The sequence below is a fragment of the Tenrec ecaudatus genome, chromosome 8 (assembly GCF_050624435.1).
Source record: "Tenrec ecaudatus isolate mTenEca1 chromosome 8, mTenEca1.hap1, whole genome shotgun sequence".
NCBI classification, from domain to species: Eukaryota; Metazoa; Chordata; class Mammalia; order Afrosoricida; family Tenrecidae; genus Tenrec; species Tenrec ecaudatus.
In genome coordinates, this window is record NC_134537.1 from 87,530,944 (window position 1) to 87,675,122 (window position 144,179).

A 144,179-nucleotide genomic window follows, 5' to 3' on the forward strand; every position below is an offset into this window, starting at 1 on the left:
TGTTTACATTTCTTCTAATTTTCCCTGTCTTAGATTTTTTTCCAATTTATTTATCATTTCCCCTATTCTCTATTCTATTAATTATTGTATTTAGTTCTTCATTTCAATTATTAAGGTTTTATGCCTAAACCTTTCTTTGATTCCTGTTGTTTCTTCTCCTTTTAATGAATTTCTAATGTGTGTTAATTTTTTTAATGTTTTTCCTCTCACCCCTTTACCCAATATGTCTTCTTCTGTTGGAATCTCTATGAATATATTAAGCATAGCAAAAGAAAATCTTGGCTTAGAGATTCCAACACAAGTGTTTTGTTATTCCAACATAAGTGCCGATTACCTCATTTTACACAGACCCACTACTTACTCTGTTAGGCAATGTGTATGGAGATGGCCATCTCAGACCACCTCACCTGGGAAAGCTTAGTGAGGGGGAAACCTCAGGCCTTGAGAAAACAATCATTCACTCCCAACCACGATCAGTTCGGGCCACTGCCCTTAGCTCCCAGAGGAGTAGCAGAGGCAAATAAATGCCTTAAATATTACTTCCTTTCTGAATTGAGAGGTCGGGGTCAGCTAGTCTTGTTTTCCCAGTTTCCCAAGCACAGTTTTTCTCTAGTACCCGAATTTGAGTCCTGTGCCCTCCAGCACTTTAAGGTGCTACAGGATTATTATCTGCGTATGTTCCAAGGTAAAATCGATAATCAGCTGGGTCACAGCCACAGCCTCCTTTACTGATGTTCGAACTCACAGAACTGTCAAATTGTCTGCTGTTTCTAGCTAAAGCAACACATAGAAGTTCAAAATTGAGCCCAGCCTCACTCACTCTAACATACCCCAAAGGCTTCTTCCAATTTTCTTAGTTCTTCTGGGACTAGAGAAAAAAAGAGCCGTGCTATGTCTACCATGATATATTTGCATCAAACCATACTTCATAAACTCTCTTAAAAATATATATGTATAGATGATAGATATATTGATAGATGGGATAGATAGATGAAAGCTATAAATAGAGCAAAATTAACATGTTTTCTTACTAAAATAATTCAGGATTTTCTTCCCTCGAAAACATGTTTCAGTACAAAACCAAGAGGAATCACCCTAACTTCCCTTCTTCCTCTTTGCTTCTCCATTTCGTGTTGTAAGAAGGAAACAAGTCTAAACCAAACAACAACTCATGTGACTTTAGTGGTGGAATGCAGTTTTGCTAAACCCCACAAATTGCTGATGGGAGATTACTTGAGGTTCTCTGTGTCAGTGTGTGGGAGATCCCTGACTTGAGGAGACATTAGAAACCACAAGTACAAATTGTACAAATTGTGCTTGTGGCATTATCTCCAACTGCAGAAAGATAAAAGGCATCTGGAAACCTGATCAGTTCAAAAGGCTCTGTCCTTTCTGCTCGGTCCTGGGCATGAACCACAAAGGCACGAGTGAACCAGGGTGCTGCGCTACAGCGGATCGGAGCGTCTGCAGCTCCATCGGGTTCTGGTGCAGTGACATCTATGTTCCCTTGTGGCTTGATGATCTTTACTTGCTTGTTTGAAATTAACTCATTTGTCTCTAAAGATGCCAAGTCCATTGTAGTTTTACTTTCCCCAGCCATGTAGACCACTTTTAAGGTTTGAGGGATAAAGAATCTGGAGGAGTTTTATAAATAAGTGGTTTGGTTTTTAAAGAAACACACTGTGCATATTTACACATTGGCTCAGTTTTTAAAAAAATACAAATTACTTTTCACAGTCATCATGAACCCATGATAGTCTTAAGATAAACACGGTCCTTAATCCTTTATGAAGTGATTTCCCACGGCTGTTTTTGTAGCCTTTGCTGTGAAGTCTTACTTTGGTCTCTCTCCTCTTTCTGTCAGCATGGCTGACAGAGCTGAAACAGTGGTTTAATGACAGTGCCTGGGATCAGAATTTGAAATTAATGATGAACATCATACTTTAATGTTTTGTCTCATTGGCTTACTTTTGCTTTTCTAAATGTCAGGTGCATGGATGATCAATAACTGGTTATATGCAATTAATTGCTTAAGCAAAGGGAAGAATTGATGTTGAAATTACAGTGTGGCTGAGATGTCTTCATTAAATTTTTGATTCCTAACCAAAATTATTTTGGCAATAAAAAGATTACCAAAAAATATTTGCTGTTAGGAATCATAAATTTAAGGCAGACATTTCAACTACCAGTATTTTAGGTACTAAGCTGCTGAAAACCATCAGCCACTTCACAGGACTTTCTACTCCCATAAAGAGTTCTGTTCTCTCTTATTGAAAGTTTTTGTCTTTCACCAAGATTCCAGTAGTTTCTCCTCTAGCACTAATAAAAATATTAAAATTTAGTTTTCTTTCCCCATGTTCTGATTCTGTGTGTGTGTGTGTAAATTGAGGTCTACATTTTTTTCAGTGCTGTATAGAGCACATCACTGTTCATCTTTCGTCAAGAATCATGATTATATAAAGAACCCTTTTAACACTGACGTTTAGCAAATAAAACAAACACATCTTTTTTACTTTTATTTATTTAACTCCAAACAGAATTGATCTAAACAAAGTTATTACAAGGGCAAAAGAATAAATGTTGTAAAGATCTGCCAAGTAACAAGTCTAGGAACTACCCCCATCCCATCCCAAACTGAGACAAATTCACCACTATCAAGTCATTTCTGATCCATACTGTGTAGAACTGCCCCTTTGTGGTTCTGAGACTGTACAGTTTTACAGAAGCAGAAAGCCTTCTCTTTCTCCAAAGAAGCACTTGGTGAATTCAAATTGCTGAACTGTTCAGTTAGCAGCTGACTCTGTAACCTACTAGGACACAAGGGCCATAAACTATTCCATACGAAAGAAAGGTTTTCATATAATAAATTGAGATAAAGAAAATCGCTTAAAGCAAATGGCTGTGCAGTGATAAAAAAAATGGAACCAGAGCCACATGGTATAGAGCCATGATGGTTTTAGATAGTAAATCCATTCAACCGCATAGTTAAGTATACTCAGATGTATATACTTTTTAAACGCTATAAATACTTAGTTATTTTAATGTAATTAAAATTTGCTTAATGATGAGAGATCCTAGTTTAAGAAGATGTTATTATGTGGTTTCTTAACTCATGATATATAGCTCAATTTCAAATAATAACTACATTTTAGTGTTCAAAGTTAAAAATACACATGAAAGTGTAGAAGGCATATCATGTGAGCCAATTCCTTTCTCGTTGCTTGGGTTCCTTTCTGCCTGGGCATATCCAGAGTTCTGGCCTGGCTAAGCAGCCAAGAATGTTTTATGGAGCACCAAAGAGCTGCCACAGTGACAAGCCGGACAAAAATCAGAATGAGGTTTTCAAGCTGTCCCCTGAGGTAGTCAATTTATTGTGCCAACCTGGCTGATAAACACATGTGGGTTAATTGAAGGGCGGAGGGATAAATGGCTCGGTGGTGGTTATACCAGAGGATGTACAGCGGTGCAGTGGGGATCTGGAGGCACAGGGAATCTAGGACAGACGAACCCCTCAACACCAGCGGTGGTAGTGGCGACACCAGGAGGGAAGGGCGTGTAGAAAGGGAGAACCGATCTTGGAGATCTATGTGTAAGCTCCTCTCTGGGAGATGGGCAATGGGGAGGCGGGTGAGGGGAGACGCCGGGGAGTGTAAGATAAGATATAATAATTATTTATAAACTATCAAGGGACCAGGGGTGGGATCGGGGAGGGAGGAGGGTGGGGGGAAAAAAAGGGAAACCGAGCTGATTCCAGGAACCCAAGTGAAAGGTGAATTATGAGAGTGATGAGTGCAACGAATGTATAAGGGCGCTTTGCTCAATTGATGTATGTACAGATTGTGATAAGAGTCTTATGAGCCCCAATAAAAAGATTTAAAAAAACTCTTTCATATACATAAGAGTTTATGTGGATTTGTTTCTCTAATGTACATATTCCCCAAAGCAGCACCAACAAGGAAACTTCTCTTCCTTCTCAGTATCAGAAAAAACTGTGTGTCTTAGGATTCATCCCTTTTTATTTATTTGCATGTTTTTATTTTTTATACGAAGCTGCTTTTCTCCCGTCTTAATCCATGTTAGTAGTTGGTTTGTTCATTTTTATTGTTTCATTTTTATTATTATCCATCTTTTACTTATTTTTTGACTTTTTATTTATTTATTTTTATCAATTTGGATCAAAACTTGTAGCACATACTTTTCAAACATGTAAGACAGTATGTATTTTATATTTCAATTTGTAGTTTTATATATTTCAATGAGATGATCAGATCCATGTCCTTATTATTCCGATAACTTCTTTGCCCTGTACCGTTCTTAACTATTTGCTTCTTTTGTGTTGTGTATTTAAACCTCCTTGATTGGAGATGGACAAATGTACATGTATGCTTCATGAAAGTAGTATTATTACCAAAAGGTAATCAGACTTAATACAAATAGGGAACCCAAAAGCTGTGGTTCAGTTGATCCTTTATGGACGATCTGCCATTTCCGAATATACCATATCCTTTCTGAAATCATGTCTCCATCCATGCTCTTTTCCAACCTATTACCTTCCAACCCAATGCCATTATCTTTTTGCACCTGAATTGCTGCCTATCAGTTAAGTTGTAGTTGGCATCTTTTCAGAGACTTTTTATGCTCTATCCTGATAAAGTTTCTTCACATTCTCTTGCATTCATGTCACATCTATTTTAGCCATTATTTTACTTCTATATTTGACTATGGTTGTCTTCAGAAATGAGCCACAAATATCTGGACAAGAGAGATGGAGGGTATAATACTTTATTCACAATGGAAAATAGTAAGTAGGGACTTTGTAAATGCTAAAGGAAATGACCAAGTCAGAGGACATTTTCTAAAGACAGAATGGTCATAGATTCCTGATGGAAGACTTTTGTTAAATAAACATGTACTGATTAGTAACTATTTGCCAGGCCCTATGCAACCCACCAGCCACTCAATGGAGAGATGAGGTTTTCTGTGCCCATAAAGGTTTATGACCTGAACAGTCACAGAGAGTTCTATTCTGTCCACCAGGGTAACTAGGAGTTAGAATTGACTCAATGGCTGTGAGTTTAGTGTGTGTGTGTGTGTGTGTGTGTGTGTGTAATACTAACCACTGGTTACAAGAAAGAGGAAACATCAGAAATGATTTTCAGAAGTGAACGGTCCATGACACAAATGACTTGGCTGCAACATCAGGTAGTTTTCACTTGGAAAAGTGTGTTCAATAAATTATGGCTGAAGATAGACCTGTCTACCAGTTGTCTATAGTCGTAGTGTTAAATACGCAGTCCTGTTGCAACAGAGTGTTTCTGTGGCATGTGACGAGCTAGCATCTCGGATTCACAAGACTTGGATGCAAGTGCTCATGTGGGTGCCCTGGCGATGTAGCGGATGTGTGTCTGACTGCTCTCTGCAGGTTCAGCCCTATGAGGTGAGCAGACTCTTGAAGGGAGAAAGATGAGGTTTCCTGCTCCCATTAGATTTACATTGTTGGAAACCCACAGGAGCAGTTCTATTATGTCCTACAAGATTCTCTCTGTGTCGGAATTGACTCAATGGCACTGAGTTTGAAGTCCTCGTTACAATACTTTCTCCTTATGTGACCAAGACATGAATCATATCCTTGTCTTTATCTTGATTTTCTCATCTGTACAATGGAATTAATGTACAGAGGAAACAATAACACACATGGGATTGTTATCAACGTGAAAGGAAACCATACACACATGCCTACAGAAACACACTAACTTGTATAAATCAAAGCATGCTCAACATATGTGAGCTTTTTCTACTGATCTGTGATCCTGATGAAAAAAATATACTATCAAATGGACAGCTGGCTATTATTTCATTTCCCCCCTAATAGTACTGTGAAACCAGAGCTTGTTGATTTCTCCCAGTATAAATTCCAGGTCGTTGCACAATTTGGTACAGTGTTTGACTTTTTAGCCAAGGAATTATGACTGAGGTTCAGAATTGATGTGAGAGAAGGATACTAAATATGCTTTATGGAGCCAAATGCTAACAGCACATCAGAGGAGGACTTGCAAGACATTAAAGGGAATAGAGGCTTGCTGATGAAGTATCTGAAATCGAACCAGTGACCTAAGGGTGTCTGCTGATGAAGTATCTGCAAACAGCTAAGCATCCAGAAATCTGACCACCAGCTTGAAGACATGCGATGCAGTAGAAGTCTGCACAGAAAGGGTTATGCCACTGACTGACCCAGTGGCCAAGCCATCCTATGGAACCATAATTGATAGACATACAGGCCCTGCATTTCTGGACCATGACCATCTCGCTTTTCTCTTTGTATTTCATGCTGTCTTTACCTATGTCTTAGTGAACCCTATTTGGAAAGTGGAAAGTTATGTATTATTAATTCTGTTTGATCATGAATAAAATTATGTACACAATTTAAATATTTTGTTTATGGTTATAAAGCTCATTATTGGGAGAGCCAGGAGGACTCTTTGCTCTCTTGCAGTGTACCCCCACAAGCTCTAACTTGTAATTTTCTATTTCTTCTACTTTTAAAATTTTAACACCTCTATTGACATATAATCCACAAATATACAATTCAATAGTTTAAACAGATTAAAAAGAGTGGGGTCCCCACCCCCACAATCAATTATGGTATATTTTCTTCTTTCTTGTACTCATTATTATTTGTTCCTCTTTATATTTCCATTCAATTTTTTCTTGTTTGTATCCCCTTATTTTCATCTAAGATGTCAGCTCTCCTATGGATCTGTTCTCTCCTGTCATTGGCATACAAGATTAAAGAGCTACCTGCCCTGAATTATGGATTTTATTTATTTATTTACAAATTAAAAATATAACTCCCATAAAGAGTTAACTCTTAAAAACCCACTGGGGCAATTCTGTGTCCTTGAGAGTTGGAATCAATTTGATGGCTGTGAGTTTCCAGATGATGAAACAATCTGACTTGGAGGGAGTACACCCAGAATGCTCATTGGAAGTAAGTAAATAAGGTAAGATTTTATCTCATGTACTTTGGACATGTTATCAGGACGGACCAGCCTCTGGATAAGCAAATCATGCTTGGTGAATGAAGAAAAGAATCCGTGAAAAAGAGGAAGACCATCAGTAAAATGAGTTGACACAGGGGCTACGTGGGCTCAAACAAGGCAATGCTTGTAAGAATGGCTCAGGACCAAGCAGTGTTTTATTTCTATTCTACAAGGAATTACTCTGTGTTGGAACCAATTCACCCGCATCTAATAATAACTGTCCAGAATTGGCTCCTGAAAGCTTCACTCCATTACATTTACAATCAGTCCCCAAAGACTCACAACTTCAAAGATCCACTTTACAGCAGCCGAGGACCTTTAAAAGTCATTTTGAGAGAGGGATTGGCAAACCTGCTCTCCTCTGAGTCAGAATACTTGGCTTGCGAGTTAGGGACCTTTCCTAGGAAAAAAGGTAACTGTTTTTTTGCAAATTTGGGGCCTGAGCTCTTCTTGCTCAAATATTATTGAGACACTGTGAGGAAACACTTTATTTTGCATGTATAGACATTTGTGAACTTCCTTAATTACTTATTCCCAGAGTGAATTTCAACTATGAATTTACTCAGATGTTTTGTAAAACCAGAAAAAAATAAAGGCAACATTTTACATAACTCTTTCTAAGGAAAATGGCAATACTCTAATTCAAACATATGTATATAAAATTTTAGGAACAAAGTGAGTAAAATAATCTTTTCAATTAAAGAAATACAAATTAAAACAAAAATAAACAATTCTAGAAAATGAGTGATGATAACAACCAAGTAAGAATAAAAACAATGAAAATTTAAATGGGTATCTGGAGACACAGAAATTGCTTTCACCTGTTACAAGTAGAAAATAAATATATTAAAAATAATAAGTCAAAGGGAAATGTCCATGAAACAAGAAGAACTATATGGTGTCTGACTACCATTACTGAGTATTTTGATCAAAGCTTTTATATAAGAACTCTGACTAAAAAATGAGAAATTTAGAAAAGAATTTTAAAGTAGTATGGAATTCTGACTTCAGGCTGGATGAAGTCCTAAAACTTTCCCTAAAATAACTTTCATATATTAAATAAAAATATCTGCTGAGATCTTCTTAAAACCAAAAGGAGTTTAGTTTGATTAATAAATAGTGTTTGCCCTGAGCAGTGTGTACTTCTACGCCCATAAAAAGTTCCAGTCTCAGAAATCCACAGGGGCAGTTCTCCCCAGGCACCGAGCGTCGCTACAAGTCAGGATTGACTCAGTGGCTTTGGAATAGAAGATCAAGTAAGACAACCTGAAAGATCATATAGGAGCTTAGGAAGCAGAAAATTGATGTCAGCAGGGGAGTAACACCTTGGAAAGCAAGTCAAAGAGTAAAGAATGTGCATGCAGAAATTGTTGAATTGGTGGACTATCTTCTGTGAATATTCTGAACCACAACAAAATTAGGATGAATTACAAAGGAAAAAATATATTAGTGGAAAGCTCAGTTAGAGGACTGGAGAATGAATCACTAGGCCATCAGGAATCCCAGCCCATAGCATGCAGCAAACTTGATGAATGCAGAATGCCTGTGTCCCTCAGTTGATGCTCCTGATGTCTCCACTTTGGGCACTGGCTCGCGCTTCAGTCAGGAGCTAGCATCACCATCGTGGCTTCCAGAGGATCTCAACCTTATTTCCACTTCCTCCATTACATATTTCACCTCCTCATTTAGAATTCTGAGACTGTACCTATGAAAGACAAGAGTCTCAGCCACAGTTGTGTCATAGTTGCAAAAGAAGCTAGGGAAGACCCAGCTTATGAGTTTGGCTACTAACTTCCTGGACAGCAGTTCGAAGCCACCAACCACTCTACGGGAGAGTGATGGGGCTTTCTGCTCCTGTGAAGATTCGCAGTATCACAAGGTCATAGGGACAGTTTTTATTTTGTCGTATAAAGTCTCTATGACTTGAAATTCATTTGATGGCAGTGAGCTGATAAGAGGGGAGCTGTGTTACCTCTGTGACTTCCAACAATATAGGAATCTTCCTGGTCTGAAGGGTGCCTGCCTCATAATGTGCAGATAATAAGATATACTAGGCAGATGATATGAATGGTAAAGAGAAACAGCTAAGGCAGGATGCACTGCTAGTGGGAATCTAAATTCAGATAGTCTTTACAGCGCCACATTGACAATGTATGCCAAAAATCACGAAGACCTTGGATGCAGCCATCCATGTTGTGAAATGCAATCCAAACGACTAAGTCAATAGAGTGGAGCTTGTGGTGGCTCCCTGCCAGATTCCTATCAGAAACCTACGCTTAGTTCTTCAATTACGGGCAGGGCTGCCCTCAGATATCTTTCTCCTTCTTGGGAAACACTTGTATTGATAGTCTTCCTGCACCAGTTCACTCATCCTTTCAAAAGCAGTCTGCCTCCTATGATTTGTTGGAAGGAGTTAATACAAGTTCAACTCAATTTGCCCCCACCCAGCACCAGTCTGAATGGCCACTCCAACTTCAGAGACCCAGTGGGGTAAAGTAGTCCAGTCTCTCCCCTCTCTCGCCCAGCTTCCTTTCACTTCATGATACCAACGTTGCTTCTGAAAGCTCACTAATAAATCCTCCGGTAACTTTATAGCACGCTAGAGTCATTTCCCTGGGCATCCAAGTTGCAGCAGAAAGAAGTGCTCTAATATGCTATATACACAAATGTTTATCCCTGTTTTAGGTACTCAGTAAAATTTGGGGGGGAAAGGACTTAAATATAAAATAAAAAGATATTTAGTAAAGTATAATGCAATTATTAATAAAAGGTCACAGACAGGCATTGATATCATCTTTTAAATGTGCCACATGTTTCTAAATAATATTTAGTAATAATAAAGTAGCATAAATGATAAATTAACATGTAAATTATATGCCAGAGAGAGTGAATACATGCAAGAAAATTATATTTCTAAGTTCACATTAATTGCATTTGGGCATGCTAATAGGGAACGTTTTTCTAATCTTAGTACTTTCTCTTGTTTTCTACATTAGCATGTACAATGAGTTATAGGAGAAAATGACATAATGTATACAGTATATTTGTCCAGATTTGCAGAGTATTAATTATTACAAAATATTTATGTTTTAATCTTTTATAAGGTGAAAGAATCATATATAACTCAGATATATGAGGCATATAATAATAATAGTAATTGTAATATTCTATTCACCTTGATGGCATTGTTTGGTAAGTATTGTTTCAGCAGTTTAAACCCATGAACCCCTTGGTTGGAAAAAGATAGGGCTCCTATACAGATTTATAGTTTCAAAACTCCTACAAGGTGTCATTATGAACCAGAATTGATGCATGGCTGTAGTTTTGGTTTGGGATTATTGTTAGGCATAAGAGTCAACCCCCCAGACACCCCAGTGTCTCAGATTTTCCATGGCAAAGGAAGGCTTCCCGTGGAAGCAGGAGAAGAGTACAGATGGAATTCTAGGCCAGATGTGCCAAGAGAGTGGTAGGTGTTGGTAATGAAGATGCTCCTCTCACCAGCAGCACGATGGGCTCTTCTCTAGTGATATGGTCTCAGTCTTACTCACAAGGCCATGCCATTTCAGATGTGACTCCGGCGAATCACTCCCTGAGGAGGTAGAAGGAACTGAACAGGGAAGTATTTGCAAGATTTGTTAATGGCCCCAACAACGTCTCAGTTACACTTAGAATTCGTGTACCAAAGCACCTTAGCTTAAGCTTTACCTATAAAGGTTTCCAAAAATGTCTAAGGATACTAAAGATTAGTCTGGATAGGATTAAAATGCAATTTATAACATGAGGATGAAGCACTTGAACATAGCAAAATACCACTTATGAAACCATTGTGTTTTGAAATAGGAAGATCACAATACCCAAAAGATGAACTCTCATGCAGTAGTTACTGTGTTCTTAGATGTCATCCACTCAATCCCAATTCACAGCAAGCCTATGTATAACGGAAGGAAACCTACCCAATTCTATGTAACCCTCACGGTCATTGCTATGATTGAGCCAAAGGTTGAAGCCATTGTATTGATTCATCTCATAGAAGGTCTTTCCACTGACTGTTTACTTCACCAAGCATGATGTCCTTCTCCAGGGACTGTTCCCTCATGATAACATGTCTGAAGTACAGTTTCACTACCTTGTGTCAAAGGGAAAAAATCTGTCTATACTTCTTCCAAGAAATATTTGTTCATTCTTCTGGCTCTCACTCATGGCCCCTGAGCTGATTCCATCTCACAGTGACCCTATAGGACAGTATAGAACTGCCCTTGTGTGTTTCTGAGATTGTAACTCCTTTTTAAAAAATAAATCATTATATGTGGGGCTCTTATACCAATCCATAAATCAATTGTATCAATCCATACATCAGTTGTATTAATCCTACATCAATTGTACATATGTTGTCATCATCGTTTCCAAAACATTTTCTTTCTACTTGAACTCTTGTTATTAGCTTTTCTTTTTCCCTCCCACCCTTGTGAATGCTTGATAATTTATAAATTATTTTCATACTTTACATTGTCTTCTGTCTCCCTTCATCTATATTTCTATTGTTCATTCCCCTGGGGGGAGGGGGAGTTGTACATCGATCCTTGTGAACCTTCTCTTCCTCCTGAAAAGCAGCTAGTGTCTTTGAATTGCTGATCTTCGCCAAAATGAAACCTGTTTTCCTAACGGGGCTCCTACTGACAGTCCATGTTGCTGCTGTTAGTTGCCATCAATTAAGCTCTGGCCCATAGTGACCCTATGTATGCAGAATGAGAAATGCTGCCTTGTCCTGTACCATCCGCCCAAAGTGACAATATTTGATCCCATCATTGCAGCCACTGTATCAATCCGTTTTGTCAAAGGCCTTCCTCTTTTTCACTTTCCCTCACATTTGCCAAGCATGCTGTGTTTTTCCAGGGACCGATCTCTTCTGATGTCTTGTCAAAGTCTGAGATAAAGTCTAACCATCCTTGCTTCTAAGGAGAATTCTCCCTGTACTTCTTCCAAGACAGATTTCTTTGTTCTTAGGCATTCCGTGGTACTTTTAACATTCTTCACCCAGCACCATAATCCAAATGTATGTGCTGTTCTTTGGTCTTCCGTATTCCACGGCCAACTTCCATGTGCATATAAGGCGATTGTGAAAGTGATGGCCTGACTTCAGCATCCTTTAGTCCTCAAAACAACAGCTTTGCTTTTTACATTTTAAAGAGATGTTGTTTTTTATTTTCAGAAGATTTTCCCAGTGCAATATATAGTTTAATTATCTGACTGCTGCTTTCACGGGCTTTGATGATGAATCCAAGTAAAACGAAATCATCTGGAACCTTAATATTTTTGGTTCCTCATAATGATGCTAATTGGCTCAGTGGTGATGTTTTTTTGTTTATTTCTTCATGCTGATGTATAACCTACACCGAAGACTGTGGTTTAATATTCATCAGTAAATGCTTCATGTCCTCTTCATTTTCAGTAGGCAACGTTGTGTCATCTCCAATTTTAATGCCGTTTTCTTCATATCATCCAGGTTCTCAGCTTATTTACTCAGCAGATCGAATAAGTATGATGAGCGGATACACATGAAGCACGCTTTACATGATTTTGAGCCACTCAGCATCTAATTGTTCTGGTAACATTCTTGGTCTAAGTCAGCGTTTTCACAGTGGCAACACTGCCCCCTGTAGGTTCTGCAAGGATCCTGAGGGGCGGCTGCAAAAACAGATGCTTCTCATGCCATCCTGGATTACGGGCTACAGTGCAAGTATTTTCAGTTAGCAGGGAGAGCTGAGAAATCTTTTTTTTTTTTTCCTGAAAGAGGAGGAGTAGGAAAAATAGTTTGGGAAGCTATGGTCTAAGTCCAGATTCCACTTAAGCATGATGAAGTATTTTGGAATTCCTAGTCTTTGCAATATTAACTGTGATTTGCCATGATGTGCACATTAGGATGCCTTTGCATAGCCAATAAAGCAAAGTAGTAACATCTTTCTGAGGATCCCTGATGGCTCAGTGGATTTCTAGGCTGAAAATCCCAAGGTGGGTGGTTTGAACTCATAATGACGTAGAAAGCATAGTACATGATAATGGCGGTGGCTACTTGATGAGCTACAAGAACTAGAAACCCCAATTTGAAATGGCTCAGATACTAAGAAAATTTTATTGATCAAATAACAAGAAGTTCCTACAAAGCATGGAGTGACGCCACCATTCATCAATCCAGCATTCAGGGGCAACATTCAAGGATCAGGTGTTATTCTTTTCATCTTGCTGCTGTATCTGATTCCCTGTATCAGTCTTGCCCTCCTAACACTCAGCGACTCAGTGAGGTTGCCACATTCGCTGATGGGATGTCCAGATGCCATCTTCCAGAACACAGGAGAGAGGGATCTGTTCCAGAAATCCTACCTCCCTCCCCACTCATTTCATTGACCAGGGGAAAAAAGGAGTTTCATGGGGGTATCTGCTTACCTTCAAATCAACAACTGGTAGGAGAAGTGAGATTATTATGATTATTTTAGAATGATAGGAATGTATAACTGGATATGAAAACAGTTCTGAATATGCAAGCAAGAAGTGGGGTATTTGGCAGCCAACCAATTGTGGTTGTTCCACCCCCACTCAGCTAAAAGAGTACTGCTATTAGACACTGTGGTTCCAGTGCTGATAGACTATCGGACTTCATTTTAAAAGTTGGGAATCTGAACGTTTATGCAAGAACTCCTGATGTTGAAAATATTGGTAATAAATTGGAAACAGTTGAAAACACTATGTGGCCAAAATTTTTCGGGCCAATTGGAATACATCTTCAGGGCAGACATGACCTGCTGGTCAGCAGTTTGAATCTGTCTTTTATGATACTAATTTAACTAATTAAAAATTTAAACAATTTTTTATATAGAAGCAACGGACACTTTAATTTTACTGGTAATTGAGTTATGTAAATATCTGACAGGACTATTTTAGCTAACAAGGACATTGTCACTACATAATGTCAGAGACATATTAAACAGATCACATTTATACCATTTTGTTCTAAACTGAAGTTCTATTTTGATAAGTTAGTGGTTAAAACAATCAAGATGCTTCTATTCACTTATTAATGGTTGTATAATTTTTCTTTCACACTTCCAAGTTTCTTGTGAATTTTTTTGGTTTATTTTTCATTAGAAAATTAATTAATTTCTACCAAAATGAGAAAATCGGGGTATTCAAAATATGTGAGCAAATATTTGTCAGTATCACAATTAAAAACAAGAAAAAAACAACACCAACAATACATTAGAGTGGAAATTCACCAAATGAGATATTTCAGCTTCAGACCTGCAACTTCAGAGTTATCTTTCTGTCCAAGAATATGGAGAACAGAAAACTTTAATGCATACGAAGATTCTTAAGGAATGTCTTTCCTGAGAAGTCTTGTCTGATCTCTTCAACACAAGAAATGAATCAAGAAAGGATAGCTCCTTGGGCATCACAAGCAAACCGTAGTAAGAAAAATGTGCATTTCTTCTCAATCCGGATTGTCCAGACTTCGAAGTTGATTGCTTGGTCAACAATTCTTGATGAGTTGTTGCTTCAGACTTTTGGATTTGAACCCTAAATAAAGCAAAACAAAACTCTTAAAAGATCACCTTTCTCAATAATTTAAAGATTTTATATTATATAATTAAGAAATATAGACAGTCCCCAAATTATTTCTTTAATCAGATTTGTATGCAAATTGGAAAAGTTAGGTAAGATTTGTATCTCATGTCAGTTAGTCACATGTGTGGCTTAGTCTACAGTATACTTTTCCATGCGTAAGACAACATTAAAGAATTGCCACCACACTAAAACATCTTTAACAAAATAACACAATAATCACCATTCTATTTTGATGCACCTGTTCATTATTACTCACCATTGCCTATACCACAAATTTTAATATAATAGGCTGTGCTGAGGTGGGTTCTTGACTATGGTTTATGCGGAAAGTCAGACATTCAAACATTCATAACCCAGGGATTTCCCATATTATACATAAAAGTAATTACTCATTGGTGTACATCCTATCCCACAGGCAGTGGGCATATCAGTTATGAAGGGGCGGAAACACTAAAGGAGAGAAGATGGTAGAAAAAACATCACACTGGGACCTATATAGCTGCCTAATTAGAATCATGCGAAGAGAGCGGGGAACAGCAGTTGAGAGGTAAGATGCTAAGCGATTTTGAGTTGAAAGGTTTCATACCTTCCCATCATCCCATTTGGAAGATTTCTGAGAAACCACGGAAACTTAAGTCACCCTACCTCTCTATTTTCCACCTTCCTGTTTTGGTTAGTCATCAAATTCAGAATAAAGACATTCAGATCAACACTCACCATAGAATCATGTAGCTATCCTTCTTAGTGAACGTCTTTTATTTAAAATATATTGTAACAGTTTTATTGGCACATAATTTATATATCATACAATTCAATAGTGGAATCACATCAAAGAGAGTTGTACAATCAGTACCACAATCAATTTTAGAACATTTTCTTCTTTCTTGCATTGATGATTAGCTCCTCATTTCCCCCAACCTCCCTGCCATACCCGTTAATCCACTTCCCGTCTCTACAGATTGGCCTATCCTGGATTTCATATACCAAAAAAATACATAAAAACCAAAGCCAAAGGAACATAAAAGCTAAAAGCAATAATAACACAAAATAGAGCTAAACCTCCATCCAAAAGAAAGCAGAACATATTAAAAACTAGAACAACTTTAAAAAGAGTCAAAAGGGAGAATAAGAATTCGTAAGGGGGGTTCCATTGGAGGGGGCGTGTAAGGGAGCTGATGTCAGGAGTTCAAAGAGGAAGAACATACTTTGAAACTCATTGTGGTAACAATTGTGCAACGCTGCTTCATCCAACTCTGGAATGATACATCTGTATTAGCGCCCAGTAAAATGATTTTGAAAACAAGGGGGCTCAAATGATAAGGTGTTACATCTTAACCTCATAAAAGTGGTACAGTCATCTTTGCAGTGCGCTCTGCACGCTAGCTCGGCTGAGTGAACTTCTTTGAGCAGGCATGGTGGAAATGTCCCTCTCTACTACTGAAAGGGCAACCATGACCGGTTTGCACATAAATAGAACAGCTCTTACCTTAGAAGTAGAGCATGACTTTCCTTTGGAATTAGCAGCGGGAAGTACTTTTGTGTTTTGATGCTACAGTAGGGATAGAAATACAGTTAGGGTTTAGAAATACTAGACTTTCACCACTAACCCACTGCCATCCAGCCTATTCCAATTTCTACAAACCCCGGTTCTAAAGGCTCTACATCTTTACGGGAACAGACTCCTCACCGTTCACTAGAGAAGCCCGTGTCTGGCGAGTTTAACAGCCAGCCTTGGGGGTTGCAGTCTTAAATTTACCCTCAGTGCCCCCGGGGCTCGAGGTTAAACTTATTTCCACATCTGAAATCTTTCTCGAACCCCTATACACCCATTCACACGCTCCTCCCCCCTCCGCGTCCCGTTCAAACTCTGGCGACTCTGCTGGGACCTCGCACGCTCCTGCTGGGACGGGTCTGACCGCAATTGTTGCCTCTCAACATTAAAAACCAACCAAACCTGACAAAGAAACCACGCATGTTGACACACGGAGGAGGGGCTTAGAAAGTCATGGAAAAATTCCATGATATTTTCATTCCATTTTCCCATGAATTTTTAAAGCTCCCTCATAATAACCGAAGACTGAAGGGGTCTGTGTGAGCGCGGGTGATTTTCCCACAGAAAAGGTAAAAACATTCCAGGGGGAAAAAGACTGAAATTTTACCCCATTCTCGGGTCTCATCTATTCAGAACTGAGCGCTCTACCAAACAAGCAAACAGTTCAGTCGTGGTTGATTTTCTATCCCTTACTTCAGATTTACCTATATGTAGGCAGCCTAATTTCCATACCTCATCTCCAACAGGAAACTGTGACAAATACTTAAAATGTATCATATGACAAATAAAAAGTATCATTTCCATGGTAAACTTTTAAATCCCCACCAAATAATGATCTAGCCATGATCCTTTGGAGGAGACAGTACACCTCACACAGAAGAGGGACTCTTAGCGACTATGGAACAAGAGGATCCTTTCTCCCAATCAGGGGTGAACACCCACCGTACCATATAGATCGTAATTGGCATCATTCCCTCAGATATTCCTGAGACAAAGGCGCTGTGATATCGCAGATGAATGTAGGGAGCACATACCATGCTAAAGAGGCACCATCTCCCGGGGTACACATATGTGGACAGGAGACATTGCAAAACAAAATCACTCCCAGACCATCTGATACTTACGAGGAAAGAGGAAGATGATGCAGATGTGGGGATCGGTGGCGGTGGGAAATTCGGCTTGGTAAGCAGCTAGTAGGAAGATAAAAATGTTTCAGAAAGACGGGCCTTGAAAACAGGTGTGCTAAGTGCAAGATAGTAAATCATTTGCCCCAAATGGAGATTTATGGCCCTACCGATGGCCATATTCAAAAGCTGCAAGTGAATTGCTTTTGCTTAATTTCACTTACAATTCAGAAATATTTTCAATCACAGTGGACACATAATAGCAGGTATGAAGCAGATTAGTTGCTTTCTTTCTGTAAACGAGTGATGCGCTACTTGGCTGGGCAATCAGAGGTAGGGGAATTTAGGAGCATAAAAGAGATGCCCATTTTGTATTTTCACATGCAAACAGTTTATATTTTTTATCTTTTCTCCTAGCCTCGGTTTTCAAAAACTGATGCAAAAATCTACGTGTTGCATATTCCTATTCACAAAGACATGCGCATTCTGATCCTGGAGGCTCCGGCATCACTGGCATGTTCTAGGGGCGGGACTGGGGGGTGTTTCAGAGACATGAACACTCACAATGGAAGCTGGAGGCTCATTGCCTTCAAGTGGCATCTCGGGTATGTGGAGCTTCACCTGATTCAACTGGAAAGCAAATCGTATGTTAAAATAGAAGCGTATGAAATGTGGCTTCAAAATAAACATTGCTTTCAAGGCAGGGCTTTCAGACCAAAGGCGAACCAAAGAGACCAGACTGGAAATCACTGTGGCCCAGCGGCCCCATTTTGGAGTACTGACCCAGAATTATCAAAAACGGGTGAGATTGCATTGACCTGATGGCAGTGGGTTTGGCTTTTTTAAGTTTCCATGGAAACATTATCATCCACTTTGCTATCAGTAACCAACTTTTACTTTTCTCTAACATTTCAGAACAGAGTCAGGGACTTTGCTGAGTGACTGATTACGTGTGGGGCTGCTAACGGCAAGGCCTGCAGTTTGGAAGCCTAGTCCCTCCATGGGAGAAAGTTGTGCTTTCCAGTCCTGTACGGATGACAGTCTCAGGGCAATTCTATCCTGTCCTTTAGGGTCGCTGTGAGTCCTTACAAGCTCGATGGCAGTGAGCTGAGCTTTGGGAGGTTACACACATTCTTGGCGGCTCACCCAAAGGTCAGCAGTCAAAGCTCACCAAGTGCCCTGTGGAGAAATACGTGGCAGTCAACTTCCCTGGAGGCTTGCCTCGTGAGAACCCCTCGGCTGCAGTGCTACCCTCTTCCCACAGGTCCCAGTGAGTAAGCCTCAACTAAAGTGCAGGAGGCTTTGTTGTTGTCGTTGTCTCCATATGGAAATGGCAACAACAACAAAAAAAAGGAATCAATTTAGGGTTCAGAGGGAGAAAGGCATCCAGTCGCTGCTTCCCCTGGCTCTCTTTAAAGTCTGCTAAAAAGAAATAAGGAACCAAGTTAGAGTTCAGAGGAAGGGCAACATCCAGCATCTACTTCCCCTGGCTCTCTTTGTCTGGTTGCATTTCTTGAAACGGAGAGTCGTTTTACCCCAAAGAGAGCTCCTCTCTTTGCATTTAACCAAGGACAGAGGAGGCTATCTTGAAGTTTATAGTTACAGAGGCCAATGAAACTCACTGCCATGGGCTTGATCCCAATTCAGAAGGAGCCTATAGGGCGGGACAGACATGCCTCCATGGGGTGGTGAGACTTCATCTTTTTCTGGTGCTGCAGCTGATGGTTTCTAGCTGCTGACCTGGTGGGTAGCGGTTCAATGCATACCCCACCCTCTATGCCTTGGGGGCCCCTGCAGAGCCTGCAGTCATTGCACTGTGTTAACTACTGAGATGGATTTACAAAACACTGACAGGTAGAAAGGATAGGTAGGGGTCGGAAGAAGAGAAGGGCAGAGTCACATAGTTGGACCTATGACCAGTAGGTGGCGCTGTCTGGGTAGGGGTGAGGTGCCACCAAAATGACTGTATACCAAAAGTTGTGTATTTCAGTAGAAATTTGTCAGTATTTATAAAAGTCTACCTATTTAAGTTATAAAACCAAAACATCGTTCATTGGCTGAGTTTAACGACCAACAAAAGAAAAGAGGAAACCCACAGTCATGCAGTAGGTCGTGTCTCAAAGGGACCCTAAATAGGAAATTTCCAAGGCTGTAAAGAACGGATTGCCTCGTTTTCCCCATGGAGGGACTGGTAGGTTTGAACCACCACCCTTGTGGTTCGCAATACAACTCTTACCCAACATCGCCTCCAGGGTTCCTGAGACTGGCTTTGATATCAATATACTTGTAAGGCTGAAACTGCTTATTTACCTATGTAACTTTCTGACATTCTGATTACAGTTGTCAGTGTTACCTAACTGCAACAATATGTGGAATCATGCAGTTTTTTCTGAATGAGCTACAAGTACAATCTGTCATTCTCTTTGTTGACAGTATTTTTATAATCATTGATTTTGTCAAATTTTCCATGTATTTGGCTATAATATCATGTTATATATTATTTGTAAATCTGCATCAATCACTGAAGAGTTTACAAAAGGAGAAGAAAAATAGAAGTTTCTACTCAGCTACTAGTAATCTTGAAGCTAATAATGTAATTCGATGTAGAAAAATGTTATCAAATATTTTACTATACTTATGCACTCTAAGAAAAATACATTGTAAATGGAAAGGTATATCTGTCACATAGTATCCTATGATTAAAACTGCTAGAGAGCACTGAGGCTGCTGTGTGCTCCACGGGGCAGGGAAGTGACAGCGTGAGTTTCTGCCCTGTTTGAAACCAACCCACCAGACCAACAACATAAAGTACAACATCTACCTCCTGGGGTTGGACGGCTTTCATCTTCTGGGGCTTCATCTTCTGATTGTGTGCTTTATCTCCAGGGCTGGATCGTGGCCTAGAGTGAAAACATGGCAAATAAATGGACTTAACAGTTCCTCAGCATAATGGGGGAGACGATCAAAACCGATCGTCTTTCTTTCCCGTTGGTTATCTTTGGTTAATGATTTTGATATGCTACATAGGGAAGGTCTACTCTTAGTGTCCTGTTAGCAGCCTTCTTGTCCAGTCATTTATAATTACCAATAGTGATTTTCATTTGAATTCTCTTCAAAGTCCTGATTCTAAATAGTGATGATGTTGATGCCTGATTTGTATGAAGTGATTTTCATTGATGTAGTACATATCCTAAAATTGGAATGGGAGAATCAAGCATTCTTGTAAAAGTGCAAGAAAGAATCTGTAGTGTCAAAACCCATGCTCCTAAGATGAACTGATCTAGGTGTCAATCAAATTTCCATTTGAACTTTGTATGATTCTACTCTAATCATTAACACCACTGGGTTTCCATTTCTATAGCAGGAAAAATGCAGTGTCTGCCCTTATAAGGTTGTTGTAAAGAGTAGATATATATGTATTCTTATATATAAGTACAGCGCACTTTTATCTGTAAGATTGCACACCTTTCAAATCTGTAAAAGTAAAATAACAATAACTCCCTCATGACGCTTTTGTGAAGAATGCATGCGACAGTGACTCTAAAGGGGCGTGGTACAGTGGGTGGCATATACTTGTTACCACCAGGGGTCATTGAGTGGACTCTGACTCGGCGCCACTTCACGTACAATCTTTTTTTTTTTTTTGGCTAATTAATCACGTACAATCTTATGCCACATGCTGATCAAGAAATGTTAGCTATTGTATACTTGCAGGAATATCATGATCTCTAATAGTGGGAATTATTATTGCTGATGTTGACTGTAAATGTAGGCACCGACAAGAAAATTGAAGCACATTTTGCAGTAAAGAATTTTCTAGTAAAATGACACTCAGACTTTGCTCCAAGAAAAGAAAAAAAGAGAAATATTTCTAAATATTTGAAATAAATCAAATTAAATTTGAGAAATAGGTTAAATGGGGGAGGGGGGTGGTGTCTTGAAAGCAGACAAAGGCTTACCTTTGAACTTTCTTCTGCTTCCCTCTGGTGCTGTGGTGCCTGCCGACTATAGCAACCACCACAAATATGACTGCCACTGGAAACAACACCCCAACCACAATGGAGAAGTCTGCAGGCCAGAGGAGAGGGGTCTGGTCAGTGAGATAAAAAAAATTTCATGTCTAGTCTTCTAGTTATTATTATTTTACTGTTTAGTACAACTTCCATCTACCCTTCATCCAAGGAGCATGCATCACCTGGAAAATCTCTCAGAAGCAATAATAAAAATGTATATTGATCTTGTTGGTTGCAACAATACTCGTTTGTTTGAAATGAATTTGTCACGAAAGACTTCAAGTCCATTTCAGTTTTACTTTCCTCCTCATCTTTCTTTCTTTTTTGCCACTCAGATCAATATTGAGGTTTGAGGGATAAGGAATCTGGAGAGACTTTTTTTTTAAGAAACATACTGTATATTATACAGCCATCTCAAGAAAAACCATCAACAACAACATCCCATTATACTTTCCATAAATGTGATTCTCTTTCTTTCTTATTTTGTTCTCTCTCCATCCCCATATCCTTCCCTCTTTCCTCAATATCCTATATCTCCCTCTTCCTGCTCTTACCCCTGTCCTAGTCATCACAGTCTCCTCAGAGTCATCACAGTCTTGTTTTTTGGTGTACAACTCATGTTTTTTTTTTCATTTTTCCTTATGCTAATGATGTAATAATAAGCATTGACTAAGTTTGCTAAGCATAATGTTATCTTATTTAGTCCATGTCTTGTGATGTATAAGAGAGTTGTCATTATTTATTACTGGTGCATAATATTCCATTGTGTGAATGTACCAGCGTGTTTATCCATTCCTCTATAATCAGGGTTTTGGGTTGTTTCTATGTTTTTGTTATTGTGGAAATTGCTTCAATAAACATCGGTGTGCATATGTCTGTTCATGTTGTAGCAATAATATTTAGATAAAGGAACTAAGTGTCGAGGATTTAATATGAGACAAAAATAATTATACTACTGAGATTTTTTTCAATAATTGGAAATCCAAGGGTTTGAGCATGGGAAGGACATGCCGAGGAAGGAGAATGGAAGAGCAGGGTGAATAATTTTTCAAATGCTCCCTTGCAAGAAAGAAAGAAAAAGAACCTGACTCCTGAATATTGCAAGCCTGGCTGTAGGTGGAAAAATGAGCAGAGATGCAAGTCAGAGACTCGGTAGAGATGCAGCTAGGTGTTCTCATAATGTTTGTCCATATTGGAATGCGGTACAAAGTTATGCAACCCATTAGTAGCTACTAAATAATTCCACTTACATAAAATTCAAAATCAGAAAACAAAATATATTTAGGGAAATAAATATATTATGAAAAAAGCAAGGATGCACTCTGCTTCAATCAGCACCCACTAGTTTGTTGTTAGGTGCCAACAATTGTATCTTGGTTCCTAGAGACCACATGTGAGAGAGGAGAACTGCCCTGTAGGCCAGAGTCCCTTTGAGAGCAGCTCTCTGGTCTTGCTCCCATGGGGAGTACTGTGTTTGTTTAAACTCCCAATCTTTACTTAGCATCTGAGCATGTAATCTTTATTCAACCATGCCTTCTCATGCAAATCTACTTGTGTCAATGTTGTGTAGTACTGATGACAACAGAAAGTTTGTCCCATTCCTGACCTCTCTATAATTGATTTTGAATTCCATTGTCTTTTGGGGATAGAAAATATACCTTCGTAGTATTGCAATTCTTATCTTGCATTGGGTAAATCTCCTGAAGAGATCTTTATAAAGTGTTAAAGTGCAAAGATGTCATTTTGAGGACTAGGTTGTACCTGACCTGACACATGATGTTTTTCAATTGCCCTATATGCATGTGAAAGCTGAACAATGAATGATGAACAAGACCAGAAAAGAGTTGATGCAGTTGAATTATGATGTTGAAAGTATCACAAACAGCTACACGAAGAAGGTTTCTTAGGAGTGATGGCAAGACTTCATCCTAAGTATTTTGGATATGTTAGTAGGAGAGACCATCTCTGGATAAGGACATAAGGTTTGGTAAAGTGGAGGGGCGGCTAAAGAGAGGAAAACCTTCAATGAACTGGGGTGACACAGTGGCTCAAACATAACAATCATGAGACTGTTGCAGCAGCAGGCAGTGCTCCGTTCTACTGTAGATCGGGTCCTGATGACTCGGAGCCAACTCAATGGCACCTAGTAACCACAACAGCGCAGTAAAGTGTATTTGGTGACCTCATAAGAAGGGAAGTAGTAGCATAGAGGATGGACAGATGTTAATTTGGGTGAAGCTGGAGATACTAAAAAAAACAAAAACCTCACGGATGTAGAGTCAACTTCGACTTATAATGACCGGAAAAGACAGAGTGGAACCACCCTTGTGGGTGTCTGACATTGTAGCTCATTATAGCCTCATCTTTCTTCCATGGAGTGATTGGTGATTTCAAACTGCTGACCTTTTGGTTGGCAGCCCAACTCATAACCTAGTATGCTACTAGTGATCCTGAAGAGAGAGTTAGACAAACCGCCACATAGAAAGGTGGTAAGGAACAAGGCAAGGTACTGGGAGGTTTGCTAAGTTGGGTAAGTTGCTGAATGCAAAGATGATCCTCTGAAAACTGAAGAAGTAGTGGTGCAGTTTGCATTGTGGTGGTGAAGAGTATTGACAATGCCAAGGACTGCCCAAAAGACAAACCAGTAAGTGTGAGAAGAAACATGGCCAGACTGGGTCTTAGAAGCAAGGATAACAAGGCTTCTCCTTACATACTTTGGGCATGTAGTCAGGAGAGGCCAATCCCTGGAGAAGAACATCAAGTTTGGTAAAGTGGAGAGGCAATGAAAAAGATAAAGTCCCTCAATGAGATAGATTAACACCCTACCTAATTCACAATTAAAAAAAAAAGGCAAACTAACCAATGGGAACAACATACCAATGAAACAAACAAACAAAATACCCCAAACCCATTGCCATTGAGTCATTTATGTCTCATAGTGACCCTACACAATGCAATGGAATAGCGGAAGCAAGGTGAACAATCAGAACGATTGAACTCAGAAGGAATAGAGATAGCTCAGAGAAAATAACTGAAGTTAAAAAAAACTAGACTATATAATCACAGAGAGTTTTAAAGAACATTATATCTATCCATATAGAATGTTTAAACTTCAGAAAATATCACTATTATCACATGCAAGAAAATTATGCTGCGGATCGTCCAGTATACCAACAGGGAGCTGCCAGAGGTTTGGGCCTGATTCACAAGAAGATGTTGAACAAGAGCTCACTGCTTGCGTAAACTGGATCTTGGCTGAAAGCAGAGAATACCAGGAAGATGCTTGCTTGTATTTTGCTTACTGTGCCAAGGCAATTAGCTGTGTGGACGATGATTTTATTGGGATGGATCTGCAATCAGTGCTCATGGATGCAGCAGTCGAGAGTCTTTTCATCACAAGACAAACATGTAGCATTTGATAACTCTGCTGCACATGACATCTTTGGAGTATTGAAATGAAAGGATGTTACTTTAAGGACTACAGTAGGCCTGACCCAGGCCATGGCATTGTCAACCACCTCATATGTATGTGAATGTTGGCTATTGAATAAGGAAGACTGAAGAATAATCAATACACTTGAATTGTGGTGATGGCAAAAAATATATCGAAAATATCATGGACTGCCAACAGGCTGAACAACCTGTTTTTAGAGAAGTAAGGTGAGAGTGCTCCTCAGAGACAACGATGATCAGGCTTCATCTTACATACTTTGGACATGTTATGAGGAGAACCCAGTCCCTGGAGAAGGACATCATCCTTGGGAAGATAATGGCCCTCATCGGTATGGATCGATACCCTGGCTTCAAAAAGGGGCTCAGGTATAGGAACAATTGTGCCAATGGTGCGGGACTGGGCATTGTTTTGTTCTGTTCTGCACAGGGTGACTGTGAGTCATTACTGACCCAATGGCACCTCCCCAACATATCGCATTTCCAATATCTCAATGTAAAGTATTTCAGCCAGAGAAAAAGGAGACAATGAAATCGTATTAAATCATGGACGAGATGAGCTGCTTTCTCAGACTAGATTGGTAAAGTTACCTACGGAAGACCATTGTGGAGTCTCCGCAGTCTGGTGGGGCCCAGCCTTCTTTACACTGGCACTGCAGCTCGTGGTCACACACCTAGAGGGGAATGATCGGGTTAGTTTCCCTGTCGGGCCGAGCACAGCAAGGACTTATCCACTAAACGGGCAGGACAGAAAGATGACCTGCTCTATCTTATTTCATTTATTTACAGAATGTATGATCATGATATGATATCACTATCAGTAACCAATGTATGGCTCTTTGAAGAAATAATGCATTAAATCGCACTGCTGAAGACGTAACACAATTAATGCTAATCATTGATGTTGAAACAATTACTTTAGTCTCATCACAGATGACCAGAAATTATGTAAGACTCAGACAGCTTAACAAATCATTAAAAACTTACAGCATGTCCTTTGCATTTAGAGGAACAATTAGTTGATTTGTAGGCCCTCTCAATATCCACACATTCTGCATTAATGCAAACCTGAAAGTTAAGTGAAAAACAGACAGTTAACATTAATTTCTAACCTGGTTTCAGTTATGCAAATTTTTGATGGTAGGGTTTTTTTCTTATAATTTATTGGTTAAAATTATTGTTCTGGAAGAAATGATAAAGTAAGAGAGCTGACCAGAAGTAGTCAAAGGGTCGCTCCAGAAGATAATGTATTTCAATGAACAGTGAAAAGACCTGGAGGAACCCAAAAGGATTCTATTGTGTGAGATCACGCTTGTAAAAAGTCAAGACAGGGTTTTTACATTAAACAAAATATTTTTGATGATTACCAGAAGTGAGAGGGTAAGAGGAAATAAATTACTGACTGTAGGATGGGCACAGATTCATTTTAGTGAAGAAGGAAAATGGAGAGGAGAGGGGAGGAGAGGGGAGGGGAGGCGAGGGGAAGGGAGGGGAGGGGAGGAGAGGGGAGGGGAGGCGAGGGGAGGGGAGGCGAGGGGAGGGGAGGCGAGGGGAGGGGAGGCGAGGGGAGCGGAGGGGAGGGGAGGAGAGGGCAGGGGAGGGGAGGGGAGGGGAGGGGAGGGGAGGAGAGGGGAGGGGAGACGAGGGGAGGGGAGACGAGGGGAGGGGAGGGGAGGGGAGGGGAGGAGAGGGGAGGGGAGGGGAGGGGAGGGGAGGGGAGGGGAGGGGAGGCGAAGGGAGGGGAGGGGAGGGGAGGCGAGGGGAGGGGAGGAGAGGGGAGGGGAGGGGAGGGGAAGAGAGGGGAGGGGAGCGGAGGGGAGGGGAGGGGAGGGGAGGGGAGGGGAGGGGAGGGGAGGGGAGGGGAGGAGAGGGGAGGGGAGGGGAGGGGAGGAGAGGGGAGGGGAGGAGAGGGGAGGAGAGGGGAAGGAACAGGAAGAGGAAGGAAAAGGAGAGAAAGGATGTGTCTGCTGGGAGGGGCTCCGGGCAGAAGCTCTCCACTGTTCAGAAAAGATGCTTGAGAAAACTTTCCCTTTTGTGTCGCTGCCATTACTACTTGCATGTAGCTTAGAAATGGGGCAGCAATCCTGGACTGTGAATATAACCAGTCTGAGTGGAAGGTCAAGACACATTTTAAAGGAATCTAGTTCACTTTACCATGAATTAATCACTCTGGCAGTTACATAATCTCCTGTCCACTTGTGAAAGGGTGGAGGCTAGCCTGTCAATCAAGTTGAGGCTTGACCTCATTTGGAGGCATGAAGAAGAAAAATAGCTCACTGGAGGACAGATAAACTATCTGCTTCGTATTTCTGATGACAAGACACACAGAGTTATGCTAGGACCCTGAAGCTGAAGGAGCCATGGGGAGAGCCCTGTCAGCGCTGAGATGCCTCTACCGCCACTGGATCCACAAGACTTTCCACTCACTGGCCTGTGATCTTCCTGCACTCAGCATTATTGCATATATTGTGTGAGTCTGAAGAGGACTTTATAGATTAGTATCGGACATATGGGCTAATATCAGACTTATGGATTTGATTTGGACGGGGCTGGGATGTTTTCTCAATATTCCATTGCTCTTGTTTATAAAGATCTTTCTTATACACATGAGTGTCTATGAATTTGTTTCTCTAGCACACCTGGACTAAAACAATCACAGAGGAAGCTTAATTCCTCTGCTTTTACATTTTGGGTTATGTGAAGCAATGACTGTCCTCCTGTTTGTTTGTCACTTGCAGTTGGTTTTCTGTTTCTCTGTGTCTTATAGTGCCCTAGCCTAAAACTGATACAGCATGTGAATTGATATTATAAGATGACAGACATCTCAAGGAATATTGCAAAATAAAATATGAATAATATATTTATGATCATAATTAAGGGATAAATAAAGGGAATTTACTATCAAGTAATTGTTGTAAATAATGTTTTCCAACAAAGATAAATAAATAAAGATATGCAGGGCTTACGATTGAAGCAGTTCATAAAAGTCGACAGATATGTTAAGAGAGTTAGACATGAGATTCTGGTTAAATGGTCCTCTGGCATGTCATTCTCATGGAAGGATCTAGATGCACAACACCCTTTATCATGTCCCTGTGTATAAGCCACAGGGGGAGAGAATGGGATGTGGACTCTGGAGCTCATGACGTCCCCTTTTGTTAATTCAAGAAGATTAAGATAATCCTCAAACCAATCTGAATTTCAGAAATAATTACAAAGTTTAAGAGATAAGAAACAGTAATGCCAGGGGTCTCCTTAGTCTAAGCATCTCTGTTGCTGTAGGGCTCCAGGAAGATACCTGACCGAGAACTGTAATATTCATGACAGGGAGTAGGAACCTGAGTCCAGAAGAGATAGAAAAGGGGAACTTATGCCTTCTCCTTGGAAGCTTCATTACTAGAAAACATAACAGAATTCGTATCTGGAAAGTAGCAATTTCAACTACACATTTCACCTGCTTGATGTGAAATGACTGGCCTTCTATCCTGACTTGTCCTTTAGGAAACACAGGAAAAGAAGACAGGTGTTTTGAGTACCTACTAGAAATGATAACTAGCAATTTTGAATATGAAAGCATGTATAAAATTTCTTGTTTGTATTTGTAGTTATCTTGGGCTCCAAGGCCATATCAATCCTAGTAAATTCTATATTGGTAGACTGTACCTGGTTGTTTTGTCCAACTATGTAGTCAACACATATTTACTGAATTTAATCGTGCTCAACATCATTACTTCCCAAAGTTTTATGAATTGAGTCACAAAGTTCTGGTCTTCAGTTAATAAATGGGAATTTAAAAAGCCAAAGTTAGGTAAGAAATGAAGACAGTTTTAAGATTAGTTTTACCACAATGAGAAATGAAGGCAGCTTTTGGGTGGTGTACATATCATAATGCAATAAGTGAGCAAAGTCAAACTCACTCACGTTGAGTGCATTCCAATTCATAACATCCCTATATATCCTGTGAGAGATGGTCATTATTATTAAAGCTAACGGTTATCCAGGATTGTTATATTGCCAATGGATGTACAAAGTGGTCAACAAAAGCCCATATGTACTACATCATAGGACATGCGTTAAATTTCCCGGCCTTCCTCAGAAAACAAAACACATGCGACTGTATGTTGTAAGGATAATAATCAAACTCATCATTAAATTGTATCTGTGTGGCTTAGTTATTACCAAAATCTGTCACACTTTGATCCAAAATATTAATGACAGTATTTATCCTCATTATTTCCTAGACTCTATATCACTTCATCATTATCTCACGGTGCTACAAATTCAAATCTCATCGGGATATCAAGACTTGACAAACCCAATAACTGTAGAGTATCACTAGTTTATAACAGAGAAGCATCAAGAAATACTCTGAGTGAAAATCCAATTTCAACTTACCTTCTTATTTCCACATTTAGTTCCATTGACCACCATGCCTATTTCCTGAGTGGTATCTTCGGGTTCAAATGTTTTACATGTCCGAAAAGTTATTATGCGTCCTCTCCAGGGCAAATTATCTGACCCACCTTGACAGAACAATTTCCCACACATGGCATCACTGAGGAAAAGTCAAAGTTTGTTGCACTGAAATTCTAGGATGTGTGATACAGTTTTACATAAATGCAAATCAGTTCTATTACTATCACTGTCAGTGCACAGTACTTCTCCCTGTTAACAGAGACCATAATTTGCCTTTTGCACCCGTATCCTCTTCTAGCTGAGTAATAGAACTCCTATATAAGGAAGTATATTGGTGCTACAGTGGGTTAAGTGCCGGCTTCTAGCTACAGTTCGGTGGTTACAACCCATCAGTCCTTCAGTGTGAGAAAGATGGGCTCTCTGCTCCCATAAGGATTCACAATCTCAGAAACCCTATGGAGCAGTCTACTCTGTACTATGAATCAGAATCAGCTCTGCGGTATTGGTGTTCTTGTTTCTTTGTTTGTCTGTTTTATATTAACAGTGCACAGAGTTGCTCAAACAATACATTTCCCAAATTACCATATACCTAATTCTGACCAATTGCTAGTCAATGAAGTACACAGAATCTTAAGTGAAAATTCTTTAATGAGTAAAACAGGATATGTCCCATTATTCCCTTCTCTACATATTTTCTGCTTGAAAAGTAATAATTGGGGTTATAAAAGCTATCTAGGAAAAGAGAAACACTTGGGAATGAGGGCCATGTATGTAATGGAGCTGGAAGTTATCTGGAAGATGAATTCTTAGCATCAAGTAGGCACCTCAGAAATACATTTCTAACTTATTTCACATAAAGTTTTAGGAATTTTGGATGCTTTTAAAAGACATACTGCCCAATTTTCAACTATAGCCAATACAAAACTGAACCTGGTCTAACACTGCAAGGCATCATGTGGAGGAATTGAAAGGGCTCACTCTGTACATACAGAGGATCCTGCTTAGCACTGAAAATGACCTCTAGTTATTGCCAGAATTAATAAAGTCAAAAATAGTGAAACGGGGGTAAGTTTCTTTATATGTATTCAAAGCAGTGCTGTGAAAAAATTTTATAAAAGTGATAGAATCATATATTTTATGAAAGCTGTTGAAAATATGATTGAGTGGAGAAAGGCATAATAGATGATTATTAAAAAGTGACTAGATTGGAAACTTGAGTGAGTGAGGCAGTCCTCTAGCAGTAGAAACCAAACAGTACTCATAAAAGCAGTTTTCAAGAGAACAGTACGTGAGTGTTTGAGTGTGTGTGTGTGTGAGAGTGTGTGTGAGTGTGTATGTGTGAGTGTGTGAGTGTGTGTGAGTGTGTGTGAGTGTGTGTGTGTGAAGGATATAACTATGCCATTCCCTCTTCCCACTCACTCACTATCTCTCAAGCTTCTTACTGCCTTTTACATAAGCGTGTTTGCCCCTTGAAAACTTCCCTGTTTCTGTAGAGACAGATATATGAGTATCCTTTAGGCTCAAATATCCCCAGAGATAATTCTATGTACAAAATATAATTTTTGAGTAATGTCTAGCATTTAGAAAGTTAGTGTTCAATAGAAAAGCTTTAGGAAATGCTGATATGTTCAATCTGTTTTCAATTTTTTTTAATTTAAAAAATCACCTAAAATTGCAAATTCAAAAATAATATTGCATAACACATTCCCAAGTTTCTCTGGGGTGATATTTTGTGCAATGATACAGATATTAAAAATAAACTCTTCACATAAATTGCCAATTTTTTCTCTTACCGTTTCAGTCTTTGAAATGTAATTCAAATGACAAATCTACATAAAACTATGTAAGCATTGTGTTGGTTATTCCTCTGAGTAGGTAAATATTTTCACCTCTAGAATAAAGGATTCCTGATAGCATGTGATTAAAGTGCTGGACTGCTATCCCAAAAATTAGTCTTTCAAAGTCACCCAGCCCAGCTGTGGAATGGGAAGAAGGATTTGGGAATGTTTCCTTATAGAAATAATCCAGCTTAGGAAATCCATGGAGCAATGTCTCTATGTTGTGTGGTGTCCCGATGAGTTAGAATGGAATGACCATAAAAACTACAGCCCCTAAAATCAAAATGAGTTACACCAAAGTGAAAAAAAAAAAAAGACTGGTAAATCCACTGAAAATAGTCCAACCAGGTCCATTTAGAAAAGCAAGTCCCATCTCAAGTATCCATGCCACTTGATCAACTCTACTTGGTACCATCTGAAGCACTGGCTATGAAGAACTTAAAAAAATGCTAGTTTCTTTTTCTCCCAGCAGTTTATTGGCATGTGATTCACATATCATACAAATAAATAGTTCAGTCACACCGAGAAGAGTTGTACAATCATCACCACAATCGGTTTTAGAACATTTCCTTCAATCTTGTATTCATCATTAGATCCTCATTCCCACCCACCCAACCCCGCTCTCCCTGCCATAGGCCCAAGATTTCATATACCTATCCTAGATTTCATATACAGAAAACTTACAAAAAAACAAATCCAAAAAGGACCCCAAAAAGCAAAAAAAAAAAACAACCAAAAAACTACCAAGAATAACAAAATAAAATTGAGAAGACTTCAATCAGAAGAATGATAGAAAATACTAAAAACTAGAAAACTTTAAATAAAATCTAAGGAAGGTCAAAAGATAGGGTGCTAAATTTTACCTAAGTGCATTTCCTGTTCTTTCAAGCACCCTAGCTCACAACCTAGCACATAATAGTCACTCAATAAATAGTTCTCAAATGAATGAGTGGTAATTAAATTCATTTTCCCTTTAAATGAAAGAAATCAGAAGCTGTGGCTGACTGTTTCTGGCCTAGTCTATGGAGCAGAAAGATACAAACAAAGACACTTACTTTGCTTTACAGGGAATGAGCATGTCATCCACTTTGCGACAGTACCCGTACTTCGACCCACCTTCATTTGTGCTGTAACATGACTTATCTGCAACCTCCGTTCCTAAGGTGCCCATAAGGAGATATTTGAAAACAAAAAGGCAAATTAATTAAAAACTTCAAGACCTAATATAAAACCAGCATGAAAGCACATATTTAGCATAATTCCATTGGCCATTAAAATAAATATGTATAGGTTTCCATATTTATTTCTTGATCTAGAGAAATTTGGGTTAAAATACTTTTTAAAATATTCTAAATCTGTTTCCCCTATTTTTCGAAATATTTGGATAATCTACTGATGACTAAAAATTCATCTAAAAAATTAAGACAGCTAAGAGAACTCAGTAAGTATGCCAACAGTCTCCTTGCAGATATTCAATTATATCCTGTTGGTATATGCTATTTTGATAACTACGAGCTATAATTTATCAAGCTCCTCCTAGGCACCAGGTTTACATAAACTTCATATATATGCATTAAATAATTTTACATGTAAACCTTCTCAGAGTCCCAGCAGATGGGCAGTAGAGTATAATGGTTATAAACTCAGGCTTTCACAGTCAGTAATGCTGAGCATCTATGTGACCTTGGGCAAGTGGCTTTATTTCTTTTTGATTGGGCCTGCCCTCTGTAAAATAAGGATCTATGATGACATCTACCTCACACAATTACCTTGAGGATCAAATGACTTAATGACTTAATATGTATATATATGTGTATGTATGTGTATATATATATATACATACATACACATTGCGGATAACACTGCCTGGTCAATAGTAAATGATGAATAAACCCGAGCCATTCTTATTATTCTTCCCTTTTTACCCATAAGGAAATCAGACAGCTCTACCTGAGTCTAAGACCTACATTCCCCTTGTGTGTGTGTGTGTGTGTGTGTGTGTGTGTGTGTGTGTGTTTGGCTGTCTCATGAAAGGTAAGTAGAATACTCCTACTAAAAAATTCAAGGTCAGAATTAAAAAACAAACAGTAAAAAGCAGTCTAGGTTAAAAATAAGCCAAATCATATGAAGATATTACATTGATCTATAAAACCTCACTTAAACTATTATAATGACTGGTAAACTCATTTAAATGTTAAATGAATTTCATTTGCAAATGCACAGGATGACACTGATTTTATTAACCTACCTATTTCTTATATTAGAAATACTTATTAATTTTCTAATACTATATTATTCAAATATCAATATTGAAAAAGTGTAATTCTAATTGCAAAATTCAATAATGGCTGCTACCTTTGCAGAAAGTATCAATACACTTGATATTGCACTATCAACTTTTCCCAGTTTATAGTGTGTCATTTTCCTTCTGCAAGTATGAAATGTTCTATATATTCTTTATGTTAGACTAGCAATGTTTATAATAATTAGATGTAAGTCTATAAAAAGCTGACTACGAACTTCATGAACAAAATATTCCTGTGTAGCATCAATAACAATTCATCTTGTCAAAGACCTACCTCTTTCATGGACCCTCTACTTTACGAAGCATGATGTCCCGTTTCTGGGACTGGTTTTCCTGATACTATGTCCAAAGTGCATGGACTAAATCTTACCATCCTCTACTTCAAGGAGCACTCTGGCTGTGCTTCTTCCAAGACAAATCTATTGGTTCTTTTAACAGTCCACGGTCCTTCCAATATCCTTTGCCAGCACCATAATTCAATGCATCCATTCGTTCATGGCTCTTCTTATTTAATATCCCACTTTTACTTCCATATGAGGCAATTGAAAATATCATGTCTTGAGTCGGTGTACCTTAGTCCTCAAGGTAACATCCAGGTCTTCTGTTGTAAAGGGACCCAATGGCATGTGTCCTTTGATCCCTTCACTGCTGCTTGAGCACTGCTGGTGAAAACACCAAGAAACTCATGACACTTTCGATCTTTTCTCTACTGGTCTTGTGAGATCACCTGCTGAGCCAGTTGTAATGATTTTGGTGCGCTTTCCATTGAGTTGTAAACCATTCTAAAAGCTGCAGTGCTTGATCTTCACTGCCAAGTGCTTTCGGTCCTCCCCAAGTTCAGTAAGCAAGGTTGTGACATCTGTATCCTGCAGGTTCATGAGCCTTCCTCTAATCCTAATGCCAAATTCTTCAGATAATCCAAAGTCTTTGATTTAGCATCTGGTTGAGTAATTATGGTGAGAGGAGACCACCCTTGTGCACGTCTTTCTTGCTGTCAAGCCATGCCCTTCCCCCTTGTTCTGTTCACACAACTGTCTCTTGACCCACGTACAGGTTCCACATGAGCACAACTAAGGCTATCCATAGTCTTATGGCACATACACATTAGTTAAATAATTTTAATGTTCATTGGACGTTTATATTTATTTCTTGCTCTTGGCCACTTTTTCAAGTCTGCAGGTTCCAAATTTGTAGTGATTTGGTGGAAGGCGTGGATATTAAAGAAAAGGTCTTTTTGTACACGTGGTTGTCATTTCTGTTATTTAGTACTAGATTTTTCAGATGTTGTAAGTTCATTTAAAATAAATGAATAATTTTGGAAGCAAAAATGAACTTCGTGTAGATTAGCGATTCTCAACCTGTGGACCGCGACCCCTTTGGGGGTTGAACGACCCTTTTACAGGGGTCACCCAATTCATAACAGTAGCAAAATGACAGTTATGAAGTAACAACAAAATAATTTTATGGTTGGGGGGCCAGCACAACATGAGAAACTGTATTAAAGAGTCTCAGCATTAGGAAGGTTGAGAACCACTGTTCTCACGTTAAAAAAAATTAAAATGGTTTTTAAATGTATGAATTAACAGGTCTTTCCCATTGCTATGAATGTATTGATTAACTAGATAGATATTCTCAAACATTTTCTAAATGCCCTGTAGCCAGAAACAATGGGGACACAACTGTACACAAGACAAAAGATTCCCCATATACATGGACCTTTATAGACTTGTAGGGGAGACATATGGATATTAACCAGAGCCAGACAAAAGAAGGTAAAATTGTTAAAATGTGTTGCCGTAATTTATTGAGAGATAAGGAAGCTCTCACACTATACCCTAAGACGTCAACTCTGTGATAACAATTTGCTTTCCCCAGGTTTTGCTAAAGTCTAAGGAAGGGGACATTGTATCTCTAGTCAATAAAAGAAAAAGAAAGAGTATTTTTCTCCATTTTTAATTCAGTATGTTGCTCAACGTGTAGTGTGCAGATTGCTGAAGTAAGATTCTAGTGCATTCCTGCACTTCTTGATGAAGTAATGGTATTAAACTTTGCTCTACAAATGTTGTCTCACTCTTAGCAGACCCAGAGTCTGAGAGGTAAGATTATCTTCTGCAGTACTATCAATTTAGTTGCCGGGTGACTTTTTCCCGTGTGTTTTAAGTTAGTGATTGATTCTTGCTTCGCTTATGTATTTTTTCAGAAAAGATGTGACAACTCTCTTCAAATACATTTTGGGATAATGTAGGCTGTTCCCTGTTGCTAAAAAAGAAATATTCGTCCAAACATTTCTGTGTGGACCTGAAAGTGTGGCTGGAAAAAGTATGAAGATTAAATGTAAATAAATAATTGAAGTCATATCCAGGAAGTCTGAATAATAGATTTGTAAAATTACCTTTTAATCCAGTTATTTAGCACAACTTACATATAAATTTAATGTTTGGGGGATTAAAATTATATTTGTATTAAATTTTGGAGTTGTATGAAAAAACAAAAGTCAACAAATTAAACCTGAATTTCAGAGAAACTTAAATAAAAACATAAGTATCTCCCAAAGAGAAGCCCTTTGGTGCAATGGTAAAAATGCTTTGCTGCTAACTCAAAAGTCACTGGCTGGAACCCTCCATCCCCTCCTCTGGAGAAAGCACCTGGAGTCAGCTCCAGAAAAGATTCCAGCCTAGGAAATCTTAGGGGACAGTCTTAGGTTGTCCTATGTGGTCACACTGATTTAGAATTGACTATAGAAAACAAAACAGCAACCACATGCCCCAAATAATGCATAGGATATATTTCACCTAAAAATTATTATTAATCAGAAGTTAAGATTTAACATATTTTATTTGCTAAATCTAGCTACCCTAAAATTGACCTCTTTTAAAAAAATCATTGTGTTGAGAGTTCTTATAAAAATCCATACTAAAAATAACCTTAACTCCTAAGATGTACTTATTCATGATTTCTAATATTGACATAGTTTTTATGAGGAATGGGACAAATGGTCCTTCGGTCATGATTACGCATAAACAGTGTCATTTGTGATGTATTTGTGTGTGTGTGTGTGTGTGTGTGTGTGCACATATAGGTTCATAGAAGGAGGCAGGAATGGCAGCAATAAAGGAGTCTGTGCTCCTACCTGGTCCCCACATTTCGGTGCACTGTCCCTGTAGCGTGGGGCACATTCCCATCAAGCAATAGCCTTTTCCATTTTGGCAAGGGAAGCCATTGACTCGGAACCTATCATCAGCACAATGACCAGATTTGCCATCACACATTTCGGGCAGGTCACACTCATCTTTTGCTGGTCTGCAAACAGTGCCGGCTGCTTTAAACTGTAGAAAACAATGAAAATGATGAAAGGGCAGTTCTCTACCTGGTTAACCATAATATCTCAATTTAACACAAATCATCATTTTTCAGGTTTTTAAGGGGTGTACTTGGAGAGAGTATTCAGCTTATCTTTGCATTGTACACAAGTGAAAGCCATTCCTCTTTAAATCATTTCTATTAACTTTGGCCAGGGTCCCTGAGTGGTTTAAGCAACAAGCTCTTAGCAACTGATGAAAGGGTTTGAGATTTGAACCTATTCCGAAAAACCTGGGAGGAAAGGCCTGATGGTTTGCTTCTCTGACGATGACAGCCAATAAAACTCTATGGCTCTCAGTTCTACTTAGAACACATGGTTCACCCGGAGTCAGAATCTACTCCAGGACTTGTTTTGTTTGGGGTTACTGACTTTGGACAAGGCCTTAAGTCTTAAAGCAATCAGGGCTTCTGAATTCGTCGTACAAATACTATGGACACAAACTAGAAAAATGCAGAATAAAACCAGAAGAAGCTCTTTCTCCCACAGTTAAATGCTTCTTTGCCAAGATTTACAAGAAGGCTGAAATCTGCAGCTTCAGAGATTTTGGGGGATGGAGTAAGTAAGATAAGCTTAAGAGCCCCAGATCGCCATGCTCTGAGACGTTCCCAGGCATCAAGGTCCCTGGTCCTTAATTCCCCTTATTGTATTTTCAAGCATTTCCTTTCAGTCCACATCTTCCTATTAAGTGATTTATCATGAGGGGGAAATATCCAAATATTCATTTGAAAGATTAAGTCTGTTTACTGTTTACTTGCTCTGATTAAAAAATAATAAACCTTCGTAAAACAAATTTTCCATTTGCACAAATTCTAAAACTTGAGTGGATACTGGAAACACATTGTTGCCTGGCTGAATTGAGCCAGACATGTTCTTATTACATCAAACACCTTTCAAAATCACACCAACATTTCAACTGGAGCACGTGAGAAGATCCAAAGTCAACCTTCATCGCTCCAGTCAGACTAGTTTTCCTGCCAGCTGCCACTTCAACCTGGTTTAGAATTGTTTGTGCACACTTTCTACTCAGTTGGAATGTGGATTGCTAAGTTTATCTTGAGGGGATAATAAAAAATACTCCCCTGAGAAACTGATGTGGCATTCTTATGTCGTGTCTTGTTTCTAACAATTCCACCCTAAAGTGATACCCCACCACACCCTGACTCCTTATTCAAAATAAAAACCCTTCTACTCAACACACTGCTGAAGGAACATGGAAGTACTTTTACGAGATGTAGTCCAAGACAACCATATGAGACAGAGCAAGCAGCAAGCTTGTAGGAGCAACAAAAAAATGCGGGTGTCATTCATATTTGGGATTGCCATTTGGTGGCACAATAGTCTGCACATATTTTGCTTTGTGACATTATTTCCTCAACATCAAAATGAAATACCTCAAAAAAATACTAGAGGATTAACTAAGCCATTTATGTAAAGAATTGAGTGAGGGCGTGGCAAATATTAGGTAAAATTATTTTATAGAAATAAAAAATATGCTGAATTGTCTATTTTATTTGACACAGTCTCTTACATACTAACATAAGCATAGTAATAAAAATCCCATTATCTTTTCATTCTATTTTTTAAGATAATTTCCAAGCCCCCTCTTACAGAAAAATTAACTATAATTAAAAAGATAATTATAATTACTATGAAGGAACAACCTTACTTGGCATTTTTCACAGCATTCTCCTAATGCACATTGAAAACGTCCTTTGATTTTACATGTTTTAGCGTCACAGCAGATGTTGGTGCATTCCTAAGAAATATGAAATGCAAATGTCAAATTACTTTCTGGACATCATAATTAATAGCATAATTTATTCTTCATACAGATCCCATTTTTTCAGCATCTGAAAGTGATTTTATTCACTATAACCACAATGGGTGCTTTAAGAAGTGAATAGAAAATTTCAAAGGGAAGTTTGAGCAGACAAAGTAAAATATTGTAATGAAATGTGCAGAGACCCAGTTAGAAAAGCAAAATGGTATAATACACTCAGCAGATCTTAAACTGAATGAAATCAAGAATAATTCAAGCCCTGAGTTGTAATATTGCAAGAGTCTATGGGAAAAATATTGAATGAAGCATGACGCTTCCAAAGAAGATGGAAGGAATGCAGAGGCGCTGCAACAAAAAATTAACATGCTGTCATTTCAGGAGGTAGCATCTGAGCAAGAACCAGCAGACCTGAAGGAAGAAGTCTGAGCTTCACTGAAAGCATTAGTCTAAAACAAGACTCCAGGAATTGACGGCATACCAACTGAAAATCAGCAAGCTGATGAAGCACAGAAAGAACAATGCCAAGTCTAGGCCAAGATATTTGGAAGACAGCTACTTTGAGAACTGGCTGGAAAAGATCCATACTTGTACCCATTCCAAAAAAAGGTGACAAGAATGGGAAAATTATAAAACAATATAATTAATAGAACATCCAAGTAAAATTTTGCTGAACATTATCCAACAACAGTTGCAGCAGTACGTTGACAGGGAGCTGCCAGAGATTCAGGCTGGCTTCAAAAGAGTGCATAGAACAAGGGACATGATTGCTGACATCAGGTGAATCTTGGCTGAAAGCAGAGTGTACCAGAAAGATGGTAACTTGTGTTTCATTGATTATGCAAATGCATTCAGCGGTGTGCATAATAACAGCTATGGAGAGCCTTGAGAAGAATGAGAATTCCAGAACACTTCATTGTGCTTCTGTGGAACCTGTCCGTGGATCAAGAGACAGTGAGGCAAACACAAGGGAATGCTGCATGGTTCAAAATGAGGAGCGATGTGTGGCAGGGTCACAGCCTCTCACCATATTTATTCACCTGTATGCTGACAAAATCATCGGAGCGGCTAGATTATATGAAGAAGACAGCGACATCAACATTAAAAGGCTTATTAACAGCCTGCAATATGCAGATGACACAACCTTGCTTGTTGAAAGTTGTATGGATTCCAACTCAATGTTAAGAAAACAAAAATCCTTGCAATGGGACTAATAAGACACTGTACAATAAATGGACAAAAATGGATGTTGTCAAAGATCTACTCTTAGTTGGATCCACAATGAATACGCATGGGCGTAGCAGTCCAAAGGTCAAAGGATACACTCTATTAGGTAAATCCTCTGAATAAGACCCTGTAAAGCTTTGCAAATACGGATGTTACTTTAAGGACTAAAATGTGCCAGACGCAAGCCATGGTATTTTCCATGACCTTATATTCATGTTAAAGTTGAACTTTGAAAGAGGAAGACCCAAAGAAAAAAATCAATACATTTTAATGATGCTGCTGGCAAAGAATTTTGAAGGTAGCGTGAACTCCCAAAAGAACAGACAGATCCCATTAGAAGAGGTGCAGCCAGAGAGCCCCTTAGAGACAAGGATGGTGAGGCGGTCGCGCACACTGGACATGTTATAAGGAAAGACCAGTCTCTGCGGATGAGCATCATGCTTGGTAGAGTGGAGGGGCAGCGGAAATGGGAAAGGCCTTCAATGAGATAGACTGATGCTGTGGTTGCAACAATGGGCTCAGAGTAGCCGTTGTGAGGGCGATGCGACACTGGGCTGCTTCGTTCTGTTGTCGACAGGGTCACTATGAGCAGAAACCAACTGCATGACACCTAACAGCTACATCAACAATCACAACAGCATTAAGCTTTGTTTACTGATAACCAAAGCATTGCCTATGAACCAGCCATTTTGGGGGGAGAAATACAGAACAGTCTCCTTCAATAAAACTTTAGTCTCACAAAACCTATGGAGCAGTTAAGCTCTATTTTATGGAAACTCTATGAGCCAGAAGTACTTTAATGGCAATGGGTATAGTTTTTCATTAAGAAATGTGCAGCATGATTCTACTGAACATGTGGGGTAATCATGAGCTGGAATTACCTTGAGTGTCTGGTTGGTCATTAAGTAAGGTGTGACTTGTTGTCAGATGGGTTAATTACACAAACTTTACAAACGAACATTTCAAAATTACAAGAAGCATTCAATTTTCTACTGTGACCGATACTGTTTTACAGTTTATTTTTTTTAGCAATAGTCTCATTGTCTTGAAACAACTATTTTGTAAAATCTTTGGTAGTACCTCAGGACTTCCACAATCACAGTCCTCTCCTATTTCTACCATCTGGTTCCCACAAATTGGAGTTGAGATGATATCTGTAGGCAATGGCACATTAGAGACGCAATTTGATAGCTTCTCTTCAAAGAATTTGTCGTAGCTGACCCGGCTACAGGAACTGAAGTCTGTGGGTATATAGAAGCTGTGAAGAATGAAAAAGAGAGAAAGGGATACAGCAATTCTTACAAAGTATGGAGCAATAGCGTTATACTGCATGTAATTTTACCTATAATCGGCCAAAAGGACCAAACCCAATCCATTGACCAATTGCTACTCCGGGTAGACACATACATTTCCAATTTAGTGAAAACACATGGTTCACAGTGTAGCACATAGGCAGCGGGGTTTATTGTTCTTTGTGCTTTTAATCTGCCTGACTCAACTATCACATTATCTTATTCCGTTTCTTTGAGTTATGAAATTCTAAAAATAGCAAAATTATATTTATTTTCTTGTCTGAAAACTACCTTTTCTTCAGAACAATTCCTGTTGGAAGAATCTCTTCACTCCGCAAATGAAGATGAGATTTTACAATGTAGTACTATCTAGGACAACTATGTAAGTGATACTTGGCACATAGTCATGTCCCATTTTATGAAGGGGCATGAGATAGCAACCCTAATCTGAGGGAAGCTGGAGAAGCTGGGTAGGAAAGAGAAACATAAATAAAAGAAGTTGTGTGAGATTCTTAAAGATAAAATTCCTTAGCAATTTCTCATAAGATATGGCAAGATGTATGCTTTTATTTAAAGACTTTCTGTTCTTTTACAAGAGGATCTCTTTCAATTATATATATATATTTAATATTAATTGTGGTCTAATACATATATCATTTCAGTCACATCTAGCAGAACTGCGTAATTGCTACCACAATCAGTTTCTAAGCATTCCCTTCCTTCCTGGACTTCTTGACATCGTCTCTCTTTTACCCGCCTCCCCACTCCATGAAGTCCTTGCTCTACTTGATGGCCCTGTAGGTTTTTCAGTTTCATAAACTGAAAAACAGAAAAACATATAACACAAGTTCAGGACGGTGACCTCCAATGACATAACACCTCTGAGATATACCCTTCATTGCAGAACCCTTTCTTTTCCACAATACACTATGAGTTCATTGAAAACTTGATAAACACCAATGATCTTCTGAACCCAGGTCGTGTGTACTGTCGTAGTTACATAATTTTATGTCAACTGGAACATATATAAAAGTGTAGGAGTGGCATCCAAGCTGTCAATCAGGTCACAGCCTGATGATGTCTCCTCCTGGGTGTGGCCTTCTCATAAGGAGGGCCTGAGGAGCCTCCTGCTCTATCTCTGCCTTGACCTTCCTGCTTGCTGACCCCAGGAACTACCTGGGCCCTACCATGTTTCCACTAATCTCAGATCCACACGACTTTTCACACATTGACTTGTAATCTTCCTGCATTCTACATTATTGCATGTGATTGCCTGAGTCTGAAGAGGGACTTCTGGCCCATCATCTGACCTAGGGACTTGAGTTGAACTGGACTGGGATGTTTTCTTGATATATAATTACTTCTTGATATAAAGCTCTTGTTTACACACAGGTGCATCACTGATTTTGTTTCTCTAGTCAACCCAGCTTAACACCTGTAGTTGATATTTTTAAAATGCCAACCTGTTGTAAAAGATAAGGTAAGAAGTAATACAACTCAGACAGAATCAAAACCAGAATAAACAGCATGTTTACAGAAAGTCTCACCTTAATGCTTTGTCCATCACACATATCGTAGAAGGGCACTTGCAAACATAGGAGTCATGAAACATTCCAAAGTTGTGGCCCATTTCGTGGGCCATGGTCCCTGCAACTCGAAGAAGGTTGTCACTATGATCCTAAGGACGAGAGTGGGCACAGATGATCTGCTTTGAAAACGGAATAGTCACTCAGGTTATACATGTTTTCGACCATTAAATTAGACTGATTAACGTTAGTCTTCCAACTCAACTACCACCTACTCTTTGTGTCTCTCTCATTCTTCTTCTCACACATAAGCGTCCTCGTCCATTGCTGGTCCTGAATACTCATCACAACATGTATGTAACCAGCTCTTTCTCCAATGAGTGCATCTCTATAATAAGGACATTTCTTTTGAATTCTTCCCTATGAAGCTCATACTTCAGCAATGATAAGGAACACATCTTATTTTCAACTCATCTATCTCCTTGGTTTGGATTTTAATACCTCCTAATTAATTGTACATTTTTATGTGTTTGGCTGATAAAGGTCTAAAATTGTTATTCTAAAGTTTCCACACATTTGCCATGTTTCTGCGTTCTATTACTGTCAAGAAGACGTTTATTCCTCACTCTTAGACTATTTTACTAATCAACATTTTGCATTTATAGTAGTAAAAAATCCATGCAACTATTTTGTGCATTCATGATGTAAGTCTAGTCTGTCTGTAAGGAATGTTGAAGCAAAAGTAACATTGGCTGGCGTGGTTAACATTATGGGTCAAATTGGCTGAACCATGAGTGTTTTGAGAGTGTATGTAATTTAGAAATTATGTAATAATGTCGTCATCTTCCATTTTTTATTTGATGTAGTAATCCTCAATTTTCACATAGTACTGCATTTCACATAACAACCTGATCTTTCAATCCTAGTCATATCAATAAGTGAGGTGTGGATGTAGTAATCAGTCAATTTTATACTTGCCCTACAACATGAAGCTCAGTCAATGGGCAATGCCATCACCAGACTGTTCAGATTAGAGGTGCTTTGGTAGCAACTAAATGGCTGTCAGCTCCAGCTTATTCAAGAACAGTGTCATGCACTGCTAAAGAGCTAGTTCTCCAACAGTTTGTGGTTGAGGCTTTGGGGTCCCTCTGTGACTTGCGGCTAGTACCCAGACTCCCTAACGTCAAAGACTGAAGAAACCAAATGAAATGGATACAGGTAATCCTAGGACCCAGAATTTTAGAAAAAGGCAAAAGAAAGTTGGTAAAATACCAAGTAGAGGAAATCATACATTAAAACAATTAACAAGGAGCCGTATGAAGGAGTGAGCAGTCCTGTGGTGCAGTGGTGATGTGCTGGGCTGCTAACTGCAACGTCAGCGGTTTGAAGCCACAAACAACTCCACCAGAAAAGACTGGGCTTTCTACTCAAAGTCAGCGGTTTGAAACCACAAACAACTCCACCAGTAAAGACTGGGCTTTCTACTCCCGTAATAAGTTAGTCTTAGAAACCTACAACAGCAGTTCTACTCTGTCCTATAGGGTTGGTATGAGTTGGAGATGACGTGATGGCAGTGAGAAATATTGAGTGATAAACTGCCACCTGGCTTAGTAGGGCATGATCATTTAAAATTTTGCAAGCATCATTTTGATGAGGGAAAAGATCAAATAAACTACTCCACTTGTTCTGGGCTTTACCAGCCTTGACCTTCAGAGATTTATTGCCAGAGAGGCACCACTCTCATCCCACACAGCTTCTCAGGGACTGGAACCACAAGCACTGACACCACTGCCCAGCTGGTGGCTAGCCAACTCCCCAAATATCAGTGCTGAGCTTCTCTTGTTCCCCTTGTCTCATTAGTACTCTCTTCCTCTGCTCTCTTTTTTCCTTTCTTTTAAAGTCTTAGTTCAACACCCTGACTACCTTTTCCTTCAGGAGTACCTAACCCCACTCCTCTATGGTTGGTGATAGGTGCTCCCATGGAACAAGTATGGAAATCCCACTACACATGTCCTTGGCAACTAATTTTTCTATCAATGTTGTGTCAGCATTAAAATTATGTTTTCCTTTTTAGTTCTTCACTCTTCTCAACATTCCCCCTCTTGTTTCCTCTCTCTCTCTCTCTCTCTGTCCCTCCCTCCCTCCCTCCCTCTTTCTTTCTTTCTTTCTTTTAGACAAGAAGGAGGAGAAGGAGGAGAAGCAAGAAACTAGTAGAACCCAAGAGATTTATGCTTCCAGATATCCTGCAATCCTGGCATTAACCTCACCCCATGGATCAGTGCTGTGAAGTATAGTTATTTGGTATGTTGAGGTATAATTACTTGGTATGGCTCTTCTATCCAGTCTTTGTAACTCCCACCAAATGACGAGGTAGGAGATTGTGATTGGTCTGTTTTGAAATCCTGCTGGGTATAACATGAACCATTTCAGAAGCAGGAAGCAGGAAGCGAGAAGTCAAAGAGCTGAGAGCTGAGAGGCAGGCAGTGGTACATACAGCACCCCATATCGTAGCAGGCCTTCTGGCCCACGGAACAAGTAACGTGGAGCCCCTTCCGCCAGAGGCTGGCTTTCAGAGAGGAATGTGGGCACTAGAGGTGCCTTTGTAACACGTGCCTGAGCAGGACAGAGAAGAAGGGGCCATGTGGTTGAGAAACTGAGGATCCGAGGGAGATGTGCCTGCTACGTGCCTGAAAAGAGGTACTGCCCAGACAAAATAACTATATCTTTAACGTTTCTAATGCTTTTCCTGACTTGTAACCTGCTCACTCCCCTACCTAATGAACTTCATAATCATGAGCGTCATCCATGAGTTCTGTGGGGCCAGTGCCACAGATTCTCAAACACATGAAAGTAGAGTGCTATAGGAGGGACAGTTTGTATCAAACCAGGGCAAAGAAGGCTAAAGGGCGGAGGCGCATCTGAGCCCTTTCTCTTAGGAACTGTGCTCAGGCTGGCGTGGGGTTCAAGCTTCCTTCCCCCTTTTGTAGCCAGAGAAGGTCACACATGGTCTCAGGCCATTTCTAAAGCCAAACAATCACCAGGCCTACAAGATGGATAATCACACAGGGAGGCACAGATTCCTCAGGCAGCCTTTGCTCAGGGATAAAGTTTAGACAGCAAAAGGAGATGGGAATGAAGGATGACAGAACCCGGTAAACACAGGAAATGAGAAGCGTGCTGTGATGCAATCAATGTCATGGAAGGGAAGGATGCATAAAGTACTGACTGGAAAGCATTTTGCTTGGTAAACGCTCACCAAACTCACAATAACAAGGCAAAAACGAATGGGAGTGTTGCTGGTGGTGATATACCAGTGCGGAGACAGGAATCTGTCAATGAAAACACCCTCAGCGACCAAGCTCCCTTACAGTGCTGCCTGTCAGAGAGCCAAACAGGAGGATTAGTGGTGGGAGGTCAGGATAGGCAAAGAAACCAACTGTGTGTGGTGGAGGGTTAAAGGTTTTGCTCCACCCTATTGAGATAAGCCATCCAAAATCCGGCTAGCACACAATGTGGAATTTTCCAAAGCAGAGAAAACTCAAGTCACAAATATATGATTAATGGAAATGTATTTAAGTGGAAACTTTTAAAATTATAGTTCCTTCAAGGTTAGGATAGCTTTCATTAAGCAAAATATTTTTCATAATGTCAATGGTTTCTTTCTCTGAAATGACTCCATTCTTTCCTCTAACTCCTACTCATTGTTTATGTTAATAATGAATCATTTTCTGTTCACATTAATCTTGATTAACAATTCTCTCTTTTGGACTCCTATTGCAATTTGCAACTCCACAGTGTAGCACTAAGCTATTGGCCACCCATGCATTAACTATTGCTTTATTAATTTCTCTTCCAATTTTATGAAAAGCACTCTCATCTAGAAAATATGCTTTGTAAACATTCTGTTCATTTCATGAAGCCTGTCACAAATCAAAATTAATAATCATTAAAATATACTGGCTCCATTTTTACTGATTTTGTTAAACTAGAAAGATAATTATTCTTAACAACAAAACAAAAACAGACAAATGACTTTCCTTGAGTAATTTTGAAAGATATCAAACAGCCTGATATCTAGGAAAGATATACTCTTAGAAAGAAAGATATGACATGATCATTAGTTTATCTATGGTGAAAATAATTTGAAGCATGGCTCTAGCCAAGAATATAGCAAGTAACATGGATTGCCAGAACAAATTAATCTGTCTTCAATGAAGTACAGACAAATTGCTACTTAGAAGGAAGGGCGGCAAGACTTCCGTTCATGTTCTTAGGGTGTGCTATCAAGAAAGACCAGTCCCTGGAAAAGGACATCCTGTTTGGTAGAATAGAAGAGTAGAGAAAAGGAAGTCAACTCTTGAGGAGTTGGATTTACACAGTAGGTGTACCACTGGGCTCCAAGATAACAAGACTTGTGAAGATGACGCAGGAATGGGTAGTGTTCCATTTTGTTTTACATAAGGTTGCTAGGCAACAAGGTGACAAAATATGAAAGAAAATATACTAGGAATTCGACAAGTAGGTAAGAATTTCCCAACTTAAATTTTAAATGAATTGCTTAAGACTAAATGTAAGCTGCCAGTATCCTCAGAAATAAAAAAAAAGATGCGTTGTGCAGACACCCATGGTTTCTTCTCCAGACACCACTTGTGGGTTCACTAGACTCACCCCAAACTCGTTGTCATCCAGCTGATTTTGACAGCAACCCTACACAGAGTTTCTAAGGCTTTGTACAAGTTTACAGGACTGGTCTGGTGGGTTTGAATTGCCAACCTTGAGACTAGCAGTCCGATGCTATCTAGTAGTCCAGGACCACCAAAAAGAGGGCCAGAAGGAACTTCCCTTGGAGATATGGAGCTGAAGAAGAAAGAAAGCAGCATTTGTGAAGAAAAATCATGAAGCCATGACAAAAATACTTAACCCATAAGTAATAAATTCCTCCCGCCATTGATAGAGACAATGCCAGACCTCCCAGGGTACTGCTGAAGACCCAGGACAAAGTGTGAAAACCACCACCACCTACCTTTTCCTCCCCGGAGGAGAATGAGGAAGACAACAATCTTGAGCCCAGAATGCCATCACAATTCCCATTAAGGTATCCCCCACACTAGGAGAGGCATCAAACTCTGTCTCTAAAAAAGATAATAAGCAGAGTTTGCTACCACAGAAAGATGGATCAGATCAGAAAAAGTGTCTTCCCCAGGGCCTAGGTGCACGGGACCTAAGACTAAAAGTGGACAGAGGAAAAAGAGAATGCTCCTTCTGCCCTAAACCACGATGCGGAACACTAGAAAGAACTTACAGTCAATAAAACACTGGCAAATAGATACATTCACCACCTATCCTGGAGGTGGACCCATCAGAGGGCAAGAAAACAAAGCATCAAAATCAAAGGAAAGGCAAACCATCACTTACACGGGGAGCTGCTGGCCTAGGGCAAACGTGACCAGAGGACAGTTAGGAGAATTTATTAGATGAATAACTAAAAGAGGTAAAGGCTGCGTGTGGTTGAGCAGAAGACAATCAAATAGGTGCCGCTAAGAGATGAGCTGTACTCAATTGACATGGCTCTTGTAGCTGTAATTCCCTGTGGGATGTCGTCTTCTTCTGAACTCGTATCCGCGGCTGGAGCTCCATTTTGCAGGGTGCTCTCTATTATGGGATTATGGGGGACTTTAAGTCCTGAGTTAGGAGAAGGTGTGAACCACATCATACTCTTTGTTTCCTTGGAGACATCTTTAAGATCACTTTCCTGGAGGGTGTGATTGAAGATGCCATCCTTCATTTTCCCTGAGGGTTTGGTCAGCAAAAAGGCATCAACCACCCCTCTATCAAAGCCATTCCTCAGACAATAAAAGCTGCTTGGGAAACAGAGAGAGCAAAGGACCATTAGGAAAGCGTATCCAAAGATCTAAAGATCAGATGCACCGGAGACTGTGGCACTGAGCCTCAGAGAAGCAGGGCTGAGACTGTGGAATACTTCCTCCTCATCTCACCCAAGACGATGGGCCTGAGACAGTGATAAAGGGCTGGCTGTGTGGCCCACTGAGGCAGAAGGCTGAGGGGCTGAGCACTGAAGAGAAAATAGTGGGCAGCTGAGGAGCGATGTAGACCCACAGCCGCATCCACCTCCCAAACTGTGGTTAACTATTTACTTCCCTAAGAGCCTCCTCTCATCATGGGTATTGTCTGTGAGTCCTGTGTGGCCACAGGAGTACATGATTGAACCTAGCACAGAAGTAGAGTGCTTTGGGAGGAACGGTTGGCATCAGAATAGGTGAAGAAGGACAGAAGATGAAGGCACGTCTGCCTCACGGCGATTGGAAGTCGGAGGAGGTCGGACATGGCTGGTCAGATGCTCTTTTACCACATTAGTCACAAGGGAAATTCCCTCCACTGACAGGTGTGTCCCTACAGACCCCGCCAGGCAAGAACACTGCGAAATTCTCCCTTAAAGGGCAGGGCTGAGGGAGGGAACCGCAGAAGGAACGTCATCAAATAACTCCACGGCCCTTATCTTTGCAATAGAGCAAATGTAGGGTGAGGACTCGGTGGTGATGAGTGAGTTCTTTGCTTTATGAAAGCCCTGGCCCTCAACAAAAGCCTTCAATCACTGAGGGATAGCCACTAGACCCTATTAGTCTTACGACACCATTGAAAACCCAATACATCGATGAAGAGGACCAAGAAACACAACACAGAGCACTTCAACACCATGCTTGGGCCACATCATGAAGACTTCCTTTTGACTGGTAGCGGAACAGGGACACTCAAAGGACAGCCTCGCACACACTTAGTGACACAGAGTATAGGTAAGAAAGAGCGGCTAGTATCCAGTAACAAGCTGCTCGTACTGACTGAAGGAGAGGGCCAAGAACATAAACCAACAACCTCTCTCAGGGGGAGGTCAGAAGGAAGACCCACAGCTGAGCAGGAAACACAACGTGAGAGCTTTGTAGCAAATATATCCTCACCTTCATTGCAAAGTAATTCCCGGGGGATTTAAAGCCTGTGATACACTAAGGAAATGAAGTGATGTTTAGACATAAATTTTCACTCTACTGTCACAGATGGCTAGTCTTCAACAGAAAGAGTGAGATTTACAAAACAGAACACCCAGAGCTAATCAACAGGAGAGTCACCCGATACATACTGTATATACTCGTGTATAAGCCAAGTTTTTCAGCACAAAAAAATGTGGGGTTTGGCTTATACACAAAAAAACTGGGGTTTGGCTTATACACCAGTCAGCGGTACCCCAGAGAGGTGTAACATCTCGCGGGTGATTGCGATTTCTCCACTATTCATTCAAAGCCCCGCTGACACTGCAGGGCTTTGAATGTTTTACTCACATTTAACCAATCAGAGCCGTCCTATGCCGTGGACAGCTCCAATTCGCAGAAGCACCCGTAGTGATTCACTTCCACCGACAGCTGAACTGGTAAGGATGAGTCTGTGGCTGCACTCCGTCTCTCCCCTCTGGTTTCTGTGTTAATTCACATCCTGCATTTCCCACCCTAGGCTTATACTCGAGTCAAGCAGTTTTTCTGGTTTCCCAGGTAATAATTAGGTACCTCGGTTTATACTCGAGTCAGCTTATATTCGAGTATATGCGGTCTATTAGAACTCTCAGACCAGACCAAAGCAAACGCCTGCCATGGAGGGAGGCATTTGCAACTCAGAATGGCTCTGAAGAACAGAGCAGACCCGCCCTAGAGGATGTCCTCCCCTGCAGACCTTGGTAGAAACACACTGCCTTACCTTCTCCTGTGATGACTTCCAATGGAGAACGCCTCATTACCGGCACGCTTAACCCACTGCCTACCAGGGCCTCTTGAACTGTTCTCTCAGTGCCACTGAGTTGATGATGACGACACACAGCAACCCTGTAGGACAGGGTAGACCCCGGCCACTGTGTTTTCTGAATCTGTAACTCGACCACAGTGGAAAGCCCCATCTTGCTGCCATGGAGCGAGCGGCCAGTGTTTTCAAAAGACTGGCCCTGCAGTTAGCTCCCTGCTGCATAACCACTAAGCCACCAGGGCTGCTCCTTGAACTATGAGACGCGGTGTTTCAAACAACTACTGGGCTATATTAAACATTCTAATGGACAATATAGATAACTTGCAGGAACAGGTGGGAGATTTCAGCAGAAACCTGAGTCCTAGAAAAGAAATGAATGAAATGGAAATTCTTGAAATGAAAAACAGTGATGAAGATGAAGAATATGCTCTACAGTTTAACAGCAGACCAATCATAACTGAGAAACGGATAAGAGGACTTGATACTTTAACAAAAAGGACTCAAATAGAGAAACGATAGAAATTAACGGAAAGCAATTTTAAAGAAATTAAAATGACAGCACTAAGAAGTAAAAAGAGAAACGGCATGAGGGAGACAACTGATTTTCTCTAACGTCAAAAGAGTGAAGAAAAAACAGCAGCATCAGCAACTGTCCAAGATGGATTTCTAATAGGCTGACGTCAGACATTCTTCCAGGTCACCAATTCTGACACCAACTGCCCATTCCACAACTCTCTCCACTTTTCAGTTGAATTTGATAATTCACTGCGATGGCAAGATCGAATCCTCACAGACAATGCTCACAATTGTTGGGTTTATGCAGGAAATTAACAAATTACAAATGCTCAGAAAACAATTACTCAGACAGGACAGCCTTTTCTCAGTGGTGCCTGCAGGCAGGCCTCTCTCTGACCTTTGACCTTTCAGCCACAGGGCCTCTGCTCTGTTCATGTAATGCTACAGAGTTATTTTAGAGCTGCCAGAAAATACCCAGAGGGCAAGCCACTACCCCTAAACTTCAGTCCCAAAGACCTCAGCTCTAGCTCCATGGGTCAGCAAACAAAACTCCCTAATTAAGTGGCCAGAGGCACCCCCTGCACAAGTCAGTCTCCTGCCCCAAACACTTGGCTCAGCTGGCTGTGTGGGCTGAGAAGTCCTCCGCTTTGGCTCACGCTCTGGCTCTTGGTGCTGCTATTGCCCTTCCTCTGCCACGCCTCTGATGTCAAAGCTGTCTCCTCCATCAAGGAGGTTCAAGATGAAGGGAACTGACTGGGGTTCAAAGACACCATCTGCTCCTAGCTCTTGCTGGTAGTAGGCCTCCGACCCATTTCCCACTTCTGAGGTGGCTCATTTTATATCCAGAGGGAGAGCAATCACAATGAACCCTGTTAACACTCACTCATTGTTAAATCATGTAATCCTATTGGCTGCCTCCTCTACCTTCTCTTTCCCAGACCCCTCAGGTAAAGCTCATTTGGTGGGAGGAACAAAGACTATAAGTAGAAAGGTTATATAAAATTCACTGCACTGTAGCACCAAACAAATGTTATTTATTTTAAAAAAATAGAAAACCAACATATAGTGGAGATTAAATTACATTATTAAATAATACTCGATCAGACCAAAAGAAGACAGAAATGTAAAATAAAGAATAAATGTAAATAATATAAATCAATTAAGAAAATGGAAGTTTTTGCTCCAACAATACCAATAATTTATAAGTGGTCTAAACACAATGTGTAAAATGCTTGGATTAGATAAAGAAGCAAACAGATATCCAAGTATATACTTTTGTCCAGAATTCTTTAAATGTAGAACACACACATATGTTAAAAATGAAAGTAAGGAAAATTTTCATAATGGAAACATTAACTAAAACTATTGATGATTCAGTAACAGAGCATTTATAACAAAGTTTTAAGTAGAACAGGAGTCAAAAGAAATCAAAAGGGAAAGTAGAAAATATTTTAACTGAGTATAAAAAGAAAACTCATATATAAAAATATCTTACATGTATACAGAGCTGTGCATAGTAGACAATTTATAGCATTATTGCTTATAGCCAAAAAGAAGAAATCTTTCAAATAAATTATCTAAAGTTTTACCTTAAGAAACTAGAAATAGAAGAATAAATAAATGCAAAGCCAAAGGAAGGACAAATGAAAGGCAAGAACACAAATCAATGGAACTGATGATATGAAAATCATAGAGAGCATCAATAAAGTCCAAATATTGCTCTTAGGAAAGATCGAGAAAGTTGATAAAACACAGAGCCAGAATGAGCAAAAACACATGCACCTGAATTACTGATATCATAAATGAGAGAACACTACCATAATTTATGCAGCTATTAAAGGATAACAAAGAAAGTCTATCAAAGCTGTGCCACTTTAAGTTAAATAAGCAAATGTCATGAAAGTCACAAGCTACCACGGCTTCCTCAAGGGATTCCGATGATCTGAATAGCCCTGCACCTGCTACATTAAAAAAACATTGAATTTGTAGCTAAAATATTTTCTACAAAGAAAGCATCATTCTCAAACAGTTTTACTGACTAACTGTAACAAATATTTTGGGAATATTCTAGAAAATGGAAGATTCATTTGATTCATTTTTGTGTGTCCAGTTTGCACTCATTAAAACAAAACCAAAAAAACCCTCAAGAATCTACTACAGGAAAGGATCATTTTTAATTTATGTTGTTCATGAATATAGATGCAAAAATCTTCAAGATAAATTAAAAATCTAATCAAATACATCTAGTAAATAAAGTAGATTACAGCCATCTTAGTTTTATTGTGGAAATGTATGGTTGGTTTAGCATTTGGAATTCAGTGAAGGCCATTTACTATGTCAAACAGAGTAAAGTAGAAGCAATATATTGTTGGTCTAATTTTATTTACAATAAAAAATTGCCCACTTTAATTTTTATTCCTGACAACAAAAGAAAATCTTAAGAAACTAGAAAGAGAAGAAATCTTTCTCAATCTGATTAAAAAGAACATGACATTAATTACTATATGTACATCAACTTTAATAAGTCTTTAATTATTATGCTAATTAAAAAACAGATTCATAAAACTATCAGTCATATGATTGCATTTATGTTACAGTGTTTATAACAGAAACTTCAGTGACAGCAAGCACACCTATAGGTCTCAAGGGATGAGGATGGAGGAAGGAGTTGACTCCACAATGTCACAAGGAGAGTTTTTAGGGTGATAAAAGTGTTTTATGACTGCATTTTAGATGGTAGTTGTAAGTTCTTCGAAAGACTCATAAAACGGTACACAAAAGATTAATTTTGCTATATGTATTATATTTTAATAATCCTGACTTTAAAAATACATATATATAAAGGCCTTTAATATTTCAAACAGGTTTCTTGTATCTTAATCAATCATTTTTGTGTTCATGATATAATTATTGTATAGAATTTTTATGATAGAATTATTGTATCTTCCTTAATCCTACATTAAAAAGATGCTAAATATTTCTAAATATTTTGATTAGAGTTCTCCAGTCTCATTAAGAACTGCTAACATGTTGCCTTAAATTCATTAAACTCTTGCAAACTGATCTCAACCCTTTCACCACATATTTCAGCATGAATTCTCATTTTAGAAAATCAGAGATCTCTTCCCTATATTTTTTATATTAACTATTTCCCTTTTGTGGTAGTTACATAATCTGTTGTCAATCTGAGATTTGAGAGTGAAGGGGTGGAGTTTAGCCTGTCAATCAGGTCACAGATTGACGACCTCATTTAGAGGCACTAAGGAGAAAAATAGCTCGTTAAGGGCTCACACACACTCCTTGGGAGACATCGCAGCTGACGAGACACATGGACGTATGCTACTACCCTGAGCTGGAGCAGCCGTGTGGAGACCCCTGCCAGCACTGAGATGCTTAAACCGTCACTGGATCCACAAGACTTCCCACCCTCTGGCCTGTGATTCCTGCATTCAGCATCATTTCATGTGCTCCGTGAGTCTGAAGAGGATTTTATAGATTGGTATTAGACATATGGGATAACATTGGACTTATGGACTTGATCTGGACTGGGCTGGGACATTTTCTAAATAATCAATTGCTCTTGTATATAAAGCTCTTTCTTATACACATACGAGTGTTTCTATGAATTTGTTTCTTTAGTCTATCCAGACCAACACACCTTTCATGTCTCGAATTCTACTAGCTACTTTATCACCATTCCCCTAAGAGTTTGAACTTTACTATAGATATTATGCAGTCAGTTCCCCAAGCATATAGGAAACAAGGTAATGGAGTCTTGGGTTGTTTGTTTATATACCCTTGATACACCAAAGAACAGCATCCAAAATGATTATTTGATATTCCTACCAAGATACAGTTATAAGAGATACCTTACTTATCATTCAAGACTATAGAGGGAGATATCCATTTGCACTCCAACACAAGCCAGGCTCCCCACATGTCAGGTGTTCTTCCCTTCCAAGATGTCCTACAGCCTCATGAGCCGTATCAGAGCTTCATAGACCAGGTAAGAACACACTGTTCCTGTCATCTCTTCATCAATCCCTCAACACCTCAAATCTGCAGCAGCTTTTCATTAGTTACTTTTGCTTTTCCAAACACTTTGTACATTTATAGAATATTATGGTAGTTCTTAAATACAGGATAGCAAATTTTCATTTCTAAAACTGGGTGTCTAAAAATTTTATATTATGATCATAATCATAGAAGATTCCTATTTTAATGAGAATAATTAACTAAAGTACCAACATGTCATATATTACAAACCTGAACAATGCCAACAGAATGATAAGGAGAACACATTGTCGACATGAAAGCAAGACCCACAGTTGTTCCAGAAAGATCTGTTGCCCTGCAATAAAAAAATATGTTAGTACAACAATTCATTGTCATAAGCTTCTATCTCTTGTTGACCATTCTTCCAGGACTCTAAATGGTTAGCAGAGAATTTTTCCTTACGTTTTTAAATATGCATGGGGCATTTTTTCCCTATAGAATGGAGAAATCCAAGTATGGGGTATAGTTACTTTTAATGTTTTCTATTTCTTGCTAATTATTATATTTTTCACCATTAAATTCATCCATTATCAAGGGAAAATATTATTTCTCCTTGAGTTATGGCCAACGTGGCCCTTCTAGCCACGGTTCCTGATATGAAACATTATGTTTCAGAACTTTTATGTCTGTGGCTACAGTGCTATCTTGGAGGGCAGGCTCTACCATGCTGATGGACAGGAGACCTCACTTGGGTGGAGGGTGGGGGCTGTACCATATCCTTTGTTTCCTTGAGGGTATCTTTAAGACCCCATTTTAGTAATGGGAGTAGGCCAGGCCATAATTTTGCTTCTTAGGATATGCAATGGGGACCCCGTATAGTTCTTCTCAGAGCGTCTCATCAGGAAAGTCAGGCCTCTGTTTTCCTGACTTGCTGGGCCAGAAGCAAGAAGACTCGCTTTTGCAAACTTTGGGCTCTGGCTCTGGATCCTTCATTTGATTTGCCTCCTCTGGGTGACCATCAGATTCTTCACTGAAAAGCACCCCCCACCGTGTGAGATAGTTCCTCACAGCTTTGTGACATTGCTGTGAATTGGAGCGGGCAGGGAAGTGAGGGAAAATCCTCAAGGGAGACCTGGAAGAACATGGAGCAGAACAGCAGCTTGTAAGAGTTAGACATTTGGGGGTAGCTTCAAGCTCCAGTTCCTTAGAACAAGTGTGGTATTAATTCTTCCAAGAGAAGTTATTGTAGTCCTGATAAATTATTTTCTCTATCTTACTCTTACATTGATATTGTCATGCATGCATTGCTTTCATTTATATATTTATGTTATATATATGTTTATATTCATTTACTTTATTGTAATTCTCGCTTCAGTGAGTTTTAGGATTTAGACCCATCATGAAAATATTTGTGTCATTAAAGATTTATAATACTAAAATATTTATCCCACTAAAAGGGTGGTTGAACTATTTTCATTTGTTTACATAGATGATATTTATATAGTAATTTTAACTTGTTTCATTTTGTTTTTCTTTAACTTGTGATGGTTCAAAGTTTTGTTTTGTTCTGTTTTTTCATATACTTTTGTTTCTTGTTCCTTTATAGGATGTTGACTCTTGGCATCTAAAAATGTCTAATATACGCATCAATTTTTAAAGTCCTTTATTAAAATTCACTTACATTAAAGGTCCAACCTATATATTCTCATTTACTAATATCAAGAATCCAGAGTAATGATGACCATGCAAAACAAGAAGTTATTAAACTTCATCCCATTTTCTATTCTCTACACTTCTACAGCATTATTTAGCCTAACATTTCAGATTATTTGTACTTAAAATATATTTTTAATTATGCATATTTTCAAATATGATATTTTATATCCTTTTTGAAATTATTATGTAAACTTACTTATAGTACATTGGACACATTTGTCATTTCAATTGTTACTATTAGATCATTTGAGAAAGTTAAGATAATCCTCTGTACAGAAATTTTCTACTTTAATTGCTCTTAGTAGATATTTGGACTTTAATATTCTTACCTTAAAGGTTTATTTTGTTAACTTTTGTAGTTAACAGCAATACTCTTGATTCACAAACAGAAGGACACGTGTTTCCTTCTATTATATCTTTTAAGAGTTTTTTTATCTTGTTCTTTTTTCTTTTCTGCCATCATCATGAATATTTTATCCTTTCTCTTTTTGTATATTGGACTGCCATAATTTTCCTTTGCTTCTGTCATCCAGCATATGATTTTTTCTTTCTACCCTGTTGCTACTCTACCTAATTGCAGCACACATGAACTTCAACACAATCCCTACAGCCCGTCTAGTACGCATTCAAATCTCATTTACTTACTGACTATGGGGTTTAGGACAATCGCTGACCATGAACTCTTTCAGATCATGTGCCTTTGAGTCTAGAACTCAACTTTCCAAATTTAGCCATGTAGAAGCTCCTCTCTGAGAAAACCTCGAATGAGCCTGCTTTGAAGTACTGACACTCAGTAATACCTTCTCATGGAACCTCGCTCAGCCCTATTACTTACTTTGACTAATAGACTGTGCTACAAACATGGCTTCTAAGCTTATGGTGTAGGATGTTTTAAGCTTTTTTCTAATCTTCTTGGAATATTTATTTTGGGGGAAGCTAGCTTCCCTGTCATCCAGTCTTATTGAGATTACTATGTTAGAGGAAGTCCAAGTTAGCTGGGTGAAATTCTGTACAGTGAGAGAAAGATTATCATCCACCCAAAAGGGCTCCAGGGAGGCCAGTCTGGAACCCCTGAGACACGGAAGAGCAGAAGACTTATTTTAAGCAAACTTTTGTGCTGAGACATGTCAGGCAGTAATAGATAATCAGTGCAGTAATTATGATGGGATGCAATTACTTATTTCCCGTGACACCCACTGGTATCTTAAGAACAGCTTTCTAGTATCCTGAAATGATTCTTTCTGCTTCCTTCTGTCTGATTGCAACTGCAAAGGATTCAACAAAATCTGGCTACTCAGCAGTCTTGTGTCCTTTGTAGCTGCTATTTCTCTTGATTTTTTTTTAAAGTCACTTCAACATGACTGTAGATGTCTCAGTTTCTTAGCTCTGTATCAGAAATGCGTGCTCGTATTTAAAAACAGAAAGGTATTTTCCCACAGAGTAGGTGTCTATAAGTTTATATCCATAGGTTGGGTCTAAGAAGGTCCCTTTGTTTCTATTTCAGCTTTTCATTGGCAATCGCTGGTGTTCCTAGACTTGTAGGTTTATCAGATAGCACCTGTCTTCCTCTGTGTCAGTGTGTCTCTGTCTGATCTGCTCTTTCTATAGCTCAGAATTGATTAGATGTAGGAAGCACTCTACACCCACAGGGTCTCATTAACAAGACAAAAACCCAATTTTTAAACAGGGAACACCCACAGGCAGAAGGGTTAGGGTTTCAACACATCTGCAGGTATAAACTGGACCCAAACTCAATGCCATTGAGCCAGTGCTGACTCAAGGTAACCCCTGGGGTTTCAGAGACTGTAACTGTTAAGAGAGAAGAAAGCCCAGTCTGTCTCCCCTTGGTGCTGCTGGTAGTTTCAAACTGCCAATCAGGGGAATCAATGCCCAATGCCTAACCACTACACCATGAAAGGGTTAGGATCCCAACATATATCTTGAGTAACATAAAACCAGCCTTCAAAAAGTTTGTGGGGAAATTCCAACATATATATTTTTCCCCATTTTCAAGAAACTTTTTTGAAACCTCCTTGAATTTTAATCCATAATAGTAGAGTTGAAGGATTAGAAGATAATATTCCCTACTTTTTTCCTAACCTAGAAGTTTCTCTTGACTAGATCTCAAGCCTAAGATTTCTATTTAAATATTGACTGCCATGCTAATATCTAAACTTGCCTTTATTTTCTACATATTCAGTTAAAGCAGACAAGATTTTTATAAAGCATTGATAAATTGCTACCATCTCTTAAATCATAAATCTGAATTAAGAGTAAGAGGGAGGTAGAGTCAAGATGGCATCCAAGTAGAATCACCCACCTGGTGTTACTGCTGTTAGACCAGAAAATTAAGAGGTAAGGAGGTCAATAGGGGGAGACTGGGTGCTAAAAATTAGATTCAGTGTACTGGGATCTGGTTCCGACCTCCCCCTGTAATTTTCACCCATGAAGTGACTTGAGAATTCGCTGAAATGCTCTACATTTACTATGTCTACCTGCGGGCACCGCTAACCCTCGCCAAGTCCAGGAAGACAGCGTCCACCATCCCTCCTGCGTCCAAGATATGAGACCCGCAGCGAGCAATAATTTCCCCTGGGTATCCCCCAGGTTTCTTTCTAAAAGTGGACATAATCTTAGGCTTGTCAAGAACTAACCAAAAGACCTCGTGCCAGAGTTCTCTTCTGTTATCTATCCACACTGCTCCTACAGTCCAGGACCAGAGTGATTACATCAGCCAACCCCTTTCTCCTTCTCTTCATCTCCACACCTGCCAGCATGGGTAAAGATAGATAATTAGATAATAATTTGCAGCAATTGAAGAACCACCGAGATATTTACCTGTGACAGAACACAGTGCCCCAGAGCACAACTGGCAGTGCCATTCATGATAGAGACAGGAGTGCAGCCAGGGAGAATTCAGTTCCAGTGAGGCCCAAACTGGTCCCCCTGCCCTGGGACACAGCCCCAATACCAGGGAGTAACATTTTCTGAAAGCTAAAAGAAAAAAAAAACTGCCAAATTGAGATGATCTATCCTGCCAAACCAACTATTAATATATATGATGAGGTAAGAAAGAGTCTTCCAGGCAAGGAAAAACTACGTCATATCACACCCAACCCTGAGGAGAACCCTTGCCAGCTCACTATGGTCAGAAGACCAACATTCACCAAGCATAAGCAGGAGATCATCAAATAGTTCAACTCCACCCTGAAGTCAATGCACTGAAAATAATTATCAACATAACATTGCCTCAGACAGAAAAGAAAGCGCAAATGAAGCTCCCCACACAAACACAGCACACTGATATGAAGGAGATAGGAAAACACCCAACATGAAAGATACAAGATAATAGCAATGAATCCACAGATGGTGATAACTCTGAACGTCAACTCGCCCATTAAAAGACAAAGGTTAGCAGACTGTCTTAAGCTTGCAAACAAATATATACTAAGAAGAAAAGGCCGGCAGAAAATATACCAGGAAAATGGATATTTAAAAAAATCACGGGTTGCAATGCTATTCTCCAATAAAATTGACTTCAAAGTACAAACTATAACAAGACACAAGGAGGGACACTGTATAATTCTCAAAGGATGAGTAGACCAAGAACCAATGAGCATAATAAATATATACACACACCTAATGAGAGACCTGCAAGATTTGTCAAACAAACTTTTCAAAAGATGTAAAGAGAAATCACTGGGAAAGAAGCTCAGCAAGAAGGCTATAGAGCTAAACACTGCAATTAGGCAACTAGACCTGATAGACATTTATAGAGCTTTCCATCCAAATGCAAAAAATTCTCATTCTTTCAAATTCACATGGATCATTTTCAAAAATAGACCACGTGCTGGGATATAAGTCAAGCCTGAGTAAATTAGAACACATAGAGGTTATTCAAATGTCCCTCTTGGGCCACCATGTCATAAAGCAGGAGATCGACAAAAGGACAACCAGAAAAACAAGGGTGAATAATTGGAGGATGAATAATGATCTTCTGTGACATGAATGGACACTGGCCCAAATTAGAGAGGAAATTAGGAAGTTTCTAGGAACTAATGAGAATGAGAATACAACATACCAAACCTATGGGATAGAGCAAAAGCAGTTATCAGAGGAAGTTTGATAGCAATTAATGCATATATGAAAAAGGAAGAGAGACTTATAACTGATACACTATCACAAAACCTACAGCAATTAGAACAGAGTAAACAGAACAACCCTCCAATAGCAAAGGAAAAGAAATAATAAAAATCAGGGCAGAGTTAATTGAGTGGGAAGACAAGAGAACAATGCAATAAATCAATGTAGAAAAGCAGCTAGTTCTTTGAAAGGATCAGTATAATAGACAGACTGCTGGCAACCCGTACCGAGGAAAGGAAGGAGCAAACATCAGTAGCCAGGATGAGGGATGAACCTGGGAAAATCACCACAGACCCCAGTGACATTAAAAGATATAATCACAAAGTACTCTGAAAGTCTGTATTCTGATGAATTCAACAACGTGGACGACATGGACAAATACTTGGTAAAACAATCCCTTTTTAGATTATGCCAGATAGAGGTTAAGAACCTCAGCAGAACAAAAGCAAAAGAAGAAATAGATATGGTTATCAAGAAAGTGAATGAAAGAAGCTTTCAGTCAGCTTCACAGGGGAATTGTACAGGGAAGAGCCCACACCAGAGCATTGAACAAGATGGGAAGCTCCCAAATTCATTCTATGAAGCCAGTATAACTTTGATACTCAAACAGGGCAAGGATCTCACAGGAATAGAGAAGTACAGATTGATATCTCTAATGAACATAGATGCAAAAATCCTTAAGAAAATACTGGCCAATAGATTACTAAAGTATATAAAACATATTATCCATCATGATCAGGTGGGATTCATTCAGGGATGCAGGGATGGTTCCACATCTGAAAATCTATGAACATTATTTGTCACAAAGATAAGAAAAATGATCAGAATCACATGATAATTTGATAGATGCAACAAAAAGCATTTAACAACATCCAACACCCATTCCTAATTAATGCAGTCAAAAAGATAGGAATGGAAGGAAAATACCTCCAGTTAATACAAGCTATCTAAGAAGAGCCAACAGCTAACATCATAATTAATGGAGAAAAGACAAAAACAATCCTTCTGGAAAAGGGGACCAGACAAGAATGCCCTTTGTCTCCACATTTAGTAAACATCCTAGTAAAAGGTCCTAGGCATAAAGACCTTCATAAGGTTTAAGGCAGCAGAACAACATAAGGCAGTTGAAGGAAATGAAAGGTATCTGGCTGGGAGAGGAGGAGGTAAAACTATTTCCCTTTGCAGATAACATGATTCTATACATTGAAAATCCCCAAAGCTCCACAATAGGAGTACTGGCAGTGATAGAGGAATATGGAATAGAGGCAGGATATAAGATCAATAAACAGAAGTATATTGGTTTGCTATATACGTCAGACAAGCCCACAGAAGAGGAGATCAAGAAGGCAGTACACATCACAATAACAAATTGAAATATCTAGGGATGTATTTAACAATAAAAAAAGATTATTCAAGGAAAACTATATGACCCTACTATAGGAAACCCAAAGCAACCTCACTATTGGAAGATTATCCCATGTTAGTGGATTGGAAGACTTAATATAGTAAAGATGCCAACCTTACCCTTGGCCCTAGGGTAAGTGCTTCAAATTCCAACAACCTTTTTCACAGAACTGGAAAACCTGACCACTAATTTCACTTGGAGAGAGAAGAAGGCCAGAATTAGCAGGCAACTCCTCAAGAATAAGGACAGTGTCAGAGGGCCCACTTTAACTGACTTTAACACCTACTATACAACCAAAGTGGTCAAAACACCATGGTACTCTCATGATGAAAGATACTCGGGCCAAAGGAAAAAATCAGAAAACCTAGAACTAAAATCATCAGCATATAGACATCTGTTCTTAAGAAGGGCCCCAAAAGCATCAAGTGGGAGGGGGATTCCCCCTTTAACAAGTAAATGCCAACAATGGATAGCCACCTGTAGAAAAATAAAATAAAATCCTTACCTCATCCTACGCTCAAGGACAAACTCAAGGTGTATCACAGACCTAGAAGAAAAACCCTACATTATCAGGACCATCAACGCAGGAGTCGGGACAAACCTAAGAACTTTGGCTCAGGAAATGCATAGAATAACTGCAAAAGGGAAGGGTGCCCACGCAGGTGAAGCTGAACTTGACCAATGGGGTATGCTTAGGATAGAACACCTGTGTGCATCAACAGACTTCATCAAGGGTACCAAGAGAAGCCACAGACTGGGAGTGGGAATTTTAGCAATGACCCAACAGACACAGGACTTAGTACTAAAAGCTCCATACCCTCCTATCCTGCAAAAAAGGAAGAAAACAGTCAACTCCCTACGGAAGTGGACAAAAGGCCTGAAAAGGAGTTTCACGAGGGAGGAGGCCCGGATGGTCAATAAACATACGAGAAAACGCTCCTGGTTCTTAGCCATCAGAGAAATGCTCATTTTTAAACAACCACGAGATACCACTTAACACTCTTGTGGAGAGCTCAAATCAGAAAATCAGAGAGCAACAAATGTTGGACAGGAGGTAGTGAGACAGGAACTCTCCTCCACTGCTGGTGGTCGTGTACATACGCACAGCCACTGTGGAAAGCAATCTAGGGATATTTAAAGCTAATGGAATTTGAACTACTTTATGACCCAGCTATACCTCTACTGAGCATAAAGGTAAGACATTGACCACCACCAGTCATCTGTGCTCCACTCTTTATTACAGCAAACTCACAATAGCAAAGATTTGAAAACAACCTAAATTTCCATTGATAGACGAGTGAATTAGAAAAGTGTGGAACATCAAAACCAACCCAGAGATACGTACGGCAGGCAACTAAAAAGGAGGGAGGAAAAAGAGAGGAGAGAGAGATATTGGTAGCAGGGGTGGGTGTTATTTATATCTCCCCAGGAGAGGGAGAGCGGGACCAGACTTCAACCCGGTGCACCAAGATGTGAATGCAACACACAGGCATGAAGCAGAGAACCAATAGGTCTGTGGGGCTGGCCCCCAATCCTAACTACGTGAGCATCCCACCCCCACTCCTACCCCAGAGGAATGCACTTCAGGAGAGAACACTGAAGCTGCAGTTTAGGAAGATGGGGTGTGTATGATCATGAGCAAATGAAGAGGGAAGGAGAGAGAGAGGAACACATTCCGGCCCACCAACCACTGAGGACAATATTTCAGCTCAGAGTAGCCAATGCACAGAGTGGATCACAGGACTGGCCCCACCACGAGATATGACGATGTTCCTCATTGACACATAGCACTAAGGGGGACAGCACTGGGGACATGGTTCAGGAGATGTGCCTGATCCGACCCCACAGCACTGGAATGAAACACTAAGGGCGTACAGTGGAGCAGCAAGGGGAGCAAAGCAACGAAGTTCCTGAAGAATGCCAAAGGTAGACTTCGGGGCCAGGGCATGGCACCCCAGTGGATTTGACTGGAAAACACTCATAAAGATCAATAGACATACCAGGAACTGTTTGAGCGCCTTACTTTTTTAATGTTGTTTTTTAAAATTTTCTATTCTTTTTGTTTTGTTGTATTAGGTTTGTTTTCTTTTTTGTTATGATTTGCTTTGCTTTGTTTTTGCACAAATTATGATCCATGCATATCTATCTGGACAAGATAGACAAGATGAACTATCTTGAGGAGAGAACAATGGGACTGATGGTTCTGGGGGGACTGGGATAAGGGGAGGTGGGGAAAGGAGGGGTGTCCCAAAAAACCCAGGGACAAGGGAAGAACAAGTGATCTACAATTGATGGCGAGGAGGCCATAGGATTCTTGTGGGTGCTTTTTCAGGGAAAATGTAGCTGAGAAGAATTATCAAAACCCAAAGGAAGGCCGAACATGATCATGAGACAGACTAGGAGGGGCAGTTTCTGGAAATCCCAGGACCAGTTGGGGGATAGTCATAAAAGTCAGCAGACAGACCTGGAATATCCATACTTTATTTTGGGGGGTGGTTTGCTAGTTATTATTACTTTTATATATACATATTTTTTTCTTCCTTTCTTTCCCCCTTTTTATTCAATCGTATCTGTTTGTATTGTCTAGGTTATTGTTGGTTTGCCCACCTATATAAGATAGACAATGGGACAACTCCCCACAGAAGGGTCACAAGGAAGTCATGAGTCAACCAGGGTCAAGTATAGCACTGATTAAACACACGTTATTTCTTTGGTTCCTTGAGCCTTCCTCACCCTCCATTAACATGATCCCAATCCTGCCTTTCACTGTAGGCTAGACTGAAGCATGTACACAGGTACAGATAAAAGCTCACGAAGCACAGAATCCAGGTCAGATAAACCCCTCAGGAATAGAAATGAGAGTAGAGATACTAAGAGGGTAGGGGAAAGGTGGGGAGAGGAGGAGAGAAGAAACTGTAGGGAAAGAGAAAGTAGTTGGTGTAAAATATGAAAGTAATAATTTATCAAGGGGTCATGAGGGTGGGAGGGGAAGGAAGGGGAAAGATAGGAGCTGATACCAAGGGCTTAAATAGAAAGTAAATGTCTAGAAAATAATGATGACAACATATGTACCAATATGCTTGATACAATTGATATACGGATTGTTATAAGGGCTGTAAGAGCCCCCAATCCAATGATCTTATAAAAAGAGAAAAAAAAAGAGAGAGAGAGAATATGGGCGTATTCAACATATAAATCAGATGAGTGATTTTCAGAGTGCTTTTAATCCTCTGCGTAAACTCCTTGTAGTCAGTCACATATACTTTCGTTACCATGTCTTTGAAAAGTTTCAGGGATGAATGCCACGCAGTGTGCAAAGAGGACAATCTATACATACGTGATTAACTGAGCAACATCATGGCGTTTTCTCCTTGGGAGGACATGCCCCCTCCATTTAGAAAAATTTTCCAAGGTGAAGCTTGCATTTGGAGTTATCTTTATCTTGTCTTCATCTGTCCAGACTTCCATCCCAACTAAGGCCACATGAGTATTGAGCTTCTTATAAAGCTGTCCAGGGAGATAAGTGGTATAGCAAAAATTTACATCCACGATATTGTCGCTGAATACTTACAATGTGCCTTATCTCTTGACACTTCTAATGGCGCTGTGAGTACTTTCTTTTCCAAACACAGGTGTGAAACTTGGCTAGCATCTCCTTTGCAGACATGGCCATCTGCATTGCAAGATAGGTCACGTTGGTTTCCTGTTTTTAAACTTGTGTTTTAGAGCAATGGCACTAGCAAAACCAATGGTTTTCTTCTTGCAACCTCAAGAAATGATTACACTATGTTAGTAACTCATTCCTGTGCCTTCTTTTGTGCACAAGTACTCATAGGTTTTGAATGTTCTTCAACTTCTAGTAGTTCAGAATTAGCAAAGCTGGCTCAGTGCTGGTTTGGAGCCGTTCGGTCATGACATGAATAAGGCTCACATCTGTGAGTCACAAGCAGATAAGTCAAGCCCTACTTCTAAAACTAGAACTAAGACAAATAAGCTGTATAGCATAGGGGCCCAACCCCCCAAATAACTAAAGCTATTTGGTAATATACTTGGGATTAAAATATATGCTAAAATGGCTAGTATAATTTATAACACTACGTAGGAATGAGCCTTTTATTTATTAAAAATTTTTGACCGAGAAATGTGATGAAATTAAACTCTAAGAGGTGAAATCAAGTTTTTAAAAATGACAGTATTTAAGAATGTAATTGTTATCAAAAGAGAAGTAAAATTTCAACCAAATTGTAAGCCTTTTCTTGATTATTCCTCATTTCGCTCATATTTTTTGACAAGGCATCTTTCTACATCCAACCCTGGTTAAATCCTGTTCCCCCATGACTCTGCTCCACCACTGTGGAAGACAGCAGAGGAGAGCACACAACTGACTGCTTTCACTTAAGCCATGATTTCTCACATCAAGGCATTCTGATATTTTCCCAGCCAACTTGGGAGTTTTCTAAATCTATTCAATCTCACAGACTTTTGCGAATTTTCATACCCACTCCTCTTGGAAATCTCATTACTTTCAGCAGATAGCGCTGTCACCCAATCACTTAGAGCAGTGGCTCTCAATCTTCTTAATGTCACCACCCTTTAATACAGTTCCTCAGGTTGTGGTGATCCAAACCATAAAATTATTTCGTTGCTACTTCATAACTGTAAATTTGCTACTGCTATGAATTGTAATATAAATATCTGATATGCAGGATGTATTTTCATTGTTACAAATTGAACATAATTAAAGTATAGTGATTAATCACAACAACAATATGTAATTATAATTCATGAAGTGTCATTTTATGTCCAGTACTGCTTCTTTCAACACAGTAGCTGCTTTCAACACAGCAGCTACTTTGTACACAATAACTGCTCTCTACACAGTAGCTGCTTTCTATACAAGTGTGACTGGTGCATGAGTACATTATGGCGCCAACCCTGTCACATACACCTGTATTTGTATGGGGTGTATGTGATGGTGTTGACGTAGTGATGTCATCATGCTGGATACTCATATGTGGGCATATCTGCATGTGCTCAGACCTGCCTGGAGACAGATACAGGAGCAGGGTCTCGGTTCCTAAGACCATCAAAAATAAGTGTTTTCCCACGGTCTTAGGTGATCCCTGTGAAAGGGTTGTTTGATCCCCAACAGGGTCGCGACCCACAAGTTGAGAACCACTGACTTAGAGGATAGAAACAATTAGAAGAGAACTTCCTCAACCTTCTACCACTCTGCCTGCCCCTTACCTACCCTTGTCCAGCATTCTGTACCTCCCCTCCTTTACTATATGGCTTTAGGTCAATATACATCTCACTTCTCTCCCCTTACCAATGATAATACTGCAGAACTCTCTTCTCTTTCCCACACTGTCCATGAATGGCCTTCCTTCAAACCATTCCCATCAGCATAAAAAGGGGATGGGGTATCAACATCTTAGTGTCACTTTCTCCTCTAATTTGTGTCTCACTTTTCTGGTCCCCTTAATAGCAAAACCTTGTGAATTTAAATAATTTGTTCTTCTTCCATTCTCTTTCTGAATTCACTAATTGTACTAGTTACTCATACATGTCACAAACCTGGGTTTGTCAAGGTAGCCAATTAATTATGTATACTTTATTAAACCGAGTGTGACCATGTCTCAATCTGCAGCAGCATTTAATATCATTTGTTATTCTCTCCACTTGAGAGTTTTTGTGGTTTTAAATTATTTTATTTCAAGCAATTTCCAGACCAGCACGCTCTCCTCGCTGGCTACCTCAATGTGTACTCTTTCTTGGTGGGTCTTTGGCAGTTTTCCTCCATTCTGAGCTGCTCTCAGAGAAGGACTCCAGGGTTTAGGTCTCTATCTTATTTATCAAATTCCACTGTCATATGCAGGGATAAACAAACCTAATCTGTACAGGGCCAGAAAGTAAATATTTTGGACATCATGGGACAAACATTCTCTGCCACACTTCTTATTCAACCAATGTTGAAAAACAGTCATATAAACAATATGTAAACAATTAGGCATGGCTGTGTTTTGTAAATTTAATTTTTAAAAGCAGCAGGCTGGAATTTGGTCACAGGAGACTCTTGGAGACTCCTATCTCGCATTATCTAAATAAGTTAAGTTAGACATTTATATCCGCTTCCAGAACTCTGATTTTGTATATCCAAATGCTCACTCAGCATTTCTGCTTAGATGTTTAAAAGATATCTCAAACTTCATGTATTCACAACAGAAACCACATTCTTTCTTAGCAGGCATCTTCCTAAACCATTCTTTCCAACTTTTTAATTTCTCAGGCCATAATCCTTGATGTAATTTTTGACCCCTCTTTTTCCTGACCTTCTGGTCCCCTGCCCCATGAGCCCTGTTGACTATCCAGAACTCAGCTTGCTCATCAAACTCATGATCACCATATTTGCCTCAAAGCTGTTGAGATTTCTTGCCTGAATTACGGCATGGTTTTCCTACTGGTTACATTTCTCCTGCCCTTGATTCCCTTCAGTTTCTTTCCATCTGGATGGGCAACATAGCCTTTCAAGTACCTTCATCTGATTATATCACACCCATGTCAGGATCTCCAACATCTTACCTGTGTAGTAAATCAGTTTCAAACCCCTGAAGGACCTCGCGATCTGGCCAGCACTGCCGCTCAGATGCTACCTCTCACTAACCTCATCCCGCGTCAATGCCTATCCGCCATGCTGGGCCTCTTTGGTCAAATAAGACCCTACCCTCAGTGTCTTTGTTCTGACACTCACTTCCCTTCACACATTCTTCCTCCTAGGTATGAAATGTCACTCCTTCTGTTCTCTACGCAAATATTACCTTATTTGAGATTTTTTTTCTTATACAACTTTGCATTCATAATGAAATATCTGTTTGTTATCCTTCTTGGCTTCTGACATACTACTTATTTTATAATTTATTTGGTTATATTTTATTCTTGAATAAAATGCAAATTCTTGAAAGATGGCAGGTTTGTCACTTTTGCTCCTCACTTTAACCTCATAACTCAGAAAAGCAAAGTGGGGGTCTCAATAAATATGAAACACTCCTAGAGTCTCTTTAAAAGAATTAATATAATCTTTGTGGTAAGAGGATGGAATACAACTTAGATCTTCGGATCCAACTTCATTTTGATTACATGTTTATAGAGTTTTCTGAATGCCACAAAATAACTCACCTATTTCAAACACAGAATGCCAACTCTATGCCCAATGATTGAGAAGCTAACAATTAAAATTTAATTAACAGAGGTAGATTCACCATTTTAAAAATATTTTGAAGATTTAGAAACAATTGTGCTTAAAGAATAGAAGATCGGTGGTTTTATAATTCAAATGGGCTTAGGAATCTGATATATTTTAATTAGATAAGGTACTTTGGATCTCAGGATGTAACACTTCAAATTCAGCTTAGTGATACCTTTCTCAATTTTCTCTTGAGAAACCTGAGGTAATGCATACAAAATGAGAAAATGCATACAAAAATATTACTGTGCTAAATATTGGTGCATATTTTTTCTTTTTTCTACTTTTCATCAGCTTTCTTTTCAGATTTGTTTTCCATAACTTTTACTGAGCTTTAGATAAAAAAACAAAACATATTAAAAAGAGTTTTTATATAATTTTGGATCTAAGCATGTACATGCATAAGTTGTCAGACATATGATGTTAATATTCCATGGACTAGCAAAAGGATCCAGTCATTGGGTCTAGACAGTCTTCCCCTGCTTTGTTACTATTCAAAGAAAAGCTCAATGTCACCTCTCAGAAAATTATTAAAGTTCTATTTAATAAAATGGTAGTTGCTGAGGCTGCTTATATACAAACACCTGATAGGAATTGGTTCTTGGGCTTGCCTATTTAGTGTTATGATTTCTTTTTTTTTTAATTTTCTTTTCTTTTTTTAAAAAAAAACATTTTATTAGGGGCTCATACAACTCTTATCAGAATCCATACATATACATACATCAATTGCGTAAAGCACATCTGTACATTCTTTGCCCTAATAGTGTTATAATTTCTTAGAACATCTCCGTGGGTTAGCCTAATAATGTATTTAATACTTCTGTTCTAGTAGCTGGATTCTTGAAAGCTTTCACATGACCACCCAAGGGACAACAATGATCTCTATTTGCTGTAAACAATGGAGGAAGAAGGAGAGTTAGAAATAGGAAACAGTGGAACATATGGCTAATTGCCTCCATGAACAAGGACCATCTTTGCCAATTGAGATCATAACTAGATGGTGTCTGGTGTCATTACTGAACATTTTCATTAAAGATTCTATAGTTCAATCCTGATCAAAGTGGGGGGGGGGGAATGCAGAACATAATTTCAAATTCTCATGGATTTGAAATATTGCAGAGTCACAGAGGCTGAATAAACTTCCCCAAACTATTGACTTAAGTCATCTTTAAACTTAAACCAACAACATTACCTGAAATTTTAAAACCAAAGCTTCATTATTAAGGAATGTTTGCCTTGAACACTAAGCTCTTTCAATGTCTATCTCTATGGAATCAAATTGAGTGACTAGAAGGAGTAGATAAGTACCTTAGGGTAGTGAGTTTATGTTATTGGGCGAGGACCCTCTCAGAGAAGGATGGCCATGGTTGGAAACTCAGAAACTGTCATCACTCTCACTGCATTGTACATGCAAAACCTTGAAATGATGTATGTTTCTGTTATGTATATTCTCAATAACAATAGCAAAATAAACATATAAATAATTCTTAAAATTACATTTAATAAAATATATCATACCATGTTGACATAATTGGCCATCTCAAATACTCTCTTGCGTATTTCTTCTGGATTTTTATTGTACTTCTTAAACTAAAAAAGAATCAAGAAAAAACATGAGAATTAATAGAAATTAATAAAAAAATTTAAAGGTAACCTTACTTATCAATAACTGTTAAGATATAACAAAACAAGCATTCCCTTATCCATTAACTATGTCAAAGTACTTTGGCATTGATATATTTTGTTTTGTTTTTAAGTACAAATGTAATTTAATTTATGTTACTTAAATATTTAATTTAAGTACTAATATAAGCCTCTCAGGAATTATTTTAAAGAAGTTTTCAGCTATATACTATGATTAGTTAAACTATACAGAATCAAATCGAGGAACAGTTTATTTATTATAAAAGAAATTAGTGAACTTAGTTCAATAGACAGGCCAAACCTTTGGAAGCTGAAGCCTAGATTTGCTCACATTTTTGTAGCACAAGAGTTTTCTCTTGAGGGTCACAGATGTGGGTGATGCTTTGGTTGACCAGCAGGTGAACATGACACTTTAATGGCACACTGGTTACAGCAGCACCACAATGCCAGCCCGCTGGTCTGTATTTGGGACCTGCCAGCTACTCCACAGGGGAACAATATGTCATTGTACTTGCATAAAGATTGCAGCCTTGGGAACCCTGAGACAATTCTACTCTGTCACTCAGAATTGACTTGCTAGCCAGGAGTCTGATTCTCCTGATAAAAGAAGAAAAAAGGTGAATATTTACAATATTTTCTTTTTTAAAGAAAATTTTATGTAGTCTTTTCTATTTACCACTCTCATTTGCATAATATATAACGTAAAAGTGATTTAACTATTTAGTGGAAGTTTGGAGCCTTTAAAGCAACAAGATGAGATCCTCATGTTGCCAACAAATTAATTTTATACATTTCATAGCAAGTATGTATATTTGAGAGAGCAAAATAATGTTAGTGCATTATATAATCAAACTTCATAGGTTCAGAAACTTTGCAACTATAGCTTAAATTAATGAGTTTTCTAAATGAATTCCGAATATTTACGATTGCACCTAATAAATAAATTTGTATAGATGGTGTTTTAAAAGACATTTTATCTAATATGTTACCTATAATTTTATATAAATATATGTAATTACCTCACCATTATCCAGGACCAGATAATATTCTATGAATTTCTTTTGTTTAGGAGTCATCTGGTCATTAAATCTCTGAAATATAAAGAGTAAAATTACAAAGACAGCATTTTTCTGGGCAAGAATAACCTGTTTATGTGGAATGTGTAATTCTATAAGTGGTTGACTGAGAACTTGGAGGTGATATTCCCCTTTTAACATGAACTGAAGAGTTTAGGGTTGATTATCTGTAGACAAGACTCAGCAACTTAGAACTAGAAGAGATGTTTACGATACTCTAATCTGAATCGGTTAATTGACCAGAGTTAAGAGGTTTTACAACTGTTTTCATAGGAGAGTTGAAGCTAACACTAAGTCTTCCGTTTTTTTGAACAGTCGGTTTTCCTGGTAATCCTCCAAAGACAGAGACACGAGAGCTTCCACATTCTCCTCCCCCTGTCTTTTTAGTAACGTGTCATTCGCATCTTGGTGAACATGGCCTCCCTGGAAACAGTGCAATTCCAAAGCCCCCCAGGAAGCTCACCTGTTCTTTTCTCTTTAGGGAACCCTGAATCTTTCCTATATTCTAGAATAATGTATTTACATTTTTCTTCCTAAAATAATTATTAAAACATTATAATGTATTATTCATGAAAAGCATCAACTGACTATTATTTATTTCATAACTTATAGTAAACAAAAAAATTTGAAAATGTATTATGGAACCTGTCCACAAATGTTTATCTGTTGGCAGGGAAAACCATCTGAGAAACTACAGATGATAGAATTTCAGGTTTTACCTGGGGAACTTCATACAACTTATCAATGATCATATCTGACCTTTGACGTTGTTAACAACTGTGAAAAATGGACTAACCCAACTATTTGTCCCTTTAAAGACCTATGGGTGACAGTAACAAATGCCAATGTGTAGGCGAGAGCAGCGCGGGCGCTGGTGGTTAAGGTTCTGAGTCAGCTTTAGTGGGCCATGGTCCTCATGGGACTTAGTTATATAATGACACAATTTGGAAATTATGTCATGTGATCTCTCACTTACTGATCAGAGTCTACCAACCTTTGTTCACTCATGGCACAGAAATCTAGTCTTTGGAACCTAATGAGGTTTACCAGTGAAGGGTGGGCATACCTATCCCCTCTCCCCAACACACACTCTTTGCAAGAACAAAAGGTTGGTTTTACTTAGCATGCCTCTACATGGCTCTAAGCCAGGGGTCCTTCAACTTTTTAAACCGAGGGCCAGTTCACTGTCCCTCAGACCCGTTGGAGGGACAGACTAGTTTTTAATGAAAACTATGAACAAATTCCTATGCACACTGCACCTATCTTATTTTGAAGTAAAAAACAAAATGGGGCAAAAACACCCGGAGGGCTGGATAAATGTTCTTAGAGGGCCACATGTGACCCGTGGGCCATAGTTTCAGGACCTCTGCTCTAGGCACTAGGGATACAGCAATGAAATAGACATGGTTCGTGTGCTTCAGGTTCTTAAAAAACAAACAAATTTAGAAATATCATATTGTAATTAAGTATCTTGCAAAACATTAAAAGAGGTAATAATATTATATGGAGTGGTTTCATAGTTATTTCAGGATAGATCAGCAGTTCTCAACCTGTGGGTCGTGACCCCTTTCACAGCGGTCGCCTGATTCATAACAGTAGCAAAATTACAGTTATGAAGTAGCAACGAAAATAATTTTATGGTTGGTATTAAAGGGTCGCAGCATTAGGAAGGCTGAGAACCACTGGGTTAGAGAGTTAAGAACAAATTTTCTAAAATATTGACCCTTAATTATAGTAATGACATTGAGAAGTCAGATATGGGAAGATAAATTGAAAGCTAATTTCAGTAAATAAAATATTTTATATAGCAAAAAAGGCTCTAAGGTGGACTGACATTGGCATATTTGGTGAAAAGCTTGTGTTTGGTGGCGACTAAAGGGAAGGGACGGCAGGGGGAGGCGTACAGGTGGAGGACAGCAGAGAGGTAGAAAGACCTTAGCATAAGAGATGTGTACACCAGAGTTTTCCCAACTGTATCTTAAATGCAATGAAAAGCTACTATGCCCTATTATATGAGGGGCAGGTTCCGCTGTGTTGAGAGAATGGAACTGGAAAGGCAGGATCCAATGGAGACTTTTGTTGTGATTGTTGTAAGGTAGGCGGTGCCTTGCAGTTTCCACTCATTCCCCTTGCCATCAAGTTATCCCGACCACTCATGACACTGTAAACCAGAGTAGAACCACCCTTGAAAACTTCCTCTTTCTCCCATGGAGCAGAGACCATGGTTTCAAATGGCTGAGCTTGTGGTTAGCACCTTTAACTTTTAACCTACTATGCCACCAAGATCTGGCGCACATGTGGATTGTATCATAGATAAGGAAAGATGAAGAGAAATCAAAGATATATGTTTCACTGGACTCGAACAAACGGTGAATAGCAATATTGTTAATCAGGGAGAATGAGAGAGAAGTATTTTACTTGGTGTTTTGAATTCAGTGGTTCTATTCTAACCTAGGGTATGGTAAGGAGCATTGGGGTAAGGGATAGGCTGCTAACTGAAAGGTCAGTAGTGTGAATCCACCCACCACTCCAAGGGAGAAAAGACACGGTGCTCTGCCTCAGTAACCCTTTCAGCCTAGAAAGGCCTATGGGACATAGAGGGACATAGAATCTACTACACGGCACACACCAAGTTTGTCATATTATCCATTCAACTGGATATACCAAGGAGCTAATTAATAATAACAGCTTGGCTTTTAGAGGAGGGACCAAGGTTGGAGTTTGAAACCTGTACATCTGAAACTAATTAACATGCCAAAGATGCTACCACAAAATTGACTCTGACTCATAGGACCCTAAATATAGTCAGTATACATATAATTTTACAATATATATCATAAATATTTACAATTACAAAGAACCTCATCTTTGCCAGGTGGGGTGATTGATGGGTTTGAGTTATTGTCAATAAATCAATGGTTAGCAGTTCAAACTCAAATCACAGTGCTACGGAGTATTCTTATCATTAATATCAGGTCTACTTCTGATGGTAATGATCACATTAAAAAAAGTTACTGTCAAGTTGACATCAACTTACGGGATTCTGTGTGTGTCAGAGTAGAACTACGCTCTCCATCGGGTTTTTAATGGTTGAGTTTTCAGTACTATTTTTTGAGGTCTGTGTGGACTTGAAGCTTTGGGTTAACAGCCAAGTGTGTCAACTACTATTATTCCCCAGGGCACCGATTAGTATGTAATATCTATTTAGCGAATAATACATTGAGATTGGCATGGTAGTCCCGTATCAAAGTTCTCATCTTTCATGCTGGAGAATTTGATTGGATTCCTGACCAATGCATCGCAAATGCAGCACCATTTGTCTGTGTCACTCAGGACTTCATGTCATTAGATGTTGAGTAAGTTTAGTGGACCTTCCATACTTAACAAAGAAAGAAGCGAGTTCTGTCTCTGTACTTCCAAAAATATTAGCCAGTGAAATCTCATGAGTAAGGTCAACAAAGGCACATAGCATGTCCAGTCTGTCAAATATTATATTAGGGTGGTTCCCATGATGCTATAATGCTGTAAGAAGCCATAACATTCATATTTCACATACCAGCCTGGTGGATCACAGGTTTGAGTAGAGATTTGAAGGTAGGAAGGAAGGTCTAGTGCTGTATTTCTGAAAATTAACCCATGAAACTCCTAAGGTTCACAATGAAACATTACTTGATATGATGATAATGGTTTCCAGACAGGCAACGTTTCCTTCTGTCCTTCATAGGGGTTTGCCAGTGGTCAGAGCTGATCTGACAGAAACTGACAAAATCTATTTAATAAAGGGTATACAGCAGGATATGACTACTTACCAGGAATATATAAATGAGCAAAGAACATGATTTAGCATAAAACTTTTTGGTGGCCCAGAGGAAGAATGCCAGAAAAAGAAAAACTGAAAAGGAGTCGAACCGGGGATGTAGAGGAAAAAACAATGTCATGAAAACAAGATTATGTCCACACAGTTCGAGGAGAATGATGTCAAAGTTCCCAGGGCTCAACAGAAGGCCACTCAGGAGGCTCTCATTCACGGGAGTGTGGGAAACCAATAGCCGGGAATGGTTCTCTTGAGTTCTCGGGTATCAGCAAGAGAGTTGAAACCCAGCTGCAAATGGACATACCAGAGTTTTCATGCAGACAGATCAATTCAGTCCAGTGCTTATGTCCACTAAGAACATTAGCAAGAGGTGCTGGGCTTGATGTGGATTGTGACGGAAGTGACGTGAAAGGAATAATGACAAAATTACTTTAGCATCAGCCTTGCTGTCTAAAAACCCAAATCCTCTTCTGTAGCTGAATGAGTGTTCTAAGGTCTTGTGGGCAGATACTGTGTGCATTTTGCTCATGGATGTACACCCGCCCCACAACAGGGAGTACAGCAAGAGAAATGTGTTGAACGAGTTCAGGAGAGTAAAACATTTCATCTCACAGTGATCATGGCACTTTACATCCCGGCGGTTTCCTGGAAGTGACCGAAGGAATTGTGAACATAACCTGTTTTGTGAGGGCTGCTATCATCCTTTTTAACCCTGCACAGTATTGATCATTATATATAAGCCTTAAGTATTTACCTGAATTACTAATTAAATAATTCATTTTACCCTATTAGTTTTAACAATTACTGTAAAGTTTCGGTCAATTGCAGCTGCTGAAGGCAGCCAGGACAGTACATAACAGCATTTTAAAAGAAAAAAAAATAGACATACAAGCAGACGGGTGGCAGGTGGGTTTTCATGTGCCCAAATCACATCATCCATCTCACAGGTACCGTTAACCTTCATTTTATGAGGGTCATCCTTAAAGAGTGCATGTGCTTGTTCAACCTGATCTGCGGGACTTAAAGGTTCAATGAAGTACTTCTGATCTCCATGACTGAAGTAGCCTCTGAAAAAAAACAATTCAAATTTCTTATCAAAGCATTCCAAAGTTAAGATTTATAGACTCAACTGACTAAAAAAAAAGAACCTTATAAAATGTCTAGCAAATACCTCAAACAGTTCAATCTTGTAAACTAGAAGAAACTGAAATGTAACCTTATAGTTAAAGTTATCCGTAGAGAGAACATACAATATATTTTCTATGAAGATTAAAGTTATAAAGAATTTCATTTCATTTGGTTCCATAGTCAATACCCATGGAAACAGCATTCAAGAAATCAAATATATATATCAAATATTGAGGGAGTCAGCCGCAAAAGATCTCTTTAAAGTGTGAAAAAGAAAAGGTGTCACTTTGAAAACGAAGGTATGCCTGACTTTAGCTATGATATTTTCAGTCACAACATATGCATGAAAGCTGGATAATAAATAAGGAAAACTGGAAAAGAATTGATTTATTTGAATTATATTGGTGAAGAATGTTGACTGGGTTACCAGAAGAATTAACAAATATATTTTGGAAGAAGTACAGTCAGAATACTCTCTAGACCTACAGAAGGACGGGGATACCTTGACTCATGGCTTTGCACATGTTCTCAGAGGGCTCAAACCCTGGAGAAGGACACCATCCTGGGTAGAGTAGAGGGTCAGTAAAAATAGGAAGACCCTCATGCAGATAGATTGACACAATGACAGGAGCACTGGGCTCAAATAAGCAACGATTGTGAAGCTGCCATAGGGTCAGGCAGTGATTGGTCTGGTGTACATGGGGTTGCTATGGATAGGAACAGGCTCTATGACACTTCCATGAGGAAATGGGACCTGGTGGGGGTAAAGTGCCTATCACAATGCCACATACTGGACCCATGACAAGGCTGACACTGGAATGGACATTTTTTCATTCTCAATCTAGTATCTGTCCGATTTCCATGCTATATCTGCTTTTAAAATGTGTGTGAATGACTAATATTTTGGAATTATATAGATAAGGATTCAATTCCTGGATCTGTTACATTTAAGCTCCCACATCCTCTATTTCCACCATCTATAACACCGGAACAATGACACCTACCTAATTAAGTGACTGTAAGGATTGAATGAAATAACATGTAAAGCACACGATCAATTTATAGCGTTGGGTTTTTTCTCTCAATTGTCTCTTCTGGGGCCCTGAGTAAAGACTCATTGAAACAGTATTTATGGACTACCCATGATTCATAAGGCACTGGACAAGAGGAAATGTTTAAAAAAAAGGTCACAGCCCCCCTCATGGACCTTATATTCAAACGAGTAAGATGGGTATAAACACATAGGTAGTAGTGAATTGTTGTTACAAAGAAAAAGCACAGAGTTCTCTAAGAGGAAATTATGAGAGTGGATTTATTGTACTTAAAATTAGAACGCAGTCACAGGGGATCTGGACAAAGAATGTAGTGATTTATTGTAGTGATAACCATAAAGCACCAGGGTGGTTTGGAATATAATGTGGCAAGAGAGTCAGAAAGTAGTGCAATATTTCAGGAAACATTTCAAAGAAATTACCAATAAAAATCAAAAACAAAACCAGTTGCCATCACGTCCATTCCAAGCTCATGATAACCTTGTGTGCAGAGTCGAACTGCTCAAAGGATGTTAAGGGCTGTGACCTTTTAGAAACAGATCACAAGACTTGGTTCTGATGAGCCTCAGCAGGGTTTCAAACCATCATCCTTCAAGAGTAGCTCAGTACTTAACCATCTGTGCCACTCAGGGTATCCAGGATAATCAATTGAGCTTGATAATCATTGAACATAGGGAGTTGAGAGAATGACTAGAAATAACAAAGGAGCCTATCTTGGGGCATTGGAGAAGTGATTGAATGAGCACTTATTGTGGAAGGGAACGTTGGAAAAATGAAAATTGAAACTAAGATTTGTTTAAATTACCCAAATGAACATATGGGAAGATAAAATATGCTTAATCAAGTTGGGGTTTCAGAATAAATATGTTACAGATCGCTACATGGAGCTATTGACCTACAGAAAGAAATGGGTGTGCTATGTCTGTCTGGGGAAAGCTAGGACACATGGAGGAAAGGAGAGCTGGAGGACATCGAGAGTTTGGAACACCAAGTGTCCAAAGATCCTGACTCCAATATTAGGACTGAAACCTATATCTTAAAATCAAACAAGCCACTGGAAAAAAAGCTACCGTTAGAAATCCTTTATCCTTCAAATTTCATATATGCCAAGCCCTTAGGTGTCACATTTAACTACAGCAATTTTATTTTCATTCTTTCGGAGTAAAAAAGCACAGGTATTATCACAGGTAAATGAGAAATATCCATGAAATCTGACCTTAAACCCCGACATGTGCTGATGCTAGCATCGGAAACTTGTTCGTTAATGAGGTATCCGTGGTAATAGCAGTCATCCTAATGAAAAGGGAAAACAGATTAATAAAGGAAATTGTGAGTGTGTGCTAATCCCGCAGCTAAATTGGAGTTTGAAATCTTGAAACAGGCTTTATCATTCATTTAAACAACAGACTATGAGAATATTTTTTTAAAAGCTTTTTATGGTAAAAAAATCCATCTTTAGTCAATGACCTCAAAATGCTAGGAATTAATGCTAAACTGTTGTCAAAGTAGGATAATAGAAGTAAATATTGTTTGGAAGAAACAAACTTAATGCACCATTTAGTCATTGTGTTTCCCAAACAGACATTCTCTCATAAAATTTTATTGTAACAAAAACCTACCATTCTCCTCTGTGTTTGGATTAGTCTGGTTGTGTTTTCATGTCTTGATGTATCCAAAGAATTCCACGAGTCACTAGATTACTACAACATCCCTTCCTCAACTGGGGGCAGATGGCCATCCTAATACGTTTATCTATGGGCATTCATTCAGGACCTCTTTCCACTTTGGGACAGAGGGGGAGTGGGCTCATAGAAAAGTTGGTATCATTTTGATAGGAGACCATTCTCAAAAGGCTTCCAGTTGAGAATTAACCTCATAAAAGGCAGTGATAAACTACTTCTAACATGCTACAATCGGCTTACTTTGTACAAGGAATGCCACCCCCCGCCCCCTGCCCCCCCCCCTCCCCTGCCACCCTTGCCACTGCCCATGAAAGAGTCAACAGTGGAATTCTATAATCCGAGAACTGAGGAAGTCATTTTGAGTTTGGGGACCTACATACTCAGACTGGTGATTGGCATTGACTAAGAACACCAGAAGTACTTCACTCTTCGCTTCAGTAATAAACACGTTTCTTCTTCTGCCTGTTCTTCAACAGACAGCCCTTGAAGACTGGGGAGGATTACCACAGCTGTCAAGGAATGCTCTTTTTTCTCCATCAAACCCTTGTGAAACAACTTGGGGATAATTAATAATAACAACTGTCAATGATGCTATCTTAGGGTCTGTGAGCCACACCCCAATTAGTAATTAATCTACGTGAGGTAGTTAGTTTATTGTGCCAACCTGGCCAATAAACACATGTGGGGTTAATTGAAGGGGGGGGGGGAATAAATGGCTCGGTGAGCCTTGCCTTTCTCGTTCTCAAATCTCTTGCTTTGTGATGGTCGGACCAGGGTGCAGCTGCCTTAGCAGTTCCCTGCTTCAGCTAGCAAGGCTCACTTCCTGCAAGACATCCCCAAGGAGAAGTTGCATGGATTTGCCCCGATGCAGCCCTGGGTGCTGGAGCAGCCGAGATGCTTACACACTCACTGATTCGTCTTTCCTCCTACAGTCGGCTTCATAGTGTGTGTTTTGTGAGATGGAGGAGGACTTTGTGGATTGGTGTCGGACATATGGGTTAATGTTGGACTTGTAGGTTTGGGCAGCACTGGGTTGGGTTGTTTTCTTGATGTGCACTTTCCCTTTATATAAAACTCTCTCTAATAATATGAATTTCTGTGGATTTTTTTCTCTAACGTACCCAGACTAACACACTAGGAAACTCTTATACCATTATCTGTGGGCTGGTGGTGATCTCCATTCCCGTGGAATTGTAATGTGTTTCCGTATAATTTGGTGCAAGGAGATCCCTGGAGGGGGCAAAAACACAAACAAAACATGATTACTGCCGCTAAATACAAAGTTCACATGTGAGCATAAGCTGTCACTGGATGGGCAGAGAAGCTTTAACTTCTGAGCATGTCTCCTGACTTGTCAAGACAAATGCCACATGAAAAGAATGCTTATTGTGGAAAGATTGGGGACAAGAATATTCTTGAATAACATGAAATAATATCTCTTTCCTCCTAGTGGTAATTCCAGCAGTCCAGTAAAATACTGAAAAGTATCATATTCAACATTTTCACTGAATTTTTGAAAGTCACTGCAATTACTTGATTCAGAAATCAAGAGTTTGGGCAACATATGTACGAATGTGCTGGACACAAATTATGTATGTACGGATTGTGAAAAGAGTTGTATGAGCCCCTAATAAAATGATTTTTAAAAAGAAATCAAGATTTTGAACATATTTTTAAAGGAGTAGGAAATAAAGTAGAATAAAACCGCTGGTTTATATAGATTTTCATTCCTATATTAGACTCTGGATTAGAAACATTACGTGCATAATTTAACTTAATACAACAATCTTACAAGAAGTATTGTCCTCCCTATTTCTCAAGTGAGATTATATAATTTACGTGGCAAAGAATCACATTCACATCTGCATGAAGCCAAAGCCAATACTATTTCAATTCTACTACCAGACTTTTCCAAATTCTGAACAGTTGCAATTCTTTGTCTATTTGGGGAGAAAAATCTTGTGGCCCTTTAGGGAACAAACTAGGGATGCAAAGAATTTGGAAGCACGGGAAGAAGGAAAACCACTTTTGAAATATCGAAACAGCAGGATTGAAATCAGTAGGCGCTGTGTTGTGGAGTGACTGTGCCTCCCCTCTCAGACCATGTGCTATATCATCCCTTACTCCCAGCGCGTGTGCAACAGTGGGTTCATCTCGGGACCGCCCGCCGACCAAAAGGCTGGCAGCACACCCGCCAAGCTCCTTCACAAGAGAAAGATGAGGCTGCCTGCTCCCAGAAAGACGTCCATTTCAGAAACTACATGTGGGGTGACTGAGTGGCAGTGGGCTCCACGGCAGTGGGTATGCTGGTGCCTGAAATCTAGCTGGGAAAAAGATTGTCTTTACTATGTGAGTGAGGCTGGATGAGTGTACTGTATATCTGAAGCAGGTCACATTTGTCGCACAATCCATGCTCCTTCGGCAGAGGGCAGCAGGCAGAGATGGAGAGAGGCCAAGCTATAGGATGTCACTCAGGAGCAGAAGGTCAAAACAGACTGGGACCTGCTCCCAGAGTCCACCCAGAGAGAAAGCCTTCCTCTGGATTGGCCACCTTGACTTTGGAGCCACTCATTTGTGGTGTTTCTGTTACAGCTGCACTCAATAAGCCAAACAGACTGCATTGCACCAAGTGAGATTGAATAAATAAGAAGTCAGTGGGAAGCTGGATATTTAGTCAAGAGTGCCCGCACCACTAGTGGACAGGGAAGTCCACCTTTTGTTTTACCACACACTTGTCATTCGGTTCTAGTTCTTTTATTTAATTTATATATTTCTGTTATTTCCTACTTGCTTTTGATTTTAATATCTATTTTTTCAGCTTTGGAAAAATAAAATGCAAGATTGTAGGAAAATAATGAAAAATCAATGTGAAGCTCACTTATACCTTTGTGTCTGATGTTCTTTAGAACTGGATAAGTTGTGTATCTGTTTGCAACTAGTTTATTGTGTTAAATCATGTGTTTCCACTATTTCAAGAGAAACAAATATTCACTGAACCATGTGGGATAGTTGGGAGCAAAAGCTTATTTGCCACAATTTGGAAGAGCCATGCATCGTAACAGACCCTATTTATATACGCTCCACTTACTAACTTGCTGCTATGGAGAATTAAAAGCCCAAACCAAAAAAAACTCACTTGTTTTTTTTCAAATAAAGCACTGCAATTTTCCCATCAATTGTCATTTCATACTTCAATTCAGTTTCAAATTTTTCCTGGAAAAAATATACAAACATTTCTTGGTCACCATAGATGCACACCATCAGTAACAAGTAGTGTCTGCTTTTCTGAGCAAATACATGCATTGGCCAGGTGAAACGTAGAGTTTCTGCGTGGAGTTCCAGAGACATCTATTCGCACCTGCCACTGCCATTTCCATCTTGGGGTCTTCTCGGGACAAAGAGGAGGACAGATTAGAAGGCCAAAGACAGGAATATGCACCCTAATGTGGTGAGGAAGAACGTATAGTCCTGGTGTTGAGAAAAAGAAAATGCAAACTCAAATGAACCACTAATGTATAAAAGCAGAACTGCAATTTAAGTTTAGATTGCCTTGCACAAAGGAGATTTAAGTGTGATACTGATGTATTTTAAAGAAGATGCTATCATATACTGACCTCTGACTTTGATGCAAAATATAGAGTTATCAGAAATAGTTAACACTTGAGTCAAAAAGTCACCGAGGAAATTGTTATCAAACAAAATAAAAAATGCCAGACTCAATTGATCAAGAGTACCTTGCTATGAACTAACTTCTGTTTACTCTGATATTTTACATTTAAAATCAATCCTTCCTTTTCACCCCCCTCTCCTGGCCAAGACAGCACCTGAGTTTATCAAGAGACAATAATAGATCAGCAACATCAGGTCAGGGACATTGGACAGCAATTTGGCATATCCAAGGCCATTTATCATGGCCCTTAGTTCTTTTAAATTATCTGTTAGTGGGAGTGAGCACAGATGTAAAATATCCAAGTCTATAAATATTCCATATTGTGGACCCAGATGAAGAGAGGCTAGTGGTTTTAAGATGATTTTAATTAAATTAAGAACTGAGAAGAAACCAAGGAGTTAAAATCAAAGGCCATGGGTAATGATTACATTCACTCATTATTCAAATTAAGAAAGCGTACATTGAATTAAAGCTCTGAGAGAATATTACATGTAAGCTTCTACCTACAAGAGCATCTTAAAGATATTTCTTGTGCATTTGACTCTTTATTTTTCATGGGTTAGCATCTAAAGCATTATTTGGAGGTTGTTTTAGACAAGAATAATTTTTTTTAATTTGGAGCTTTAGAAGACACTGGTGTTGAGATTATGGAAAGGAAACAATAAGAACCAACCAAGCAAACAAGCATAGAGCCTCTAAGAAGATCTCTAAGAAGATAAGTTAAAGAAAGATTACTACAAGGGCTCCTGTTCATACGCGCACAGGTGTAGCCTTGGTGATGTAGCAGGCTACTCACTGAACTGCTTCAAACCCACCAGCCAGTTATTGGGGGGAAAGATGAGGCGGCATATTCTTGTACAGATTTAAGTATCAGAAACCCCAAAGGCCAATTCTCTCCTGAAGTCCCAATTGACTTCCTGGTGGTTAGTTTGAGTAATTCCAAAGCAAATATGTTTGTCTCTTTGATCACTGGATGGCTGTAGACAAGTTTTCTCAGTAATTAATTTGTCTTAGTTTAATTAGGATGTATTAACAAAAAGGAGGTGGATACTTTTTGTGCCATGAAAAAAAAAAAAGATTTTGAGTCAGAAGTAATCCAAATTTTAAAAAGAAAACTCAAATGATTCTCTTCTTGAATCTTTTGGTCTTTGCAACAGGTTTACAGGAACGCTGCAACACATAAAGTGATCGATTTAAAAAGACCTTTTTATTGTGAGTTAGGTGAAGCCTGACAGAGCAGATTATCAGTTTTATATTCAACAACTCATTAAACCTCCCAATATCGTACGCTGTTGCCATCATTTCTGACCACCTCTTTCCTGCGAAGAGTGTTTGCTCTTTCACCCAATACCATCTGTCTAACCTCTAGCCGTGCCACCTTCTTCCCTCTATTCCCGTCTCATTACTGGTAGCCATCTCAATCTGTTTCTTTTAAAGTGAAAACCTTTTCTTGATTTATTTTCCTAGTAATAGTGGTCTCATAGAGTATTTATCCTTTTGTGTTTGGTTAATTTCAAGCCCCATAATGTCCTCAAGCTGCATCCATGCCATGAGGAGTGTCACACATTCATTGTTATTTTTTAATATAGAGCAACCTTTTTTGATGGACACTACATTTTAAAGAATGTTGGAAAGAACTCAAAGATGAACCAAGAGAGGAAAGATTATCAATCTGGACAGATGAACAATCTGTAATGGAAATACAGACACTAGTGGAAGAAGACCACTATTGATAGCTACTGCAGTTTGGATCTCATAAGTCCAGCATTTTTAATTTTAAGTGAACATGTTGGTCTTAGCCAGAGTTCAGACAGACAGGTACTAAAAGTATTGCCCAAAGATTAGCAAACTCAAAAAAGCTGATCTTTTCATAATGGAGATTATTTTATGGAATTAAGCATAATTAGGAACAAGCCTAGGATTGAGGAGGCTTTTTCGATTCAGAAAGCAAAAGTACAATCAAAAGAGCAGCCTTTGAGCAGATCTGTTGGACCAGTTAAGTTCAAGGCAGAGATAGCAGCTCAAATGTGTATGGCAACTATATTTTAGATTTCAAAGAACTAATATGGGTAGATGTTATTGAAGGATACATGACAATCAAAGGAAAGCATTATGAAGTTTTGAGAAAATAAATAACTGCATTAATGAGTAAAAGTATAGGAAAGTTGAACCAATATATATTTCTCATTCTTCAAGGTAACAAGCAAAGTCTGCACTATGTTAATTTTGTTGGAAAACCTTACCTTATCCACACTTCAACCCTGATATTGCCCTTTCAAGCTTTTTTTGTTACTCTAACTCAAAGAACCCAGTTTGAGTCCCTGGAGGATGCCAGTACTGTATTGTGATATAGTGTAAAAAGAAGTGGAAAATTCTTCAAGGAAGGAATTGAGAGATGCAAATACTGCCTTCAGGACTGCATAGACCTAGGTGAAGGATATATTGAGAAACAAAAACGTCATATTTTAATATTTTTGTTTAATCAAGGTTTTATGATTTTGTAGCAGTTCCCTCATATGAATAAAGGTGTACTGGGTAACATGATGAAGATGTCCCTGAGGGAAAAGAGCCTGTTAGTAAGAGGCAGTTCCCATTTGATCGTGTCTGGTTTCTACTCTGACTCAGGAGAGCCCACAGGTACAGTCGCCATCTATGTTCTTAAAACTGCTCTGAATCACAGAGTAGCCAAGGCAAAGGGAAAAAGGATGAAAAGTGCTGAGCAGAACATTTCAAAGGGGTGTTCAAGAAGACAAAGTAAAATATTAATATAATATGTGTACATCCCTAGAGTTAGAAAACCAAAAGGAAGTACACACTCAGCATACCCCAAACTGCAAGAATTTTAAAAAGTCAATTTTTAAATTACGAAATTGAAAGATTCGATGGACAAAATATTGAAAGATGCATTGTGGTTATGGTGAATTTATACACGGATCAAGAGGCAGTTGTGTGAACAGAACAAGGCAATACTATGTGGCTTCAAACCAGGGGAAGGGTGCCTCAAGGTTATATCCTTTCACCATACTTGTTCAATTGGTATGCTGAGCCATTCATCCGAAAAGCTGGGGTATGTGAAGAATTCAGCTGCAGGTTTGGAAGAAGGCTAATTAACAATACATGATATACAGATGACAAAATCCTGCTTGCTGAAAGTGAGGAGGACTTGAAGCACTTGCTGATGAAGAGGGATCACAACTCAACGTAAGCATCAGAATCCTCACACTGGACCAATAGGTAACATCATGATAAATGGAGAAAATATTGAAGTTGTCAAGGATTTTGTTTTGCTTGGGTTCACAATCAATGCTCATGAAAGCAGCAGTCAAGAGATCAAGAGATGCATCACATTAAGTAAATCTGCTGCACAAGACCCCTTTAGAGTGTAGAAAATCAAGGATGCTATTTTGAAGATTAAGGTGTCCATGACATAAGTCATAGTTTTATTCAATTGCCTCATATTCAAGTGCAAGTCAGAAATGAGTAAGGACAACTAAAAGAAAATTGATGTGTATGACCTGTGATGCCAGCAAAGAATATTGAAAGTGTCAGATGGCTAAACGGACAAACAAATCTGTCCTAAAAGAAGTATGAGTGCTCCTTAGAGGCAAGGATGGGGGACTTTGCTAATGTATTTGGGATGTGCTGTCTGGAGAGACTAGTCCCTGTAGAAGGATATCAAGCTCCATAAAGTCGAGGGGCAGCATACAGGAGGAAGGCCCCCAATAAGATGGACCGACACAGTGACTGCAGCAAAGGGCTCAGGCATGGGAACAAGGGGGAGCATGGCCCAGGACTGTTGTTGTTCATATGGTTGCTATGAGTTACAACCAATGCAATATCCCCTAACAGCATGCTGGGAAAAGGGTGCTTTCAATGAATACATCATTTGTTTTGCAGCATTCTATCATGCAATTCCTGGTGTCATTTGTGTCACCAAGACCAGATTTTCCAACTACTGATCCTTCCTCTTTGTTTTCAACTTGCCCCTTCATCTGACAAATAATTATCAGTGAACATTGATTGGATACTTGGTCTGTTTAAAATTGGAGAAGTTGATTTATAGACATCTTAAATTTCCTTATCTATGATGGTGTCTGGGTGGGAACAAATCTATAATGTCAAGATGTTTCCCATAGGCATGTAGAACACCTAGATTTCCAGTGAGGTTCTTAATTCTGTCAATTCAATAGGTTTCCTTTCAGTTCATAACACTTGACATATCTCTAGCTCAGAAGCAAAAAAGCCCACATGAAAGAAGCACACCAGCCAGAGTGATCATGAGGTGCTAAAGGGACCAGGTATAAGGCATCATGCAAAAAAAAATAGATATATGTATGTATATGTATATATATATGTGTGTGTGTGTGTATACATATATACCATATTGAATGAAAGGGGAAGCGCAGAGTGGAGACCCAAGGCCCAAGTGTCGTCAACTGGAGATCCCCTCATCGAAGGGTTTAGGAGAGGAGAGGGGTCAGTCAGGGTGCGAGGTAGTACCGATGAAGAACACAGCTTTCCCCCACATCCTGGATGCTTCCTCCCCCCAACTACCATGATCTGAATTCTACCTTGCAGGGCTGGATAGGGCAGAGGTTGTACACTGGTACATATGGGGGCTGGAGGCACAGGGAATCCAGGGTGGATGATACCTTCAGGACCAAGGGTGTGAGGGGCGATGCTGGGAGAGTGGAGGGTGAGTGGGTTGGAAAGGGGGAACTGATTACAAGGATCCACGTGTGACCTCCTCCCTGGGAGATGGACGGCAGAGAAGGGGGGGAAGGGAGACTCCAGATAGGGCAAGATATGACAAAATAACAATGTATAAATTACCAAGGGCACATGAGGGAGGGGGGAGCGAGGAGGGAGGGGAAAAAAAGAGGACCTGATGCAAAGGGCTTAAGTGGAGAGCAAATGCTTTGAGAATGATTGGGGCAGGGAATGTACAGATGTGCTTTATACAATTGATGTATGTATATGTATGGATTGTGATAAGAGTTGTATGAGCCTCTAATAAAATGTTTAAAAAAATAAAAATAAAGGCAAGGATGGCAATAAATAAATAAATAAATAAAACTTGACATATTTAGAAGCCCAGTACAGAAAAGTTAACATATCTAGGTGCCCTGGTTGACCAACCAAAGGTTTGAAATAGTTGCCCATGCATTGAGGTGCCAGATATCCTCTAGTTTTAAGCTCTAATGAAGTAATAGAATCCAGATGATAAATTGTTTGATAAATAAGAATTATCTTTTGAAGGTAAATTTCCAACATAAGGGATCTTGATCAAGTAGTTGTTGAATAGATATCCTTACAAGTACAGGCTTGGAAATGTACTAGAATCATACTAATATAGTTCTTTATTTTTTCACTAAACTTATCTGTTCATCTATTCTACAAATGTTTATTAAATTCTCATTATAAGTCATGCATATAGATCACAATAATAAATAAGACATTCGAGGTTCAACCCTAGTATTTAACCCACTCCAAAAAAAATGGTTGGAAAGAATTTTTTTCTTTTTACTTAATCAAAGTGACCATGTGTGATGCAGTCCGAAAAAAATGTACCAAGTCATTCTTGGTCCAGATGACAGATAAAGCCAATGACTCATTTTACTGGTCCACCAGAGGGCATAGTTGTACAATAATAACTAGAAGGCACAGTTGGTTAATAACTGCTTTAAGAAAACATTAATCCAAGTGAGACCCAGGTAGTATCTATGGATAAACAGGTTCTCTTTATCCATTTGCAAGTGGTCAGTTGTGGTATGAATTCTGAATTTGTTCAAACAATTGCTAATCAAATCTCCACACCAGCCAGAACAATCACCTCAACACAGATTCAGAAAGATAACTGCTAAGAGTTTGCTTGTACAGTGTTTGTGCTGGTCAGAGGCAGTGCCTGGCACAAAGGAAACATTCTGTGCGAATCAAAGGGATGCTCCTGCTGCAAGGCAGATAAGAATGTCACTAGCTTCTAGAGTCTGTGCTGAAAGACAAGAATGAGATGGGAGAACTTAACGACTATCGGGGGGCAGGACTGTGAAAGCCATGGAGTAGCTTGAGAACCTTATATTTCTAGCTGGTAAGAGAGCTGGAATCATGCAGAAACGATCAAGGTTTAGTTCTAGTGTTTACAGATACCTAATTAAACTCATGCAGACAGGGTTGCCATATAAAATACAGGATATTCAGTTCTGGGAACTCCTATATTTCCTCCGTGGAGGCAGGAGATACTTCTCCCTCTCTGCTCGCTCCCTGAGAGATGCTCTGCTGACAGGACGCATGGCCGTCTGCTTTGGGAGCTGGAGAAGCTACATGGACCTACCCCGAAGCATCCAGACCTCTGGAGCCAGAAAAACCTTATAGAGTCTCCTGTCAGCACTGAGATGCTTAGAGGCTTCTGGATCCAAGGACTTTGCACCCACTGGCCTGTGATCGTCCTGCATTTGGCGTCATTGCCTGTGTTTCGTGAGGTTGAAGAAGGCTTTCTAGACTGGTGTCGGGCATATGAGCTAATATTGGACTCATGGACTTAATCTGAATGGGGCTGGGATACTTTCTCAATATTCAATTGCTCTTGTCCATAAATCTCTTTCTTATTCACATATGAGTCTTCCTGAATTTGTTTCTCTAGTCTACCCAGACTAACACACAAAGTATCTCCCTTTAAGAAATGTACTCATTCTGTTCAAACCCTTTCTCTGACTCTGGTCTGAATTTTGTCCCTTCCATGAAAACTTCCTTGTGAGCGGGACAAGAACCGAGGAGTGGGGACGCTTGCCAGTCTGAGCCTCCTGCTGGGAACAGTACTGTGGGCTATTTAAGGCAGCGTCATGACATCATGTGAACAGGAAGTTAGCGGCTGAATATTATTTCACTCTTAATATAGTTTACCTCAAAGCTGTCATGCGGTCATGGCTATGACATGCATCGCATCACCTTTGAGACAAAGAATAGAAAGTTCACATTTGCCGACATTTACACGGGGAGGATTGAGAAAGTGAAGACACAAGTCTTTAAATTCAGATCCTGTAGCCTGTCACTACAGCATAGGGAAAATTAATGCCCAGACACTCATTGAAACCAGTACTTACAAAGAATATCAATCCTGTTGACTGTATTAGAGCTTAAATACGGAGCGCCATGTAGGGTGGTGAAAGCATAATATTCATTTGCAGAGTCCCCAATAGATCGAGCAGTCATGGGAAGCTTTCTGATCATTAACAAAGAATATAGATATCGATAACCTGACCCTCAGGAAGAATGCTTTGGAGCACGAATTGCCTCCACCCCTCTCTGGCCAGCGCAGGGTGGGGCAGTCTTTCTGCTTAGGGGTTTGCCTAGGTGTGACCTTGATGGGGGGTCACCATAGTAGGGAAGGTACTGGGAGTCTCACAGTCATGAGTCATATCCTGTCAGTTTCACTCTGACTGCCTTGGTCAGAAATTCCCCAACCAGTCTCCTAAGCCGTTGTATCTAACAATAGCCGTGTCCCTGCCATGGTCGCTGCTTTTGTAGTCCCACCCGTGACTGTAATGTATTGGTCTGCCACCAGTCATGCTCCTGTGACAGTCTCCTTAGCCCACTCATGCCCTTTTAAAAACTTGCCATCTCAATGAAGCTTGGGCATCATTTGAACCTCACATTGGTGTCCTCCCTCCTCGGATGACGTGTCTCTGTGTTTATGTGGTTGTTTTCTCTTTTAAAGCGGAATAAATGATCGCTTTAAATTATATGTGAATTTAAATGGTATACTATAAATTTAAATTATATATATTTCAAATATATATAATTATATATATTTAAATTATATATGCGTTTTTGTATCCTAAAAGACAACCACATCATGTCAATCAAATACACCTATTCAATCATTACAGAAATCAGTACTGAGTACCTAGTATGAAGCCCTGGTGGGGCCGCGGGCTGAGCATCAGGGTGGTGACTACACAGTTGGCAAATCTTACTCACCACGGAAGAAAGACATGATTGTCTGTTTCCGTAGAGATTCATAGTCTCAGAAATCCAGGGTGAGATCGCTATGAGTTGAATTGAGTCAATGGGAGTTGGGTTAAAATTAGTAGGTAGTATGTATCACCAAATAGTCTACTGTAGTCCTTCATCCAAATTAATTATTCAAAAACACATTTATTTTTATAGTTGTGGGCAAATATCTTAATGACTATAAATTTTTCACAACTGACTTATCTCACGTTTCACCTGGATTTGAATTTTCTTCAAATTGTTAAATGAGAAAAGGGTATCTGGCATTTTTGAGAGACTGTCAGAAAGCATTTAAAGAAAGTTTTTTGAAAGAGAATTCAATGTTTAGAGTGCTCTTTTGTATTCAGAAGCTTTTATTTTTGTGTGTATGGGCAAAGAATTATTGTGGGAAATAAGATTTACTACACACTGCTGTCATAAAATTGTCTGCTTCATAAAAATAACCTACGATGCGTCCTATTAGGGTATACATACTTCTAATAATTTTTCATTGTTTTTCTTATTTAAGTGTATTTTCCTGATTCTTAGTGAGAGACTTCAGAGAGCAGGTAATTAGAAAGTGATTCTGGAATAAATCATCTTGTGTCCATCTCTAGGACCCTTTATTAATTAATAAGAGAGATAACAACCACAAACAGTAATTATTATTACTTACCTCTAAGCTTTTATCATTGAAAAGTCACACAGTCAATTTGATACAAAGATACATATTTCAAATCAAGATTCTCTGATACATTAAAGTTATACCTGTTTATCTGACTCCTTAATTTTTTCTGCCTCTCTTTTATGTAGTGGATGAAGTCTTCTGGGATAAACCACATCATAAGTATTTTCCCCTGGGAAGTCTTTTATAGCACCCACTGAAGAAAAAAGGGGAGAAAAAGAGAGAAGAAAACTTAGGTAGCAGTAAGGACATATGCCAATCAGTAAGGCACACTAAGGACATTCACTAGGAAGGACGCAGCTCATCCAGACTGGGAGTTTTGTCAGGGGGTTATTCAAATGCTGGCACCAGAAGAGATCAACAAAACCAGCCATCCTTTCTCTAAATGTTTGCTTTCACCGCTATCTTCAAATCTTCACCTGCTAAAGGTTTATCATGAGCCTCTGGTGGCACTGTGAGATAATCATGGGGCTTCTAACTGCAAGTTCAGTGCTGCTTACCCACCAGCAACTCTAGTGGAGAAAAAACGAGACTGTCTGCTCCCACAAAGATCCGCAGGCTTGGAAATTCTATTGAGGGCCTGTAAAAGCCAAACCTGACTCCATGGTAGTGGGTGTTAACGGTTTGCAAGTGGTTCTCTAGTTAGTGGAAATATTTAATTTTAATTTGTCCATTTTCCTGTTGCTTTCAAGCTCCTGCCTTGAGTTCCTTACCAAGGTAAAAGAAAGGACGGAGAAAATCAAGTGCTCATCTAAGCGAATGGTCAGTCTTGGAATCAATTGGGCTGAAACTTCAGTGTTAAAAGAATGAAAGAACAAGTGTGCGTGGCTTCTGATTCTAATACAGTGTCCTTGGAGTTGTGGATTGTAACGTTTTACCCTAGAGTCAGAAAGAGGGCACGGGAAGAAAGGGCTTCTGTCTGAAGTCCATCGACTGAGCTGGCACTATCAGTACAGATAACCTTTGCATTTGCATTGATCAAAGTGGACATTAGGCACAAGGTCCAGCAGACAATTGGAACACCATCACTGGCCTAGAAGGAACTTTTCTGAGCCTGAAGTCATACTGAAAAAGAACTAGAAGGCTCTTTTACCTGACCTTTTATCTGAATCATGAATTCTCATTTCAGCCTTGTTCTAGGTCACAGTGGTTCCCAACCTTCCTCATGCCGTGACCCTTTCATCCAGTTCCTCATGTTGTGGTGACCTCCCAACCATAAGTTTATTTTCATTGCTACTTCAAAACTGTAATTTTGCTACTGTTATAAATTGGGCAACCCCTGTGAAAGGGTAGTTCAGTCCCCAAAGGGGTCACGACCCACTGGTTGAAAACCACTGTTCTAGGCATTATTTTGGAATGAGATTCAAATTTAATTTAAGTAAGAATTCAAAGTGAACACCAGATTTTCTGTTTTCTTTCTTTTTTTGTTCAAATGATCTAGCCCCTGCTTTTGGCAGGGGAGGCGATTACTATTGTCTGCTGAAGGTGGATGCATGAAAAATGCAGAATGCAAACTTGAGTAGAAGCCAGAAAGTCAAATGTGGGTCTAACACAACATTATACTAGTATGGTGATGCTAGGTTTCTTTGGGAGCTCTGATGGCATAGTGGTTATGAGTTGAACCCCAAGATCAGCAGTTCAAAACCACCAGTCACTCCGTAGGAGAAAGATAAGGCTTTCTACTGCCACAAATAGTCTCAGGCACCTACAGGGGCAGTTCTACTCTGCTCTATAGGTCTGACGTGAGTAGAAATCAACTCAGTGGTGGTAAGTTTGTTGTTGTTTTTCTGTTATTATCTCACTGATGACTAGGAAAGTCTCCAAATGCAATCATGGGTCATTAAAACACTCAAATTGCATGATAATATACATTTAGGAGATTGTGTTTGATTTATTTTAATAAACATAGCGGAAGTGTTCAAAAGATAATTAGACAGTGACCTTTGAAGACTCTACAGTTATGCTAATGATGTCCCAGAAAACAAAATATTTATTTTTAGCAGCTTTGTTGAGTTATTAAAGCACAAAATTTCCACAGTTCCTAGTCATGCCACATGAATAATAGACCGGGTGCATACACTGGCTACTAACTCTCTGGGTTTAAAGAAACAAAAAGAAGAAAGGAGATGATTAAGTCAAGAAGTAGCTTTTTTCCAGTGGCTTGATATTCACCCTAGAGAAATACTTCAAAAACATTAAAAATCATAGGCCACATGCTACCAAGCCACCAAACTAAATGCCACTGCCATCAAATTGATTCTGATTCCTAGTGACCCTACCGCACCGCAGAACTGCTCTGCGGGGTTTCCCAGGCTGAAAATCTGTTTCCAAGCAGACTGCCTCGTCTTTTTCCCTCAGAGTGGCTGGTGGGTTAGAACCGCTGACCTTTTTGTTAGCCGTCTAACACTTAGCCCACTTCACCACCAGAACGCCTTTGTTCCAAATACTAGAATGCTCTGCCTCTTTGTTTGCTTTGGGATGAATGTTTACAAAGAAGGGAAAGTTTAAATAATCTATCTTGGTCAATTTAGAATTGTCGCCGTCGTGTAAATGGTGGACACGTTGGTTCATTACCAAAAGGTAGGAGGTTCAAACCTACCAAATGGTACCTTGGAAGAGAACCCGGTTGTGTTAATTCTAAAGAAGTCAGCCATTGAACATCCTGTGGAGCACAGTTTTATTTTAACATACATGGCTGGGCAGAGGGGCGGGGCATGTTCAGAATCCACCCAATGGCAGCTGGTTTGGGCCAAGCAAATTCAAGTTATCTACAATTATGAAAATAAGTACTATCTTATAACCCCTTTGAAGGGTCCCAGTCAGCTCAACATTTGAAGTTGAGTCCATTGTATGAAATGCATCTGATGAGGGGAGAGCGTGGAGGAAAATTTCATTGCCTTACGTGCCACTTGGCCTTGAGTGGGAACCAGTTCCACTGCCGCTAACAAGTGCACATGCCCTGCGAAGAACTAGACCCAGCGCTTCCGCGGTTACTCGCTTCTTGCTGTCAGAGTGGCGATCACTGGCCATCTCTTATTGCTCTTTGACTTATTTTTTATAAAAGCAGTCATAACTCAGTTATTTTTTAAAACTCATGAAAAGTTTAAAAGACTAATAAGACATCGAGTTGATTATTTTCCCATTGAGTTAGAATTGTCAATATCATCTTATTTATTTCCAACCAAATTTTAAAAATCTCTTGCCAGAAATTCATGGATGACATTGACACAATCCATGCAGCCTCCTCTGACTCCACAGCACACACCAAGCACGCCATAAGGCACCAACATGCCTATCTGGACTAATGTAATCAGTACAATTCATCCTCTTCATTTGAAGTCAATGAACTCATGTCTCTAGCAATGCTGCTGCTAGAGCAACTCCTGAAAAACATGCCTTTTTGAAACCACTTTTGGACTCGTGATTTCATTCCATAATACACACTAAGATACTGACAAGAGATAGTAGTTCAAGTTGCCTACAGGTCACTAAACAATAACTGCCCAACTGATTCCTTCATAAAAGCTGAAAGTGACGGGCGCGTATACTCTACACTCAGACGTGGGGGAGGAAACAGATCAATCTAAGGGACACACGTTTTCTCTAATAGCCACTGTGTGCACTCTCCATGGTCTGAGTGCATATTTGAAGCCCCAGGTTTCATGAAATCAGAAAGCACCAACTCTCTGGTAAGTGTATCATTAAAGTATTCAAACCTAGTTGAGAAATTTATTTCCAGCTAATTGTTCAATAGCTGAGTACTTCCCAATGGTAACAGTAATAAAAACAAACATAGATTTTGAAAAGTTTCATCAAATCCACAATCTCCTCAATTTGAAGTGAACACATTTTCACCTCTTTTCAAACTCTTACAACACTTTACATTTTCTAAATGAAAAAGATACACTTCCCTGGACCTGTTTCTTTGGAAACCAAGAAGTCCCCTGAAAGAATGAGAGCTGAGAGAGATCTAACAAATTACAGCGCTAAATATTGTTTGGCGAATTCAACCTTATGTTTGAGGGTAGTTTAACCTCTTCCCAGATGAATAACATCAGGTTAATTATGTTGAAGGCTGTGGAACAAGCAGAACAAACTGCCATCCAGGGATTACACAGATCCAAGATGTAACACAATATGCTTCTACTAATTCATTTTAACACTTGCTTTCTCTCCCTACCAAGCACTCCCACAGAACTCCTGTGTTGCTTTAGTTATTGCTTGCAAAACTGGATCAAAGGGAAAGAAAGGAAACAAAGCTGTCTTTTTGGTTTGGGTTAGATAATTATTTTGACCGGAGCCCTGGTGGCGTAGTGGTTCCGAGTTGGGCTACGATTTGCATGGCTGGAATCTTGAAACCACCAGAAGCTCCCAGGAACCCCCCCCCCGCCTGGGCTTTCCAGTGCTGTAAACAGCGACAGTCTCAAAATTCACCAGGGAGTGCTGGGAGCCAGCGTTGACTGCAGGGCAGTGGGGGAGAGTTTTGGAAAAGGCAAAGGTCATTACCAAGACATTTATCTAGGGCAGGGGTGTCAAACTGGTGGCCCGCAGGCCGCATGCGGCCCCCGAGGTAATTTTTTGTGGCCCTTGATGCTCTGAAATAAAATGAAAATAGACAAAAATTGTTATGAAGAAAATAGTGCTTAGGGGAGCTTGAGGCAATACCGTCTACACAATTCCCTCGGTAACCCTTTCACTACTGAAGAAGAGTCTACACGTGGCCCGGTGCCTTTCCTGGGTCCCGTGGACGTGTATACACCCGCTGACTCAGTTCCGGTGACGATTGGAAGCTAGATGTCTGCCACTCTCAGTGTCACGTCATGTAAACAGATCCCACTAAGGCGAAGGTTCAAAAGAGCACTCTGGGTTGTGCTGTTAGGAATCATACCTAGCGGCAGCGCTAGCTAACATTCTTAGAAGGAAGCCATTACGATTGTGCATTATGTTTGTCAGCTGACCAAAATATTGTGTTTCTCATTAGTTACTTTGTTATATTTTCTGGTCACAACGGAAGAGGTAAGTGAAAGCAAGTCGGAGGAAAGCGCTGGCAAGTTTCAGGTAAAAAAAGAATAATTTTAGTTTTATAAATAGATGAAATAAAATAAAGGTTTAAATAAAATCAATTATATAGTTTTTAAATTTTCCTATCCACATTCCTGAATCCTCACTTCAAAGTATAAATTTAACAAAAATTTGTGAATGTGATGTGGCCCGTGCGAATCTTGCCTGTTGCACCAACTGGCCCGTGTTTTAATTGAATTTGACGCCCATGATCTAGATAACTGATTTGGGTTTCTTCTGTTTTTAAATGTGTTTGCACACACTTTTGAGTTTGGGACATTGGCACATAATACTGTCATTTTAATTTTTGTTTGAATCTGTTGAAAATCATTTAAGGCCCTTTCTTAGCAAATTTGATGGTGTGATTGTATACTCCAAATCAGTTTATACAATAGCATCGACTTAAGTGTTCAGATTCTCTAAAATGCCAAGAAAATTATATTTTAATTTTAAATTGCATGCATCGAAACTAAGCACAATCACTGAAGAAGAAAACCTCCCCTAATTAAGTCTATTCTTAAAGCTGTAAAGTTAACTTGCATTTATTCTTTGGAATCTTTCAGCAGGCCACCTTAGGAAGGTGAGAGAGAGTTGTCAATCTGATATGAAATGATTTGGAAAGCACTGTGTCCCCCTGAATATTTCTCTGTAATCTCATGAAGACCTTTCTCTTTTTGTCAGTCCACTAACTCCCCTACATCTTCTTACTATTTACATGTTTTCTAAAACAGAAGTTTTTTTTGCTTAATGTTCCGTGTGATAAAATCTCCTGGGTCACTCTTCCCAGGGGATTGTGAGGCTCATTACAAACAGCTAGTCTTCCCTTACCTCTTTTTTTTATTTCATTTCAAGTACAGGAAAGTCAGATAATGGGAACAGAAAAAAAGAGGGAGAAACAGAAAATGGGTGTGCATTTAATATTCGGGCAGGAAAATAAGTCCAGTGTTTCAGTGTCTAGGAGGCCACCTTTGAAAATGCAAACAGCAATGGTCAGGCAACAGGCAGTTTGCTGTCTGCCTCATCCTGCTCACCGAGCTCCCTCAGAAATTCCAGGGACTCGGTGGGTGGCAGCCTTCTTGTACAGGATCTGAGAACCATCTGGTGACTGTACAGTCCATGAAGGCCAGACTCAACTGAGGAGCGTTCATTTTCACTGAAGAAACTGCAACATGGGTGGACACCAGCATTAGCCCCAGCTTACTCTACATGCTCTGGACCAAGAGAGTGCCCAAGACAATGTTACATTTCCACTAAAACAGGGGTCCCTCAGAGTCCTTACTCGAGGATAGATGAAAACATTTCCATTAAACTTGATTCCAAAGTATATTAAACAAAAATATTCCCAACACTGGAAAACTAATTAGAAACTGGAGGGAGGGAATGGTCCTGTTCAGGGGAGAGAATAAACAAGTATATGTGGCAGAAGAACCTTCTTCTCCACCTTTACCCACATACTCCAAGGTCCTGCAACATTTTGAAGCCCCAAGAAAAGGCTGACTGGGAAGGATTCCCAATCTGTGCAGCAAATGTGCTGACATAAATAAAGTAGGGACACAAGAATAAGCAAAGGAAATGTGTTACCCAATCTATTTAACCAAGAGCTAATTTGAGAATTTCCCAGAAATGAAGACACATGCTAAGACGACTTATTATTAGGAAATAGTAGTCCTGTGCTCTTGAATGCCTAAAAATTCAGTGTAACCTGCAAAATGGAAGCGCATTGACAACTTAACCTTCACATCAACGTAATCTTTGCTTAAGTAGTATCACAGCAAATGGACAGCTATGTGTTTGCCGTCAGTTATGTTAACTGTGACCAGGAGAGGAAGCATAAAATGTTCACATGTGCCCTGAGAAGTCCAAACAACCGGTCAAACGAGACCAAACAACGAGAGCAAAGATTTCCAGAGGGACTTTTGTCCGACCTATAGCTCGTCCAACGGACCGCATCTTTACTGCCCAGTGAGTGAGGAGGTGGGTCATCACTAAACCTACTGACTCAAAGGAGACAATTGCTGTTTGGATTATGCTATGTGCATGCGTCCCTTTTATTTGTCTCTATTAGTTGAATGGATATCTAGGACCTAGTGAAAGATGTCCTTTTGTCTCTTTTGTACATCAAACCCTTCTATCTGTCGCAATTTCCAAAGCCACAGACGGAAAACAACCCCATCTGACTTGTGAAATGGCTTTCAAAAAGTTCAATCAGTGTAGCCCTGCACGTCAAACATCATCAACAGAGTGAGGCTACCAGGGAGAAGATGAAAAGCAAGCAGCTCACGCTTCTCTTGCTCCAGGGAAACAGGGAAACGGAAGGGAGTTCAGCACCCACCTGGGACTGCAGAGAAAAGGAAAGTGGTCATCAGAAGTCCCTGCAGCATGCTGGTGGCGACAGGACTCCAGTGTGTTTCCTACTTGGCTAAACAAACCCTGCTGCTAGGGCTCTCCCAGCCTCTTCTCATGCGAGGCAGCAGGAAACGCCTGGGCTCCTTCGTGTTTCTGCTTTAAGGAAGTGTTTATTAAAGGTGTTGCACAACCTTGAAGCTGTGGTCCTGCAGCAATGGTTCATAGCAGGCGGAAGTGCTGATAGCCTTGTGGTTCGGAGATCACTTTACCTGAAGTATCATATCCTTCTCCCTGCCCTCTCTCCTTCCCACACAGAAACGGTGCATGTCCAATAATTTATTACAGGTTGACCAGTTGCAACCAGGTGACTAGTTTGATGTATCCTGAGAAATGTGTCAGGCACTCAGTAGAGATTAACCAGGTAATAAATGTATACTTATATACATACCTTTAAATGCATATATTTATTTTACGTGTGTGTGCTTCTTTGGACAATACTGGCAAAAAGTGACTGAGAACACTATTTTCCCCTCACACACTCATGTATAAGTGGTTCAGTGAAGCAATTTCTAATTTCTAATCTAATCCAATTAAGATATAACATTCTCTTTCCAAATGATCTTGTGTTCTGTTCTCACATGGTTGTCTTCTCTTGGAGCTTGAGCCATCCTGAACCCAAACTGCATCACTGTAGAAGCTCCAGATTGCTAACTACCCAGGGCGTATTTGTGTCATAAGTGACAACCAGGAGGGGGAAAACATCTTTAAAGGAAAGGATAAGGGTTGATGAGGGAGGAGGTTACAGGGAGGGAGGAGGAAAATGAGTTGCTGATGGCAGGGGCTTAAGTGGAGAGCAAATATTTTGAGAGTGATGAGAGCAATGGATGTACAAATGTGTTTTACACAATTGATGTATGTATGAATTGTGATGAGTTGTATGAGCCCCTAATAAATGATTTTTTTTAATAAAAAGGAACTAAAGGATGAAATTTCCAGGACAAGTTCAGGAACTCTCATTGGTAAGAAAAAGTTGGCCGTGTCCAAGAAATCACACTGTTGACATTAGTTGAGCCCTGCTAAATCTCAGAAATTAATGCTCTTAACACTATGATAAATGCTGTATGGTTCACATTTTGTAGATAGCAAATTGGGGCTTTAAAATAAGAAGGGATTATAAAGATTATTATTCAGTTGCCCTTATTTTGTAGCTTAAGAAGATTAGGCAGCCTGAGCCCTGAGTCAATTTAACAGTAAGTTGTAGAGTGGGAACGTGAACAGGGTATTAAAAATAGAATGGGATACACTGCCTTTCCTGTGTACGTACTCCAAAGAGTTGACAACAGACGGGTGGAACCATTGTTCATGGAACCACTCTTCACTAAAGAAGTGAAAATAACTTATTATCAATATCTAAGCAGATAAGCAAGAGCAGTACATATAAACAATGGAAAACTATCCAAACGTTAAGAAAGTCTTGATAAACAATACACATACTACAAGGTGGATAGAGCTTGAAGATATTATGATGAGTGAAATAAGTCAATCACAAAAGGATAAATGTAGTATGACCTACACTGATATGAAAAGACAACACAGGCCAACATGTAACAACCAAAATTTATTAGTAATTACCAGGGATAGGGAGGAGTAGGCAAGAAGTTGTTGCTGATGGGGCATTGAGTTTCATTTTATGATCATGGAAAATCATATTCCTGAAGGAAAAAAGGTTAACCAACTAAGCCCCGTAATTTGAGCAGTACGTTGTACTGAACTCATTCTTGTGGCATTGATTCTGACTCATAGCACCCTACTAAGGCAGAGTAGAAATGCCCCCCAAATATTTCCAAGGCTTACATGCTGGCTGACAGTTTTGACCACTAGTCTTTTGTCTTAACAGTCAAGCACTAACTACTGCACTATTAAACCAAACCAAACTCACTGTTCTGACACCCAGCGCTCCTACAGAGCAGGGGAGACCTTCCCCTGTGGGTTTCTGAGACTGAAACTGCTTGCAGGACTAGGAAGTCTCATCTTTATTCTGAAAGATCGAGGGTAGTAGCCCAACGCATAACCACAACGCCACCAAGCTTCCTTCTGGACTATTAGGGCACCCCATAATAAATGGTACACCTATGATGAGTTGTATTAGGAAATATTGTGTGATACAGATATTGACAACAACAATAGAGAAGCAGCTTCAGAGGCTGCCTATGCACAGCCAAGCTCCCCGTGCAGGAGATTTAAGGTCATGGTTATTTAGGGACATCCCTTTTATTTGGCCGAATGATGTGTTATGTGCTTTTGTTCTACCTCCTAGATTGTTGGTAAGGCTCGATGTAGCAAGTCAAGGGTTGTTTTCTCATCATCCTGCAGCCAAAGAGAAAGAAGAAGAGTCAGGAATAGGCAGTGAAAATTAAGTGTGTGGCTAAAAGTATAGCTTCTGTGAACAACAGCTACTTCCAAGAACTATGGTTATGGATCCAAGTAAAAATAAATCTTCTTTATCATAAACTTACAATGGTTTAGTTTAATTGGCAAAGAATGACTACCTTGAGTTTTATTCCCTTCTTGGGTCTACCTATGTGAGATCAAATTGGGCACAGCTTGATCAATGCCAAAGCGATGCCAATGCTAGGATAGGAACTTTAGATGGTAGCAAGTTTAGGCTCCTGAGGGAGGAGAGGAACAACCCAGAACAAGAGGATAAGCCTGGTGGCACAATTTGAGGAACGTAATAGATGTTGCTGAACTGTATGAACATATGGCCACTTGAACCGATGTGTGATTTTCATGTATATGTTTACAAGAACAACAACAAAATTAATTAGTTTAAAAAGGAAAAGAAAATGGAGGAGGACAAAATATTATTTTGAGGCAGGTAAGAACACTACTGATCGGCGTTATTAGATCCAAAATATTATAATTCATTTTAATACAATAACTGGTGCCATTGTGGATACATTGCATACAGTGTCACCTTGACAAATGTTTTAATTAGGTATCAGTAACTCGGATTTGGAGTTGCTGGTAGAGCAAATGGCTAATAAGCTCAGCAGTCAAATGTGTTTGTAGTTTAAATATGCCCTGAGGTGCCTTGGATGAAAGGCCTGGTGATCTACTACTGAAAAATCAGTCATCACAAGCCCTATGTGCATGGAAGAAGCACACCAGTCTGTGTGATCCAAAGGTTGTAACTCATAAAATCCAAAGCTGAAAGAGGAAATGGTCAGAGCATAGATTGTGAACACCCAATTTGCAGAAGGCTGGGGATGGCAGTGGAAACCCAAGATTCATTTGCAGGGTCCACACATGAATTAAGTTTCTGGTGAATTCTCTCCAACCATAGTTTAGGGATATGAATAGAGATGCTATCAAGCATAGGGCCTTGTAAAATTGATCAAGGCAGATGTAGTTAGGATAAAAATATCTTGTCATCTCCTTATTATCTAACTTTAAAGTTGTATCTGTTTTTAATATTTTATGATTTATTTTCTATTGAAGTTTTAAAATTTTTTATAGTCATTGCTGGTGAGCTGTTTGCTTGTTTGGATCCTGTTTATGTTCTGTATGACTTTCTCTATATGAAATCCAGGTTAGGAATCTATAGAAACTGTAACTAGATTAATAATTACCTAGGGCATTGGTGGGGGAGAGAAATTCCTAGCAACAAGGAGTAAAAACTCACTGCCATCAAGTAGATTCTGATTTACAGAAACCTATTGGACAGGGAAGAACTGTCCCCTTCAGGTTACCAAAACTGTAACTCTTTAAGGGAGCAGAAAGTCCCATCTTTCTCCCAAGGAGTGGCTGGTGGTTTTGAACTGCTGACCTTGAGGTTATCAGCTCAATGCATAATCCATTACACCACCAGGGCTCCCTACAAAGAGTACAGAAGAAAATGTTCTGAAATTGATTGAGGCGATTACTACACAACTCTACTTCTTTTTTTACTATTAATTAGAAATGGTACATTTATTGAATTTTTAAAAATCATTTTATTGGGGCTCATAAAACTCTTATCACAATCCATACATACATCAATTGTATAAAGCACCCTTATACATTCGTTGCCCTCATCATTCTCAAAATTAGCCTTCTGCTTGGGATCCTGGAATCAGCTTCTCATTTTCTATTTTCCCTGTCCCTCCCTCCCTGCTCCCCCTCCCTCATGATCCCTTAATAATTTATAAATTATTATTTTATCGTATCTTACACTGCCTGGCATCTCCCTTCACTCACTTTTCTGTTGCCCATCCCCTAGAGAGGAGGTTATATGTAGATCCTCGTGATCAGTTCCCCATTTCTACCCCACTTCCCTCCTGGTATTGCCACTCTCACCGTTGGTCCCGAGGGGTTCGTCTGTCCTAGATTTCCTATGTTTCCAGTGCCCATCTGTACTGCTGTGCATCCTCTGGTCTAACCAGGTTTGCAAGGTAGAATTGGGATCATGATAGTTTGGGGGAGGAAATGTTTAAGAGCTAGAGTAAGGTTGTGAGTTTCATTATTGCCACACTGAACCCTGAGTGACTCATCTCCTCCCACTACCCCTCTGCAAGGGATGTCCAGTTTTCTACAGATGGGCATTGGGTCCCCATCATGTGCTTCCCTCATTCACGATAGGATTCTTCCACCCCTCCCACGCCTTTGGTACTTGAAACCTGGTCCACTTGGCCATTCATGATCACACATGTTGGTGTGCTGCTTACATGTCGGCTTTGTTACTTCTGTGCTAGATGGCCACTTTTTCACTTTCAAGCCTTTAAGTCCCCAGACACTATATCTCTCGATAGCCAGGCACCATCAGCCTTCTTCACTACACTTACTTATGCACACATTCGTCTTCAGCATTTATGTGGGGAAGGTGATCACACAATGATGTTTTTTGTTCTTTGGTGTCTGCTACCTGATCCCTTCAACACCTTGTGTTCACTTAGGCTTGTGTGCTTCTTCTCTGTGGGCTTTGTTGCTTCTGAGCTAGGTGGCCGCTTGTTTGCCTTCAAGCCTTTAAGACCCCAGACGCTATATCTTTTTGATAGCCGGGCACCATCAGCTTTCTTCACCACGTTTGCTTATGCACACCTCTGTCTTCAGCGATCATGTCAGGAAGGTGAGTATCATGAAATGCCCATTTAGCTAAGCAAGGTGCTCTTGCATTGAGGGATTGTGTGCAAGGAGGCCCAATGTCCACCTGCTATCCTACTACTAAACTTATAAACATATGCACATAGGTCTATTTCCCCCCATAATCATAAATATAGTTACATATGTACATGTCTGTATCTATATTTCTATGTATACCCTTTGCTTCCTACTCCTTTCCTCTATTTCTTTATACTTTCCTCCTGTCCCAGGAACATGTTCATCTTTCATTCTGGTTTCAGTAATTCCTCTCAGTAACCTCACCCTTGGTCACTCCCTACCAGTCCTCCCATCCCCTCCCTCCACTGGTTTTGAACCACTCATTGTTCCCTTGTCCCTGGGTTGGCCAACACCTCCTCCCTTCCCCTACCTCCCACACTCTCCATTATTTTCTTGTCACATTGTTTGTCCAGCCTATCTTATCTAGGCGGACTTGCAGGTATGTGCATAAAAATGTGGATGTCTTTGACAGCACCAAAGTGGCACATATGAACGTGGTGTCAACAGCAGCAACACCGACAAGCTAAGAAACAAAAAAGCCACTGACGTACAAAATTTAAAAGAAGAGAAAAAAGAAAAAAAAACGAAGCAAAAAGACAGTGAAAAAAAAAAAAGCCTGTTAGTAGTTCAAGGTTTGTTTGTTTACCTTTAGGAGTGTTTTCCGGATGAGTGTGATGGGGTGTCACATCCTGGCCCCACAGCCCATCCTTTATACTCCCTCGGGACCTCCTTGCTCTGCTTCTCCCGCTGTTCCATTGCACATCCCCAGTGTTTTGCCCTAATGTGGTGGTGGTAGCTCATTCGCACATCCCACATTGTGTCTCCGGTGCTGTCCCGCATAGGGTCTGGGTCAGTGCAGGATGTCACATCTCGCCGGGGGGCTGGCTATATGGTCCTCTCTGTACATTGGGCCCTTTGAGCCGGGCTATTGTCCTCTGAGCTTGGTGGGCCCAGGTGTGCTCCGCTCTGTTCTTCCTCCTTCCTTTGCTTCAGCTTGTTTCTGGGTGTGGTGACACAACTCTTCTTAATAGCAATGACATATTAAATTGTGTGATATGTGAAGTATATGCCAACAAGACTATTTATTTTTTATAAAAACTATGGAGCACAGCTCCCCTGTGATACACATGAGGCCATTGTAATCAGGGCCAATTAGATGGCGACTGGCTAACACTGAATTACAGAGTTTTTGTTTGAATCAACTTCAGTCCTGGATTCCTCCTGAAAGAACCCTTTGCAGTGCTCCTCAGCAGGGGTTGCCAGGCACCTAGCTTCATCCCAGAGAGGGCACAATTCATAGGGAAATGATCGCCGTGAAGATCAAGTCCTTTGGGGATGCTAGCAGAGAGCTGGACAGCAAAGTCACTCTGTACTATTGAGGCAGAGACAGGTAATGAAAATGTGGACTAACAGGTGCTGGGAGGAGCTGGTCTTGAATGCTGCCTTTATATTGGTACTCTGAAAGGAATTTCCTGGACAGAGTTTCTGCACCAGTACATGACATTCTTTCTCTCCCTGTTTTCCTTCTCAATGCACACCTCAAAAGGGGACTTTTCCTAAAACAGCTGCAGAGTGCTATGGGATGATAGGGTTCAAGGAGTCACATACTCAGTATTGTTTTCTCAGTATATAGATAAATATATATTTCATATATTCCTCTGGGAAATTGTGTCTTACAGATTTTTAAAAATCATTTTATTAGGGGCTCATACAACTCCTATCACAACCCATACATACATCAATTGTGTAAAGCACATTTGTACATTCGTTGCCCTCATCATTCTCAAAACATTTGCTCTCCACTTAAGCCCCTGGCATCAGGTCCTCATTTTTCCCCCTCCCTCTCTGCTCCCCCCTCCCTCATGAACCCTTGATAATTTATTATTTTGTCATATCTTGCTCTGTCCCACGTCTCCCTTCACCCACTTTTCTGTTGTCCATTCCCCCAGGAGGAGGTCACATGTAGATCCTTGAAATCGGTTCCCCCTTTCCAACCCACCCTCCCTATCCCCACCCAGTATTGTCACCCACACCACTGGTCTTGAGGGGATCATCTGCCCTGGATTCCCTGTTTCCAGTTTCCATCTCTACCAGTGTACATCTTCTGGTCTAGTCAGACTTACAAGGCAGGATTCAGATCATGACAGTGGGAGGGGTGGCGGAGAGGAAGCCTTTAGGAACTAGAGGAAAGTTGTATTTTTCATCGTTGCTACATCACACCCTGACTGTCTCATCTCCTCCCCAAGACCCTTCTGTAAGGGGATGTCCAGTGGCCTACAAATGGGCTTTGGGTCTCCACTCCGCACTCCCCCACTCATTCACTATGGTAAGATTTTTTTGTTCTGATGATGCCTGGTACCTCATCCCTTGATACCTTGTGATCGCACAGGCTGGTGTGCTTCTTCCATGTGGGCTTTGTTGCTTCTGAGCTAGATGGCGGCTTGTTTACCTTCAAGCCTTTAAGACCCTAGATGCTATATCTTTTGATAGCCGGGCACCATCAGCTTTCTTCGCCACATTTGCTTATGCACCCCTTTGCCTTTAGTGGTTGTATCAGGGAGGTAAGCACACAATGATATGATTTTTTTGTTCTTTGATGCCTGATAACTGATCCCTTCAGCATCTCGTGGCCACACCGGCTGGTGTGCTTCTTCCATGTGGGCTTTATTGCTTCTGAGCCAAATGGCCACTTGTTTACCTTCAAGCCTTCAAGACCCCAGACACTATATATTTTGATAGTTGGGCACCATCAGCTTTCTTCACCACATTTAGTTGTTCACCCACATTGTCTTCAGTGGTTGTGTCAGGAAGATGAACATGATAGAATGCCAATTTAATAGAAGAAAGTATTCTTGCATTGAGGGAGTACTTGAGTGGAGGTCCAATGTCCCTCTGCTACTTTAATACTAACCCTATAAATATATGCTCATAGATCTATTTCCCCATCCGTATGTATAAATATATTTGCATATGTATATGTCTTTATGTAGACTGCTATAGATGCCCTTTGCCTCCCAACTCTTTCCTCTATTTCCTTTGACTTCCCTCCTGTCCCACTATCATTCTCAGTCCCTACCAGGGTTTCAGCAATTCCTCTTAGTTACATTACACCCTCCTCACCACCAATTTGGACCGCTTGTTGTTCCCTTGTTCCTGGGTTTATTAACACCACTACCTTTCCCCCCACCTCCCTCTCTCCCATGCCCCCTCAGAACTATCTGTCCCGTTGTTTTCTCCTCCAATTCTTCATCCAGCCTATCTTATTTTTTTTCACAAGCCCAGATTTATTTATTTTTTAATAAACATTTTATTAGGGACTCATACAACTCTGATCACAATCCATACATACATCAATTGTGTAAAACACATCTGTACATTCTTTGCCCTCATCAATTTCAAAGCATTTGCTCTCCACGTAAGCCCTTTGTATCAGGTCCTCATTTTTTCCCCTCCCTCCCCGCTTCCACCTCCCTCATGTTTAGACAGACCTGCGGAGATAATAACATGCACAAAAACAAGACAGAGCACAACCAAGTAAAAATATACAACAAAACAACAACAAAATACCAATGACATAAACAAAACAAAACACAGCACAACAAGAAAGAAAAGCTTGTAGTTAGTTCAAGGATTGTTTGTTGACTTTTAGGAGTGTTTTCCAGTCCAGTCTGTTGGGGCACCACGAACTGGTCCCAAAGTCCACCTTCAGCATTCCCTGGGGATCTTGCCATTCCATTCCCTTGCTGTTCTGTTGCACCCCCTTAATTTTTTGCTTTGGTGTGGCAAGATATGATCTGGTGCAATTCCCACACTGTATCTCCGGTGTTGTCCCCTGTAGGGCTATGGGTCAGTGAGGGATGTCATATCTCATAGTGGGGCCGGCCATGTGGTCCCCTCTGTCGACTGGCTGCTCTAATTGGGAACATCGACCTCCTGGCCTGGTGGGCCATGATGTGCTCCACTCTCTCCTCCTCCCCCTTCATCTGCTCTCGTGTGCTCCGATCAGATATGTTCCTCTTCCAGAGCTGTAGATTCAGTGCCGTCCTTTGAAATAAATTATTCTGAGGGGAGGGCCAGATGTCCACTTAGTAGTGTCTGTGTGTATGTGTGTAGATAGATACCCACACATATGGATTTTGGAAATTTTGTGGAAAAATAGGTTTAAAACATAATGGAATTTTCCCAGGAACTCTTTGAAGCCTTCGTGTGTGTGTGTGTGTGTGTGTGTGTGTGTGTGTGTGTGTGTGTGACACTGTGGTGAACTGTCCAATGCTAACCCAACAATACCACCCCAGGTGTCCGTAGGGTAGATATTAAAAAACCAAATTTACTGCCCTGGAGTTGATTCCTGCTTCTATTAACCCTAAAGGAGAGCATAGAAACTCCTCTGTAGGTATCTGAGGCTATAAATCTTTATGAGAGCAGAAAGCCTCACTTTTCTCCTACAGAGTGACTGGTAGACTTGAACTGTTGACCTTAGAGTAAGCAGTCCAATGTGTCATGCACCATGTCACCAGGGATTCCAGGATATACATTTGTCATCGTTAAATCTGCAAGACTCCAGTGGATTTCTTAGAAAATAATGATCCCCGCAAAAACAGTTTGTGTGTTTAATGTTTAATACAGGGAGGATCACCCTTACAAAACCAACAGAGCTCCTGATTGTTTAAAATGGTTAGGGATAAGGCACTAGAAAAAGTGAAGCAGTCGGAGACAGAAAAAAGGCCAACAGAGCTGTTAGTCTTCTAAACACCCAAACCAATTTAAAGTCTTCAGGTTTCCTGTTCTAATTTATTATGTTCCCACCTGTGGTAAGTAGATAATGTGACACAAAGGAAAGAAAGCTCTTTGCTTTTAAGCTTAGTAAATACATTTTTACAAAAGAAAACCGAGATTTTGTTATCAGCTTTCAGGTACTATATTTACATGAGGTTCTACTTTCTTGCTTAGGTTTTAATTTTACAACCAACCAATAAGCCCTCTGACCCCGAATTACATACATGCTATGTATTTAAGACATTCCACATTTTATTAGATTAGCAACAGGAAGTGTTCTTTCATCCCAACATACAATATATATATTTGAAAGCAGTGAGTGGTAAACAGAGATAGGAGGGAGTTTCAGAGAGGCCATGATAAATTGAATTAAGAAATAGTGACATTTTCCACAAACTTTTTGAAGTCCAGCCATACATGCACCGTGTCAGGTCTCTCTAAGACGCAGCTGGCATAGCTGAAGCACGTAACAAGCAAAGGTAGCTTGGCGAGTCTGTGCCACTTTATCTGTGCTACTGAGGGACCTACACATGCCCCAGCCTCCTACTTCCCATGGAGAGCCCAATAGCAGTCACAAGTTCTTGGCCTTTGGAGGTATTCTGCTTATAAATGCACTTTCCATACATCTGCTTTGATTCTTTATCTTTTAGGTTCACAATTGAACTCCCATGGGAAAATTTCAGTTCTCAATCAGGGGTAGAAAGAGACTTCTCAAGCTGTACCTATGATCTGCCTGCACATGAAAATCCAAAAAAAATCTTTCCTGTCTCATCTATCAGGTTGTTTACCACCCACTGATGAAACAGACTGTTTATAGGCTGAAAGGAATGAAGTCAGGAAATGGTTGAAACGTCTAGAATGGGGTTTAGAGTTAATTCTCAGCTAATAATGAGAGCTAAGGGCTGGGTGAGAGATTGTAGGTACCATGAGGACTTTGGGAATCCATAAATCTATGGTTATGCAAACATATCTATTAGAAAACATCAGAACTAGAAAGATATTGCTCATGGTAACTAGAGTAGAGACTCTGAAAATATATACAGTATGAAGGTAATAAAATATTTCTCTCCAGTCTCAAAATAGTGAAGAACATACTTATTAAAATAATTTTCTAAAAGTTGTGTAATATTAAGAAAACATACATGCTTCTCAAAACATTTTAGAAAGCTTTGCATCACAGGAGATGGCTGTACAGAGAACACACTGAAATAGTGATACACGAACGGGAGCAAGAGAGCACTTCTATAAGATTACCACGTGAGCACACTGTGTTCAGATCCTTCACTGTACAAAGGAGTGCATCTAGGATAGCCTGTAAAACAATTGTTGCCCTGCTGATGGACTTGCCATTGTTAACTAATTGCTCAAGAGCTTTAGTTAGTGTAGTCATCTGAGAACTAGAGAAAAAAAGGACTAGAGAAAAAAGGACTAGAGAAAAAAAGCCACGAGTACTCAAATACATGTATGAGAAATAAGTTTATATAAGATCAGTTGTGTATTGAGAAAACACCCCAGCCCAGTCCAGATCAAGTCCATAAGTCCAATGTTAGCCCATATGTCAGATACCAATCTATAAAGTCCTCTTTGGACTCAGGAAACACATGCAATGATGCCGAATGCAGGAAGATCATGGGTCAGTGGACTGGGAGTCTTCTGGATCCAGTGGCATTGTAAGCATCTCAGCCTTGGCAGGGGTCTCTAGCTGGCTTCTCCAGGTCCAGGGCTCTGGCTGCCTCAGTGTGGGTCCATGTGACCTCTCTTCAGGGATGTCTTGCAGGGAGTCAGCCTTGTCAGTAAAGAGTCTCCAAGGAAGGGAGCAGAGAAAGTCTCTCCTGCCTCCAAGGAGGAAAATCCAGGAGTTCCCAGAATTCTCAGAAGGCCATGACCACACAGGCCTCATTGGCTATGATCCTATTGACAGACTAGACTCTACGCCTTCACTGTTAATCCTCTCAACTCCCAAACTGGCACCAGATTATGTAACTACCACAGGTAGTTAAATAGATCTTCCATTTAGAGGCCGAGAGGTTATACGGCTAAAACTGAGTTCTCATTGTCCTTATCAGCTTGGGTTATTTTAATGAACCTCTTAAAACTCATCCATGCAGCCAGTTTTTAAGAGTACAAGGTTATTCCTAGCAGATTGGATCAGTATACACATATATGTATGCTGGTATATATGCTATATATCAGTGGATACATATATTCGTGTACACACACGTATATATATATTAATCCAATATATATTTGTAAATGTGTGTTAATATATGGGTTAATATATGGCTGTAGAGAGAGGCAAACAGACAAATTACTAATATTAGGAGCTTATTATTAATTGATATATTCTTTTTCAAATAAACTGAACTAATTAATAAAAATCATTAAAAATAAAAACCTATGTCCATTCCTTCACCTATCGACATTTGGGTTCCCAATATCACATACGTATGTGGAAACCAGCATTATGAGAAAATAGAGAATGACCATATCAGATCACAAAATGGAAGATACCTACATAAATACATAATTTCCAAATTGAATGACAGCATAACTGCAAGATTATAGCACTGCATATTGCTGATGGACTGGCAATCATGACCCAGACAAAGATGACATGCAACTTATCACCACAGTCAGTTTCAGTCTTGCTTCGCATCTCAGCATTCATTACAGCCAGTTGTAGATCATTAATTTGTAAAATAGATACCGTATATACTCAAGTGTAAGTCAACCCGGATATCAGTTGAGGCATCTAATTTTACACAATAATTGAATTAACAATATGCTGAAAAACTTGGCTTATACTAAAGTATATGTGGTAGTAGATATTTTACTATCATTAATGTCATGTGTTATATGGCAAAACAGTTGATAAGTGAGGAAGAAATGTATTCCTTTTTATGTTTCAAAATTGGATTTGTTTCCAGACTTTAATTACAGAATCAATGACAGGTCAAGAATGAATCCATTTTTGAGAGTGGTGCAAGAAGAGCACAAAGAAATGCAGCTCGGGGATAAGAACATTGGAAATAAGTTTACTGTAAAATCATCCAGATATTGTATTCAATTGGGACAATGGCAGGAGCTCAATTTGGAAGAAAAAGGTGAAATGCATGCAGAATCCTAGGTAAATGTGATTCAGTAACTCTCAGTTAAGCAAATGCCCAACTTCATAAAAGAAGGGGTGTTTGTATGTGTGCACAAGAGTAAATGATGTCAGTAGCAAGATAGCCTTCTCCAGAGACTGAGCTCTCCTGATAACGTCTGAAGTGTGTGTGTCAACGTCTGCCTGTCCTCACTTCCATGGAGTAGTTTGACTCTTAAAATTCATCTTCCAACTTTCACATGCAAAGGAGGTAATTTTAAATACCACAGCTTAGGTCAAGTGCATTTTAGTCCTCAAAGCAACATCATTCCTTTTCAGCCCTTTAAAGAGGTCTTCTAGTCTTGTGCAGGGTAGATTTATCCACTGCCATCTGTCATTTGATTTCTTGATTTCTATTCCCATGAGTATTGATTGCAGATCTAAACAAGATGAAATCCTTGACCACATCAATGTTTTTTTTCCATTAATTATGTTACCAGTTGATCCAGTGGTGAGATTTTTTGTTTTCTTTACATTAAGTTATAAACCATATCAAAGATTACAATCCTTAATCTTCATCAACAAATGCTTCAAGTCCTCCTTGCGTTCAACAAGCAAGGTTGTGTCATCTACATGGTGCAGGTTGTTACCATGATTTTCTCCACTCCAGATGCCATGCTTGGATTCAAATAGTCTTGTTTATTTTCTTTTCTTTTTAAACATTTTTATACAACTCATCACAATCCATCCATACATCAATTGTGTAAGGTACATCTGTACATTCTTTGCCCTCATCATTTTCAAAGCATTTGCTCTCCACTTAAGCTCTTTGCATCAGGTCCTCTTTTTTTGTCTTCTCCCTCCCCGCTACCCCCTCCCTCATGAGCCCTTGATAATTAATAAATTATTATTTAGTCATGTCTTGATTCTTACATTACTTGCTCATCATATGAGCTGAATACGTATGGTGAAAGGATACAACCCTGGCACCCACCTTTTCTAACTTTAAACCTTTCTTAGAAGATGCCATAAGGAGCATTTCTCAATAAAAGGCTTCAAAGTCATGTTATGGTACATGCTAGTTGTTGTTAGGTGCCATCAAACTGGTTCCGACTCGGTGACTTTATGTAGCACAGAATGAAACACATCCTCACACTTGTCATTATGATTGAGCCCACTGTGGCACGCACTGTGTCAGTTCATCTCCTCCAGAGTCTTCTGCCTTTCGCTGTTGCTCTACTTTACCAAACACGATGTCCTTTTCAAGGAACTGATCTCTTCTGGTGACATGTCCGAATTGCCTGTGAGAGATCTCATGATCTTCCCTTCTAGCAGCATCTGTCTGTGCTTCTTCCAATACAGGTGTGCTTGTTCCTCTGGCCACCCACGGTCCTGTCGGGGTTCGTCACCATCACCATAATTCAAATGCATCCGCTCTTGTACCGTCTTCCTTATTCATGGTCCAACTTTCCCGGAGAGGCGACACCATCAAAAATACAATGGCTTGAGTCAGGCACACCATAGTCCTCAAGGTGCCATTCTTGCTCTTTAAGATGTTCAAGAAGTCTCCGCAGCAAGTCACCTGTTTCACATGTCCGCGGATTTCCTGACGGATGCTTTCACGGGCATGCATTATGGACATAGCAAGATGAAATCACTGACAGCCTATCCTAGGGATGATCAGTCGAAGAAGGTGACACAGTGCTAATGGTGATGAAGTCTTGGAAACAATGTCATTGCAGAAGTCTTCATGGAAACTGGGGAAGAGACAACAGTGGTGGGGTAGTAGACTGGTGTAAGAAACACAGGGACAATGTAAAATAAAAATTTAGAAAAAAAACGTGACCATGTAGAATAATGACCAAGGATGGGAGAGCTGTTGAAAGAAAAAGTACAGTTCTAGAAGCAAATGCTTGGGAAAAAATGGCAAGTGAGACTTTTCACAAATAATCTTGATGTACTGTCTTCTCGATGAAGATCATAGACACTTGCGTACGCACTTTTCAACATATATTTTTTAAATCACTCTTTTGAGTTACTGGACACACTATGCTTGTTGTGTACACACTTTGGAATGTGGTTACGACAGGAAAGCTCTTTATCAGGAACAGTGGCGTTCACTGACATTTTGTGAATAGTGCTGAGCAGCAGAATAAACATAACAAAACCTGGACCACAGGTGCCAAGGAGCCCCATGAGGGTACCACAGTGTTTAGGAAACATATTTATATTGGGAACGTATGTTTTGCATTACTAGCTAAAGTTTTGCTGTGTTTGTATTGCTGCATAGTACTCCTTTTAAGGAATATACAAAAAATTACAATGTCTCTTTTTAGAATCGGGTCAAACATTTTATTATCACAAACAATTGCAGATCATATTCTTATACAATGTGTGCTCTCACTACTTTGAGACAAGCGTATGATTGTAAAAACTGAAGTGATATCTAGAACAACCTTTGATATGTTGGGGTCATTTTTAATTTATACTAGCATATTGGGTTGTTCTCCTAGCTGTGCTGATTGCTAGACATACATGTACAACGAAAGTAATGTAGATTTATTGTTAGTTTGTGTTGGGTCAAACAAAGTATAACTGATTCATAGGGTTTTCTTGGGAATAAAATTTATGGGGTGAGATTACTAGGCCTTTACTTTCATGATCACACCTGATAAGTGTGGGCTTTCCACCTCTAGGTCAGGAGTTCAGTGAAAACTGCTTGTGCACTTAGGAATCTCTGGTGCGAGTTAGTGAACTATACACTTGCCCAATTTTCACTAACATGGGAAGCATCACTTCTTGGAGACTTCAGATAAAAATGGTGTCAGACATAGGCACATGACACGATTCCTCTTCAACAAAGGCACACAGAAAAAATGATAAGGAGGAAAAACCTAAAGACCTGCATGTGTGAGAAATGAACAATAAGGGAGCTGAATACTGAGAGGGGGTGCTTGAGGATAGAACACACGTAAAAAAGGTTAAGAGAATCAGCAGACTAGTGGGAAGCCAACAAGGAGCTTAGGGGCACCTCCCACAGCAAGGATCCAATCCTGAAGCAGCTGGACATGAAAGAGTTGGACTGACCTCCTACTCCCACCTATCATGCCAGGTGAAAGGAAGGATACTGGGATCTAATCTAGTCTATTGAGAGGATAGTTACGTACTTCCCTCCGCACACCTGAGACAGCATGTGTGCTCTGAAGGTGGGGTGAACTTCATGGGACCTTGATACAACATAGGAGGCACGACAGGGAAACTGAGTCATCCTACATCTCCCATTTTCTCCTGAAACATGGTGTGAGGGTAGGGCCACAGTAGGGAGAACAAGCCCCAGAGGTTCAGCCTCAGGCACTTCTAGGTAGAGATTGTAATCGACCACTGAACCCCAGCTTCACATAGCTCCAGTGCTGGCAGTATCCTGGGACTTGAACAGCTACACGACTGGAGAACAGGCTTTTTTCCTTCTTCCCCTCCTTTACAGTTCTTCTTCTTCCTGTGGACTGGCTGGGGTTTCAATTTGCTGATTTTATCGATTGCAATTCAACTTGGACCCACTAAGCAACCAGCATTCCCTTATGGGACAAAGAAAAGTGAAATAGCAGAGAAGGAAAAAATGATAAGAAAGCACACACAATGAACACAGTAAAGAAAATTATGAGCAACAAATAAACCAAAAATACCACAAAAAACAAACAGCAAAATGAAGCAATAAATCCATATCTATCAATAATATTGAATATAAATGGACTAAATGCACTGGTCAAGAGACAGTATGGATAAGAAAACAGAGCTCATATGTTTGCAAGAAACATGCTTTAAACAGACCAAAAAAGAAAAACTAAAAATCAAGGAATGGAAGAAAGTAAATCAAACCAATAGCTTTTAAAAAGCAGAAGTGGCAATATTGCTCTTTGATAAAATAGATTTCAAGGCACAATCAATCCATCATTAAAGACAAAGAAGGGAGTTGCATAATCTATGTACCCAATAAATGACTCCCCAAAATACATTAAACACAGAGTTAAATAGTGAAATAGGTAATACTACAATAATAACATGAGATTTCATTACATCACTCTCAACGAAGGACAGAACAACTAGAGAGAAATTCAAAAAAGACACAGAACAAGAACAAAAACACAGTCAACCTGACCTCTTAGATACACGTGGTGGTACCCCCACCCCCCACCCCACCCTCCAAAATGGGGAAAACGGTCTGCTGGGCAGAGCTTTCATTGCATGTATTTTCCCCTCTAGGAGGCACTGGGGAACATGCTCTTAGTGCACCCAGTGGCATCGCCTGGGAAGTTTCTTTCTGATCACAGTGAATTTTTTCTTAAAAACAGTTTCACTGGAACCTCATTTTTTGTGATGGCCAATTTAAGAGAACGGCATGCAACTGTAAAATTTTGTTTCCTGCTATGAAAAATGCCACAGAAACTGTTGTGATGTTAAACACAGCTTACAAGGAGAGTGCTATAGGAAAAACTCATGTGTATGAGTACTTCTCTCATTTCAAAAATGGTGAAATGTCGACTGATGACAAACCTCATTCTGGATGTCCATCAACTTCTCGAATGGATGAAAATGTTGACAAAATTCATACACTTTTTCTCCAAGACTGCAAATGGATCATTGGAGAGATGAAGAAGTTATCTGGACTATCTTGGAGCTTGGTTCAATGAATTTTTATGGAAGATTTGGAAATGAGAAGGGTCACTTCAAAATTTATGCCTCAAGTTCTGACTGACCAGCAAATAGAGCATCGAGTGGAAACATGCTATGCTTTGAAAGACCAGTTCTGAAGTGATTCAGACTTTCTAAGGTGACAAGACTTGGTGCTATTACTGGTGCTATTACTTGGTGCTATTACTTGGTGCATTACTGGTGACGAGACACGGTGCTATTCTTATGACCCCAAAAGAAAACATCAATCAAAGCAGTGGCAGATGCCATCCGCACCTCTCAAAAAAAATAGTGAAATCAAAGACCAAGACAATGCCCATTTGCTTTTGGATGTAAGGACATTTGGAGTTCATTCCACCAGGTCAGACTGCTATTCAAGCTTTCTATTTTAAGGTTCTGAAAATATTGTGTAACAGTGTGTGGCCAAAAAGAACTGATTTGTGGCAGAGGGTGGACTGGTTTTTGTTACCCTGAAATTGCACCTGCTCACACAGACATCCCAGTGCTTCAGTTTTGGGCAAGAAATAGCATGCCTTTCTTGACCCTTGCACCTGACACACCTGGTCTTGCTCTGTGTGACTGCTTTTTGTTTACATGAATGAAGAGGGACATGAAAGGACAGCAATTTGTCGATGTAGAAAAGGTGAAGGAAAAAATTAGGGAGGTGCTGTCAGCAATTCAAACATGATTTTGAAAAATGTTTCCAAGAGTGGAATCACAGATTTGACAAATGTATTAAGTATAATGGAGAGTAATTTGAAGGTGATAATATTATTTTGTTAACAATTTGAATACACAGTTTGAAGAAAATCTGGTTTTTCTAATACCCCTTCATATATAGAACACACTACTCAATGATAACTCCATACACATGCTTTTTCCAGTACATATGAAATATTCTTCAGACTGGACCATTTGTTAGGACACAAAGCAACCCTTAATAAATTTAAAAACACTGAAATATTACAAGCCATTTTCTCAGATCACAATGCTATGAAATTAGAAATCAACCATATGAGGACCAAAGGGAAAAAAAATCAAATATTTGGAAATTTCGCAATACTCTGCTTAAAAACGACTGGGGAACTAAAGAAATATGGAATGGAATTTTAATTTTCTATGAAAATAAAAATTCTCAAAATTTTTGGAACACAGAACAAACAATATTAAGTGGTCAATTTACAGCAATAAATGTAGGCATCAAAAAAAGAGAACATACCACAATGAACACCTTGATCAAACACCTTTAGCAATTAGGGTAAGAGTAGCAAGACAAAGCCTTTTCCACCAAAGGAAAGAAAATGTAAAGATCAGAGCAGAAATAAATGAATATGAAAACAGAAAAACAATAGAAAAATTTAAAAGGTAAGAAGTTGGTTCTTTGATTTTACAAAATATACAAACCACTGGCAAACTTAACAAAGGAAAAGGAGAAGCAAATATCCTGAATAAGAAGCAAACAGTATAAGAACTGAAAAATATAGTTTTGTTGACAAACTTGACCCAGTTGAGCAGGCTATGTCTCTGAAGTCTTGTCAACTGAGAATTGGCAGTCATAGTCACCTTAAACTAAAAATCAAGGTAGTCTATTTGTTTTCTAGCACTGCCATAGCAAAATAGCAGGACCTGGGTGGCCCTCATCAACAGAAAGGTATTGTCTTATTGCTCTGGAGTCTGGGAACCTGAGATGGGAACGTCAAGCACGTCGATTCTTCCTGAAGCTCTGATAAGGAAAACATTCCATGCCACTCTCCCATCTTGTGTAGCTACAGATATCCCTGCAGTTTTTCAATGTCCTTCCATGTCGCTGTATCTATGTATTTACTTCTCTTTTGTAAGAACACAAATCCAAAGGATTATGAACCATCCTATTTCAGTATGACCTCAAGTTATCTTAACTGGTAACATCATCAAAGACAATTTCCAAAGAGGATCACATTCACAAGTATCTGGATATTTGGGAGGAGATATAATTATTTTTAGAACAATTATTAAATAATTTATAGCATGGTAACATATGCCATAAACCCTGGTATATTTTACATAAAAAACCTTAAACATACCTTCTAAGAAATGAAGATTTGGAGATTTGGGGAATTGGAAGATAAATATGAAGAGCAAGAGCTATGGGAAAATCATGTTGACTAATTTTCAAAACAGTAGTTTTTCTTAAATAAGCGACACGTATGCTATTTGCTAATATAACTATTTACACTTGCTGTTAAAAAATGACACTAACCAAGTTTCATGCATTCATTTCTTAAGTGATTACTCATTTTGTTGCTTTGTGATCCACAAGGTCTAACGCTTGAAACTACCAGCCATTTCATGGGAGAAAGATGGGACTTTCCACTCCAGTAAACAGTTACTGTCTCAGAAACTTACAGGGACAGCTCTACCCTGTTCTCTATGGTTGTCATGACTCGGCATTGACCCAATGGCAGTGAATTTGGTTTTAAGTTTTTGGTCTATATAGAAGAACAGTTTTTTAATGATTCAAGAATGAAGTAGCAATAACAAAAAATACAAAATACATACACTAGCAAAACCAGAAACAGAATTTACCTTCAAGAAATTCACAAGAGTTCTTATTGTGAAAAGTCTTGTAAAGAACACAGCAAAGGAGGAAGTAGCTTATTCACTACACGTTCATACATAGAGCAACAGAGATTATATCACAGTCCTTATTGGAAATCATGCACCAAGTAGCAGAATAAGCATGAAAATTCATCTGTTTCCATAACACACTCAGCTCCAGAACATTTTCCTTTGCAAATTAGCCTAAAGATCACACACACACACACACACACACACACACACACACCACACAATCATTAAATAATACACTTTGTGTGGAAGATATTGGCAGTGGAGAATAAACATTTTCATTGACCTGATTTCATTTCGTTTTTATGTCTTGGCAAGAATGACCTTGTGTCAGAATAACGTCTGCTTAGAGAGGGATAATAGGCTAAAGACATAGGAGGACATAGGAGGAGCAGTTCTAGGATGGCTAATGAGTCGAACACAAGTTTGGAGGCTCTAGAAAGAGAGGAGCTAAGTGAAGAAATGAAAGGGGTTTAGAATGCAGAACTAATGAATGACATGAGGGCACTGTTGGAGGCAGAGCTAACGGATAGGGCATGGAGTCAAAGGCGTAGATGGAGAGAAGCTTGAATTGAGGCAGGGGGCGGTTGGTGCTGTTAAATCAGACATACTCTCACAACTGTGTCAGAAATGCTGCTAACTTTACCCAAGATTTGGGCTCCAAAATAACTCATTAAGAATCCTTGCTATTCATTCTCGTTAAAGTCATTTATTTTACTTTGTAAAAATATCCTACAAGCACTTAATATCAAAGCAGGAATAAAGTGATTTCTCTCTATTCTCATTGGGTGTGTGTGTGTCTCTTAAACACCACTGCCCCAAATGTGGCACGTTTCACTTATCAACGTAGATATAAAGTAAATGGGGTACTCCGAGTACTGGGGATGGAGAGCAGATGGAATCTCCCAGTGGCCATTGAAGAGAAGACTTGAGGGACAAATGTTCTTACTATAGCTGGGGTATTTTAAGATCACACTGTGACATTCAGAAATTAATCTTGGGGAAAAGTTTCCCAAATCATTTTCCTCATCATGTCTGTATGGAAAAGTGAAATAGGAGCTTACTGTGCTGTGGACTAGAGAAAATAGTTTGCATAAAGCAAGTCATGATTAACTTGTACTGGTTTCTCACTTCTCATTGAAGCTTGATTTCAGAAATGATGAAATGCTGACTGTCTTCTCCTAAGTCTTATGTGCCCAGTAACTACAGTGCTGTCCTCCTGTGGATGCTCTATTTCTGTGTCAGCCTGTGAGCTGCCCTGGTGCCTAGCGGGTTACACACTGGGCTGCTAATGCCGAGGCCGGTAGTCCTTCCAATCTACCACATAGGGGTGGTTCTACTCTGTCTAGTGGGGCCACTAGGAATTGGACTAGACTCAATGGCAGTGAATCTGGTTTTGACTTTGGTTTTCGTAGTCTTTACTTTAGGTGACCTTCATAGGGCACTTTAAGCAAACACTCAAGGTTATCAAACTTTAAGTTAGACACCCAAGTTTTATCAATGTAAAACTGTTTTTTTTAATTCCAGCATAATATTCTGAACTGTCACACACGGATTCTATAAGTGTTCTCAGTAGAGTCTGTGAAGCACTATGATTTTTGAGATATTAAGTGTTTTTCTACAAAAAGAGAGGAAGAAGAGGTTCCTTGAAAGCAATAGTTAATGATATATAGCCTGTCTTTACTATAAGACATAAAACTTTAGTATATTTTTTATGCTTGGTGACATGCCAAGAGCTGAAGAGTATACACAATTTACAGAAAATATTTCACCATGGACTGTTTGGGGGGATGACTGTCAACTCTATCAGTGATCTACTTTTGACTAAGGAAAACCACTGTATCACTGTGAATTGAATTTTATTCACAAGCCCAGTTCTCAGCCTGTGGGTTGTGACCCCTTTGGGGGGTGGAAGGACCCTTTCCCAGGGGTCAACCAATTCATAACAGTAGCAAAATGACAGCTATGAAGTAGTAATGAAAATAATTTTATGGCTGAGGGTAACCACAACATGGGGAACTGTATTACAGGCTCGCAGCATGAGGAAGGTCGAGAACCACTGAGCTAAAGGCTCATGCTCTCACAGGCCTGGCGTTATGGCAGAGGGCTGGCTTAAAGAGGAGGGGGAAAGCTCAGGCTTACATTTTCACTTATAAAGAAAGCATGGGGTCATTATAGTTAAGGCAGAGGACTTGCTTAAAGGGGAGGGGAAAATGCAGCCTTACATTTTCACTTATCCAGCAGGCAGGATACCAGGAAGTCCACAGAGAGATACAAAGTCTGTCAGGAGATCCGGGAGGGGAAGTGAGGTAGTTCTTGGCACCAACCTGGCGGATGAACACATGTGGGGTTAATTGAAGGGCAGAGAGATAAATGGCTCAATGAGCCTCGCCTTTCTAGTTCTCAGGTCTCTTGCTTTGTGATTGTCGGACCAGGTGCAGCTGCCTTAGCCAGTTCCCTGCTTTAGTTGGCAAGGCTCACTTCCTGCAAGACATCCCTGAGCAGAAGCCATATGGACCTACCCCGATGCAGCCCTGGGTGCTGGAGCAGCTGTGTGGAGACCCCTGCCAGCGCTGAGATACTTACACATTCACTGACTCGGCTTTCCTCCTACTGTCGGCATCATTGTGTATGTTTTGTGAGATGGAGGAGGACTTTATGGATTGGTGTTGGACATATGTACTACTGGGTGAATGTTGGATTTGTGGCCTTGATGTGCACTTACCCTTTATATAAAACTCTCTCTTATCCATGAGTTTCTGTGGATTTGTTTCTCTAAATGACCCAGACTAACACAGGAAGGAAGTGGGGTGAGAGCAGCTGTAGGGGGTTCAAGGCAGTTTAAAACAAAATGGAGCTCCTCAAGCTAAGCCGGGTTCATATACACACACACGTACATATGTCCATATGTGTATGTACACACATACACGCACACACTTCATTCATTTTGTTCTCTAGAGAACCCAGCCTAAGACACCCATCAAATTTTCATAAATGGTTTTGAAAACTAAAACCCCATCTATTCCCATGAAGTCCATTTTGACCTAAGTGTGGCAGAGTAGAGTTGTGCTCCATTAAATTTTCAAGGACTGCATTTTTGTTTTTCTGTTGGTTTGGGGTTTTGTTTTCAATCACTAGACCTCTAAGATGTCCGTAGCATCCAGTCTTTCCATTAACAGCCAAGTACATTAACCATGTGCACACATAAGAGCTTCTCCATTTATTTATTACATTCTTCTTACATTATCCAGTTTCAGTATGTCATCTCTTCCATGCTTGAAGCCTAGAAGACATATTCTTATTTCTCTGGTTGTGTTTTAACTTGGTCTGATTTCTCTCCCATCTCAGACGAAGTTATTTATCTATCTGATCAACAATACTATTCCCCATTCTATTTTTACCTCAGCTCATCTCTCATCTTCTGGAATGGCCTAGTGAGGATCTGCCCGACATCCACAGATAAACTTTCATGTTTTCTGGAAGATTGCAATGATAAGGGTACTGTAGTTCCTGTGAAACCATTAACACTGGCATAAAAGAAGGTGGCATGGAGCCGAGAACTGTTGAGGACATCCTGTCACTGGCAGAGCAGGAAGGGCTGCACGCCCTCAAGCTCTCAGATCAACTATGCAGAAGAGAGTTGGCAGAGGATGGTTTTATCAGCCATATACATCTCATTGGTGAGTGAACAGTTTTGAGGATTTGTTTTGTTTACTGAAAATAAGTTTGAGGAGGGAAAAAAAGCCCATGAATCACTGGGTTTACAAAATGGTAGGGCATGATAGGAACTGAATTTTGATAATGAAGAGAAAATGTCACAGAAAAAAGACCAGAAATACCAAAAGGTAAATTTATAATTTTAAAGTTTTATAAGAAGATTTTCTTATTTTGAAAAGTCTAGATCTGGGTTTCTTGGTTTGTTTGCTTTTGTTTTTTCACTTTAACTTGCCTCAATATCCCATGAAAACTATGCACTTGCCTCTAGATCTGAGCAAAACTATGAAATGAATAGTAGAAAATGCAAACAAATAAAATTCTGAATGACTTTTCAGGTGCAAGGTATTGACCCAAGTCCATTATTGGATCCAGTTATAAAATCAGCAGTCTAAGATATACTCTCCTCCTCACCATGAACGTTAAGGTGTAATGATGTTGACAGGAAAGTTGTTTCCTTCCTAGTGTGACTGTCGCCACGCTCCCTCAGCTAACTCCAGGAGCAGAGCGACATTTGGCCTCCAGGCTCCAGTCTCACGTGCATTTCCTGTGCCAGGCAGACCCAGCAGGCTAACATCCTCGCTACTCCCACCATTGCCTAAAACACTGTCCTCCTGAGTCGCATTAATTTGGTCACGTTCAAAACCAGCTCGCTGCAGACATTGAAGGATACAGAAAAGAAGGGGAGATGCCGCTTGGAAGAGATGGGTTGTGGCCTGAGAACAACAAACCGACTTATTTTTTCAATTTTCTCATCTATAAAATGGCACATTCAGAAAGGATGATAGGAAATGTCCTTTATACATATGGAGGTCTCCAGAGGATGGTACATGAGGATAGATCCGGAGAACTTGGTAGGACTGATAAACAAAAGAGAATCGTCCATTTTACAATTTTGGTGTATCTTTATTAAGTCTCGGCAGTATATTTGAGACTGGTTTTAAAAGTTTTCACCAATAAACAAACAGACAAAAACCAGACATGTGAAGTTAAATTGTTCAGAGAGTTTGGATGTGATATTTTGGATCAGAACACCTCCCATTTAAAATACAATATATATACTGAAAATACAAGGGTTCGTGAAGAGGGACTTCATCAAAGAGGACCTTCAAATGGCCAACCGGCCCACGAACTCTTGCCATTAGTCGTCAGCGAGTGGCATGCAATTCAAAACCACGAGGAGATGCCATTCCATTTCCATTAGGACGACTGAGATTTAAAAAGGAAAATCACAAATGTTAGAGTAGATTGGGAGCAGTGGGGACACTTATCCATCACTGGTGTGAAGGCAAAATGGAATAGCCACGTGGAAACCAGCATGGCACTTTCTCAACAAGCTAGAGTGGCGCTATCGTATCGCCTATGCGTTCTACTCCTGGGTCAATATCCTAGGGAGCTGATAGAAGTGACATGAGCAAACATGTCACACCTGTGCTTGTTGCAGCAACATTCCTAACAGCCAAAATAAAGGAAGGAGGAAAACAACCTAAGTACCATCGGCAGATGAGTGGATCAGTATGTACATACAAGGGGATAATACTCACTTATGAAGAAAAGTGGTTTCCCCTGACGCCTTACAGCATGTATGAACCTGTTGGACATTATGCTGAGTGAACTAAGTTAATCACAAAACCATGTGTATGTTTACATGCTTATCAAATGACATGAATAAAACATACATAGAAAGTCATGCTTATTAGTATTTACTAGGGGTGGGAGGGAGGGAGTCTGAGGAGAGTAGTTTTTCCTAAGTAATAGTCACTTTTGTTTTTAGAAAGGAGGGGGATGTGGACACAAAAACACCAAAGGTGCTGCCATCGAGTTGACGATATCCAACTCATGATAATCCTACAGGACTGGATAGAAGTGATGCTGTGAATTTCAGAGAATGCAATTCCTCACTTTCAAGAGCAAAAATCATGGCCATCTACTCCATTCTGACTCATAGTGACCCTGGAGGACAGAGAAGAATCCCCCCCACGGATTTCTGAGACTGTAAATCTTTACTAGAGCTAGAAAGCCAAGGAGGGCGGCAGACAATCTTATCACAAGCTTAGTAGCCCTGCACATGGCCCACGTCCACACCCAGGTTCCTTGCCTTTACCTATATTGAGTATCAATACTAAAGTATGTCATATACTATGACACTTTTCTGGATGTATGTAAATAAAAACAGTAATCAAAGCATCTTTCCTGACCTTGAGGAACTTATAATCTGTCACAGAATTCATATATTATCTGAACTCATCTCTGTTATCTATTCTTAAGTGGAACTATCTTAGTAATATAATAGTAATATCTCCATTTATATACCTGATTAAAAATCCTTGTTGGGTCGTGGACTAGACTTAGGTTCTTTCCCAAAATTTAGTAGTTTCAACCCACCAGCCACATTGTGGAAGATAAATAAAGCTCTCGGCTCTCTGAAACATTTACCATTCAGAAACCTGATAGTGTTGCAGTGTGTGTGTGTGTTTATGTGTGTGTGTGTGTGTGAGTGTGTGTGTGTGTGTGTGTGTGTGTTGCAGTGACTAAGTGCTTAGCGGGGCCAATAATAAAAGTTTGGCCATTTGAACCCACCCAGCAACTGTACAGGGAGAAAGACCAGGAAACTGGGTTTCACAAAGATGGTTACCAGGAAAACCTGGCATGGCAGTTCTACTCTATGGAGTGGAGTTGCTGTGAGTCAAAATCCACTAGACGTGGCCTGATAGAGACGGGTGGAACTCCCACGATGATGGCTCTTTGTCACCCTTCCTGATGTGGAAACTACAGAGTCCATGGAGGAAAAAAAATGTCCGGAAACTGTGTTAGCAGTTGTAAAATTCTCCTTGATGTGCGTGAACTGTGGAATGACATGATATGTGTGTTAAAGCCAAAATAATAATAAATTTAAATATAGACAATAAAGAAATATTTAAAAGAATTCAAATAATACATTTTTTAAATTTGGAAATTCACTCACCGCCAGGACTCAATTTTCAGGCAAGCAGGTCTATAGGAGGAAGACTAGAACTCGAGAGCTGTGCACTTCTTACAGTACTCAACAATTCGTGATTCAAAGGGCAGCGTTTGCAAGGACAAAGTCCAGGGCAGTAAGCAAAGAAGGAGGAATGGCAGCAGGTGGCTCAAACAGGAAGTGGGATAAGAAATATTACATCGAGGAAATTCTAACAGATTAGATAAAAATGTACATGAATTATTGAATGTAAAATGGATTATCTGCCTTGTAAACCTTAACCCACTTCACAATAGAAGGTTAAAAATGGAGTATCTATATGGTATCAAATTTATAATAGCAGCTTGAAAGATTCGATAGAAACTTTAAGGGACAGTGAATGTATGTTCCTGGGGAGAAAGAATGAACTCCGAAAAGGAGGCAGGGAATTGTATAACTGGAGGAATGTCATCAAGGTCACCAAATGATACCCGTAGAAACTGTTGAGTTGGTGTATGCTATGCTGTGGATATTCTAACAATAACGATAAATTAAAAAGACATTTAACCAGTCCACCGGGTGGTACCTAATAGCATTATATAGCTACTTACAGTTTTACAAAGGATTTCACTTGAATTAAGCTCATGGGATACACGCTTGATAGTGAATTTTTAACCTTGCTTTATTTGTGTCTACCAAAGAAAATTAAAGAAAGATGTTTTTGTTGCTGTGGTTTTAATTTTTATTTGTTAAATATGCATAATGATGTGAAAATGATAATATAAGAAACTAATATGATTAATAATAAATATCAAGTTATCAATCACTAGCATATCTAGATTTAAATCATGTCTTCATATTCTAGGAATTCTTAAAATGTACTTCTAATTTTATGCACTGATGTGTGAAAAATCCAATGAAATATCTTTTGTCAGGATAAATGGAAATTTTCCACTTACCCACTGTGTATTCTATGAAAGTTTTTAACATGAGTGAACTTCACAATCTCCTAGTTTTTAAAGCTTTCATTGTAGTGAAAGTATAACATGTTGGTAATGAAACAAGGTTGGATTCTCTCGACCAGCCTACAGTTTTTTAGATGGCTTCACTACGAAGCCAGATAAGCACATGAAAAGGCCATGTGAACACTGTCCACGTCACACAAGAACACTGGCTTCATTCTCTGGCAATCCAGCTCCAAAATTATATGGAAAGTGATGGAATTTATTTTGTCATTGAAAAGTAAGTTTGAGACTTTATGAGGAAATGTATAAACCTGGAAGCTATTTCCCCTGGTGCTGCTTTCCCATCTTTCTTGGCTCATAGTGCTTTGAAAATGTCAAGGCTCTTTTAGAACTACCTCCAATCACCTTTCAAACAACAATGGAACCCATGGAGCTCCGTTGGTCCTAAATCAATGTTTCTCTATGTTAAATTATTGTTATTACTAGTACTAATCATATAATACAATTTCTCAAGTATCATAAGTGAACTAATCTTGTACGTCTGGAAGAACTCCTAGAGTGAACAGTTAAACAAAATATGTAAGACTTGCCAATGACATATACACATAGAGAGATGTAAAATAAGAAACATATGAAGGTAGCATAGGGTAAAACTCTGTCTACTTTCTGCATTAATGTTCTTATTCATTATTGAAAATGCCACATTCAGATTTGAGCCTTGGAAAAATGTACAAGTAATTAAAGATTTTTTTCCTTGTAATTTTGCAAACTCCATACTCTTCTCTCAGCAATAGCTCCCCCAGACATCGCATTTTTGAAGTGGCATTTTCCATTCGCTAAAGGTACTATATTTCTCTGTGACTTCGTGATTTTTTTTATGACCCACTCTGTATGGGCCACATTGTGTTTGCTGGAGGCTCATCGACAGCGAGTGGAACCTTCAGTGAGATGAACTGATAGAACAGCTGCAACAATAGACTTTTTTACACAGCCATGACTGTGAAGGTGGCAAGTGACCAGGCCTCGCTTTGTGCTCTTATACATAATGTTGCTGTGAATAAGAGCCAGATTGAAAGTAACTTACAACATTATGTATGAGCAATGTATTGGGGGCTTTGGATGAAACACAAATAAAAGTGACATAGTCCCTGCCATCAAGTAACATTACAATATACAATGCGAAATGAAATATACTTAGAGTACACCAAAGGCAGAATGTAACCATTATTATAAGAGGTATTCGTGCCATACCAAATATCTGATTTGTTTATTTCTTGGCCCAAAGTTGCATGTCAGATTAATTTAAAGCGATCTTCTTTATCTTTAAGTAAAGGGCCATTAAGCTGCACTATTCTTAGTCACATGTTTTTATGGATTACTGGTAATATTTAACAAGTTTTATTTATTCACAAAAATAAGCAATAAAGTATATATGTTTTATGTTTGGGGGATTCTTTTCAGCATGGCTGATTTTATCCTATGCTTTAAAAACATAAATCTTATCAACTTTGGATTTCCTAAAAATTGGAATCATCTAATATTTGGTAGTTAATAAGGTTGTTAAAAGAAATAAGTAAAGAAAAAAGGGAAAGTACTGAAAAATAGATTTGATTTAAAAAATGAGATTGGCTTTAAATATGAGTTTGGTAGGGGTAACCAAGCATCAAGCAGTGGGAAGCAGAAGAATATTGGCCCAAGATGCTGCTATTGAATATACAACTGTGGGGACTATGTTCATATTTGGTTTTCTGGAAATAGATGATAGGTTAAGGGAGAAAGCTTAAAGAGAAAAGATAGCCATGGAATGGTCTAGGAAGCCAATGAAACTACCAGTAATGTAAAAAAGAGGGAGATAGAGAAAGAGAAGATAAATACAAAGATATTCATTGAAGAACTGTTTCTAAAGGTTGTAAATCAAAGCACAAATATTTATTAAAATACTGGTTGAAATGTGAGAAAATGATAGAATAGCACATGAACTATAAATGAAAGGATAGAGGACTATGTAAAATGGTATTTTGTTTTTGTGTTGAGTGCAGACAAGTCTAGTCTAACTCATAGTGACCCCGCTTGATAGAGAAGCGAATCATTGGATGGGTTCCAATTGCAAGTTTCCCAGGTAACAGTAAAGTACTGAACCATTGCGCTATCATCAGGGACCCTAATGACACAACCCACTGTTCAGAACACATGGTTAAACTGAAAAGAAAGTTATGCAACTTCATAGACTTGTGTAATTATATCACTGATAGAAATATAAGTTTTATATTCAAAGAAAAAACTGGGAATACAATAAAATACTTCATCCCAGATAAATGAAATCACAGAGGTTTCTTTACTTTTACTTCTACTTTTTTTCTTGACATTTTTCTACTTTCTCCCGCCAAATTATCTGCTATATATTAGTACTGCAAGTCTTATTACAACCATATGTTTTATGGGTTTTTTTAGTAGCGAAAATAAATGTTCGATGACTCTATGACACCTCCAAATGAGAAAGCTAAGTCCCAACATTTCTGTCTGACTCTCTCAGAATATTTAGGTAAATTGCAAACAAGTGGAAAATACCATTTTAGTACCTGTCAGGGTACACTCTAGAGATGAATTATAATGACTACAGCTGTAATTGATTCAGATAGTACTATGGACTAGAATGGTTGGCTTTAATGGAGTATTCTATGAAGCAGTTTCCGGTTATGTGATGGAATACTACAAAACAGGCATTTATTTATGGGGGGCATCCCATAATTATGGTAAATGTAATGAACTATACAATAAATGACCATCATTATAGGCCCGTCTCACTCCTTCAGTTCTCTGATTCCTTTAGCATTCATCTAAGAATCTCCAAACCCTTCTAAACTCTGATTCATTCTCAGAATCACATAGGGTTCCAAAACACAGATCCTTGGGTTCTAATCTGGATGGTTTTATTTAGTTGGTGTGTAGTAAAATGATGGAATCTATACATTGGTAAACTTTCACAGGTGATCTCACGATCTGCCAGATTTGAGGACACCCTTAAGTTATTCCACCTCAATTTGTTCTTTGGACTTTTTTTTTCTCCTAATGTCTGCTATCCACATAAGCACACATTTCTGGGCAGACTGTGTCATCAATTAACTTTTCAGATTTTAGAGCACTCAAGAATTGTCATGATCACTTCTTTCTCATAAAACCACACACGGCAGGCATGGACTTTGCTTCATTATTTCCTATGTCCCTATGAGAACTATAGGTATCACTAAGTGAGCAATCTAGAAATCCAGGTCATGTAAAATAGCTAAAGTCAAGAGCTAACTATAAAGCAAATAGACAAAGAAGAGCAATGAAGTCGTACCCACTTGATGGAAGAGCCATCACAAGAAAAAAATGACAACAAATGAAAAACAAGTACATATATTTTGTGCTTTCTTCCTAGATGCAGAGAAAACAAAATAAGGCACAAGAAGACTTTGATAACTAAATTTAAAAAACAACTTTTTGATCACCAGCGAGAAGAATTTAATGCAAAAGTATTCAATCATTCTGGTTTGCCTAGGCAGCTGCACCCTGTGTTCTGTTCTCTCAGCTCTATCCCTGAAGTCTGCTCAAGTATTCCCCCACACTTTCTAGTGATCAATTTTCCAATCACATTCCTTTCAAGTCCCCCACCATTGACTACAACTCATGAATCCATGTGTAGCAGTCATCTCTTTCTTCCTAGCAAAATGACAGGCCAGACGTATTGCTCAAAATTCTGCCCAGGGAGAGAATTTCCCTCCTCCACTGTCCTTCCCAGAAATGGACTACCGTGCTGCTACTGCCCATTTTGCTGCTACTGCCCATTTTGCTGCCCATCTGTAAACTAAGTGCAAGTTTCCTCTATGGCTGAAACAATGGGCTCAGATATAAAAGCAATCATGATAATGGTGCCAATCTGGGTGGCATTTCATTCTGTTGTACATCGGCTTACACCAACAACAAATGGCAAAGCAGAGTGGGAGGGCTAGTCTACACCTCCGACTCTTCCGGCAAAAGGTCTCAAAAGAGTGACATTCCAAAGCCAATTCTTTCCAAATTTTTTATCCTAGCTATTTGAGTATCGCCCTATATTCTCTTGATTATTCACTTAGATAATGAACAATTCACACACACACACACACACACACTTCCTCTGGGCCAAGCATGAAGTACTGAAGCTTATGGCATCGGAACCCTTTAGAAGAAAACAAAATTATTATCTGGACCACTGTGTGAATGATGCGTAAAAGCAGGTCTCAATACTTCTGTGTTGCGGGTGGTTGTCTTGGGCTTCGCAAGGTGTTTTGTGTCATCTCTGGCCCTGCCTACTAGATGTGAGTACCGGCGCCCATCTCCAGGTTGACAGCAGGAAGGCCCTAACGATACTGTCAAATGTTCCCTGCGTGTGTAAAATGCCCCCTCGCTTGCTGAAAACTACTGCTCTTTATTAGAAGCTTGCATTCTTTTCCTGCTCAGCTTGAAGATACCTAGAAATAACCCTATATTCTCAATAACCCTACCTTATTCAGACAGACAGGACTCTTAGCTACACAAAGGTACATGGGCGTTATTGAAATTACCACTGTAAGAATTCAAGTGGATGGTTAGCCAAGGGTCAGTCTGCTTCCTGGCCGGTCTGGAATGGAGGAGGTGGTGGTTTTGTTCTTTCAGTTACCTGGTGCCCCTGTGGAGGAGGAGGTCAGTCAAGCATGAGCAGAGCAGGTTGTGAAAGTTCCGGGGGAAGATCTGGTCATTGCGAATGCAAGTTAGCACCCATGTAGACTCAGGCTGAAAATACCACAGCCGTGTCTGAGCCTTGAGAAAATGTACAAGTAAGTGTCGTTGTTTTTAGGTGGCATCGAGCGTGCTCCAACTCACCGTGACCCTGTGCACAACAGAGTGAAACGTGCCCTAGTCCTGTGACCGCCTCGAGATGATTCTTATGCTGGAGCCCATCAATGCCATCACTGCGTCAATCCAGCTTCTCAAAACCTTCCTCTTTTCCATTGCCCCTACTCCAACTCAACATAGTGTCCTTCTCCAGGGACTGGCTTCTCCTGACGACACATCTGAAGTTCAAGTAAGTAAGGACCGTTGATTGCAGCCTCCCTCCTTGTTGTCGGCGATAATTCCTCCAGAGATCTCATTTTTTCTGGAGTGGCATTTTCCACTCTGCTTCAAGTACAGAAGTTTCCCTCTAAACTCAGTGACAGATTATTCATTATTTACTAAAGAGGAGACCTGGTGGCATAATGGTTAAGGGTTGGGCTGCAATCCACACGGTCAGCAGTTCGAAACAAGCAGCGCCCCACAGGGGAAAGACTGAGCATTGCATTCCCATAAACAGTTACAGTCCCAGAAACGCATAGTAGGTCACTGTGAATCAGCATTGACTCGATGGCAGCGAGTTAGCGTTTCAGTTTATGTGTGGATGGAAGGTGCCCTGGTGGCATAGTGAACTGCTCACAGGACTGCTAACCACAAGGCCGCCAGTTAGAACCCACCAAGTGCTCTATTAGAGAAAGCTGGGGCTGACTGCTCTTATACAGATTTTCAGCCTTGGAAACCCACATGGGGCGGTTCTAATCTGTCCTCCAACCAAGGTCACTATGAGTTGCAATCAACTCTATGGGGTTTTTTGTTTCTGTTTTGGATGTTTTTTTAATATACTTTTCAGAAGAAAATGACATCAAGTTTGGAAAGCAAATTCGTCTTCACTAGTATAGATTGCCACAATAGTTGCAACAATGAAATTAAACAGAATAACCTTGAAGACAACAAAGGACCGGGCAACATTTAATGTTGTTATATATACATAACATTGCTATGAGTTAGACTTGCCTCAAAGGCAACCAGCACCAGGATTATGTAGGAAAAATGTGCTATATATTTTGTTTGAAAGAGAAATAATTGTGACAAAATCCCTGCCATCAATTAATATTACCAACTAGAAAGTAAAATAAGACATAGCTAATGATTGATTACATTGAAGGCAGGGTATAATTGTCACTGTAAGAAACCTTCATGCTACACTGACATCTAATTTGTTTACTTACTGGGCAGCAGTTACATGTTAGATTATTATAAATTGATCTTTTCTATACCCCCATTAACTATTGGCCTATCAATGTACACTATTTCTAGTAAACCATTTCATATTAATAATATTTAACAAGTCTTAATTTATACATAAAATTAATGAAAGTACAAAGCACAAATGTTTATATAATTAGATATTTGTTTTTACATGACTATGACTATATTATGTTCTTTTAAACTATGAATCTCATTAGATGTGGATTTAATATGACTTAGTATGTTAGTCTGGGTAGACTAGAGAAACAAATTCATAAACTTGCATATATGTATAAGAAGGAATTTTATATACAAGGGCAGTTGAATATTGAGAAAACATCCCAGCCCAGTGCAGATGAAATCCTTAAGTCAGATATTAGCCCATATGGCTGATACTAGTCTATAAAAGTCCTCTTCTGACTCATGAAATATATGCAATGATGCTGAATGCAGGAAGATCACAGGCCAGGGAATAGGAAGTCCTGTGGATCCAGTGGTGGTGGCTTCTCCAGCAACCAGGGCATGAGGTCTATCAGTGTAGGGCCATGTGTCTTGTCAGTAGAGCGTCTCCAAGGGAGTGAGCAGAGAGTCTCTCCTGACTCCAAGGAGGAAAAAACAGATTTCCCAGAATTCTCAGGAGAAAGCCATGTTCACACAGAGGCCTCATTGGCTATGATCCCTTTGACAGACTAGACTCCACCCCTTCCCCCTTAATCCTCTGAAGCCCCAAATTGAGACCAGATTATATAACTACCACACTCAGTATGTGGTTGAGTGCGAGAGACGTGTCCAAAAAGCGGGAGTGAATGCTCTCACTAACGGAACTGGGAATTACTAAAACATGGGTTTGAGGAGAACATCATGAGATGAGTTTTGAAAATGTGTCTGTAAGGTACCATCAAGGAGGTGAACAATGCTAGAATAGTGACTCGGCACATTTGTCTTGAACATTTGCATTTTTGTATGGATGCTGTCTTCTGCTCAGAACACTCGATGGGCCTCAGAGAGCACAAGTAAAGAGAAAATACAGCCAAAGAATATCCTTGGGGGCCAAGAGAGGAATGGAAGGAAGTTGAAGAGTGGTCTGAGAGTCGAGATGAGCATAAGCACAATGTGCTACAGAAGCCAAAGAAGGTGGTCGTGCCGTACAGACAGAACTGGAGCACTGTCACAGAGGTAGGTGAGAAGTCACCGGAAAAGTTGAGGGAAGTGAGAGAGCAAGAGAGCAAAAAGTGAAAGACTGAAGATGATGAGGGAATGATGGTAATTGTTTAAGACATTTGGGGATGTAAGAATTAGACACAACATAACTTATAGCAGGTGCAGAATGAAGGAGAGGTTGTATTAGGGTGGTGGGCCTGCAATATCTGAGACAAAAAGTCGGGAGGGAGGGAGGGAGTTCAGCAGGTATGTTTCATGTGGTCTGGCAAGGACCAGAGTCAGGCAAGTTAATCTCCAAAAGAAATGATGGCAGGAGCAAAGCTAGATAGGGACAACAAAAGTCCAAGGAAATGTCAAATTGAACTATTGGTAGCCCCAATTGTACTTATTAGTAAATCTAATGTCCATGTGCTCACACAGACTAAAATAGGAATGAATTAGAAATTTGAGCCAAGTGGACCAGGTTTGAAACATCTATTTTAGGTGATGCAACCAGGAGTCCACAGTAGTTCACTGAAATCATTATGGAATAGTAATGTGACATAAGCTGCTATAGAATCAGCATGTTTTCAAAAATTCCAATAGAAACCAAAAAAGTAGCCAATGTGCGCTTTCCTAGGTGGAACATCGACAAGATCGAGGAGCAAAAATATTATAAAGCAGTTTTATGAAAACGGCACCAAAGGCAAAGCAAGAAATTCCTGCACCTTCCAAAGTGATGCTAAACCAAAGCCCTTAAAGGCCAAGGCAGTTGTACTTAAAGGCCACAAAAAAAGAAGATCCATGCGGCATCTACCTTGTAGCAGCCCAAGGCACTGTGGTTAAGAACCAAAGCGAAACCAAACTCCCTCTGCTGAGTCATTGCCAACTCATAGTGACCCTGTGTATAAGACAAGGGTGACGTGTCTTTGTTAGTTTCTGAGACCATAGCTCTTTTCAGGAGTAGAAAGTCCTGTTTTTCTCCCCCTGAAGTGGCTGATGGCTTTGAACTGCCAAACTTGAGATTAGTAGCCACTTTACCATCAGCCCAAATATCTTCAGACTTGTTTCTCCTGGACAAAGAAGCTTGATCACTATGCCGTTACTGGTTCCCCCTGACCATTGAGTCAGCCACAAAGAAGATTGACGGTAACAACACACCTGTGTGATTGGTGGATTAAAAACAGCTGTGAAGAAGCTCTGAGGCAATGACATAGTCAAGGTAATCACTTTGACCAGGCCAGATGGAGAGAAGGCATATGTTTAATTGGCTCATGCCTGTGGATGCTACTTTAGATGTTGCCAACAAAATAGGAATCTCCTAAACGGAGTCCAGCTGGCTAATTCTAACTAGCATCATTTTCAATAAAAAATAAATGTATTTTAAAATACAGTATATACTTTTCCATAAATTAGTCACATTTTGAACTAATAAAAACCATGGTGCATTTTGATATTATTCTCATTTTGCAAATAAAGAAACTGAGGTTGCCAAAGATTACATCAGTATTGAGCAGGAGAGGCATACTTTTAACAAGACTTTTGATTGGCATCCTGACAATAGCTGAAAGGGATTCAGATAACTTGGGAAGAGAGGCCAGAGGAATTGTAACTTCTAGAAGAAATAACAGATATGGAGAGTAGGACACTGTGAAGTCCACTCATAAGAATAATTGGGTAGGAAAAACAGTATATATGAAGAAGTAGGATTAGACTTCTGCCATGGCTCCAATGTGATGATAGGGGCATTGATTTTGTCAGGATTCTGTTACCTGTTGAATATTTCAGTCTTGTTCCAAGCTGACTTACAACTAATTTCCGAGGGATTATTGAAAGTATAGCATTACATAAGAAAAGTATATAAGAGTAAGTAACAGTGAATGAAAATTTTGGGTTGTTTTAGGGAGAAGAGACATCTTGCCTTCTTCATCACCTTGATGAAAAGGCAGTTCACTATTCCTACCATGTCTCAACTCTACCATCCATCACTCTTCACCGAGGTCACCCTAACCCAATAGACACCCCTACTGGAGTGATAAGGAAACCTTACTGGAAATTCAAGTCAAGATGTGGCGAGGGGAGCATGTATGTCTCAGAGAAGGCATTGCATCTCTATTGGAAGGGAAATGGGGAGAAGCAACCTCCCAATGTGAAAAGACACTTAACAAATAATATGCATGTAGAACCTGAGAGGAGAATATACCTGGTACTAAGCTCTTACCTGAATACCTTTGATCGAGTTTCTATGTAGACCTTGGTGACCAAGACCATGCACTGTAGACCCCTGGAACATTAGACTCTGTTCTTTTGAGACACATAAGGTCCTTCAAAGGCCACTCTAGAAGGACTAGACTTGGAAACTCCACTAAATGAAGTGAGTTTTGTCACAAACGTACTTGTAGCTATTGCACTTAAGGCTGAAATTCACTAGTGTGAGAAGAAGTGGGTGGCTAATAGCCCAAGGGGATAGAACTGTTGGACTTGACTTTGGTTTGAATCTCTGGCTTTGAGGGTGCCCAATGAATGGTGACCCACAACTCCTATATACTTTCTAGTTTAAAGGCCTCCTTGCTTCATGATGGCGTATATTAATCTGGTATGGGTGACTCTGCAGCTGTGAATGAATATTATTAGGAAGTGTGTCCTATCACCAACCCCCATAGATTGTGGAGTGTTTAGTCACTTAGAGCTTTATCTATACAAGTCAACAATTCATGTGTTGAGGTTTATATGTGTCCTGTTCTGGTATAATTTCCATTTCTCAAAAGTGTTTTAAACTCTATACCATTGACTAAACTAATGACACTATCAATGTGTAATGTTTATGCATTGGGCTGCTGACTGTGGGGTCAGCAGTTTGAAACCACCAGTCAGCTCTGCGAGGGAAGAATGGGGCTTTTTACTTCTATGGAGATTTGCAGGCTTGCAAATTCACCCTGCCTCAGAGGGTCACTATGAGTCAGCATAGACTTGATGGTAGTGGAAGCGATGCCCCAGGATGATGATTGCTAAAGTTCTCTAACATAAAATGAAAAAGAGGTCTTTAAAGCGAACCAGAGACCTAAATAAACCAAAGATGCATGAATGGATTTTGAACATGCCCTTAATTCCAGCCGCAATCAAAAAACAATTAGTTCTTCTGACAAGGCCTTGCTTGATGCTGACCCTCATAAAGAGACCAGCAAAAATACGGGCACTATAGCAAAGTGCACTGAGGAAACTTGATGGTGCCTTGGTTTTCAGAAAGAATAGTGCTTGAGGCCTTCAGGACTTGTTTTCAAAGAGGCAACCATCTAAGTAAGGCATCAACTAAGTCCACATAAAAGAAGCACACCAGCGTGTGTGATCCACGGGTTTTAATAATATAACCCAAATCGAAAGGAGACAATGGCATCAGAGCTGACATTGTGAGCACCTGGTTTGCAGAAGGCTATGGATGACAGTGGAAGCCCAAAATCCATTTGCAGAGTCCACACATGGGTTTAGCCTCTCGGGAATCCCCTCCACTCATTGCTGAGGGATGTGAAAAGCCCTGTTATCAGACAAAATTTTGTGAAATCAATAATGGCAGACATAAATAGGTCAAAATGCAATATGTTATTATTTAATCTCCATTTAGACTCATCTTAAAGCAGTTCCACTTAAAAAAAACAAAAGGTAAATGCATGTACATTAAACCCCTGACGAGTCCCCTCTGAGCATGGACCAGGGATATGAAGAGTCTTGCTGTCATGCAGAATGCACTGGAAAGTGGATTGTTATAGAGGGAGTAAGGCTAAACTTTAGCACCCTGTTATTTGCTCTTCCTTATGATCCATTTACATTTGTTCTAATTTTCAATATTTTCTGCAGAAGAGTTTTTTAAATCTGTTTTACTCTGTTATTACTGTTGTTTTGTTTGTTGCTTGGTTTTTTTAATGTCTTCCTGTATATGGAATACAGGATAGGTAAATCGATACAGACTGTAACTGGGTTAATGGTTCCTTGTGGTTATGGCACGGGGGGTTGGTGATAAATGGGGAGCTAATAGCACTGAGGACGAGAATGAAGAAAATGTTCTAAAGTTGATTGTGGTGATGATTGTACAAGTCTTCTAGACGTGATTGTACCATTACATTGTATGCTATGTGAACTGTATGTCAATAACAGGGTTGGGGGAAAATTAATCTTCAATTGTGAACCTGATGGAAGCATTTCCACCCACCTTGGAGCAACCATATGAACCGACAGCAGCTTTCCTAACGAGGGGTAAAAATGGAGCGAGTGGTACTTCTCTGCCTTTCACATTCCATCTTTCATTCGTCAAGAGTCACCACTTTTGCCACCAGTAGACAGCGGATGAAAGAACCCTAGACTGACCCAGATAAAAGATGGCAGCCTTCAATATGGATTACACCTCAATATAAAGACAATCAAAACCACCGTATCCAGAACAGTAGACAAGATCATACTAAAGAGAGAAAAGATCAAAGTTACCAAGGACTTTATTTGTCTTGGCTCCAGCATAAACACCCGTGGAAGCAGCAGTCAGGAAACCAAGTGGCGATGGAGTGCACTGGGCAAGACTCCTCTTTCGAGTGTTAAAGAACGATGGTGTCACTCTGAAGTCTGCGGTGTGCCTGCTTCTGGGCCTGGCAAGTTCAAGTGTCTCGTGTACATATGAAAGTTGAACATAAAATAAGAAAGACTACAGAAAAATTGAGCATTTGAATGATATTGTTGCTCAATATACCATGGACTGGAAGAAGAACAAACAAATCTCTCAAGAGCAATCCAAAGAAAAGAATCACACAGTGGCTATAACAATGGGTTCCGATATAACAGCCATTGTGAGGCTAGGGTAGGGCTGGTCAGTCGTTCTTTCTGTGGTGCGCAGGGTCACAATGAGGAGGAAACTTGTTGAGGACATCAAGCTGATTGTAGCCCAATGAATAATACACCACCAGGGCTGCTCGTGTATTTCAGAGGAGCCAGTGAAGAAATGGTCTAGGTCAGGTGGTTCTTCTCAACCTTGGCTGCACATTAGAATCACCGAGAGAGCTATTAAAAAACACCAAATGCCCAGATGTCGCCCATGCCAATTAAAGTAGGTACTCTGGGGGTGAGACCCAGGCTTTGGTGTTTGTTAAAAGCTCCCCAGGTAATTCTGATACTAACCAGGAGAGAGAATCACTGATCTCAGCCATTCAGTTCACAAAAATCCTCTTGTTTAAAGTATCTAAGGAAGAAATAAGTTACTGTTTGGATGGCTGTCCTTCTTACTTCTCCACTTTGCTTTGAAAACACTGCCTTCTCCTTGAATAAAGTGTCCCCATTCCCCTATTTCAGCGTTACAGGCTTTTCACCAGTATTGCTGACGGGTTTTATACTGAGGAGGGCTCGCTTTTGATAAATGCTGACATAATGCAAGTCCCTGGCAACTTAAAACTAACCGGTCAGAACATCTGGTTAAGACTGGATACAGAATAAGCTGTCTTACAGGACAGATTTACCAGCGTTACGAGCAGAAAGATTTTGGAAGGTGGAAGTATTACTTCTCTGAAAATGTCCAAGTCAACAGCCTTGTTAACTACAAAATCAGGTTCTCGTATTACAATTCAGTCGATTATTTTTTCAGCATCTACTGTGTGAGTTCCAAAGTGAACTGAGTAGCTTTTAGAAGAAACCAGAGATGATCATAAAAAGACAGAGGCGAAGCTATTGCAGAATTTTTTATAATCTTCTCAGAGAATGAACAGAAATGAAACCGATTCTTTTGAAACATTTTGTGACATTCCATCCTAATCTATTTCACCTTGTTCCCCATTTAAAGGTTTTTTACTTTATTTCCTTTGAAATGATCGAAGCCAGAGAGCAGAAAATTCCCCCTGAAAAGGAGGAATAAAGTTGGGAAGTACAAGCAGAGACTTGATGTTTTTGCTAGACATCAGCTATCTTTGAACTCAGACCACAAATGCATGTTTAGTTAAAAACATGGAGCTGTAGACCAACTCTTTCACCCACACTTCAGAGCATCCACATTATGCTTCCAAGTCTTTGATCTGTGAGAAGATCCTGTACTTCCCAGGACACATTCCCTGCCCATAGAAAACCCCCCGCAGTTCCTCCCTCGTGGTGACACATTGGGCTGCTCTGTACAAGGTCTACAGTTAAAACCACTAGCCATTCTGAGGATAAAGACAGGACTTCCACTGCTGTGAAGTGTTACAGTCTCAGAATCTCACGGGAGCCGTCAGTTCTATGACATAGCATCAACACAATGGCAGTGACAATCCTCACTAGGAGTCTTGGTGACACGTTGCTAACAAGAGGCTCAACTGTTTGAATCCTCCAGCAGCTTTTCAGGAGGAAGAGGAGGTTAGCTGCTCCTGGGGAGGTTTATAACTTCCGAAACTCGCAGGCCTAGGACTACTCTGCCCACAGGGTTTCTATGAGTTGGCATTGACTCAAAGAAAGCGAGTGATATGCTCCGGCAGACATTTTTCATTTATCACAAAATGTTGTGGAATGCGAATTATCTTTCGATGCCTGTGTCTTATTCCAGTTCTGCCACATACCAGCTATTTGGCACTGGGCAAGTCATGGGACTTGTGTATTTTCCTTACAAATGTAATAACAGCACTGGTTATTATGAAGAGCTGATGAGTTAACATTTGTCAAAGTCTCAAAACAGTGCCCGACACACAGTAAAGTATACTACCTCTATAGTTGTCATTGTCCTTGTTATTATCACTATCAGCTAATTGTCATTATAAGTTGTTCCATTGTACTTCCGATCCTGCGTGTTGAGGTGCATATCTGGCTGATTTGGAATGTACTTGAATGACGGAACCTAGCATCTTAGTTTTATATTCCTTAAGTCCACATTTGGATTGCAAAAGAAAAACTTCTTTGAGAGGTTTCACCTCAAGATAAATGATTATATCTTATCAAAATGAAGAAAAAGTCTGCTTATAATAAAAGCATTTAAGAATATTAAAAGTTTGTTGGAACCCCCACCTTTCCCCCATTTCTCCCTCTCCCATGTACCCCTGGACCCGTTGGTCCCATTGTTCTCTCCTCAGGACCAATAAGGGGAGCAGTGATACTAGGAGGGTAAGGGGAGGGGGAATAAGGGGAAACCAATCACAGTGATCGACATATGGCCCCTATCCCAGGGCGATGGCCAGCAGAAAGGTGGGTGAAATGAGACAGCAGTTGATGTAAGACATGAAACAACAAAAAAAGAAGAATTTATAAATTATCAAGGGGGCATGGGGGAAGAAGGGTGGGGGAAGGAGGGGTGAGGGGGCCGACTGAGGACCTGATGCCAGGGGCTCAAGTAGAAAGAAATGCTTTGGAAAAAATGATGACAACATATGTAGAGATGTGTTTGATACAATGGAGACATGTATGGATTGTGATAAGAGCTGTAAGAGCCTCCAATACAATAAAATAAAAATGTTTAAAGGAAACACATACATTAAGAAAAGAGACTATTAAAAATCATGTACTTAGGCTTCTAAGTAGAATACCTGGAGCAGTAGAAAGTGGGAATCGACAGATAAAGAGCAAATTACCCTTTTTTCTGTCTTTAAGTTTGTATAGAAAACAAATCTGAGAACACTTCGCGGAAATTAAGCAAATATAATGTACTATCCAAACATAACCTGTATATTTAATGTAAGGCTCATGATAATAGTCATTTGGTGTCTCTAAGACCAATTTAGAGTTAAGATAATATGTTTTAGTTCAGAGAAAAAGTGACTGAGTTTTGGATACTTAGGAAACCTTATTCAGATTTTGTGGTGAATATTTTCTAAATCTTACTTTTTCCTTATAACACTGTAATAATTTTCTAATTCCATAAGATATCTAAATGGTCCTTTTAATATTTTACATTATATTCTACAGTGGGCTTTTGTTGCATGAAAATTCAGTTATGAATCATTATACCTCAACTATTTTTCTATTCATTATTGCAAAGTAACTTGACTAACTTATCACTGAGAAATGAATGTCTGTTTCAGAAGTGATCAATACAATAATTTTAATGTGTGTTTGTTCTTTCAGTTTCTGGGTAAAAGAAGAGATGAGCTTTTTTCCAATAATTGAAAAAAAAGTCTTTTGCACATGTCTTTCTGGTATTAATACTGTAAGACAGGTAAACATTTTTCTAAAACTATTTTTTAACAAAAGTAGATAATATTTTGTATTATTATTAGTAGGACTTAAACCATTGCTAATAATCTAGTGCTTTAGCCTAAGAAAAACCTTCATCATTTGATAGTTTTGTTTTAAAAAGATGTCTATAATTTTTGGAGCAAAACATTTTGACACAGCTTCATAATTTGCCACACTTTCATAATTCATTGCTCCATTGTTTTCTCAGTTACTAACCAAGTCATCATTGTGGTCACACTCAAAAAGCCTGGCTTTCCTTCAAAAATTATGAAAGTAAATGATGAAGTATAGCTACTGGGCACTGCCTGTGGCAGATCTGAGTTGGCCTGATATCCTACAATCACCCTGAAATTCTGTCCTGAGACCACACCAAGAACTGCAAATGCCACTTCAATGCTCCCTTGCACATGCGCGGGAAGATCACACCCTCCCAGTATGGACAGAAGTGTAATGTCTGTTGGTGGATTGAGGACACCACAAAGGTCAGCACACTGGCAAAGTGGTCCAGCTGTACAGAAAGAAGTATGCCATCTACTCCCAGAGGTTGCAGCATGAGAAAGCCAATGGGACATGTGTCCATGTGGGAAGTCACTCAAAATATGTGGTTTATCAGGAGACTAATGCTGGACAAAACTCAGAAAGAAAACAAACTTGAGTGCAAAGCCATGTCCCAACATGTTGGATAAGAGAGGTGAATCCAAGGAAGGACGTATTGAGAAAATGTAGGCTGAGCAGAATATTCAGGTGAGGAACCACAGGTTAACAGTGGATGTCTAGCCTGGGGTATCTTTCTTGGCATCTTTTCTCAAGGGGTGTCTTGAATGCTTCCCTCTTGTTCTGGGATTGCTATGTGGCTCTGTAAACCAACCCTTGACATTTCAGTTATCCTTTGTATCCATAAAGGTTAGAATGTCCTACACACACCCACACACATGCACTAGGGTTTCAGTTCATACATGGACAGTTTTATTCCAAACAAAATGTGTTTACACACGTCTCTGTGGTCAGTGTATAGTTGTGATGAGTTATGTTGTTTAGTCTTCTTAGGGCGCCTTAAAATTGAAAGTGGGTCTGACCAAACCGTGGGTTCCCAGGGGATCTGCTGAGTCAACTCAAGGCCGTGAGGTCACCTTAGAAGGTTGCGGTGACTATTTTTCAAAAGAATAATGAACCTTGATAGATTTTCTAGAAGTTTGAAGAAATCGAAACGAGAAGAAAGAAAATCAGGAAAGTTGTGCCAAGGAATTATTTTTCCATGAAGAGCGAATGCACCTTCTCATTATTTCAAGTTAGCCAGGGCTGTTTAAGAAGTGTGTGGGGAACATCATGCTCTATCCACCCCCCACATCTTAGACTATTTTGTGTTTCCTAACTCAAT

General features: G+C 39.6%; 1 protein-coding gene across 1 annotated transcript; it reads right to left on the bottom strand.

Annotated features, from left to right (window-relative positions):
• Nucleotides 1-16,443: 16,443 nt before the first annotated feature.
• ADAM28 (ADAM metallopeptidase domain 28) lies at nt 16,444-99,542 on the bottom strand. The gene is made up of 23 exons (XM_075557208.1): nt 99,494-99,542; nt 92,184-92,296; nt 82,893-82,969; nt 80,908-80,986; nt 79,291-79,367; nt 76,784-76,961; nt 72,024-72,095; nt 70,879-70,950; nt 65,455-65,624; nt 55,124-55,208; nt 42,560-42,690; nt 40,801-40,978; nt 38,383-38,472; nt 36,486-36,681; nt 32,106-32,208; nt 29,192-29,351; nt 25,784-25,864; nt 25,392-25,470; nt 21,293-21,401; nt 20,155-20,233; nt 17,898-17,963; nt 17,334-17,399; nt 16,444-16,611 (listed from the first exon to the last, which is right to left on the bottom strand). The coding sequence occupies exons 1-23, from the start codon at nt 99,540-99,542 to the stop codon at nt 16,444-16,446; spliced, it is 2,478 nt and encodes an 825-aa protein (XP_075413323.1).
• Nucleotides 99,543-144,179: the final 44,637 nt, after the last annotated feature.

Coding starts and splice junctions, on each gene's coding strand:
- ADAM28 (XM_075557208.1), bottom strand. CDS start 99,542: ATGCTGCAGGGACTTCTGATGACCACTTTCCTTTTCTCTGCAGTCCCA. Junction 32,209..36,485: donor CACCGAAATGTGGGGACCAG/GTAGGAGCACAG, acceptor TGGGCACCTTAG/GAACGGAGGTTGCAGATAAG. Junction 17,400..17,897: donor ATGAGCCTCCAGCTTCCATT/GTGAGTGTTCAT, acceptor TCTTCCTACTAG/CTGCTTACCAAGCCGAATTT.